The sequence below is a fragment of the Castor canadensis genome, chromosome 5 (assembly GCF_047511655.1).
Source record: "Castor canadensis chromosome 5, mCasCan1.hap1v2, whole genome shotgun sequence".
Classification (NCBI taxonomy): Eukaryota; Metazoa; Chordata; class Mammalia; order Rodentia; family Castoridae; genus Castor; species Castor canadensis.
In genome coordinates this window covers 167,814,332-167,934,863 of record NC_133390.1, presented here as the reverse complement: position 1 = coordinate 167,934,863, position 120,532 = coordinate 167,814,332, and the positions used below count along the sequence as shown (strand labels likewise).

Below are 120,532 nucleotides of genomic sequence, written 5' to 3'. Positions count from 1 at the left end.
CATGGGTCCCAGACTCCTCCCATACTCACCAGACCTACACTGAGAGATCTGGGAATTAGTGCATTTCAAGATATTGGTAGCCCTGGGGCTGAAGAACCAGCTTGAATCAGGAGGTGAGAATGCACCTTGCACAAGTGTGAGTAGAAGGATATTTGGGGAAGACAGGATAGGAAGGACAGCAACAGGCAAGGGGAAATTGGCAAGTATGAGGTGAATAGTGGGTACAGAGAAGAAACAAAAGTGATGGAGTGTTCCAAACAAGTCACAAGGAAGCCCAGCCCTGGACACCACTCACCAGCCAATCACCACAGGCCATTACTTCTCACCAAAACTTGTCACCACATCACTTCCTTTTAAAGGTGACTTAAGGCCAGGGCAACCATATACTTTATTGGTCAACCCAAGTCAATTTGGGGAATAGAAAAAGTTGCTATTAGTCATGAAGAAGAACGAAATGTTATCATTTGCTGGTAAATGGATGGAATTGGAGAACATCATTCTGAGTGAGGTTAGCCTGGCCCAAAAGACCAAAAATCATATGTTCTCCCTCATATGCGGACATTAGATCAAGGGCAAACACAACAAGGGGATTGGACTTTGATCACATGATAAAAGTGAGATCATACCAGGGAGATATGAGGATAGGTAAAACACCTAAAAATCTAGATAGCATTTGTTGCCCTCAATGCAGAGAAACTAAAGCAGATACCTTAAAAGCAACTGAGGCCAACAGGAGAAGGGGACCAGGAACTAGAGAAAAGGTGAGATCAAGAAGAATTAACCGAGAAGGTAACACACATGCACAGGAAATCAATGCGAGTCAACTCCCTATACAGCTATCCTTATCTCAACTAGCAAAAACCCTTGTTCCTTCCTATTATTGCTTATACTCTCTCTACAACAAAATTAGAGATAAGGGCAAAATAGTTTCTGCCAAGTATCGAGGGGGTGGGGAGGAGAGGGAGGGAGCGGAGTGGGTGGTAAGGGAGATGGTGGGGGCAGGGGGGAGAAATAACCCAAACATTGTATGTCCATATGAATAAAAAAAAAAGAAAAAGTTGCTATTAACTATTAAGCTGTGACAACAGACATGAACTGGGGATCTACTGACAAATCAGAATGTCTTATCACTCTGGGAACCCCCAAACTCACCTCACTGCTGTTTTCACATCTTGCCAAAAGAAGTAAAAATAATCCCACCTCCTTTTTTACATTCACTCCAAGATGTGGTCACTCACCTGTGTTCTGCTATTTTACAGACTCATCTTCCTGGATAGGATAGGGTGGAGCTGGCACCACCTCCAGGATTTGGCTCGTAACACAGGACTCTCCATGTGCGTGACTGATGTTCCATATTGGCTTCCAAGGTCATATGCCAGCCACTGAGACGTGACCGTTTCAGTAATGGAATCCAGGGATTTGCTTACCCCCATTCTCCAGTTCAGCTTCTCTTCAAACATAGTGTCCACCCTTTGACTCTTTCTCAGCGTGAGGCTGTTATCTCTTCAATATTCAGGGTCCCTCTTCATCCCTCCGAAACCTCTGGTGACTCCTAATAAAGTACTCTGTGAGGTCTGATATCTCTGAGTCTGAATAATTTACACCGGCTGTGTGAAGATACTCACATCTCCCTATATGCGGTTTCCAGAGAAGAGGTCACTGGGTTTCCAAATAATGACAAAAGAAGGGTAGGGGAGTATGAAAATTGAGAACTCTGGTGACCCTGCACCTTGGCAAATTGTCATAAGATGCTTAGAGCACATCCAGGTTTTGTATGATCTAAACCTTACAAACCACAGGCTCCTTTAAAAACCCAATGCAACAAAAGGCAAAAGAGAGTATTATTTCAAATAAGAAAGGAATTCACATCCAACTGCAAACTTTAAAAAGTAGACAACTGCCACAAATTGCACAAATCCATAGAAATCAATTTTAGTGTTTTACATTTATGACATCAGTTCTGTAAATCTAATTTTTATGGAAAGTTAATTCAGTCCTTTGTTTAACATGAGGGAAGAAATTGTTGCTATTAGTATAGTTTGATTATAGTTGGGGTGCCCAAAGTACATTCCTGAATGCAATACCGTGCTCAATGTTTATAGTTTGTTCATAGATTTGCACAACAAAAACACAGGTGTTTTAATAAATTCTCTGCTGTATGATTCGAAAAAAAAGAAGATATTCATGACACAATTAAAATTTTACATATTGAATTATTAAGGATATTGTTGCTAATAAAAAAAACGTCTGATAAAAGAATTGAAAAGGCTTCCTTAAGAACTGATTTTTCTCAGGTTGTAGGTGGGGCTCCCTGATAGAATACTTGCCTAAGAAATTCCTGAGCCCCTGGGTTCAATTCCCAGCACCACAAAAATAAAAAACTGATGGTGTATTTATCATTTTGCCTATTTGATATTTGGAAGAGTTTTCCAGAGACTTGTTTTCCTGCCTGAATAGATTTAAAAACTTGATTCTCCTCCACCCCACGACTTCTAAGGCTTGGCACATGCAAACTACCATGCAACCTACAGCCCAGGCCTTCAGGTCATGATGTCAACGGAACTGGCACAGTAGACAACAGCAGTAGTGCTTGTAGCCATTGCCACACCAAGACATCCAGCAGCAACTTCCTATACACAGAAATGGCAGGGAACAACCCAAATATATCTCAGGAGCTCCAAATAAATATATCCCTAACTCAACTCAGCTTCCTTCTGTCTGCCTGCCAAAAGTGCTGGAGCCATTTCAATACCACCTGACCCAGGAGGAGTGTGACGGGAAGTCAGAGTGGAAAGGAAGGCGGCTTGGCTGGTTATGGCCAGAATATCTTACGTTCAGCTATTACTTATCCTTTGACATGGAGCACATCCGAGGTTCATTCTCGGAATCTTAAAGGGCCTGATCAAGTGAGGGATCCTGAGGCCTCAGCTCCACCTTCTTCATGGCAAGTCCACCCCTGAAGGGCCCATGTACTTGTGTTCTGGGGTCACAGTAAGGACACGGTTCCACTGTGTGGTACAGAAACTCCAAATAGAAAATTACAGGAGAGGCACAAATTGAGGAGATAATAGAGAAGGAAAGGGGAGTTAGAGAAGAGGGGAGAAGAAAGGTGAAAGGGAGAAGACTACTGGCTGCTGCGACAGTTTCAAAGCACGCTCCCAAAATTCTTACACATGCTTTTCACCTTAGGTGGATCTATGTCCCCTCCTTTTGAGTCTCAGAAGCTCTGCTTTGACCAATAGAATAAAGTAAAAATGATGCTGTGTGGATTGTAAGGTTTGACCAGGAAAAGTGCAACTGGTCCTCATAGGAACTTAGTGTGGGGGAAGAGAGCAGAGAGGAGAGGCCAATCTGGGTTACAGAGCAAGGTCCTGTTTGAAAAGAAAAAAGTGGGGGTGGTTGAACTGATTACTATCTCTGAATATTCTGTTGGTAAAAGCCTCCACAAAAAGTCTCTCAGGAAGGGGAGTGTTTCAATGTGGGCCTCACATCAGGTAAATTGCCATCTCTGTGAGAAAGCCCAGAAGCCTGCACTTTAAAGAGGATTTACCAAGAAATGGTGAAGGTTTTGAACCTGTAGATTGGATGATATTTAAGGGTCAGTCTAACAAGGATAATATTTAAGCGTCAATCTTACAGTGGAGTGAAGTAAAAAATCTTGCAGATTATATGACCATATGTGTAGAAAACTCTAAGACCTAATAGATGTAATAAACTCGTAAGTTGCTGTACACACAATCAAAATATAAAAATCAGTGGTGATTCTATGTGCCACCAGAAGCTATCCAAAGGGGAAATTCAGAAAATAACCCCATTTACATTAGTAGTGACAACAACAAAAATTTAGTGATTGACTTGTACACCAAAAATCGTAAGACATTGCTGAAGAAGACTTCCAAACCCTCAGATAATGGGAAACCTACCATGTTCATAAGTTGCATTGGCAAAATGTCCATACTACTCACAGCAGTCTACAGATTCAATATAATCCCTGTCAAAATGCCAATAACATTTTTGCAGAAAAGAAAAACAATTCTAAAATTCATGCAGGACCACATGAAAAAAAAAATCTGTAGGCATCCCACGTCCTGACATTAAGTTATATCGCAAGCTATATTTTAAAAACAGACATACAGGGCAATGGGACAAACTAGAGAACCCAAACCAAGCACATGCACTTGAAGTCACCTGATCACTGACAGAGTGCCAAGAATGAACAACAAGGAAGGGATCATCTCTTCAACACATTGTGCTAGAAAAACTAGGTATCATTGTGAAAAGAATGAAATTAGACTCTTATCTCAGTTTGTACATAAATGTCAACTTGAAATGTTTTGAAGTCTTAAGTGAAAGACCTAGCCTGTAAAACTCATGAGAGTCTCAAAGAACTATCTATAATCCCCTGTTCATTGCAGGATTATTCACAGTAGCCAACATATGCAAACTACCTGAATGTCCATCAACAGATGAGTGGATAAATAAAATGTGATATGAATACATATAATGGAATGTTTTTCAGCCTTAAAAAAGAAGGAACTCCTTCCATTTGCCACAGTATGGGTGGACGCAAAGGAAATTACGTTAAGTAAAAGAAGTCAGACATGGAAAGACAAATATGGTAAGCTGGGTGTGGCATTTTCCACATTTATGTTTGATCTTGACTCCATGTCTCCATGGAAATGAGTCTAGTCTCTTAGGAGGACTACCCCAGAGTGTGAGCCAGACCAAGTTACCCACCAGCCATCACTACTCTGGATCCTGTGGACAGAGCACATGTCTGGAAACAAGGACACTCAAATTTGAATCACAACTTTGACCTTGTTGAATGTATGCCCTAGGTGGGGGAGGGTAAGGTAGAGGTGTGCTCTTCTCAGAGTCTGTTTCCCATCAATAAGATGAAGGTGATGGATGAATAATGTCAAAGAGTATTTCTAAATGGAGAACGTATGGCAGCACAGGACCTTGCTAAATCTGATAAGACCTGGTGCTCATCTATCCCCTTGGTGCCCTTCAGTCCCTAATTGGGGTTGGCATACATGAAAGTCAGGAACAAATTGCTCTGTCCCAGGGTCCTGTTGCCAATCACTTGGAAACAGCCAGAGAGTGCCCTGTGGTTGATGGTATCTGCTCACCTGTTCTGCTCAGGAATGAACTCAGAGCCTTCAGGGCTGAGCACAAGGAACCCCTGCCTTGAAGGACCTCACAGTTGCTGGAGGACCCCATGTCTCTTTATTACCAAGGTTTTGCTCATTATTCCGCCCAGTTGACCCCAGAAGACAACTCAAGTGGAATCCTTGATGTTTCTAAGATGCTATGCAGACCCTATGCTATAAGACTCTCCTTCTTATGTTCTCTTCTCAGAGCTGCCTTTAGAACCAGAAAAGCTTGGATGGCTCAGAAACAGAGGAAATGTGTGGGCTGAGGGAGCAACAGAACACCTCTAGTCTGAATTCCCCTTCCCTTCTTTTTTTCTACACATGTTCAATTGGAAACTTCTAGTAAAGAATGGACTCGTCCAAGGCCACACAGCATGTCAGTAACTGAACTAAATCCCAGGTCTGAAGAATGCCAAATGTTGCCAGATCCTGCAGCCTCATCAAAATCAGAGGTTTAGGGTCTATTTGTATTCTGCTTTTTAATCTGTAGTATCTAAATCTCTTTCCTACAGTTGAAGAACTCCCTTCTAGGGAAGTCTTAGTGGGAGGTTAAACCACCATTCCAGGGAAAGAACAGAAATGTCCCAGATCACACTCTGTTTCATCAAGGTCCAGAACATATTAGGTGTTCTAAACAGGGAGGATTTAATAATGAGAACCAGTTACACAAGTGTTGGAAGGGTGGGAGAAAAAAGGAGAAGCTGAGGCAGCCATCACTCCTGGATTTGGAAAAAATAAGAGATAATTATTAGAAGAATCAAGGAGCTTAATAAAAAGGGCCTTGAAGTATTTGGTGCTAACAACTTAGGGGGCAAAAGAGGTGGGAGCTGTATGGCTGGACTCTGTCTTCTAGAATGTGCTGCAGCTGGTTCTCAGAACTCTGTGGGCTCACATGGTGCTTGGCCCACTGGATGGGGATGGATGGCCAGCTGGTGCTGGTATCTCTGGGTAAGAGTTGCAGTGCAACCATTTTAGGGGGTGCCAGAGTGAGCTGGACACCACAGCTTACACCTGTAATTCCAGTTACTCTGGATGCAGAGATGAGGGATTAAGGTTTGAGGTTAGTCTATGCAAAAAATTAGCCAGATCCCATCAAACTAATAAAAAAATTTAGGTGTGGTGACATACATCTGTCACCCAAGCTACATGGGAGGTTAAATTAGAGAATCATGATCCAGGTCAGCCTGGGCAAAACCGAGACCGTATTAAAAAAAAAAACAAGTAAAGTAAAAAGGGGTTCCTGGTGTGACTGAAGTGGTACGGAGGCTGCCTAACAAGCATGAGGCCCTGAGTTTAAATCCAGTACTGAGAATAAGCCCATTGTTCCAGAAGTATCTAGAGATTGGATGTGTAACTGTTTTCTGCTGCTAGACACATGCAGACAGGAGTCACAAATGGGATGGGACCCACTTCTCCATGTAGTTCACCTGTCAGTTTCTTCTTAGTGCTTCCCATTCATAGCGTCCACTAAGAAGTGTAAGAATGAGGGAAGGTCAGGTGCTGTGGCTCACTCCTGTAATCCTAGCAACTTGGGAGGCAGAGATCAGGAGGATCATGGTTCAAGGCCATCCTGGACAAAAAGCAGGACCCTATCTCAAAAATATCCAACACATACACAAAAACAGCTGGTGGAGTTGCTTCAGTAGGAGAGCACCTACATTGTAAGTTAAGATCCTGAGTTCAAACTCTAAGGTTGTCAATGGAAAAAAAAATAAAGATACAGCCTTTAAAAAAAGAGTGAGGGGAAACTTAGTGTGCAGAGTCCCACTACCAGCATCACAGAGAAGAGTACAGAAGGATGGACTTGGAGCTGACAGACAGTAGGCCCTGCAGCCTGGGTATATGTCATGCTGGGGACTGGCTGGCCTGGGACAATGAAGACAGCCTCCCTCTCCCAAGGATAACTATGCAAATTGATGTATATTTTTATGCTTGAATGTTAATTAGTTAAGATGTGGTGATAACTTCACAATGTATTCTCATAGCAAAATATACCAAAATTCACATCTGTAATCTCAGCTACCTGGGAGTAGAGCTAAGAGGATCATGTTGAAGGTAAGCCAGGGCAAAAACCTACTGAGACCCTATCTCAACAAACAAGCTAAGTGTGGTGGCAAATGCCTGTGATCCCAGATATTGAGGAAGCAGATATAGAAGGATCATGATCTGAGGCTGGCCTGGACAAAAGTGTGAAACCCTATCTGAAAAACTAACTAAAGCAAAAAGGGCTCAAATGGTAGAGTGCTTGCCTAGCAAATGAGAGGCCCTGAGTTCATACCACAGTGTAGCTGAGAGAGAGAGAGAGAGAGAGAGAGAGAGAGAGAGAGAGAGAGAGAGAGACAGAGAGACAGAGAGACAGAGACAGAGAGAGATACGCCTTAAATCCATGCAAATTTGTATGTCAATGATCTCAATACACCAGTTTAAAACATGCATAACTAATTCCAAATAATTAATGATAAAATGAGAAAATGAGGTTTAATGTATTTGTTAGAAAATAACTCCCCAAATAGGTAAGACATGCTTTAAAGTAACTGACATTAATATCTGAAAAATTCAGTAAGATTCTGAAACTAAAATTCTGAACAATTGCAGGAAAATCTTATCATTCAAAAAAGAAATCTTCTGTTCTTGCTTTGGTGTGTGCAGAAGGAAATTAGGAGAAAAGTAAAGATTATTGAAAGGAGGAGAAGCACAGCAGGGATGTGCTGATGACACGAAAACACTGCTGGCTCTGAGTGTTTGTGAAATGTCCTGATGGCCTGGTGGCTCCTGTGTGTGCATTTGACATATTTCTGTCAGCACTTGTCTCAATGTCTCTGTGGGAGTGAGTCTGGTCTCTTAGGAGGCCTACTCCACTGTGTGATCCAGACCAAGTTACCCACAAGCCATCACTGGTCTGCATCCTGAGGACAGAGCACATGTCTGGGAATAAGGAGACTTAAATTTGAACCCCAACTTTGACCTTGGTTGAATGTATGCTCTAGGTGGGGGAGGTCGGGTAAAGGGGTACTCTTCTCAGAGTCTGTTTTTTATCAATAAGATGAAGGTGATGGACAAATAATGCCACAGAGAACATTTGGCAGCACAGGAGCCTGACAAATCTGATAAGACCTGGTGCTCATCTATCCCCTTGGTGCCATTCAGTCCCTGATTGGGGTTGGCATACATGAAGTACTAGAACAAATTGCTCTGTCCCAGGTTCCTATAGAAAATAAGGTCCTGGAAATGGCCAGAGAGTGCCCTGTGGTTGATGATATCTGCTCACCTGTTCTGCTCAGGAATGAACTCAGAGCCTTCAGGGCTGAGCACAGGGAACCCCTACCTTGAAGGACCTCACAGTTGCTGGAGGACCCCATGTCTCTTAATTACCAACGTGTTGCTCATTATTCTGCCCAGTACACCCCAGAAGATACCTCAAGTGGAATCCTTGATGTTTCTAAGATGCTATGCAGACCCAGGACCCCTCCTTTTCCTCTCCTTCTTATGTTCTCTTCTCAGAGCTGCCTTTAGAACCAGAAAAGTTGGATGGCTTGGAAACACAGGAAATGTGTGGTCTGACAGAGCAACAGAACAACACTGGCCCAAATCCTCCTTCCCTTCTTTTTTCTACACGTGTACAAATGGAAACTTCTAGTAAAGAATGGACTTGTCCAGAGCCACACAGCATGTCAGAAGGTGGAACTAAAACCCAGGTCTGAAGAATGCCAAATGTTGAGCCTCATTGACATCAGGGTTTAGTGGCTATTTGTCATTCTGCTTTTTAACATGTAGTATTTAAATCTCATTCCTATGGTTGAAGAAGTCCCTTCTAGAGAAGTCTTGCTGGGAGTTTAAACCACCATTCCAGGGAAAGAATAGAAATGGCCAGGACCTCACTCTGTATTAGGCAGGGTCCAGTAAGGTATGCAAACCATATTAGGTGTTCTAAACAGGAAGGATTTAATACTGAGAACTGCTTACACGAGTGTTAGTAGGGTGGGAAAAAAGGGAAAAGATGAGGGAGCCATCACTCCTGGATTTGGAGAAATAAGAGATTATTATTAGAAGAATCAAAGAGTTTAATAGAAGAGGCCTGGAATTATTTGATGCTAGCAACTCTGGGAACAAGAGAGGTGGGAGCTGCATGGATGAACTCTGTTTTCTAGAATGTGCTGCAGCTGGTTCTCAGACCTCTCTGGGCACAAATGAGGCTTGGTCCACTGGATGGGAAGGTATAGCCAGCTCGTGCTGGTATCACTTGGTGGAGGTGTGGAGTGAGTATTTTAGGAAGTGGCAGAGCAGGCTCAGCAGAGGAGCTTACACCTATAATTCCAGCTACTGTGGATGCAGAGATAGGGAGGATTGTGGTTTGAGGCCTGCCTATGCGAAAAATTAGCTAGATCACATCCCACTAAAAAAAAAAGTTGGTTGTGTTTGCACATGCCTGTCATCCCAACTACATTGCAGGCATTAATTAGAGAAACATGGTTCAGGTCAGCCTGGGCAAAACTGAGACAATATTTAAAAAAAGTAAGTAAAAAGGGGTTCCAAGTATGACTGAAGTGGTACAGAGCCTGCCTAACAAGCATAAGGCCCTGAGTTCAAGCCAAATACTAACAAAAAACTCAAAGAGTTCCAGAAGTATCTAGATATTGGATGTGTAACTGTTTTCTGCTGCTAGACATAAGCAGACAAGAGTCAGAAATGGGATGGAACACCTCTGGTCCATGTATTTCACCTGTCAGTTTCCTCTTAGTGCTTCCCGTTCATAGAGTCCACCAAAAAGTCTAAGAGTGAGGGAAGATTGGGTGCTGTGGCTCACTCCTGAAACCCTAGCATTTTAGGATATTCTCCCTCACATATTCTTTCATATATATCTCCCTCAAATATTCTCTGTCATATGTGGAACTAAAAAGAAAAATCTATAAAAAGTTTTCATGACAGTCAAAGAGGGAATACTAGGACTGGGTAGGGTGAGGGGGAAGTTAGAAAAAAGAATGGATAGACATGATCCATTTGTGATGTATGCATATGTGGAAATATCACAGAAAATCCCACTAATCTGTACAATATCTCACCCGAATTTACTCTTCCCATCCTTACACAAACCACATCAAAGGTCTCAGATAAAATTAACTCAGTTATCCTTTATCCAAATGTACACATGCACTCACATATGGTCGACATAGGGTAAGACTCCTTAATAAGTGACAGACAACCAGCAAGAGCTGCCTGCTTGCATCTGTGCTTGTGTTTAATACATTTTATACTTGGTCTCAATCTTCTGGAATTGCAGAAACGGGCCTCCCTGATCATCTGAGCAAGAGCATGACCAAAGATCACCCTGGGCCACCTGTGTACAGAACACCTGCTTCTCAAAGCCCAGTTCCTCTCTTAACCACTCACAAGGTCATTTTTGTCAAATCAGCACAGGCACCCCTCATCAGGCACAGTCCCCAACTATACTGAGTCCTGATCATGACGTCAATGAAGGAAGAGATTTTATGATTTTACAAAATCATTTAAATCCATACTTCTCGTGCAAGGTTTGATTAACATCTGAATACAGATAATTCTTTGTTGTTAGGGGCTGTCAAGGGCACTGTAGGATGTCTAGCAGTGTCCCTCATCTCTAGCTACCAGGTGCTAATAGGTAACCTCACCTACGAGTTGTGACAATCTCATGTGTCTCTAAACATTGCAAGTGCCCCTGGGACCAATCGTGTGTTAAAAGGCAGCTTCTCACTTCTCAATTAGCAGCTCCAAAAGAGAAAGCATGGTGGTAAGCTCTCAGCCAAGGTGCACCAATAGGCAACCTTGCCTTTCCTCTGCCTGAACAGCAGTTGCCAGTCTGTTCACTCCCCCTGCTGCCATTGCTTTGTTTTCTGATGAACAGATTTCACTATTGAAGAAGGTTAAGGAAGGAAATAGCTAGGATAATGCTGATGACCCCAAGCAAGGGAAAAGATGTACTCTAGATATGTTGAAATGGAGGCCTCAGAAGTGCATTCAAGATAGAGGTGGAGTAAACAGTAAGTATCAAAGATGATGAGCGTGTTGACCAACAGTTGAGTGAACTGCAATTGGAAGAAACAGGACCAAGAAATGTGTACCCTAGCCTCATGGAATTTAAAGAGAAGGAAGAACGACAACTACTGTGCAAAGGTGGGGAACACATGTCTAGAGGAATCAAGTATGGCCCTGATGCAGTTAGCACTTTGTTTGTGTGGTATAGGAGTTTGAACTCAGGGCCTTGTGATCCTAGGCAGGCTCTCTACCATGTAAGCCACATCTCCCATTCTTTTTGCTTTAGTTATTTTGAGGGATAGGGTCTTGCTTTACCCAGGTGACCTAAATCTTGATCCTCCATTTATTTACTTTTCCCCAGGAGCTGAGATGACAGGCATGAGCCACTCCCAATTATTGGTTGAGAGAGGGTGTCCAGAACTTTTGCCAAGGGTGGCCTCCTAATCTCCACCTCTGGAATAACGAGGATTGCAGGCATGAGCCACCACTTTGGACTCAGTTAACACTTTTGTTTCCATATAGACATCATGCAACACACATTTGCAAATGGCACGTGCTTGTGTGTGCATTTATGATGTATGCACTTGAATAATCATTAAACTTTTGGGCCAGTTATGGGAAAATGCTGTGTGAATTATCCTTTCACTGTGGTATAAAGACACTTGTGTGAAACAGTTTACAGGAGGAAAGATTTATTGTGGCTCACAGTTTCAGAGTTTTCAGCCCATGGTCAGCTGCCTACCTGGCTGCGATAAGCCAGAAACATCATGGAGGAAGGGTATAGGGGAGGAAAGCTGCTGATATTAAGGCAAAAAGCAAAGAACTGGAAGGGATCAGAACTAAGATGTACCTTCAGAGGCATGCCCCCTTGTAGGGCACACCTGTAATCCAAGCTTCTCTGGAGGCTGAGGCAAGAGGATCATAAATTTGACCAGCATGGGCTACACAGTGAGATCATGTCCAAATAGAACTTGAAAAAGCAGTCTGGGGATATGGTCAGTGGTATAGAGTGTTTGCCCAGCATGTGGGAGGCCCTGGGACTGAAAAAGTAAAGTCACACCCCAGTAACCCACTTACTCCAACTTCCCCACCTCCCAGAATTCCACCACTTTCCAAGTCTGCTCAAATTTTTAATCTGTCAGTGGATGAAACCATTGATTACGTCAGAGCCCGAATGATCCAGTTGTCTCTGTAAACACCCCCACAGACACACCAGAGGTGCTTTACTTATCTCCTAGGTGACTCTCACCCCAATCACATTGACAGTCAAAACTAAGTGTTAATGGGGAGGGCGAGCTGATTAAAGATGACATATACATGTCTGAAATGCCAATTAAACCCTCTTGGACTATCAGTATGCACTTAAAAAAATGACAGACAGGAAGAAAACAGGTATTTTCTGAGGTGGGTACAAGTGGGAGAAGAGGACATAAGGCAAGGGTGAACAGAGGAGAATATGGTTGACATTTTGTATTCATATGTGAAAATAAAAAAATGAAAGCTGTTGAAATTGTTCTAAGAAAGAGGGAGGGGATGATGGAGAAGAGGGAGTGGTGAATGTAAGGTATATTGTAAACACACATGTAAATATCACAGTTTGTACACTAAATTATTTATGGCTTGCAACTATGATGTGCTAATAAAAATAAAGAATCTTTACACCAAGTATAAAAAGATTAACAATTACATATACCAAAACAGCATAATTAGTCCCCATATGTGGATGAGAAAAATGAGGCCCAAAGAGGTTAAAAGAGAGAGAAAGAGAGAAAGAGAGACAGAGAGACGGAGAGAATATGCCTCTCTCTTTTGACCACCGTGATATGAACGTCTTTGCTCCCCCATGCTCTCCCCACCTTGATGGAATGAAAACCCTGAACTGATGAACTAAAATTACTTGGAAAGCGAGGGGCCACCTTGTGTCATGCAACCAAGAACCAGTAATCAAAGATCTCCAAAAAGCAAACTTCCAAGATGACAGTGTTCTAAAGCAGTGTAGTGAGAATAATAAATGTAGACTGATGTTGATGTTGACCAGAAAAAAGGAAGGAAATTCTGCCATTTGGGACAATGGAGATGAACCTGCAGGACATTAAGAGAGAGAAGCCAGACACAGAAAGACAATAGCTCATGACCTCCCTTGTGGAAGGAATCTAAACAAGTTGAACTCAGAGAAGCTGAGAAGGGAAAGGCGGGTACCAGGGGGTAGGGAGTGGAGGGGTTAGGGAGATGCTGGTCAAAGGTTACAAAGTTTCAGACCAGAGACGCAGGTTGTGGAGATCTGTATAGGACATGGTGACTAGTTAATGACAGTGTATCGTGTAATTGAGAACTGCTAGGAGAGTGGGTTTTAAGTGTTCTCAACACACACACCCATACCTACAAACACAGACACAGACAGACACACACAAACACACACAGTCACACACACAGATACAGATACCCCCCCACACACGCAGACACACACATACCCCCCCACACCCACAAATTGACAAGTGAGGTAATGCGTATGAAACATAGCTTGATTTAGTCTGTCCACCTTGTACACACTCCACAATGTATACCATATATATACACACTTTGTGGATTAAAAATTAAATAATAATGAAATATAATAAAGGAATGGCTATTTTTTTCTCCTCTAATTCTTTTTTTTCTTTTATTCATTTATGCATACAATATTTGGGTCATTTCTTCCCGCTTTCCCTAGCCCCCACCCTTACCCCACCGCCCCCTCCCTCTCCTCCCCACCCCCTCAATACCCAGAAGAAACTATTTTGCCCTTATTTCTAATTTTGTTGGAGAGAGTATAAGCCATAATAGGAAGGACCAAGGGTTTTTGCTGGTTGAGATAAGGATAGCTATACAGAGAGTTGACTCACATTGATTTCTTGTGCGTGTGTGTTACCTTCTAGGTTAATTCTTTTTTATCTAACCTTTTCTCTAGTTCCTGGTTCCCTTCTCTTATTGGCCTCAGTTGCTTTTAAGTTTCTGCATTAGTTTCTCTGCATTGAGGGCAACAAATGCTATCTAGTTTTTTGGGTGTCTTACCTATCCTCACCCCTCCCTTGTGTGCTGAACTCAAGCACAACTTTGGACTTCAGATGTGAACCTCACTAAATCCCACTAAAGCGTAACAGGTTTGTCTCCCCAAAACTTCGGATCTTGGAAAGGAGTCCAGTGGGAAATATGCTGGGCTCTGGGGACAGGGTGAATCTCTAGACACAATGGCCCTCTGAATCCCACAAGGCTGGACCTCCTTCTGCAATGAGATTTTGACACTTTTGTTCAAATATGATTCAGCTAATTATCTAAGTAAGTGACAGTTTCTGATTTCCGGCCAAGTGTATGTTTGTTCCCATAATTCCCTGGGAGCACCCAGGTGTGGTGAAGGCAGCACCTGACACTGCCTAGTGCACTGTGGGTACTGTGGATACTTGATAAGTGTTTGTTGAATGAATGATCAACTCAGTGACATTGGAGCTGGACAGACCAGGGTCTCAGTCTTGACTTTGAACCTTTCTATCTCTGTAACTGTGGTCAAGGTAGTTTAACCTGTCCTCGTCTCAGCTACACAGTGGGGTGTGTTAGCCTATTTTCTGTTGCTGCAACAAAGTACATGAGGTAGCATGCATTTTTAAAAGAGGTGTAGTGATGGGAGGTGTGGGTCAAACGGAAGAGCATTTGCTTTACAAGTGCAAAGCCCAAGTTCAAACCCCAGTCTCACCAAAAAAAGAAAATATAAAAGATATTGATTTAGTTCACAGTTTTTGAGTCTGAAAATCAACGGGGAGGTTGCCTGAACACTTTGACATCTAGAGAAGCCCCTCCCCAAACCGTGTCACAGCATAGCACATGGCATCATGGCACAAAACATGTGAAAGAGAAAGCTTGCATTGTGGGAAAGAACACCAAAACAACTCAGGGGTGAGACTTGATCTTCTTGTGACAACTCACTGTTGTCACAAGGGAACTAACCAAGATCTCACGAGAGCTACTGAGTCCTTTCCAAGGGCAGCACTGCAATGGGCTTTTTACCTGCACTAAGTCCTCTGTTAAAGGTTGCTCCACCTCTCAACACTGCCACACTGAGGACCAATCTTCCACCACATGAAGCCTTCGGTTACACATTCAGTCCATATCTGAGCCAAAGCTTGGGGCTCTAAGTTTTGAGGGGTTCCTGTGTACCCTCAAGGGACAAAGTGTGAGGAGTATTTTCTTTGTTCCTGAAAAAGCGAAGGGTGGCCATGGCAGCTGTTGATGGTTGATTATTCTTGAAGGAGCTTCCACCCTAATGGGGTGGCCAATTGTCTTGAAAGGCCAGATCAGATAAATCCAGGAGGACAAATGAGGAAGTGTTCTTTGACAGGACACTCTGTTCCACAGGCAGCCAACCCCAGGGATAACAGCAGTGAGGGGTGAATGAAAATGATGTGGGGCCACCCCGCCTCTCAGTCCCCTTTGTCTCTAAAAAGGCAACCCCAGCTGGCTCACTGCTAGATGACACCATGCAGCTCCAGGCCGCTTTCTCCTTTCTCCTGATTCTCATCAGTTGTCAAGTGCTTCCATCTCAAGGAGCAGGAGGTTGGTATGCAGTGTGGGATCTCAGAGCATGAACTGGGAATAGAGCAGAGACCCAAGAGTACAGGGTCCATTTCTCATCTCATGGGGTAAGGAGTTGATTCATTCATTTCATAAATATACACTGGGTGAGTGCTATGTGCCACGCCCTGTCCAGGAGCTGGTGCTACAGCCATGAGCCAAAGCCCCTGCCTTTGTGGAATTCATATTTTAGCAAGAGGGGGACAGCTCGTGCTGCAAAATGCATCCCAGCATAATCGATGGCAAAAGCACCACAGGAAATAGAACAGGGGACCACTTGGAAGGGACTTCAAAATCTGGGTTTGTGGAGAGCAAAGTGAGATTAAGAAAGGGGGACGTGAAACCACATTTGAGGGTGAGGTTGAGAGAGTTAGCAAAACCAGACTTCATTACAGGAAAGTCTCCTTCCTGGACCACTTCCTTTGTTGCAGCTTAAAATCTGCAAGTGGAGCAGGGAGATGAAATGTCAAATATCCAGGAAAATCTGCCGGGACAGGGATGTTTGGCAATGATTTCAAGATTTTTGAGCAGTCAGTAGGATTCCCTTTTAAAAATACCTAGGGCTGGGGGTGTGGGTCAGTACTAGAGCACTCCCTAGCATGCAGAAGCCCTGGGATTTTCCCCCAGCACTGAAATGTAATGTAAATAAGCAGAAGCAGAAGGGAGAAAGTAAAAATGTGTCAAATCTTACCTTGCAGACATTAGCAGTGTTAAATGCTCGTGCACATCCTTGCGCTCATGGCTGTCAGCATCCGTGGAGCTGTAGACGACAGATTCTTGTGTATAAATGGAATCCTAATTCTCCGGATAGTTCCATAGGCAGTGTCTCAAAGTTGTCCCTGAGCCCAGCAGTAGCGTCAATGTAGGAGTTTCTAGTCTCTCTGCTTCTTATGCAGAAACTCTGGGTTGCCTCTCATGCAGTCTGGGTTCTAACAAGACTTGCAAACAATCCTGATGTACAACCAATTCTCAGAAGCTCTATTGTATGTAAGAGGAATGTGGACGTGAACAGGACAGACTCTCCTGTGTGAGACATACCTGGGGTCAGGTTCTGGCTCTACCACTGACTAACTGCACTCCAGGAACACTAGTTTGCCTCTATGACTTTCAGTTTCTTCTTCTATAAAATAAGGCTAGTGATTTTATCTGCTTATGGGTCAAATCCAATACACAGAAGCTCTCAGTATAACTTAGCTGTCAGTAGATTCTTATAAAATGCTCAGGTCAACTTCTGTCACACTTAACACACATACTCATACACAACACACACTATCATCAACCCTGTTATATAAGGAAAAATAAGGTCAGAGTTTTTCCTTTGGTTTTTTGGAATGGAATAACAGAGAATCTGGACTGAGAAAACTAAAAAGGAAGTGAGACTACAGCCCCTAAAAAGTCACCATTAGGGTCAAGCGGGTGGTACTGCTGTGACAAAGATGTATCAGGACCATTCCAAACTGCCTCTCCCTTCCCCCCACCATTCCTGGACAAGCTATTTTGCCTCTTTGCCTTTATCCTTCACCATTTGAGTCAGCCTTGAAGGTAAACGGATAAGACAGAGCCTGAACCGAATCTTTCCCCGCCTAGGATATTGCCTGAAATTCCACTATAGGAATAATTGTTCAGCCAGCCGCCATCCAGCCAGCCATCTGTCCTTTCATTCCACATCAATGGAGAGGGACGGAGAACCTGCAAACACTTGCAGCTGGACTTTGCTGGCTTTGCTTCTTGGTCCCAATGTTTCCCAGCCAAGCATTAGAGAAGACACTTCATATCCCTGGCCCTAGTTTCTCCAGATAATTTTGAAGTCATGGAAGCTACTGTGAAGAGTAATTTCAAGGGTAAAATCATTCACGTTGTGACAAAAACATGAAAGGAGAATAAAAAGAAAGTGCTCATACTTTCTTAGAGGAGCTCATGGTTACTGTGGTTTTCCAATAACAAATATTTACTGAGAACAAAGAGCAGGCTTGTTTTGGGCACTAGGGCGACAGATATGAGTGTGCTTAAGTCCTGATGTCAAAGGTCTTCTTGGTTATGAAGGGAAGAGTGGTTAGAGCAGCTACCATTTATCAATTTATTTTCTATTTGTCAGTGCTTTTCCCTTGTTATCTATATCCAACCTATAAGCTCCAAATGTGGATATTAAACCTCCAGTTTACAATACAGGTACCTGGAAGACACAAAATAGACTATCTGTGCAACCAGAAAATTACCCAGTCTGGGTGAACCCTTGTTCTCAGATTCAAGGTCATCCTCCTCCTGTAGGTTATCCAATCTGGAATTGGCATTGAGACAGAGGGTGGAAGCCCAAGAGATCTTACTGTAGAAAATCAGGTCTGGAGGACACGGGAGGATGGATTTCAACTCTTAGATATGACAAATGAAGAAATGGAGGCTTGGAGAAGTTCTGTTTACACATCATACAGTATTAAGTGGCAAAGCTAGGATTTGAATCCATTTGGGTTGGATTCCCAAGTATGGGATTTTCAAAACAGTAGGCTACAGATTTTAAAACCTCAACTTCTATGGTTGGGTGGAGAGGAGAGCTGCTGTGGACAGTTTCAGTATTGTAACCCAGGACCAGTAAAACCTCACGGGCCTTACCTGAAAGCATGGCTCAAGTGGTAGAACAACTTCCCAGCAAGCTAAAGCCCAGAGTTCAAAGCCCAGAACTGCAAACCTCTTGCCCATCACAGACACACACACACACACACACACACAAAGGCAAATGGGGGTGGCTGACAAGGGCATGGTTGGCTTCCGTCAACCACTTTCTCTCTTTACAGATGTACCATATCCCTGCAATCTTCCTATGAAAATTGGTCGTTGTCGAGCATCCCTTCCACAATGGTATTACAACATCAAAACACACAGATGTGAGTTATTTTTTTATGGAGGCTGCGAAGGCAATGACAACAACTTTTCAGATGAACAAACATGTAAGGTCACCTGCCCAAGCATCTGATTTCTGGACCAGAGCACTGTTCTCCATGGAATCAAGATTGTTTTGTGAATAGAAGATGCGTTCCTCCATCCCCAAATGTATTCTCTGTTTTGTTCCTAAGATCACTTCATCTGTGTGCTCAAAATTCCAAAAACATTGGCATTGGGTTTAAAATCTCCAGACCTTCTTTGTAAAATACACACATGTGTACAATTTAGAGGAACCATTCACACTTAGTATGAATTACTGCTCTGTCCATTGGAAGATAAAGGTTTTGAAGAAGGGGGAGGTGAATTGCAAACATGGGGCATGGTATTAGAGGGCTTGCACTGGACAGGGAAAGGATTTCTAGAGTCTGTTGTCAAGAGATAAGGGAACAAAAAAAACTGAGGAAGAAGAAGGGAATTGCGGGAAAAATGGAAGATTTAAAGATCACTTTTAATACACAATAGTGAATTTTAATGAAAGCCTGTATCTACCAAGGCTATACCACAAGTTCCTGTCACATGGGGAGAGGACTGAGGAGCCCTGGTTCTAGACATTGGTTTGCTTTAAGCAACACCAATGATTACTACTTTGTGGGAAAGGAGGAAAACATGGGGATTGTCTGTTCAGTGACTTGAGGAGTATAAATGAGGCCCAAAGTTGGCAAGAAGGTTCCTTGAAAAGTACAGTGGGAATAACAAAGAAATATCTTTGATTTCCCCTCTTGCCATGACCTTCCCATAATCTTCCCAGACTCCCTCTGTCTCTGTGCTCCAGGATGAAGGGCAGAATTAAAGCTGGAGAGTTCATTTGGTCACTCATCTTACTTTCCACTCTCACCCAGGGTCCTCTCTTCCAGTCCAAGTCATCTGATTCCCATTGTCCAAGCATCATAACTACAATTCATTCTGCCAAGCACTGCATGAAAGCATTTAGCAACACCACACATGAACCTCGGAGCAACTCTGAACACTAGATTGGACCCAGGCTGCTCAAAATGCTCAGCAGCCTGAGAACTTGGAAGAGATGTGTGGGGAAACTAGGGCTTCTACATGCAAGAATCCAGTCTATATGATGAAGTCTCAGAAAGAAGTAGAAAAGGAGAGGCAGAAGCAGCCTGAGATTCTGTGTGGCTGTAGCTAAGTCCCAGGCTATCGCTTAGGACCATTGTTAATTACCGTGAACAAATCTCCCAGCACTGTGTCTGACACAAGGTACATGCTTGCTGCTGTTATCAGGAGCCCCAGCAGTGTGTGTGAGTGACTCTGAGGCATTCCATCACCTCTCTGAGGCTGTTTTTGCATCCATTACCCTTGGACAGTAATGACCAACCTCACAGGATTGGCACAAGCTTCACTGGGAAAGTGCTCACACACAGGAGATGGGCCTGAATTACTGTTCATTGTTTCAGAGTTAATCCCGTCCTGGACTTGTTGCCTGGATGACCGAGTTTCCCACTCACTTGCCCACCCTCCATGTCAGGGAAAACTGGGCAGAGTGATAAATGCAGGTGCTATGGCTCCCCAGTGCTGACAGCAGTTACTTTATTGGTTGGAAAAGGGAGAAGGTGTGTTCAGCCCAGGAAGGAATGCAGAGGCCAGAGGGTGGGGAGGGCCACAGGGATGGAACCAGTTGCACAGCCAGGCAGAAACTTCTTCCCTCTTATTAGGCTGGTGGTGGCCTAAGCTGGAGGAAGAAAAATCAGGATAACACCATCAACCACAATACATGCCATCTTACACTAGAGCAGACAGCTTAAATCTGGACCAACTCCCTCCCCCCCAGCCTATTTCATTCAACACCCAAAAAAAAAAAAAAAACACAGTAAATCTTCCTTTTTGGGCCTCTGCTCAAGTTTTTAATCAGCTTCTAGACTCATATCTCTGTTTTTGATTGCCCCCGAGACATACCTGGGTATATCACAGTCCCAACTCACCACTGTAGCCTCTCGGACGGGCCATAAGCCTTTATCTATCTCTCCCAGGACTCTCTCTACCACCAGGAAGTTCCATCACACCTTCATTCCTTAGGGTAAGCTCAATGAGCTGATCAAGTAGATATTACTTATCCTCATTCTATATAATTAAAGCCTGGTACATGAAAAGGACAGTTGAAGAGTCTGAGCTGAACTCTGAGCTCAGGCTTCCGAGTCCAGGCTTCCTTCTAGTGAAACCACCATGCCATTGACACTTATGGAGGTAAGAGATGGTTGACCTCAAAGGAGAGCTCTGGGTTTTATGGAGACCATGGCTCCTTCTTCACCACTGAAGAGCACACTTTGAAGTAGCAAGCATGGGACCTTGTGCATGTCCCCCCTCCCCGAGCTTCAGTTTTCTTACATGTGCACTAGTGGATGCCATCCATGACCTTCAGTTTCCTCTCCTGAGATCTTGTTTAAGGCATCAGATCACAACCATGATTTCAACTAAAGGGCACTTCCAAGTTCTTGCCTTCTGTCCCCTCTGCCTGAAACAGCCTCTTCACTGCACTCCACCACACTACCTACCTTTCACTCATCTTTTGTGCTGGCTCAAAGTCACCCTCTGGGTAGTCTTCTCCAACTGAACCTGCTCCAACCTCCCCAGACCCGTGCCTGTGTGATGTTCCCTCCTTTGATTCCCACAGTGGTGGGCACTGAATAAAGACACTAGGAGTGTCAGCCATTCATTGGCCTCAGCCACTGGACTGAAATTCTGGGGAAGGATGGTGGCCACCTTCTTTCCTAGCACCTGGTACATCCATGGTAGTGGACCTATCCAATGGTTCAACCAAGTCTTTGCTTCATTTTTCCCCTTCCTTCCTTACACTTACTATATGACTTCATATTGTTTTTTCCTCTTAATTTTAGATGAGGGGAAGTGAGTATCTACACTTTTCCTTTCAGGACCAGAGCCACTAAAGCTGAATTTATTACTGACCTGTTGCAGAGTAAGTGTTTAACCCACTTCAAACACAGGCCTGATGAACTGAACTCAAGGTAACTCATCTCTCCCATATTTGTTCCACAAAACAAAAACTTTTGGTGAAAGCAAAAATCAACTCTTGTGCCTTTCACTAGCCATGTAATTAGTTACCTTCCCATCTTCTCATCAAGGCTTTCAACCACTGTCCCTTCCCTCTGCAACCACTGGTCACAACCACTCCCCTCTAGCTCCTGACTTACTGCAGTGCCAGATAAACAAAGAGTTAGCCATCTCCTTGTCTCTCAGCCTGGCTCATCAGCAAACTTTGACCCACCCACCTTCCACATGTTCCAAGCATGGTCACCTCTCTCCCATGCCTCCATCCTAGTCCAGGTCATCTGGTACCTGACACACAGGATCCCTGCCTCTGCTCTGCCCTTCTATAGCCTGTTCATGTGGCAGTCATGAATCCTTTGAAAATTTCACAAGTGTACGACATCCTGAGGCAAAGCAATGTCTTATGTGGCCCCAAATTATCTGCCCCAAGCCCCACTTACCTCCTGTCTCTGTTCTTATCATTCTCCCCTGCTTATATGGCCCTTGCCATCTAGCTCTTCCTGAAGTGCCCAGGGATGTTCCTGCCTTTATACCTGCTGCTCCCTCTACCTGTAACACTCTCCCTGAATAGGCCCATGGCTCCTTCTCTCCTTTCCTACCTTCTTAACCCCTTTCTGTTGTCCCCTCTCTGTTATCTCCCTGTAAGATAACATAAAATCTGCTTGCTAGCTTATTTTATTTATCTCCCACTAAAGCTTTGACCCCACTGTCTGATTTATTCATTCATGGAGCATCCCTGGCACCCAGAATGGTACATGGACTTGACAGATGCTACAAATAAGTGGACAGAGTGCTAGTGAGTTTGCCATGGTTCTCCTTTTCAACCTTCATCCCTGGGCATCAGTACACCACTTCTGCATCCCCACCTACCTCAGAATTTGGGTGTAACACAGGACACTTTTCCACAGCCATTGCAGCAGCACTTTATCTTGCCAGGACACTGGCTGCCCATCTCACACTGGTCCTCACAGATGCCAAGCTGAGGCAAGTCCATATTGGGGCAGGTACCTGCCTTTTCTGGGTAGAAAAAGGAGAAGAGAAGATAGACTGAGGGAGTGCAGGGAGCTGGAATGCAAAACATGACCTTCCTTTGCCCCTGTGCTAGTTCACCACTAGCCTAGCTGCCTGCCTGAGTTGACCTTGGGGCATGAGCTGCTCTCAGGGGTCCTGAAAAGATTGTCTGCAAATTCCTCTTCCTCCTGCTCCCAGATGGCTTTGGAGTCTTAAGACCTCAAGTTGAATCCCAGCTCTGCCATTTTCTAACCTTATGGCTTAGCATCAGAAACTTCCCAGAGCCCTATAATCTTCAGATGTCACATGGAATCAATGTCACCTGACATCATGGGGTTGTTGCAAAAGCAATGGAAGCAAACATCTATTATTTTTCCCCCACAGATCAAACTGCTTTGTAGTAATAATGAGCAATTGTAGCAGTGAATACTTACTTAGCTCCTGCTATGTGCCAGGCATTATTCTAAGCATTCATTTAATTCTCACAATAACCTAAAAAAAGGAGGAAGGGTGTCTGTTAACATTTTCTCATGATACAGAGGAGGAAACTGAGGCACTGAGAGGTTAATACTTTGTCTAAGGCAATACAGGATGGAGGCAAAATTCAAATGGCAGGAAATCTGGCTCCAAAATTTGTGCACTAGACAGCTGTCATGTATTGTGTTGCAGAGCTATAGGCTAAAAGGCTGAGGCTAGCGTTAGCAGGGATGGTTCCTTCTCAGGATGAGGGAGAAATGTGTTCCACGCCTCTCTATTCACTTCTACAGGTGTGCTGGTGATCTTTAGTGTTCCTTGGCTTGTAGAAGTATCATTATGATCTCTGCCTTCATGTTTACATGTCATTCTTCCTGGGTGTGTCTCTGTCCAAAGCTACCCCTGTTAACTAATTGAATCTGCAGGCTGGGGATATAGGTCAGGACTAGGTCTTATATGCTCAAGACCTTTGGCTCAAACCCAGTTTGTTAACAGGAAAGAAAGAAAAGCAAAACTATTGTCTGCCATGATCCTGTCTCTAGAGATGCAGGCAACCATGCGAGGATCTCGTCACAAATGTATGCAACAGGTCCATGCAGCTGGTCTCACATGTAGTGTGACAGGGAAAAGGAGCCTGCTTCACTTTCAGTCATGGTGAAGAACAGTAACACCGTTTTGTGTCTGGTGAGCATTCTGAGTTTTCAACTCTGGGATCTCTCTGCAGATATATGTCAGCTACCAAAAGAAACTGGCCCCTGCATGGCTTTTTTTTCTTCGTTGGTGGTATAGTAAGAAAACAATACTGCTACAACTTCATCTATGCTGGCTGCCAGGGAAACAATAATGATTTCCAAACCAAAACCATCTGCCGAAATGCCAACCGAAAAAGACATGAGTTTTTTTCTATTTATGATTTTATGTATCTGATATTTGAAAGAATTTGCAGAGACTTGCTTTCCTGTCTGAATACATTTAAAAACTTGTTTCTCCTCCACCCTGTGACATACTTCTAGGGCTTGGCACATGCAAACTACCATGCAACATCTAGCCCAGGCCTTCGGGTCATGATGTCAAGGGAACTGGCACAGTAGACAACAGCAGTAGTGCTTGCAGCCATTGCCACACCAAGACATCCAGCAGCAACTTCCTATACACAGAAATGGCAGGGAACAACCCAAATATATCTCAGGAGCTCCAAATAAATATATCCCTAACTCAACTCAGCTTCCTCTGTCTGCCTGCCAAAAGTGCTGGAGCCATTTCAATACCACCTGACCCAGGAGGAGTGTGATGGGAAGTCAGAGTGGAAAGGAAGGCGGCTTGGCTGGTTATGGCCAGAATATCTTACTGTCAGCTATTACTCATCCTTTGACATGGAGCACATCCGAGGTCCATTCTCGGAATCTTAAAGGGCCTGCTCAAGTGAGGGATCCTGAGGCCTCAGCTCCACTTTCTTCATGGCAAGTCCACCCCTGAAGGGCTCATGGCCTTGTGTTCTGGGGTCACAGTAAGGACATGGTTCCACTGTGTGGTACAGAAACTCCAAATAGAAAATTACAGGAGAGGCACAAATTGAGGAGATAGAGAAGGAAAGGGGAGAAAGGGGAGTTAGAGAAGAGGGGAGAAGAAAGGATGGTGAAGGAGGGAAGACTGGCTGCTGCAACAGTTTCAAAGCACGCTCCCAAAATTCTTACACGTGCTTCCCCCCTAGAGGTGGATCTATGTCCCCTCCTTTTGAGTCTCAGAATGTAAGGTTTGACCAGGAAAAGTGCAACTGGTCCTCATAGGAACTTAGTGTGGGGGAAGAGAGCAGAGAGGAGAGGCCAATCTGGGTTACAGAGCAAGGTCCTGTTTGAAAAGAAAAAAGTGGGGGTGGTTGAACTGATTACTATCTCTGAAAATTCTGTTGGCAAAAACCTCCACCAAAGTCACTTGGGAAGGGGAGTTTTAAATGTGGGCCTCACATCAGGTAAATTGCCATCTCTGTGAGAAAGCCCAGAAGCCTGCACTTTGAAGAGGAATTGCCAAGAAATGGTGAAGGTTTTGAACCTGTAGATTGGATGATATTTAAGGGTCAATCTAATAAGGATAATATTTAAGCGTCAATCTTACGGTGGAGTGAAGTAAAATATCTGCAGATTATATGACCATATGTATAGAAAACTCTAAGACCTACTAGATGTAATAAATGCATAAGTTGCTGTACACAACATCAAAATATAAAAATCAGTGGTGATTCTATGTACCACCAGAAGCTATCCAAAAGGGAAATTCAGAAAATAACCCCATTTACATTAGTAGTGACAACAACAAAAATTTAGTGATTGACTTGTACACAAAATCATAAGACATTGCTGAAGACTTCCAAACCCTCAGATAATGGAAAACCTACCATGTTCATAAGTTGCATTGGCAAAATGTCCATACTACTCACAGCAGTCTACAGATTCAATATAATCCCTGCCAAAATGCCAATAACATTTTTGCAGAAAAGAAAAACAATTCTAAAATTCATGCAGGACCACATGAAAAAAAATAATCAAAGCATTCTCAAGAAAGAGGAACAAAACTGTAGGCATCCCACTTCCTGACTTTAAGTTATATTGCAAGCTATATTTTAAAAGCAGACACACAGGGCAATGGGACAAACTAGAGAACCCAAACCAAGCACATGCACTTGAAGTCACTTGATCACTGACAGAGTGCCAAGAATGAACAACAAGGAAGGGATCATCTCTTCAACACATTGTGCTAGAAAAACTAGGTATCATTGTGAAAAGAATGAAATTAGACTCTTATCTCAGTTTGTACATAAATGTCAACTTGAAATGTTTTGAAGTCTTAAGTGAAAGACCTAGCCTGTAAAACTCATGAGAGTCTCAAAGAACTATCTATAATCCCCTGTTCATTGCAGGATTATTCACAATAGCCAACATATGCAAACTACCTGAATGTCCATCAACAGATGAGTGGATAAATAAAATGTGATATGAATACATATAATGGAATGTTTTTCAGCCTTAAAAAAGAAGGAACTCCTTCCATTTGCCACAGTATGGGTGGACGCAAAGGAAATTACGTTAAGTAAAATAAGCCAGACATGGAAAGACAAATATGGTATGCTGCTGGGTGTGGCATTTTCCACATTTATGTTTGTACTTGACTCCATGTCTCCATGGAAATGAGTTTGGTCACTTAGGAGGACTACCCCAGTGTGTGATCCAGACCAAGTTATCCACAAACCATCATTGGTCTGCATCCTGAGGACAGAGCACATGTCTGGGAATAAGAAGACTCAAATTTGAATACCAACTTTGACCTTGGTTGAATGTATGCCCTGGTGGGGGAGGGTAAGGTAGAGGTGTGCTCTTCTCAGAGTCTGTTTCCTATCAACAAGATGAAGGTGATGGATTAATGTCACAGAGTATTTCTAAAAGGAGAACATTTGACAGCACAGGAACCTGTTAAATCTGGTAAGACCTGGTAGTTATCTATCCCTTGGTACCCTTCAGTCCCTGATTGTGGTTGGCATACATGAAGGAACAAATTGCTCTGTCCCAGGGTCCTATCACCAAACTAGTCCCTTGGAAATGGCCAGAGAGTGCCCTGTGGTTGATAGTATCTGCTCAGGAATAAACTCAGAGTCTTTAGGGCTAAGCACAGGGAACCCCTGCCTTGAAAGACCTCAGAGATGTTGGAAGACCCCGTGTCTCTTTATTACCAACGTTCTGCTCATTACTCTGTCCAATAGACCCCAGAAGACACCTCAAGTGGAATCCTTGGTATTTCCAAGGTGCTATGCCTACCCAGGCCCTCCTTTTCCTCTCCTTCTTATGTTTCCTTCTCAGAGCTTCTATTAGTGCCAGAAAAGTTGGATGGCTTGGAAACAAAGGGAATGTGTGGTTTGAGGGAGCAACAGAACACCTCTACCCTGAATTCTTCTTCCCTTCTTTTTTCTACACATGTTCAAATGGAAACTTCTAGTAAAGAATGGACTTGTCCAAGGCCATACAGCATGTCAGTAGCTGAACTAATATTAAGGTCCAAAGAATGCCAAATGTTGCCAGATCCTGCAGCCTCATCGAAATCAAAGGTTTAGTGGTTATTTGTAGTTTTGTTTTTTAATATGTAGTATCTAAATCTCATTCCTATGGATGAAGAATTCTCTTCTAGGGAAGTCTTAGTGGGAGGTTAAACCACCATTCCAGGAAAAAACAGAAAGGGCCCGGATCTCACTCTGCATTAATCAGGGTCCAGTAAAGAATGCAAACCATATTAGGTGTTCTAAACAGGAAGGATTCAAAACTGAGAACCGGTTACACAAGTGTTGGGAGGGTGGGAGAAAAAAGGAAATCCACTCCTGGATTTGGGAAAATAAGAGATTATTATTAGAAGAATCAAGGAGTTAAATAGAAATTGTCCAGCAGTAGTTGGTGCTAACAACACAGGGGGCAAAAGAGGTGGGAGCTGTATGGCTGCACTCTGTCTTCTAGAATGTGCTGCAGCTGGTTCTCAGAACTCTGTGGGTTCAAATGGTGCTTGGCCCACTGGATGGGGATGGATGGCCAGCTGGTGCTGGTATCTCTGGGTAAGAGTTGCAGTGCAACCATTTTAGGGGGTGCCAGAGTGAGCTGGACACCACAGCTTACACCTGTAATTCCAGTTACTCTGGATGCAGAGATGGGGGATTAAGGTTTGAGGCCAGTCTATGCAAAAAATTAGCCAGATCCCATCAAACTAATAAAAAAATTAGGGTGTGGTGACACACATCTGTCATCCCAACTACATAGAGGTGTAAATTAGAGAATCATGATCCAGGTCAGCCTGGGCAAAACCGAGACCGTATTAAAAAAAACAAGTAAAGTAAAAAGGGGTTCCCGGTGTGACTGAAGTGGTACGGAGGCTGCCTAACAAGCATGAGGCCCTGAGTTTAAATCCAGTACTGAGAATAAGCCCATTGTTCCAGAAGTATCTAGAGATTGGATGTGTAACTGTTTTCTGCTGCTAGACACATGCAGACAGGAGTCACAAATGGGATGGAACCCACTTCTCCATGTAGTTCACCTGTCAGTTTCTTCTTAGTGCTTCCCATTCATAGCGTCCACTAAGAAGTGCAAGAATGAGGGAAGGTCAGGTGCTGTGGCTCACTCCTGTAATCCTAGCAACTTGGGAGGCAGAGATCAGGAGGATCATGGTTCAAGGCCATCCTGGACAAAAAGCAGGACCCTATCTCAAATATCCTACACACACAAAAAAACAGCTGGTGGAGTTGCTCCAGTGGGAGAGCACCTGCATTATAAGTTAAGATCCTGAGTTCAAACTCTAAGGTTGTCAATGGAAAAAAAAATAAAGATACAGCCTTTAAAAAAAGAGTGAGGGGAAACTTAGTGTGCAGAGTCCCACTACCAGCATCACAGAGAAGAGTACAGAAGGATGGACTTGGAGCTGACAGACAGTAGGCCCTGCAGCCTGGGTATATGTCATGGCTGGCCTGGGACAATGAAGACAGCCTCCCTCCCCCAAATGAGAACTGGTTACACGACTGTTGGGAGAGTGGGAGAAAAAGGAGAAGCTGAGGTAGGCATCACTCCTAGATTTGGGAATAAGAAATAATTATTGGAAGAATCAAAGAGTTTAATAGAAGGGGCATGGAATTATTTGATGTTAGCAACTCTGGGAACAAGAGAGGTAGGAGTTGTATGGCTGGACTCTGTCTTCTAGAATGTGCTGCAGCTGATTCTCTGAGCTCTGTGGGCACAAATGTTGCTTGGCCCACTGGATGGGGAGGGATGGCCAGCTGGTGCTGGTATCTCTGGGGAGGAGGTGTGGTGTGAGTATTTTAAGGAGTGGCAGAGCAGGCTCAGCAGAGGAGCTTACACCTATAATTCCAGCTACTGTGGATGCAGAGATAGGCTGATTAGGGTTTGAGGCCTGCCTATGCAAAAAATTAGCCAGATCACATCCAACTAATAAAAACATTGGTGTGGTGGCACACATCTGTCATTCCAGCTACATGGGATGCATAAATTAGAGAATCATGGTCCAGGTCAGGCTGGGCAAAACTGAGACACTATTAAAAAAAAATAAGTAAAGTACAAAGGGGTTCCAGGTATGACTGAAGTGGCACAAAGTCTGCCTAACAAGCATGAGGCCCTGAGTTCAAACCAAATACTAATAAAAAACTCAAAGAGTTCCAGAAGTATCTAGATATTGGATATGTGTCTGTTTTCTGCTGCTAGACTCATGCAGACAGGAGTAGTCAGAAATGGGATGGAACACTCTGATCCATGTATTTCACCTGTCAGTTTCCTCTTAGTGCTTCCCGTTCATAGAGTCCACCTAGAAGTTTAAGAGTGAGGGAAGATCAGGTGCTGTGGCTTACTCCTGTAATCTTAGCATCTTAGGATATTCTCTCATATATAAGTATCTCCCTCAAATATTCTCTCTCATAAGTGGAACTAAAAAAGAAAAATCAATAAAAGTTTACATGAAAGTCAAAGAGGGAATACTAGGACTGGGTAGGGTGAGGGGGAAGTTAGAAAAAAGAATGGATAGACATGATCCATTTGTGATGTATGCATATGTGGAAATATCACAGAAAATCCCACTAATCTGTACAATATCTCACCCGAATTTACTCTTCCCATCCTTACACAAAGCACATCAAAGTTCTCAGATTAAATTAACTCAGTTATCCTTTATCGAAATGCACACATGCACTCACATATGGTCGACATAGGGTAAGACTCCTTAATGAGTATAAGTGACAGACAACCAGCAAGAGCTGCCTGCTAGCATCTGTGCTTGTGTTCAATACATTTTATACTTGGTCTCAATCTTCTGGAATTACAGAAACAAAGCTACCTTGACCATCTGAGCAAAAGCCAAGGCACTAAGTCATGATCAAAGATTCCCCAGGGTCACCTGGGTACAGAACACCCACTTGTCAAAGCTCAGTTCCTCTCACACCCACTCACAGGTCATATTGGTCAAATCAGCACAGGCACCCCTCATCAGGCACAGTCCCCGACTATACTGAGTCTTGATCATGATGTCAATGAAGGAAGAGATTTTATGATTTTATAAAATCATTTAAATCCATAAATCCTGGGCAAGGTTTGGTTAACATCTGAAGACAGATAATTCTATGTTGTTAGGGGCCGTCAAGGGCACTGTAGGATGTTTAACAGTGTCCCTCATATTCAGCTACCATATGCTAGTAGGTAACCCCACCCACGGGTTGTGACAATCTCATGAGTCTCTAAACATTGCAAGTGTCCCTGGGACCAATCGTGTGTTAAAAGGCAGCTTCTCACTTCTCAATTAGCAGCTCCAAAAGAGACAGCATGGTGGTAAGCTCTCAGCCAAGGTGCACCAATAGGCAACCTTGCCTTTCCTCTGCCTGAACAGCAGTTGCCAGTCTGTTCACTCCCTAGGGACCCCCTACTGCCATTGTTTTGTTTTCTGATGAACAGATTTTACTATGAAAAGGTTAAGGAAGGAGACAGCCAGGATAATGCTGATGACCCCAAGCAAGTGAGAAGATGTACTCTAGGGATGCTGAAATGGAGGCCTCAGAAGTGCATTCAAGATAGAGGTAGAATAAACAGTAAGTAAGATGAGCGTGTTGACCAACCGTTGAGTGAACTGCAATTGGAAGAAGCAGGGACCAAGAAATGTGTACCATAGCCTCATGGAATTTAAAGAGAAGGAAGAACGACAACTACTGTGCAAAGGTGGGGAACACATGTCTAGAGGAATCAAGTATGGCCCTGATGCAGTTAGCACTTTGTTTGTGTGGTATAGGAGTTTGAACTCAGGGCCTTGTGGTCCTAGGCAGGCTCTCTACCATGTAAGCCACATCTACCAGTCTTTTTCCTATAGTTATTTTGAGGGATAGGGTCTTGCTTTACCCAGGTGACCTAAATCTTGATCCTCCATTTATTTACTTTTCCCCAGGAGCTGAGATGACAGGCATGAGCCATTATCAACTATTGGTCGAGATCGGGTCTTGAGAACTTTTGCCAAGGATTGCCTCCAAACATGATCCTCCCAATCTCCACCTCATGAACAGCGAGGATTACAGGCATGAGACACCACAATGGACTCAGTTAACAGTCCTGTTTCCAAAAAGGCATCTTGCCACACACATTTGCCAATGGCGTGTGCTTGTGTGTGCATTTATGATGTATGCACTTGAATAATCATTAAACTTTTGGGCCAGTTATGGGAAAATGCTGTGTGAATTATCCTTTTACTGTGGTATAAAGACACTTGTGTGAAACAGTTTACAGGAGGAAAGATTTACTGTGGCTCACAGTTTCAGAGTTTTCAGCCCATGGTCAGCTGCCTACCTGGCTGCGATAAGCCAGAAACATCATGGAGGAAGGGTATGGGGAGGAAAGCTGCTGATATTAAGGCAAAAAGCAAAGAACTGGAAGGGATCAGAACTAAGATGTACCTTCAGAGGCATGCCCCCTTGTAGGGCACACCTGTAATCCAAGCTTCTCTGGAGGCTGAGGCAGGAGGATCATAAGTTTGAGGCCAGCCTGGGCTACACAGTGACATCATGTCTCAAAATAGAACTTGAAAAAGGGGTCTTGGATTTGGCTCAGTGGTATAGTGTTTGCCCAGCATGTGGGAGGCCCTGGGACTGAAAAAGTCACACCCCAGTAACCCACTTACTCCAACTTCCCCACTTCCCAGAATTCCACAACTTTCCAAGTCTGCTCAAATTTTTAATCTGTCAGTAGATTAAACCATTGATTATGTCAGAGCCCGAATGATCCAGTTGTCTCTGTAAACACCCCCACAGACACACCAGAGGTGCTTTACTTATCTCCTAGGTGACTCTCACCCCAATCACATTGACAATCAAAACTAAGTGTTAATGGGGAGGGTGAGCTGATTAAAGATGACATATACATGTCTGAAATGTCAATTGAAACCCCCTTTCACTTTCCTATGCACTTTTATAAATAAAGGACAGGAAGGTAAAACAGGTCTTTTCTGAGGTTTCAACAGTGGGTGGGGTAGGGTATAAGGAAAGGGTGAATGAGGAAGAATATTGTGGATGTATTTTGTATTTATATATGAAAAATGAAAACTGTTGAAATTGTTCTGAGGAGGGAGGGGGTGAGGGAGAAGGGGGGGTGTTATAAGATATGTTGCAAACACACGTGTAAATATTACAATTTGTACACTAAACTATTTATGCTGTGCAGCTATGATGCACTAATAAAAATAAATAAATAATCTTTACACCATTTGTCATATTTGTTAATCTTTTTATACTTCGCATATTTGTCCCCATATATAGATGAGAAAACAAGCCCAAAGAGGTTAAAAGAGAGAGGAAAGAGAGAAAGAGAGAGAGAGAGGATATGCCTATCTTCTTTGCCTACCATGATATGAACGTCTTTGCTCCCCCCTGCTTTCCCCACCTTGATGGAATGAAAACCCTGAACTGATGAACTAAAATTACTTGGAAAGCGAGGGGCCACCTTGTGTCATGCAACCAAGAACCAGTAACCAAAGATCTCCAAAAAGCAAACTTCCAAGATGACAGTGTTCTAAAGCAGTGTAGCGAGAATAATAAATGTAGACTGATGTTGATGTTGACCAGAAAAAAAGAAGGAAATTCTGCCATTTGGGACAATGGAGATGAACCTGCAGAACATTAAGAGAGAGAAGCCAGACACAGAAAGACAATAGCTCATGACCTCCCTTGTGGAAGGAATCTAAACAAGTTGAACTCAGAGAAGCTGAGAAGGGAATGGTGGGCACCAGGGGGTAGGGAGTGGAGGGATTAGGGAGATGCTGGTCAAAGGTTACAAAGTTTCAGACCAGAGACGCAGGTTGTGGCAATCTGTATAGGACATGGTGACTAGTTAATGACAGTGTATCGTGTACTTGAGAACTGCTAGGAGAGTGGGTTTTAAGTGTTCTCACCACACATACCCATACCTACAAACACAGACAGACAGACACACACACCCACATACCCCCACACACAGATGTCACACACACACCCACACACACACAGACACACACAAATTGGTAAGTGAGGTAATGCATATGCTACACAGCTTGATTTAGTCAGTCCACAGTGTATACTCTCCACAAAGTATGCCATAAATATGCACAAGTTTTGTGGATTAAAAAAATAAATAACAATGAAATATAATAAGAGAATGGCTATTTTTTAAAGAATAGCTAAACTCAAGCACAACTTTGGACTTCAGATGTGAACCTCACTAAATCCCACAAAAGCGTAACAGGTTTGTCTCCCCAAAACTTCGGATCTTGGAAAGGAGTCCAGTGGGAAATATGCTGGGCTCTGGGGACAGGGTGAATCTCTAGACACAATGGCCCTCTGAATCCCACAAGGCTGGACCTCCTTCTGCAATGAGCTTTTGACACTTTTGTTCAAATATGATTCAGCTAATTATCTAAGTAAGTGACAGTTTCTGATTTCCGGCCAAGTGTATGTTTGTTCCCATAATTCCCTGGGAGCACCCAGGTGTGGTGAAGGCTGCATCTGACAGTATGCCTAGTGCACTGTGATACTTGATAAGTGTTTGTTGAATGAATGATCAACTCAGTGACATTGGAGCTGGACAGACCAGGGTCTCAGTCTTGATTCTGAACTTTCTATCTTGTCACTGTGGTCAAGATAGTTTAACCTCTCCTCATCTACACAATGGGGTGTGTTAGCCCATTTTCTGTTACTGTAACAAAGAAAATAAGCACATGCATTTTTAAAAGGTTTAGTGATGGGAGGTGTGGGTCAAACGGAAGAGCATTTGCTTTACAAGTGAAAAGCTCTGAGTTCAAACCCCAGTCTCACCAAAAAAAGAAAATATAAAAGAGGTTGATTTAGTTTACAGTTTTTGAGTCTGAAAATCAACGGGGAGGCTGCCTGAACACTTTGACGTCTAGAGAAGCCCCTCCCCAAACCGTGTCACAGCATAGCACATGGCATCATGGCACAGAACATGTGAAGAGAAAGCTTGCATTGTGGGAAAGAACACCAAAGCAACTCAGGGGTGAGACTTGATCTTCTTGTGACAACTCACTGTTGTCACAAGGGAACTAACCAAGATCTCACGAGAGCTACTGAGTCCTTTCCAAGGGCAGCACTGCAATGGGCTTTTTACCTGCACTAAGTCCTCTGTTAAAGGTTGCTCCACCTCTCAACACTGCCACACTGAGGACCAATCTTCCACCACATGAAGCCTTCGGTTACACATTCAGTCCATATCTGAGCCAAAGCATGGGGCTCTAAGTTTTGAGGGGTTCCTGTGTACCCTCAAGGGACAAAGTGTGAGGAGTATTTTCTTTGTTCCTGAAAAAGCAAAGGGTGGCCATGGCAGCTGTTGATGGTTGATTATTCTTGAAGGGGCTTCTACCCTAATGGGGTGGCCAATTGTCTTGAAAGGCCAGATCAGATAAATCCAGGAGGACAAATGAGGAAGTGTTCTTTGACAGGACACTCTGTTCCACAGGCAGCCAACCCCAGGGGATAACAGCAGTGAGGGGTGAATGAAAATGATGTGGGGCCACCCCGCCTCTCAGTCCCCTTTGTCTCTAAAAAGACAACCCCAGGCTGGCTCACCGCTGGATGACACCATGCAGCTCTGGGCTGCTTTCTCCTTTCTCCTGATTCTCATCAGCTGTCAAGTGCTTCCATCTCAAGGAGCAGGAGGTTGGTATGCAGTGTGGGATCTCAGAGTATGAACTGGGAATAGAGCCGAGTCCCAAGAGAACAGGGTCCATTTCTCATCTCACGGGGTAAGGAATTAATTCATTCATTTCATAAATATACGCTGGGTAAGTGCTATGTACCACGCCCTGTCCAGGAGCTGGTGCTACAGCCATGAGCCAAAGCCCCTGCCTTTGTGGAATTCATATTCTAGCAAGAGGGAGACAGACCGTGCTGCAAAAGCATCTCAGCATAATCGATGGCAAAAGCACCACAAGAAATAGAATAGGAACAGCAGGAAAGGGGCTTCAAAATCTGGGCTTATGGAGAGCAAGGTGAGATTAAAAAAGGGGATGTGAGACCACATTTGAGGGTGAGGGTAAGAGAGTTAGCAAAACCAGACTTTACTACAGGAAAGGCTCCTTCCTGGATCACTTCCTTTGTTGCAGCTTAAAATCTGCAAGTGGAAGCACGGAGATGGAATGTTAAATGTCCAGGAAAATCTGCTGGAGACAGGGACAGTTGGCAGATGTTTTCCAAGGTTTTTGAGCATCCAGTAAGATCCCCTTTTAAAAAGGCTGGGGGTGTGGGTCAGTGCTAGAGCACTCACTAGCATTCAGAAACCCTGGGATTTTCCCCCAGCACTGAAATGTAATGTAAATAAGCAGAAGCAGAAGGGAGAAAGTAAAAATGTGTCAAATCTTACCTTGCAGACATTAGCAGTGTTAAATGCTCGTGCACATCCTTGCGCTCATGGCTGTCGGCATCCGTGGAGCTGTAGACGACAGATTCTTGTGTGTAAATGGAATCCTAATTCTCCGGATAGTTCCATAGGCAGTGTCTCAAAGTTGTCCCTGAGCCCAGCAGTAGCGTCAATGTAGGAGTTTCTGGTCTCTCTGCTTCTTATGCAGAAACTCTGGGTTGCCTCTCATGCAGTCTGGGTTCTAACAAGACTTGCAAACAATCCTGATGTACAACCAATTCTCAGAAGCTCTATTGTATGTAAGAGGAATGTGGACGTGAACAGGACAGACTCTCCTGTGTGAGACATACCTGGGGTCAGGTTCTGGCTCTACCACTGACTAACTGCACTCCAGGAACACTAGTTTGCCTCTATGACTTTCAGTTTCTTCTTCTATAAAATAAGGCTAGTGATTTTATCTGCTTATGGGTCAAATCCAATACACAGAAGTTCTCAGTATAACTTAGCTGTCAGTAGATTCTTATAAAATGCTCAGGTCAACTTCTGTCACACTTATCACACACACTCATACACAACACACACTATCATCAACCCTGTTATATAAGGAAAAATAAGGTCAGAGTTTTTCCTTTGGTTTTTTTGGAATGGAGTAACAGAGAATCTGGACTGAGAAAACTAAAAAGGAAGTGAGACTACAGCCCCTAAAAAGTCACCATTAGGGTCAAGCGGGTGGTACTGCTGTGACAAAGATGTATCAGGACCATTCCAAACTGCCTCTCCCTTCCCCCCACCATTCCTGGACAAGCTATTTTGCCTCTTTGCCTTTATCCTTCACCATTTGAGTCAGCCTTGAAGGTAAACGGGTAAGACAGAGCCTGAACCGAATCTTTCCCCGCCTAGGATATTGCCTGAAATTCCACTATAGGAATAATTGTTCAGCCAGCCGCCATCCAGCCATCCATCTGTCCTTTCATTCCACATCAATGGAGAGGGACGGAGAACCTGCAAACACTTGCAGCTGGACTTTGCTGGCTTTGCTTCTTGGTCCCAATGTTTCCCAGCAAAGCCATAGATAAGACACTTTATCTCCCTGACCCTTGTTTCTCCAGGTAGTTTTAGAAGTCATGCAAGCTACTGTGAAGTTAATTTCAAGGATAAAATCATTCACGATGTGATATAAACATGAGAGGGGAATAAAAAGAAGGGCTCATACTGTCTTAGAGGAGCTCATGGTTACTGTGGTTTTCCAATAACAAATATTTACTGAGAACAAAGAGGAGGCTTGTGTTGGGCACTAGGGCGACAGAAGTGAGTATGCTGACGTTCCTGTTCTCAAAATCTTCTTGGTTATGAACTGAAGGAGTGGTTAGGAGGAGCTACCATTGATCAACTTATTTTCTATTTGTCAGTGCTTTCCCCTGGTTATTTATAAGCACCCTAAAAACTCCCAATGTAGATGTTAACCCCCCGCCCCCAGTTTACAATGCAGGAACTAAAAGACACAAATATAGATCATTTTCACCCAGAAAATTACCCAGTCCAGTTTGAACCCCTGTTCTCAGATTCAAAGTCTGTCCTTCCCCTCTATGGTATGTGTTCTGGAATTGACTATGTAAACAGAGGGTGGAAGCCTCTTTCTCTTACTGTAGAAAATCAGATCTGGAGGGCACTGGAGGATGCATTTCAGGTCTTAGATATGACAAGTGAAGAAATGGAGGCTTGGAGAAGTTCTGTTTACACATCATGCAGTAGTAAGTGGCAGAGCTAGGATTTGAATCCACTTGGGCTGGGTTCCCAAGTATGGAATTTACAGTACATCATGCTACTTATATTAAAACTTCAACTTCAGTGAAGATGGGTAAGGCTACAGTTGGGTGGAGAGAGGACAGCTGCTGTGGGCAGTTTCAACATTGTAACCTAGGACCAGTAAAACCTCCCAGGCCGGAGCTGGAAGTGTGGCTCAAGAGGTAGAACACCCGCCTAGGAGCTTGGAGCCTTGAGTTCAAAGCCCTGTAATGCGAACCTCCTCCCCACCACAGATACACACACAAAAAGAGAAAAACAGGCAATGGGGGTGGCTGATAAGGGCATAGTTTGGCTTCCTTCAACCACTTTCTCTCTTCACAGCTGTCCCATATCCATGCTACCTTCCTAAGAATGTTGGTCTTTGCCGAGCTGGCTTCCCAAATTGGTATTACAACATCAAAACTCGCAGATGTGAGCGATTTTTATATGGAGGCTGCAAAGGCAATGACAATAACTTTTCAGATGAACAAACATGTAAAGTCACCTGCTGAGGCACCTGATTTCCCAATCAAAGCACTGTTCTCCATGGAATCAAGATTGTTTTGTGAAGAGAAGATGCGTTCCTCCACCACCAAATGTATTCTCCCTGTTGTGTTCCTAAAATCACTTCATCTATGCTCAAAATTCCATAAACGTTGGCATTGGGTTTAAAATCTCCAGACTTTCTTTGTAAAACACACATATGTGTACAAATACACTGGGAAATTCAGAAGAACCATTCACACCTTAGTATAAATCACTGCTCTTCCCATTGGAAGATAAAGGTTTTGAAGGAGAGGGAAGGTGAATTGCAAACCTGGGGCATGGTATTAGAGGGCTTGCACTGGACAGCAAAGGATTTCTGGAGTCTTTTGACAGGAGATAAGGGAACAACAGAAACTGGGGAAGAGGAGGGAATTGAGGGAGAAACAGAATTTTAAAGACTATTTTTAATACACAATAGTGAATTTTAATGAAAGCCTGTATTTACCTTGGCTACACCACATTTTCCTGTCACATGAGGAGAGGACTGAGGAGCCCTGGTTCTAGTCATCGGTTTGCTTTAAGCAACACCAATGATTACTACCTGGAGGGAGAGGAGGAAAACATGGGGATTGTAGGACCAAACTTGGCAAGAAGATCCCTTGAAAAATAGAATGGGAATAATAAAGGGACATCCTTGATTCCCCACCCCATAAATGCCCTTTCTACACCCTTGCCATGACCTTCCCATAATCTTCCCAGACTCCCTCTGTCTCTGTGCTTCAAGATGAAGGGCAGAATTAAAGCTGGAGAGTTCATTTGGGCACTCACCTTACTTTCCACTCTCACCCAGGGTCCTCTCTTCCAGCCCAAGCCAGCTGATTCCCATTGTCCAAGCATCATAACTATAATTCATTCTGCCAAGCACTGCACGAAAACATTTAGCAACACCACACATGAACCTTGGACCAACCCTGAACAGTAGATTGGACCCAGGCTGCTCAAAGTGCTCAGCAGCCTGAGAACTTGGAAGAGATGTGTGGGGAAACTAGGGCTTCTACATGCAAGAATCCAGTCTGTAAGATGAAGTCTCAGAAAGAAGTTGAAAAGGAGAGGCAGAAGCAGCCCGAAATTCTGTGTGGCTGTAGCTAAGTCCCAGGCTATCACTTAGGACCCTTATTAGCTACTGTGAACAAATCTCCCAGTGCTGTGTCTGACACAAGGTACATGCTTGCTGCTGTTATCAGGAGCCCCAGCAGTGTGTGTGAGTGACTCTGAGGCATTCCATCACCTCTCTGAGGCTGTTTTTGCATCCATTACCCTTGGACAGTAATGACCAACCTCACAGGATTGGCACAAGCTTCACTGGGAAAGTGCTCACACACAGGAGATGGGCCTGAATTACTGTTCATTGTTTCAGAGTTAATCCCGTCCTGGACTTGTTGCCTGGATGACCGGGTTTCCCACTCACTTGCCCACCCTCCATGTCAGGGAAAACTGGGCAGAGTGATAAATGCAGGTGCTATGGCTCCACCAGTGCTGACAGCAGTCACTTTATTGGTTGGAAAGGGGAGAAGGTGTGTTCAGCCCAGGAAGGAATGCAGAGGCCAGAGGGTGGGGAGGGCCACAGGGATGGAACCAGTTGCACAGCCAGGCAGAAACTTCCCTTTTCCTCTCCTTAGGCTGGTGGTGGCTGAAGCTGGAGGAAGAAAATCAGGATAACACCATCAACCACAATACGTGCCATCTTACACTAGAGCAGACAGCTTAAATCTGGACCAACTCCCTCCCCCCCAGCCTATTTCATTCAACACCCCCCCAGAAAAAAACCACAGTAAATCTTCCTTTTTGGGCCTCTGCTCAAGTTTTTAATCAGCTTCTAGACTCATATCTCTGTTTTTGATTGCCCCCGAGACATACCTGGGTATATCACGGTCCCAACTCACCACTGTAGGCTCTCTGAGGGGCCACAAGCCTTTCTCTAGCTCTCCTAGGACTCTCTCTACCACCAGGAAGTTCCATCACACCTTCATTTCTTAGGGTAAGCTGCAATGAGCTGATATAGTGGATATTACTTTCCCCATTCTATATAATTACAGCTTGGTACATGAAAAGGTTAGTTTATGTGTCACAGCTGAACTCTGAGTTCAGGCTTCTGAGTCCAGGCTTCCTTCTGGTGAAACCACCATGGAGGTAAGAGATGGTTGATCTCAAAAGAGAGCTATGGGTTTTATGGAGACCACGGCCCCTTCTTCACCACTGAAGAGCACACTTTGAAGTCGCAAGCATGGGACCTTGTGCATGTCCCCCCTCCCCAAGCTTCAGTTTTCTTAGCTGTGCACTAGTGGATTCTATCTGTGACCTTCAGATTCCTCTCCTGAGATCTTGTTCAAGGCAGCAGATCACAACCATGAGTTCAACTAAAGGGCACTTCCAAGTTCTTGCCCTTCTGCCCCTCTGCCTGAAACAGCCTCCTCACTGCACTCCACCACACTACCTACCTTTCACTCATCTCTGTGCCAGCTCAAGGTCACCCTTTGGGAAGTCTTCTCCAACTGAACCTGCTCCAACCTCCCCAGACCCATGCCTGTGTGATGTTCCCTCTTTTGATTCCCACAGTGGTGGGCACTGAATAAAGGCACTAGGAGTGTCAGCCATTCATTGGCCTCAGCCACTGGACTGAAATTCTGGGGAAGGATGGTGGCCACCTTCTTTCCTAGCACCTGGTACATCCATGGTAGTGGACCTATCCAATGGTTCAACCAAGTCTTTGCTTCATTTTTCTCCTTCCTTCCTTACACTTACTCTATGACTTCATGTTGTTTTTTTCTTAAATTTTGGATTGGGGGAGGGAGGATCCACAATCTTTTCCTTTCAGGACTAGAGCCACTGGAGGAGCTGAATGTACTTCTAACCTGCTGCAGAGTAAGTGTTTAAGCCACTTCAAACATACATCTGATTAACTGAACTCAAGGCAACTCTCTCCCACATTTGTCCCACAAAACAAACCTTTTGGTGAAAGTACAAAATCAACTCTTGTGCCTCCCATTAGCCATGTAATTAATTACCTTCCCATCTTCTCATCAAGCTTTTCAGCTATTGTTCCTTCCCTTGCAACCACCGACCCTTCCCTCAGTTTCAGCTACTCCCCTGCAGCTCCTGACTTACTGCAGTGCCTGATCACAATGGGGAAACCAGCTCATTTTCTCTCAGTCTGGCTAATCAGCAAACTTTGACCCACCCAACTTCCACATGTTCCAATCCCAGTCACCTCTCTTCCCTGCCTCCATCCTGTCCAGATCATCTTGAACCTGCCCATTCACAGGATCCCTGCCTCTGCCTTGCCCCCCTAAGGCTTATTCACATGGCAGTTGTGGGTCCTTTGAAAATGTCTCAAAGGTACAACACCCTGAGACAAAACAATAGCTTATATGGCCCCAAATTATCTGCCCCAAGCCCCACTTACCTCCTGTCTCTCTTCTTATCACTCTCTCCTGCTTACTTGTTTCCTGACATCTAGTTCTTCCTGAAGTGCCCAGGGATGTTCCTGCCTTCATACCTGCTGCTCCCTCTACCTGTAACACTCTCTAAGATATGCCCATGGCTCCTTCTCTCCTTTCCCACCTTCTTGGTGAGGTCTTCACCCTCTGTGCCATGTAAAAGCATTCCCTGTCTCCCCTTCTTCCCGGTCCTTTTGATCTCCCTGTTGTTTTCTGTTCCTCGTGGCATTTTATAAGACACTGCAAAATCTGCTTGCTAGTTTATTTTGTTTATCACCCACTAGACCTTTGATCCCACTGTCTGATTTGTTCATTCATGGAGCATGCCTGGCACCCAGAACAGTACATGGCATTGACAGATGCTGCAAATAAATGGACAGAGCACCAGTGAGTCTGCCATTGTTCTCCTTCTGAACCTTCACCCCTAGGCATCAGTGCACCCCTTCTCCACCCCCACCTACCTCAGAAGTTGGGTATAACACAGGACACTTTTCCAGAGCCATTGTGGCAGCATTTCATCTTGCCAGGACACTGTCTGTCCATCTCACACTGATCCTCACAAATGCCAAGCTGGAGAAAGTCCACACTGGGGCAGGTACCTGCCTTTTCTGGGTAGAAAAAGGAGTAGAGGAGATAGACTGAGGATATGCAGGGAGCTGGAATGCAAATCATGACCTCCCACTACCCTCAGCTGGTTTCCCACCAGCTAAGCTGCCTGACTGAGCTTCTCTCAGGAGTCCTGAAAAGATTGTCTGCAAATTCCTCCTCTCCTGCTCCCAGATGGCTTTGGAGTCATAAGACCTCAGTTTGAGTCCCAGCTCTGCCATTTTCTAACATTATGGCCTAGGGTCAGAAACTTCCCAGATCCTGATAGTCTTCAGATGCCAATGTCACATAGAATTAATGTCACCTGACATCATGGGGTTGTTGCAAAAGCAATGGAAACAGACATCTATTATTTCTTCCCCAAAGAGCAAATTACCTCGTAGTTATAATGAGCAGTTGTAGCTAGCAGTGAACCCTTACTTAGCTCCTGCTATGGTTCAAGTGTTATTCTAAGCGCTCATCTAATTCTCCCAATGACCTTAAAATAGGAGAGGGGTCTGTTAATATTTGCTCATGTCACAGAGGAGGAAACTGAGGCACTGACAGGTTAAGTACTTTGTCTAAGGCCATCAGGATGGAGGCAAGATTGGAATGGCAAGAAATTTGATTCCAAAATCTGTGCACTGGACACCAAGTACTATGCTGCTTCGTGTACTCTAAAGGGCATTGTACGTGTGAGGGGTTACAGACTCAAAATACTGCCTTCACTCACTCCTGTAGGCTCGCCCCCAGCTACTCAGCACCATGGCCCTCCAGACATGCTCACCCCCCATGCACACTCATGCACAGATCAAAACCACGCCCCTTCACCAACACAGACACACATGCACGGACGCACGCACAGACACACACCATGCTCCACTTTCTGGGGAGAGCGAAGCCAGGCTCAGTGAAATCAAAACAGAGGCGGAGAACTGGATTAGCTGCAAAGGACCATGAGAATGACTGACAGAGTTCTAACTTCCTGTGGAAAGAAATCCCTTGCCTTGAGAAAGGCAGAAGCTCCTGGGGAGAAACGGAGCTGTTTACTAACAGACTAAAGAGACACTTCCCACATACCATTTCACTTAGCCCTCATGTCAATCCTCAAGCTTGCGAGTACCATTCCCACTTTGCAGACAAGAAAGCAAAGGTTCCCAGAGATAAAGCAACCAGTGCAGCAGTGCACACCCAGGAAACAGCAGAGCAAGGAGTCAAACCTTCAAGCTAGGCCCTGGTTCAGGGAACTTCTGGCCTGTCCCCTTTCCTGCCTCAATCTGTCCATCTGAGACAAGGAACGAACTTCATCCACCTGACAGTGCTGACTCCTTTTGTCCCTCCCCTGTCCTGTCTGTCAGTCTGCCTCTGGTTTTCTCTCTCCAGCTTCATCTTGCTTCTGGTCCTTTTCTTTCAGGTCCACATTTAGGGTCCTCTACACCCAGAAGCTGCTCCTGATGGGCAAGTCCTCTCTCCACTTCCCAACTCCCTACTCCTGGTATCTGGTCATTACAGACACTCCCAGCCCCTTGCTGGCTTCTTTGGAGGAAACAACAAAGAGGAAAATGGCAGGCAGTATTCTGAATGAACCAGTACTCTGGTCTCTCACACCCCTCCCCATTATCCCTGCCTCTCATCCTCAATTGGATTCCACCTAAGACCCTTTCCTTCCCTGATCAGAGTCCACAGCCAGGTGGACTTGACCTCCAGCAAGCCCCTGAGGGTGCCTCCAGCTCTCTCCATCCTCATGGTGAGAGAGACAGTTTTAAAGATAACAAGGGAGGATGAGGTGCCCAGAGAGGGATCCTGACTTTCTTCAAACCATTTAGCCAGTAAGTGGCAAAGTGTAAAACAGAACCTCAGCCAGCCACGGGATGGCGGTGTGACCTTGGGCAAGAACAAGTCATTCTCTGCTGCTCACTTCTACAGACTTAAGGCTTTCTCTAAATCTGCAAAGTCCTTTGCGGCCAGGGCGGGTAGGAATCTGAGTTGTCCTACCAGGCCAGGCTCTCCTGCAAGGGAGGGACTCTGAGTAGCCTGAGCGCTTAGGCCTTGAGAGGCAGCTCGGAGAGCAGCACGGGATTCCCCGCGGTCTTCAGCTCACCTGGGAAGGAAGCTGCGCCCTGGATCCCCAGGCTGCCCGGAACAATGTCCTGCTGTGCGTGCCCGGAAGCCCGTCATGCACCACAGAATCGAGTCCAGCCAGGGTGGGGACCTCTTCCCCCTTGGCCACACCTCAGTGACCCCTTTGTGTTCCCCAGGGCCACATGAGGGAGGACACAGGCACATCGAGTTTCATGCACCTTGACCTTCCTGGGGTCCCTGAGTCTAGGGGTGCCCTTCTTCCATGGAGAAGGGACTGCTCCTTCCCTAGGGAGATAACTCAGAATTCGAGAGTACTGTGAATTTAAGGAAAGGGACCTGTGTAGGAAGGATAGACAGTGCCAGGACAAGAAGAAGTGTTGCAATTTCAGCTGTGGAAAAAAATGTTTAGACTTCCAACAAGGTAAGGTTCAGAGCCCCTGAATAACTAAGTCCTCTTGTGCCCAGCTGAGCTGTCATTGTCCCTGAATCAAGACTTCGTGACTTGGGAGACCTGGGATTTAGGTTCATTGCTGCTCTAATACTGTGTGACATTAACAATGGTCTTATCCAATCAGGTCATGCCTGGGCCTGTTTCCCCAGACAAGTGATGCTTACAGGAGTGGGGTTGAATCAGCTGGTTTATTGGCTACTTTCACTCATGATTTTCTGAGTCCTATAAGAGAAATACAGAACAGAGTCTGGGGACCCATGATCCCTTCTGAGGGCACATCCCGAGCTGACATAAGGATCTACCTCTTACCTCTTAAGGGTGCTGCTACTCTGGGGACCAAGACACCAATCCACGAACCTTGGGGATGGTACACTTAAGCCACATCCAAACCATAGCACCCATAACTTGATTTGACTTGCTCACCGTGGTGAGGGACACTGGGAAGGGCTTCCCTGGGAAAGCAAAGCTGGACGGGGTCAGAATGGAGGGTAATGTGAGGGGAAGGAAGGTGGAAGGGCTCACCAGGCACAGGCACGAGGCTCGGGGGTGGGTCCAGGGAGCCCAGATTGCAGAGTGGGCATGAGTGTGGTCAGGGAAGATCCCTGGTGGGTAAGGATCAAACAGTTCAGGCCTGGGTCAGACAAGAAAGTCTCATCTCAATCTCTTAAAAACTATGGAAATCCATTGAGGTCTGGCAGTGACACAACCAGGATTCTACTTTGCCTCCAATGTGCGAGAGGGAAATAGAAGGAACAGAGTATCTTAAAGGACTTCAGGATGAAAGGACAGGTAGCTTCAACTAGAGATGTAGCTGAGGGATGGGCAAGAATGGGATAGTTTGAAAGGTATTTAGGGAGTACCTAGGACTTTACAATGGAGGAGAGTAGGCAGGCAAGAGGGTGACAGCCATTCATTCCTATGTCCGCACAAGAGGAATTCTAAACTCAGTTGTCCTGAGTTCAAATTTGAGTTCCAGTTTTACCAGTGTTTTTAAACGCTTGAGCAAATTAACAACTTTCCCTTGCATACCTCAGTTTCCTCTCAGATATAAAAGGACCAGTGTTAGCCTGGCATGGTAGCACACACCTGTAAGATCAACAAGCAGGAGGCTGGGGCAGGGGGATCACAAGTTCAAGGTCAGATTGGGCTATGGGATAAGATCCTGTCTCAAAAAAACAAAATAAAAACAAAATTAAGAACAACAAAATTCAGCAATAGGAAAGGACCAGTGTTAAAAGTTATACTGAGGATCAAATAGATTGGTGCTCATGAAGTACTTAGAGAGATGCCATCTGATACCTATATGGTTAAATTATTTGCTTTTCTTAATTGAGAGCTTCAGAACTGAAGAGATGATACCTTTTCCTGGTCCCTGAAAGCAGTGGTTTACTAAGTTCAGGCCAATTCACATTTTATTTTGCCTCAGCATTCCGTAAAGTCCTATACTGTGCCAGGAGTTGGAAGCCCAAGATGAACTCAGACACAATTCCTGCACTCTGGAGACTCACAGTCTCAGGAACTGAAGACTTAAAGCAAATGATAAATGTACACAAGACAGAAGCAAAGCAGAGAGATGAGGCCTGGGTCAGGCACCTGTGGCGCTGTGGGATCCAGAATCTCAAAGGAGTTGGTGCGCAAGAAAAACTTTGAAGGAAGAGCAGGACTGCTACAGTGCAAGGCATGGAGGTGTGGCTAGCATGCTGTGTTGAATGTTGCTGTAGCGTGTGGCTTACTGTGGCAGGAGAAGAGGTCAGAGCCCCAGAGGAAGCCAGAGGGTGACAGCCCTGTGAGTCTTGGGAGGACCTTGTTGTGAAATCCAGGTAGGTCTTATCTGTAGAGTCGCATGGTCAGCTTAGCTCTCAGATCCTTCTACTGCATGAATGATTGACTAGAGGGGTCAGGACCTGAGGCAGAAGGATCAGTCAGAGATGTGATTCTCTGAGGCTTAAGGAGCTTGGCAGAGAGGTGAGCTAGGACGAGGTTGAAATCAACAAAACTTCCTCATTTACCTGTGAGATTCACCTTCATGGAACTAAACATTTACTTAGACCAATATGGGTTTGCTAGAGTTGCTGGAACAGAGTACCACAGATTGGTGGTTATAACAGCTGTCATGTATTGTCCTGAAGTGCTATAGGTTAAAAAGCTGAGACAAAGGTGTCAGCAGGGATGGTTCCTTCTTAGGATGAGGGAGAAATGTGTTCCACGCCTCTTTATGCACTTCTACAGGTGTGCTGTGATCTTTGGCATTCCTTGACTTGTAGATGCATCTTCATGTCCACATGACATTCTCCCTGGGTCTCTGCTCAAATTTCTCTGTCCAAATGTACCCCTTTTAACTACTTACATCTGCAGGCTGGGGTGTAGGTCAGGACTACAGCCCTTGCCTTGTGTGCTCAAAGGCCTGGCTCAATCCCTAGTATTGTTATAAAGAAAGAAAGAAAAGCAAATGTATTATCTCAAACAACCCTGTCTCTAGAGATGCAGACACTCACTCAGGGGTCTCAACTTCATCTATGGTGGCTGCCAGGGAAACAACAACTTCCAAACCAAAACCATCAACCAGAATGCCTGCTGAAAAAGATGTGAGTCTTGGGGCCCCAGCCTCCCATTCCCACCAAGTCATCTAGGTGTTGACTGGCTCAATCCAAGACAGCTTGACAGATTTACTGCTAACAGAACAAGCTCCAATCAGGAGGCAAAACTGCACCTTGCAGAGGGGAGACTGGCTTTTTAGGGCACTGAGGATGCCCTAAAAAGGGACATAGAGGTGAATCAAAGCTAGCAAGAGTGAGGGGGCTTGGGAGGAGTCAAAGGAGAACGCAGACGTGGTGAGATCTCAGAGACCAACTGCAGAAGGATCACAGAACGTGCAGCCTAGCACTGGACACCTTGATCAGCCAACCATTCCTAGCCATCAATGTCCTCCCAGACCTCTTTGCCAATATCCAATTTCACTCATTTTTTTCTCCTTTAAAGAGCAGATCCACTTTTCATCTCCTCCTGTGATGGATAAACAGAGCTTCTACCTCCACAGGTAAGCTCAGCCCAGGATGCTCAGCCACATTTATACCTTCATTCTCAACAGGCTCCTTTTCCTGAAGGATGAGGGATACACTAGAATGACCATCAAGCTTGGCTCCTGTTCCCAGCTCTGTGTACCTGCCGGATGTTCCAGGTTGGCTTCCATTGTTGCACTGTCAGCACTCCAAGACCTTGTCTCTTCCCAGCAGTGCACTCCTCCCCTTCCTCCATCTCTACCTCCTTCCATGACTAATGCCTTCCATTTGGATCCCATCCATATCTGTGCCTCACCCCTTCACCTCCAACATCCAAAGCTCCCTGTTTATCCCTGTGTAGCTCCTAGCTTTTCTCAGTAAAGTACTTGGTTTAGTCCTGTGCTTGGAGTCTGTGTAACTCATAACTGTTTGACATTTTACACTTTGCAGAGAATCAGGCATCATTGAAACTTCCCATGACACCATTTAAGGGAGTGAAGACAATCAGAACCTTGAGAGATGAGAGTTTCAGGTGTATTGTTAACCTCCTCTATTTCTTCAAAAGCTGGTAAAACTCTTAAAGCAAGGACCCATGAATGATGCCTTAGTGTGGATGCCTCAGAAACTGACAATGGGTGTGAGTACAAGTAGTTTGCTTATACGGGAGATCTCCAAGAAGTACGAAGTGATTCAGGAAAAGAAGAGTCCAGCTACTTTGGAGGCAAAGCTCAGGAGGATTGCATTTTGAGGTTGGCCTGTGCAAAAAATTAGTAATGCCCCATCTCAATCAGTAGGCTGGGTATAGTGAAGTGCCCCCTGTGATCCCAACTACACAGGAGGCTGTGGGTAGGAGGATCATGGTCTGAGGCCAGCCCCAGGCAAAAACACAAGACCCTCCCTGAAAAATAACTAAAGAAAACAAAGGAGGGCTGAGGGTGTTGCTCAAGTGCAGAGAGTGCCTAACAACCAGGAGGCCCTGAGTTCAAATAGCACTGCCATAAAAGAAAAGAAAAGAAAGAAGGGAGGGGGGGATCAACAATGAGCCATGGAAAACACATCTTCAAATTTTCTTCATTGTCTCCCTTGCTGGGGATGTTGAGGTATCGATCCAGTGATTCCCATCCTCCACCAAAAGCCTGGGCCATAAATCCCCCACTCTTTCTGACTGTTCCATGAACAAGCTGAGCAAGCCCCTGGGAAATCAGAAAAAAACCCACAGCCGGGTGCTAGGGACTCTGTTCGCATGGGAGGCTATGCATGTGCGCTGGATGTTATTCCTCCATAAATAGAAACAATGCAGCGATACAAGCTATTCTGTGAATGAAGCTCAAAAATGGACACTGTGTGATTCCATTCATATGAAACACAGAATAGGTGAATCTATAGTCACAGAAAGTGGATTAGTAGTTGTCAGGGGTTGGAGTGGCTTAAGGATGGCCAGGCTGTGACTGCTAATGGGTGTTGGGTTTTCATTTGGAGTAATAAAAATGTTTTATAACTAATAGAGGTATAATTGTACACCCCTGTGAATGTCTTAAAAAATCACTGAGTTATTTACCTTAAAATGATGATTTTTTTAATTTGTTTTTTGAGGCAAGGTCTTGCTCGGTAGCACAGGCTGACCTTGAACTCATATCAGCCTCAGTCTCCCAAGTGCTGGGAATATAGGCTCATACCACCAAGTCCTGAAAAATGGTTGATTCTGTATGATGTAAATTCTACCTCCATTTTAAACAATGGATTCAAGATAAAATGTGTCCTGAAACTGTTTCTTGAAACAGTTACAGTGAAATCAGAGGTGAGCCAAGTTCACTGGGGTGGGTGTGACATGCAATCCCTACTACAGTCTACCCTTGCATTGCTCAGAATCCCACATGTGTCTTCTCTCTCTTTCTCTTTCTCTCTCTCTCTGACTGGAGTTTGAATTCGGGGTTTTGCCCATGCAAAACAGGGCATCTCCATTTGAGCCACATCTCCAGGCTATTTTGCCTTTGTATTTTGGAGATGGGTATCTTAAACTATTTGCCTCATCTGGCCTCAAACCTTGATTCTCCTGATCTCAGCCTCCCAAGCAGCTAGGATACAGGCGTGAGCCACCGGCACTCTGCTGTACTCTCTTACCAATAGTTCAAGACTTACCTTGGTGGAAAAATTCAGGGGCAATTGGTGGAAAATAGACCACACTGCTACAGCTGATTCTGAAGCCATAGCAAACTGTACTATTTCTTTCCTACATTGCCTGTGCTAAATTGTACCTGATGATAGAAGCTCTCTTTCAGCTCTAGTATTCTTTCCTGCTTCAAAAGACCATGACCTTGCCAGACACTCTGAAGACTGATTACAACCTTGGTTCAATCTGTTTCCTCCACAAACCCCACTCCTGACAGTTTCTTTACTCTCTGAAAATGAATAAAGAAAAGGGGTGAACCAAAGAAAATAGAGAGAAGAAAGAAGGGAAGTGAAATGTGAAGAACGAGAGAGAGAGAGAGAGAGAAAGAAACCAGGTACAGTTCAAAGACATACAGAGGTGCAGAGAAGAGAAAACCAAAGAGTGAGAAAAATAAAACAGAAAAATAGACATGCCAGGAGAAGAGGGAAATCAGAAAGATGAGAACTAGGATACTCTTGATCTCCAAACTGCCCCTGGGAAAAGGCAGGCTGTGAAACATCCCTTCTGCAGAGGGGTCTTGAACACCCAAGCCAAGTGCACCCTTCTCCCTGGTAGACCAGAGAGCCTTAGAAAACGAGCAGCCTGTTGAGAGCCCCTTCCTCCAGGGTCAGCAGTGTAGGTTCCAGATAGTCCTACTGATGGCCTTAGGGACTTGGTGTTCCCCAGCAGAGAGAGCACGGCTGGCTTGTGACCAAAGTCATCTCCTGAAGTGTTGGCCCAGGGCAGCCACAGTGCAGATGCAAGAGCTGCTGAGCAGCTGCTCCTGGTTTTGATGCCACCACTCAGGATACTGATTCCTAAAATGAGACTCTTTGGATTTCTGCCATTCCTTGTCCCATTCATCTTCCTTGGGGGTGTCCAGGAACCTGGTCTGGTGGATGGGTTCTTTTTCAGTAAGTATGGGGAACATAGTCCTTTCCGTGGAGTGAGGGAACTCGATGGGGAGTAAGGAACAAAGAATAGATTCTCACCTTGGCCAGGACCCTGGGTAGGAGAGAGGGGGCATTTGGAATAATTACTTCAGCCCCCTTGCCTCCTGGAAAGATGTCCCCGTGAATGCAGGGACCTAAGACTGTGGCAATGACATGCCCACCATTTTTCCATGAAGTTCTTCCTGGAGGTGCCTGGACCTAGAGTTCATGAAACAGACTTTAGCAACTGGCTAGCCCAAAGGACTTTCCCTGAAGGACAGGCCTCTTCCCAGAACCTCCCACATGAACTCCCAAATCCTCCCAGTGAAGGTCTCAAAGCATTCCTCACACCCAAGAGGATCCTTGCCTTTGGGGTAAAGAATAGTTTCCAAAGACTCTTGGAATACTGAAATATGAAGACTCCACAACTAGTAGCAAAAATATACTGAGCACTTAAAAAGTAGTGGTTGAAACTGAATGTGTAGGAGGCATAAGTTGCAGGTTCAAATGCAGCCTTCACTCCTGAAGAGCTGTGTGTCCCTAGACAAGTTCACATAACCTGCCGATACATAAATTCCTTTGTTCATTAGATGTGAATACTAATAGGACTTACTCATAGCTTTGTAATGAAGACTAAAGAGAAAAAGCCAAGTGCATAGGAAATAATTCACCAATATTAGTCGTTATTATTTTGCCCCAGGCAGCTTGAGAAGGCTTTTCAAACTTTGTTCCATACGCCTTTAAAATGACCCTCCAGGCAAATGCAATGAAGGTTCAGAGAGGGTTCCTACCATACCAAGAGCTGCACAGAATTCTAAACCACAGAAATGGAGATTTCAATCACCAAAGTACTACAGCACCCCCAGGGGACAACAAAACAGAGCAAGGCTAAGTGACCCAGATAGTCCTCCATGAGCACATCCTTCTCACGGGAGCCTGATAGGTGGTAGGATAAGGGTAGGAGGGGATTACATTTGGAGATTTGGCTAGTATGAGAATCCCAAGCCCCCTGAGGGTTAACTACATTCTGGGGACAGGTGAGGGGTAAAGAAACTTCCCCAACTGTACAGTGGTGTTCTGGGCCTCAGAAGGGAGAGCAATGGCCCATTCAGGGCCTCATGGGAGCATACCTTCTCTTCCCTCAGAGGCATGTCCCAAAGTCAGAATAAAATGTGAAGTCGAAGAAAGGAACCAATGTATGAGGCACAGACATTGCCCGGATAGCATGAAGTGTTGCCTGTTCAGCTGTGGAAAGAAATGCTTAGACCTCAGGAAAGGTACCTCACAGATCCCGCAACCACCTGACGCTCTCTGCTCCTTCCTCCTGCACTGACCTTACCCCAGCCCCTCTCCTGGGTCACTGAGGGATGCAGTCTGACCAAGAGTCTCAATGCATCTTCTTGATCCATCTTGTCAGCGCTGACCTTAAGAGACCCGACACTTTCATTTTTGAACATTCTGGTATAGGATGGGAACAACACAGCTTTTCCTTACTTGGTCTCAGTTCCCCTACTGTAAGATTGGTGGGGGTACTGGATCATATAGATATGGTCTCTTGTCTATTTTTGGTGATCTTCTGAGATGCCAAGTAGCCACGTATATTCCATCCGATACCAACAGGGTGTTGGGTTATAGAAAACTGTAAGAGACAGAGACATGGTTGGTGGTATTTTCTGACTTTTTTCTCTGGGCTTCTCTCAACGTATAAATCGAGATTACCTTCTCTGACTACCTCTGACCTCCTTCACTCTTTCCTCTCTTCCCATGTTGTTGGGCTCTAAAGAAGACCATTGCCACTATTTATCAATTTTGTCATTCAAGAGTATGTATTGGTGCCCCTGGCATCCATGATGGTGTAAGATATAAATGATAGGCAATAGCAGGCAAATATTGGAGGGAGTAACCTTCCAGGCACAGATGGCAGCATATGGCAATGCCCTGTGCTAGGAGGCAGCACACTCAGACCTAGAAAGACCAGAGAACAAAGAAAGCAGGGTAAGAGATGAGAACGATGAGAGAGATAAAGTTGGACTGACTGAGGAGGAGGGTTCAAGGGTCTGGTACTGATCCCAAGAGCAATGGATCATCTACATTTATTTAGGGATTTTGTTTTTGTTTTGAGACTCTGGCCTCACACTTGCAATCCTCCTGCCTCAGCCTCCTGACTGCTGGGATTATACAAGTGTGTACCAGTACACCTAACAGATAGTCTACATTTAAATTCCTCACCATCTGTGTGCCCTCAGGAAAGTTACTTAGCCTCTCTAAGACTCATTTTCCTCATCTGAATGTGAACAGTAAGAAGGCCTATCAAATAAGATTAGATGTTAACATATGTCAAAATCTAAGAACAGTGACTGACACTTTTAATAAATGCAAAAAAGGTTGCTTTGCTGTCCCTCAGACTGTGAGGTTCTAAAGCACTGTATTTGTACCCATAGCCCTTAGAGCAAAACCGTTACTCATTCATGCTTAAGTTTAGGATATATATATATATATTTTTTTTACCATGAATTCTCTGGAACATCCTCTCTATACCAAATGATAGTCTAGGAGCTGCTGTACCAAGATGACATAAGACATAGTTTTTACCCCCCAAATCTCACATTCTCATGGAGGAGTCAGAACAAATAAGTAACAAGTAAGAACAAATAAGTAATACATGTGTATAGAAATGATAAATGCACATCACAAAAGTGATAAATGTGTAAGATTAAGAAGCAATAAAGAAAAGCAAGGGGTATGAATGGATCCAGGAAAGACATTACAGAAGAGCTGCTGCCTGGGGTGGGTTTTAAAGACTGAATAGGAGTGTCCCTACTTACAAGAGGCATGTAAAAAGGCATATTGAGATGTGTAAGAAATGGTATTTTTGAAGCATGAAGTTTGAAAGGATTAGGGGCAGCAAAAGAGAAAAAAGTGGAGAGAAAGAAGTGGATTCTGGAGTGTTCTGGGTAGAACTTTGTCTTGAACCCAGTGGATCAGTTCTCTGGAAACCAATGTGGAGCCAACTGAGAATGACTTGGGGATCACTTAGTGGATTTTGCTGGCAACCCTGGCAAAAGATAACGTTTCTTGAATTAAGAAAGTGGCATATGAATGTGTGGGCAATTTGGCTGTGACACCTGTCACCGATTGATTGCCAGGGTTGACTTGGCTGATCTGGTTGGCTAGGTGGGTGCCTCCTTCCTCCCTTATTGCTCCATGTATGTTCCTCCCAAAGATGAGTGAAGGTGGAAGAGGATGACCATCCCTGACCGAAGAGGGTTGTTCTTTGCTCAAGAGTATTTGAAAAACTGGTGCTCTCCACTAGAAACTCCACACAAGCTCTCAAGGAAGTGTCAGAAAGGAAACAGTGCCCTGTAATAGAAAAGACCATTGATATTTAGCTGTCCAGATGTTGGGGAGGCACTATAAAAGAGGCTATGTGTCACATCTATAATACCTGTCACATCAATAACAGTCCTGTCATACAAGCAGGGTGGTATTTTATTTTCTCATCTTACAGATAAGGAAGTCAAAGACAAAAGAGGTAAACACTTTAGCCTTTAATCGAGGTTCACACTAATCTGGAGCAGAGCTCTGAGCCAAATGTATGACTCACAGAGGAGACAAAGCAGGCATAGGACAGAGGAAAGGGGAGGTGGACATTCTCCAGGAAAACAGGCATTCAAACACCTATTCTCTGTGCTCTCCCTAGATGTATGTAGTATGCCAAAGGAAACTGGCCCCTGCTTTGCCTATCTTCCACGCTGGTGGTATGATAAAGAAACTGAGCTCTGCTCCAGATTCATCTATGGAGGTTGCCAAGGGAATCCTAACAACTTCCCATCTGAAGCTATCTGCTTGGTCATTTGCAAAAAAAGATGTAAGTCTCATGGGTCCCAGACTCCTCCCATACTCACCAGACCTACATTGAGAGATCTGGGAATTAGTGCATTTCAAGATATTGGTAGCCCTGGGGCTGAAGAACCAGCTTGAATCAGGAGGTGAGAATGCACCTTGCACAAGTGTGAGTAGAAGGATATTTGGGGAAGACAGGATAGGAAGGACAGCAACAGGCAAGGGGAAATTGGCAAATATGAGGTGAATAGTGGGTACAGAGAGGAAACAAAAGTGATGGAGTGTTCCAAACAAGTCACAAGGAAGCCCAGCCCTGGACACCACTCACCAGCCAATCACCACAGGCCATTACTTCTCACCAAAACTTGTCACCACATCGCTTCCTTTTAAAGGTGACTTAAGGCCAGGGCAACCATATACTTTATTGGTCAACCCAAATCAATTTGGGGAATAGAAAAAGATTGCCATTAATAATTAAGCTGTGACAACAGACATGAACTGGGGCTCTACTGACAAATCAGAATGTCTTATCACTCTGGGAACCCCCAAACTCACCTCACTGCTGTTTTCACGTCCTGCCAAAAGAAGTAAAAATAATCCCACCTCCTTTTTTACATTCACTCCAAGATGTGGTCACTCACCTGTGTTCTGCTATTTTACAGACTCGTCTTCCTGGATAGGATAGGGTGGAGCTGGCACCACCTCCAGGATTTGGCTCGTAACACAGGACTCTCCATGTGCGTGACTGATGTTCCATATTGGCTTCCAAGGTCATATGCCAGCCACTGAGACGTGACCGTTTCAGTAATGGAATCCAGGGATTTGCTTACCCCCATTCTCCAGTTCAGCTTCTCTTCAAACATAGTGTCCACCCTTTGACTCTTTCTCAGCGTGAGGCTGTTATCTCTTCAATATTCAGGGTCCCTCTTCATCCCTCCGAAACCTCTGGTGACTCCTAATAAAGTGCTCTGTGAGGTCTGATATCTCTGAGTCTGAATAATTTACACCGGCTGTGTGAAGATACTCACATCTCCCTATATGCGGTTTCCAGAGAAGAGGTCACTGGGTTTCCAAATAATGACAAAAGAAGGGTAGGGGAGTATGAAAATTGAGAACTCTGGTGACCCTGCACCTTGGCAAATTGTCATAAGATGCTTAGAGCACATCCAGGTTTTGTATGATCTAAACCTTACAAACCACAGGCTCCTTTAAAAACCCAATGCAACAAAAGGCAAAAGAGAGTATTATTTAAAATAAGAAAGGAATTCACATCCAACTGCAAACTTTAAAAAGTAGACAACTGCCACAAATCGCACAAATCCATAGAAATCAATTTTAGTGTTTTACATTTATGACATCAGTTCTGTAAATCTAATTTTTATGGAAAGATAATTCAGTCCTTTGTCTAACATGAATGAAGAAATTGTTGCTATTATTATAGTTTGATTAGAGTTGGGGTGCCCAAAGTACATTCCTGAATGCAATACCGTGCTCAATGTTTGTAGTTTGTTCATAGATTTGCATACCCAAAACACAGGTGTTTTAATAAATTCTCTGCTGTATGGTTCCAAACAAAAAGAAGATATTCATGACACAATTAAAATTTTACATATTGAATTATTAAGGATATTGTTGCTAATGAAAAAAACTTCTGATAAAAGAATTGAAAAGGCTTCCTTAAGAACTGATTTTTCTCAGGTTGTGGGTGGGGCTCCCTGATAGAATACTTGCCTAAGAAATTCCTGAGCCCCTGGGTTCAATTCCCAGCACCACAAAAATAAAAAACTAATGTTGTATTTATCATTTTGCCTATTTGATATTTGGAAGAGTTTTCCAGAGACTTGTTTTCCTGCCTGAATAGATTTAAAAACTTGATTCTCCTCCACCCCGCGACATACTTCTAGGGCTTGGCACATGCAAACTACCATGCAACCTACAGCCCAGGCCTTCGGGTCATGATGTCAAGGGAACTGGCACAGTAGACAACAGCAGTAGTGCTTGTAGCCATTGCCACACCAAGACATCCAGCAGCAACTTCCTATACACAGAAATGGCAGGGAACAACCCAAATATATCTCAGGAGCTCCAAATAAATATATCCCCAACTCAACTCAGCTTCCTTCTGTCTGCCTGCCAAAAGTGCTGGAGCCATTTCAATACCACCTGACCCAGGAGGAGTGTGATGGGAAGTCAGAGTGGAAAGGAAGGCGGCTTGGCTGGTTATGGCCAGAATATCTTACTGTCAGCTATTACTCATCCTTTGACATGGAGCACATCCGAGGTCCATTCTCGGAATCTTAAAGGGCCTGCTCAAGTGAGGGATCCTGAGGCCTCAGCTCCACTTTCTTCATGGCAAGTCCACCACTGAAGTGCCCATGTACTTGTGTTCTGGGGTCACAATAAGGACACAGTTCCACAGTATGGTACAGAAACTCCAAATAGAAAATTACAGGAGAGGCACAAATTGAGGAGATAGAGAAGGAAAGGGGAGTTAGAGAAGAGGGGAGAAGAAAGGATGGTGAAGGAGGGAAGACTGGCTGCTGCGACAGTTTCAAAGCACGCTCCCAAAATTCTTACACGTGCTTTTCACCTTAGGTGGATCTATGTCCCCTCTTTTTGAATCTAAGCAAGCTCCATGTTGACCAATTGAATAAAACAAAAATGATGCTATGTGAAGTCTAAGGTTAGGCCAGGAAAAGTTCAACTGGTCCTCATAAGAAGCTTAGTGTGGAGGGAGGGGGCAAAGAGGAGAGACTGATCTGGGTGTCAGATCAATGTCCTATTAAAAAAAAATGGGGGTGGTTTAACTGATTACTATCTCTGAAAATGCTGTTGCCAAAAACCTCCATTAAAGTCACTTGGGATGGGGAATTGTTTCAATGTGGCCCTCCCATCAGGTAAACTGCCATCTCTGTGAGAAAGCCCAGAAACCTGCACTTCAAAGAATTGCCAAGAGCATCTGAAGGTTTTGAACCTGTAGATTGGATCATATTTAAGAGTCAATCCAGCAGTGGGGTAAAAATTAAGGCATAAAAGTCTACTGTGAAGTAAAATATCTTGCAGATTACATGACTGTACATGTAGAAAACCCTAAGAAACCTAATAGATCTACTAAGCTCACTAAAGTAGCAGGACATGAAATAAAAATATAAAAATCAGTGGTGACTCTATGCACCAACAGAAAATAACTTTATTTGCATTACTAACATCAGCAAGAAAATAAAGTACTTGACTTGTACACCAATAATTATATGACATAGCTGAAGAAGACCTGCAAATACTTGGATAATGGAAAATCATACCATGTTCATAAATTACATTGTCAAAATGTCCATACTACTCACAGCAGTCTACAGATTCAATACAATCCCTGTCAAAATGCCAATAACATTTTTACAGAAAAAGACAAACAATTTTAAAATTCATGGAAACAACAACAAAAAAATATGGAATGCAATCTCGAGAAAGAAGAACAAATCTGTAGGCATCCCACTTCCTGACTTTCAGTTATATCGCAAAGCTATAGAAACACAGATATACAGGGCAATGAGACATAATAGACACCCAGAACCAAACCCATGCACTTAAAGTCACCTAAACTTTGACAGAGCTCCAAGAACATACAACAGGGAAGAATAGCTCTTCCCGCACAATACATTGTGCTGGAAAAACCAGGTATCCATGTGCAAAAGAATGAAATGGGACATAAAAGTCAACTTGAAATATTTTGAAGTCTTAAGTGAGGACTCTAACCTGTAAAACTCATGAGCGTCTCAAAGAGCTATCCATAAACCCCTGTTTATTGCAGGATTATTTGCAATAGCCAACATATGCAAATTACCTGAATGTCCATCAACAGATGAGTGGATAAAGAAAATGTGATATGAACACATACAATGGAATGCGTTTCAGTCTTAAAAAAAGAAGGAAATCCTGCCACTTGCCACAATATGGATGGGTCCAAAGGAAATTACATTAAGTAAAACAAGCCAGACATGGAAAGACAAATATGGTATGCTCCTGGGTGTGGCATTTTCCACATTTATATTTGAACTTGACCCCATGTTTCTGTGGGATTGAGTCTGGTATCTTAGGAAGCCTATCCCAGTGTGTGATCCTGACCAGGTTACCTACAACACATCACTGGTCTGCATCCTGAGGACCCAGCACATGTCTGGGATAAGGAGACTCAAATTTGAATCACAACTTTGACCTTGGTTGAATGTATGCCCTAGGTGGGAGAGGGTAGTATAGAGGGGTGTTTTTCTCAGAGTGTGCTTCCCGTCAATAAGATAAAGGTGATGGATTAATGTCACAGAGTATTTCTAAATGGACAACATATGGCAGCATAGGAGCCTGCCAAATCTGATAAGATGTGTTGCTCATCTATCCCCCAGGTGTCCTTCAGTCCCTATTGGGGTTGGCATACATGAATGGCTAGAACAAATTGCTCTGTCCCAGGGTCCTATTGACAAACCAGGCCCTTGAAAATTGCCAGAGAGTGCCCTGTGGTTGATGGTATCTGCTCAGGAATGAACTCAGAGCCTTCAGGGCTGAGCACAGGGGACTCCTACCTTTAGGGACCTCAGAAATGTTGCAAGACCCCATGTCTCTTTATTACCAACGTTTTGCTCATAACTCAAGTTGAATCCTTGGTGTTTCCAAAGGTGCTATGAAGACCCAGGACCCTACCGTTTCCTCTCCTTCTTATACTTTCTCAATGCTCCCTTTAGTACCAGAAAACTAGGATGGCTTGGAAACAAAGGGAATGTGTGGGCTGAGGGAGCTACAGAACACCACTAGCCAGAATTATCCTTGCCTTCTTTTTCTTTCAACACACATATAAATGGAAACTTCTAGTAAAGAATGGACTTGTCCAAGGCCACACAGCATGTCAGTAACTGAACTAAATCCCAGGTCTGAAGAATGCCAAATGTTGCCAGATCCTGCAGCCTCATCGAAATCAGAGGTTTAGGGTCTACTTGTCATTCTGCTTTTTAATCTGTAGTATCTAAATTTCACTCCTACAGTTGAAGAATTCCCTTCTCGGGAAGTCTTAGTGGGAGGTTAAACAACCTTTCCAGGGAAAGAACAGAAAGGACCTGGATCTCACTCTGTATTAATCAGGGTCCAGAAAAGAACGCAAACCATATTAGATATTCTAACAGGGAGGATTTAATACTAAGAACTGGTTACACGAGTGTTGGGAGGGTGAGAGAAAAAAGGAGAAGCTGAGGCCATCACTCCTGGATTTGGAAAAATATAGAGGAATCAAGGAGTTTAATAGAAAAGGCCTTGAAGTATTTGGGGCTAACAACTTAGGGGGCAAAGGTGGTGGAAGCTTTGTGGCTGCGCTCTGTCTTCTAGAATGTGCTGCAGCTGGTTCTCAGACCTCTGTGGGCTCAAATGGAGCTTGGCCCACTGGATGGGGATGGATGGCCAGCTGGTGCTGGTATCTCTGGGGAGGAGATGCAGTGCAACCATTTTAGGTAGTGCCAAAGCAGGGCAGTGTCTACTGCAACTTACAGCTGTAATTCCAGCTACTTTGGATGCAGAGATAGGGAGATTAAGGTTTGAGGCCAGCCTAGGCAAAAAATTAACCAGACCCCATTCAACTAATAAAAAAAGTTGGGTGTGGTGGCTCATGCCTGTCATCCCAGCTACATGAGAGGCATAATCATGGTCCAGACAAGCCTGGGCAAAATCAAGATCTTATTAAAAATAAGTAAAGTAAAAAGGGGTTCCAGGTTGCTTGAATTGGAACAGAACCTCCCTAACCAGCATGAGGCCCTAAGTTCAAACCTCAGTACTACCAAAAAAACCACTAAGAATTCTAGAATTATCTAGAGATTGGATGTGCGACTGTTTTCTGCTGCTAGACACATGTAGAAAGGAGTCAAAAATGGGATGGAACCCACTTCTCAATGTATTTCACCTGTCATTTTCCTCTTAGTGCTTCCCATTCATAGAGTCCACCTAGCAGTACAAGACTAAGAGAAGATTGGGTGCTGTGGTCCACTCCTGTAATCCTAGCAACTTGGGAGGCAGAGATCAGGAGGACCATGGTTCAAGGCCAGCCTGGGCAAAAAGCAAACTCTATCTCAAAAATATCCAGCACATATACAAAAAGGGCTGGTGTAGTGGCTCAAGTGGTAGAGCACCTGCCTAGCAAGTGTAATGCCCTGAGTTCAAACCCGAGTGTTGCCAAAAGGAAAAATATATATAAACTTTTTTTAAGAAAAAGAGTGAGGAGAAACTTAGTGTGCAGAGTCCCATTACCAGCATCACAGAGAAGAGTATAGAAGGATGGACTTGGAGCTGACAGACAGTAGGCCCTGCAGCCTAGGTACAGTCATGTTGGGGACTGGCTGCCCTGGGACAACCAAGAGAGCTCCCCTCCCCCAATACAAGTATGTAGGGCATTCACTGTCCTTCTCAGTCCTCCAAGCACAAAGCCTTCACTTCTCCACCCTTGCCCTTTGCCTTTCCAATCCTGCCCACCCCACGCCTTGGACCATGCCCAGGCCTGTTGGCTCTTCTTTCTTTCTTTCTTTGTTTTTTTTTTTTCATGCTACTGGGGTTTGAACTCTGGGCCTACACCTAGAGAATCCACTCCACAAGCCCTTTTGTGTATGGGTTTTTTCGAGATAGGGTCTCGTGAACTATTTGTCCGGGCTGGCTTCAAACCCTGATCCTCCTGATCTCTGCTACATGAGTAGTTAGGATTACAGGTGCCAGTCAAGTCATTAAGAAACTAAATAAATTTGGGAATGCTCATTTTTGTTTGCTCATTAAAAAATAAGCAAAAGAATAAAATCTGTGCAACAGAGTTTTTCAAGACTTTATTTCTGTGACATGCACAGTGCACTTGTGTGTTGGAGATGTTCCATAAAACAGCACAGCTTAGTATTGTCATCAAAACAAACAGTGCACAGGCAGGATTCACTTTGTGTTCTCGACCACTGAGATGTAAACCTTGTGGGTTGCAGATAGGAGGAAGGGGTTCAAAGTGAACTCCCCTCAATCAGAATTTCCAACATCTTATGGAGAAATTTCAGTTTCCTGAGTTTTGTAGACATTTTCTCCCATATTCTAAAGTGTCTACTTGCATTCAAGCAGTCATAGAATGCTAAAACAATTAGCCTGTGCTAGCAATTCCAGTTGGGTTTCTTTCTATTCATTTACTGATTGAACTCAGGGCCTCATGCTTGCTAGGAAGGCGCTCTACGACTTGAGCCACTCCACCAGTCCCAGTTGGATTTCACCAAATATAAACTGACTCTACTCTTAAAGAGGCCAACTCTATATCCCTCTGGTAATTTATTTGGAACATATATAAGGTAAAAAGAAAATTATACAGTATGCGTGTATGCATGTCAATGTGTATATATATATATATATATATATATATATATGTTTATGATAAATGTATTCATTCTATGTATGAAGCATGTCACCTTTGTAAGTCTTTGTGCTTCTGTTTGATAAAATGGGGGAGATGATAATAATATTTGCCCAAGTACTTTTCATAAGAATTTAATGAGCTAAGGCAGAACATTTCCTGACATATGTAGGTGCTCATAGGATATTAGTTCCTTTCCTCCTTCTAGAAAAATAAAAGGTATATGGAGGATAAGATGTGAATGAGAAAACTGTTCTTTAAAAGAATACCTTTGAACTTAAAATTACTGCAGTCATAAAGAAGAACACTGAGGTCCTTCAATAAGCTAAAACTAGAGCTCTATATCCAGCAATCCCACTCCTGGGTGTATGCCAAAAAAGTGATAGCTGCATACAAAAGAGATGTCTGTTTTTTGTTTTGTTTTTAGGTCATGGGAATCAAACCCAGGACCTCATGCTGCTAGGCAAACACTTAACCACTGAGCTATTTCCTCAGACCTTCACCCCCCAAAAATATATCTGTATGTGCACGTTCACTGTGACACTTTTCATGATAGCTAAGACATAGGATCAGCCTGGGTGCCCACAAAAGCTGAGTGGATGAAGAACATCCAGTCTGTAGAAGCTGTATAATACAGTTTTATTCAGACATGAGGACGAATGGAATCTTGTCATTTGTAGGATTTATGTTAAGCAAAAAAAGCCAGTCATGGAAAGGCAAGCATCAGATATTCTCTCTCATATGTGGAAATTAAAAAAAATCAATGAAAAGTTCACATGAAAGTATAGAGGTATTACTAAGGACTGGGTAGGGTTGTGGGGAAGGGGGAAGTTAGGAAAAAAAAGAATGGATAGACATGATCCATTTGTGATGCACGCATATGTGGAAATATCACAGAAAATCCCACTAATCTGTACAATATCTCACCCAAATTTACTCTTCCCATCCTTACACAAAGCACATCAAAAGTCTCAGGTTAAATTAACTCAGTTATCCTTTATCGAAATGCACACATGCACTCACATATGGTCGACATAGGGTAAGACTCCTTAATGAGTATAAGTGACAGACAACCAGCAAGAGCTGCCTGCTCGCATCTGTGCTTGTGTTCAATACATTTTACACTTGTTCTCAATCTTCTAGAATTGCAGAAATGAGGCCTCCCTGATCATCTGAGCAAGAGCATGACCAAAGATCACCCTGGGCCACCTGGGTACAGAAGCCTGCTTCTCAAAGCCCAGTTCCTCTCTTAACCACTCACAAGGTCATTTTTGTCAAATCAGCACAGGCACCCCTCATCAGGCACAGTACCCCACTGTACTAGGTCCTGATCATGACACCAATAAAAGAAGAGTTTTTATGATTTTGCAAAGGAATTTATATCCATAATTCTTGTGCAAGGTTCAATTAGCATCTGAAGACAGATAATTCTTTGTTGTTGGGGGCCGTCAAGGGCACTGTAGGATGTCTAGCCACAGGGGCTAGTAGGTAACCCCAACCACAGGTTGTGACAATCTCATGAGTCTCTAAACATTGCAAGTGCCCCTGGGACCAATCGTGTGTTAAAAGGCAGCTTCTCACTTCTCAATTAGCAGCTCCAAAAGAGACAGCATGGTGGTAAGCTCTCAGCCAAGGTGCACCAATAGGCAACCTTGCCTTTCCTCTGCCTGAACAGCAATTGCCAGTCTGTTCACTCCTTAGGGACCCCCTACTGCCATTGCTTTGTTTTCTGATGAACAGATTTCACTATTGAAGAAGGTTAAGGAAGGAAATAGCTAGGATAATGCTGATGACCCCAAGCAAGGGAAAAGATGTATTCTAGGAATGCTGAAATGGAGGCCTCAGAAGTGCATTCAAGATAGAGGTGGAGTAAACAGTAAGTATCAACAGATGATGAGCGTGTTGACCAACCATTGAGTGAACGGCAATTGGAAGAAGTAGGGACCAGGAAATGTGTACCCTGGCCTCATGGAATTTAAAGAGAAGGGAGAACAACAACTACCGTGCAAAGATGGGGAACACGTGTCTACAGGAATCAAGTATGGTGCTGATGCAGTTAGCACTTTGTTTGTGTGGTGCAGGGGTTTGAACTCAGGGCCTTGTGTTCCTAGGCAGGCTCTCTACCATATAAGCCCCATCTCCCATTCTTTTTGCTTTAGTTATTTTGACGAATAGGGTCTCACTCTACCCAGGCTAACCTAAATCTTTTTTTTTACCTTTCTTTTATTCATACGTGCATACAATGTTTGGATCATTTCTCTTCCCTTCACCCCCCCCGCCCCATCTCCTCCCCCCCTACCCCCCACACTACCAGGCAAAACTATTCTGCCCTTATCTCTAATTTTGTTGTAGAGAGAGTATAAGCAATAATAGGAAGGAACAAGGGTTTTTGCTGGTTGAGATAAGGATAGCGATACAGGGAGTTGACTCACATTAATTTCCTGTGCATGTGTGTTACCTTCTAAGTTAATTCTTTTTAATCTCACCTTTTCTCTAGTTCCTGGTCTCCTTCTTCTATTGGCCTCAGTTGCTTTTAAGGTATCTGCTTTAGTTTCTCTGCATTAAGGGCAACAAATTCTAGCTAATTTTTTAGGTGTCTTACCTATCCTCACACCTCCCTTGTGTGCTCTCGCTTTTATCATGTGCTCAAAGTCCAATCCCCTTATTGTGTTTGCCCTTGATCTAATGTCCACATATGAGGGAGAACATACAATTTTTGGTCTTTTGGGCCAGGCTAACCTCACTCAGAATAATGTTCTCCAATTCCATCCATTTACCAGTGAATGATAACATTTTGTTCTTCTTCATGGCTGCATAAAATTCCATTGTGTATAGATACCACATTTTCTTGATCCATTCGTCAGTGGTGGGGCATCTTGGCTGTTTCCATAACTTGGCTATTGTGAATAGTGCTGCAATAAACATGGGTGTGCAGGTGCCTCTGGAGTAACCTGTGTCACAGTCTCTTGTGTATATCCCCAAGACTGGTATTGCTGGATCATATGTTAGATCAATGTTTAGATTTTTAAGTAGCCTCCAAATTTTTTTCCAGAGTGGTTGTACTAGTTTACATTCCCACCAACAGTGTAAGAGGGTTCCTTTTTCCCCGCATCCTCGCCAACACCTGTTGTTAGTGGTGTTGCTCATGATGGCTATTCTAACAGGGGTGAGGTGGAATCTTAGTGTGGTTTTAATTTGCATTTCCTTTATTGCTAGAGATGGTGAGCATTTTTTCATGTGTTTTTTGGCCATTTGAATTTCTTCTTTTGAGAAAGTTCTGTTTAGTTCACTTGCCCATTTCTTTATTGGTTCATTAGTTTTGGGAGAATTTAGTTTTTTAAGTTCCCTATATATTCTGGTTATCAGTCCTTTGTCTGATGTGTAGCTGGCAAATATTTTCTCCCACTCTGAGGGTGTTCTCTTCAGTTTAGAGACCATTTCTTTTGATGAACAGAAGCTTTTTAGTTTTATGAGGTCCCATTTATCTATGCTATGTCTTAGTTGCTGTGAGTTCTAGTTTTATTGCATTGTGATCAGATAGTAGGCACGGTATAATTTCTATTTTCTTATATTTGCTGAGGCTTGCCTTGTGCCCTAGGATATGCACCTTCTTCTATTTTGGAGAAGGTTCCATGGGCTACTGAGAAGAATGTATATTGTGTAGAAGTTGGATGAAATGTTCTGTAGACATCCAGTAGGCCCATTTGATCTATTGTATATTTTAGGTCTTGGATTTCTTTATTGATTTTTTGTTTGGATGACCTATTTATTAATGATAATGGGGTGTTAAAGTCTCCCACAACCACTGCGTTGGAGTTAATATATCCTTTTAGGTCCTTCAGGGTATGTTTGATGAAATTGGGTGCACTGACATTGGGTACATATAGGTTGATAATTGTTATTTCCTTTTGGTCTATTTCCCCTTTTATTAGTATGGAATGTCCTTCTTTATCTCATTTGATCAATGTAGGCTTGAAGACTACTTTGTCAGAGATAAGTATTGCTACTCCTGTCTGTTTTCTGGGGGCATTGGCTTAGTAAATCTTCTTCCAGCTTGTCATCCTAAGTCTATGCTTATTTCTGTTGGTGAGATGGGTCTCCTGTAAGCAACAAATTGTTGGATCTTCCTTTTTAATGCAGTTCGTCAAGTGGTGCCTTTTGGTGGGTGAATTAAGTCCGTTAACATTAAGTGTTAGTACTGATAGGTATGTTGTGACTCCTGTCATTTAGTTGTCTTAGTTGTTTGAAGATTTGATTGTGTGTACCTAAGTTGAGGTTACTCTCTACTTTCTTGCTTTTTCTTTTCCTATAGTTTGGTGCTGCCTGTCTTTTCATGGTTATGTTGGGTTTCACTTTCTGTGTGCAGAATCCCTTGAAGAATCTTTTGTAGTGGGGGCTTTGTGGTCACATATTGTTTTAGTTTCTGCTTATCATGGAAGAATTTTATTGCTCCATCTATTTTGAATGATAGTTTTGCTGGGTAGAGTATCCTGGTGTTGAAGTTATTTTCATTCAGTGCCCGGAAGCTCTCACCCCATGCTCTTCTTGCTTTTAATGTTTCTGTTGAGAAGTCTGCTGTGATTTTGATGGGTTTACCTTTGTATGTTATTTGTTTTTACTCTCTTACAGCCTTCAATATTCTTTCCCTAGTTTCTGAACTTGTTGTTTTAATGATGATATGTCGTGGGGTAGTTGTATTTTGATCTGGTCTGTTTGGTGTTCTGGAGGCCTCTTGCATCTGTATGGGAATATCTTTCTCTTGATTTGGCAAATTTTCTGTTATTATTTTGTTGAATATATTACTCATTCCCTTTGGTTGCACCTTTTCTCCTTCTTTGATTCCCATGATTCTCAAGTTTGGTCTTTTGATGGAGTCGGTGAGACTTGCATTTTCTTTTTACAGATCTTGAGTTGTTTAATTAATAGTTCTTTGGTTTTTCCTTTAATTACCATTTCATCTTCGAGTTCTGAGATTCTGTCTTCTGTTTGTTCTATTCTGCTGGATTGGCCTTCCAGTTTGTTTTGCAATTCTGTTTCATGCTCTTTTCTGAGGTTTTCCATATCCTGGGTTGTTTCCTCCTTAATGTTGTCTATTTTTGTCCTGAGTTCATTTATCTCTTTATTAATCATGTTCTCTGTTTCACTTAGGTGTTTATACAGTGCTTCTATAGTTTCTTTTATTTGTTCTTGTGCTTTCTCAAATTCTATTTTTGTTGTCTTGGAATTTCTTGAGTGTCTTCTGTACATTTTGGTTGACCATATCCATTATCGTCTCTATAAAATCCTCAGTGATTACTTGCAGGATTTCTTCTTTCAGAGTGTTCTTGTGGGCTTCACTGGGTTCTTTGGCATAGTTTTTCTTCATTTTGTTGGAGTCTGGATCTGGATATCTGTTTTCTTCATTTCCCTCTGGTTCCTGTACTAATTTATTACTGGGGAGAAAATTGTTTCCCTCTTTTTTCCATCTTCCCATCATTGCCCTTGCTATTGTTACTGTCCCTATACTGTGTGTAATTCAGTATTGTTTAGCTTGTAATAAAAACAATGGTGATATCTAGAGTGGAAGGGTGAAAGGAGAGGGATAGCAAAGAAGGTAAAGAAAAACTAAACCAAACAAACAAATAAACACACAGACACACACACACACACACACACACACACACACACACAAACAAAGCCAATGAAATAAACAGGGTGAGATAATGTACTAATCTATGGTGAGCTAAACAGGCATTAGAGAGACAGAGAGAGGGTAATAAAGAAAAAAAATCCCCAGGTTCAAATGCAATAAAGTTTCAGTCTTAATAATTCTGGTGTTAGTCCTTCAACCTCCAGTCCTGGTGTTGGTGTCTGAGAAGAAGTTCTGTCATTGTCTCATCAAAGGGGAAAAACAAAAACAAAACAAAACATAACAAAAAATATCCCAAGCTCAAATGCAATACACTTTCAGTTAGTTCTTCAGCATCCAGTCCTAGTTCTGTTGTTGTCTCATCAAAGGACAAGAAAAACAAAAACCAAAAACAAACAAACAAACAAAAGAGTCTTGAGACAGCTTTGTGAATGTCTATCTGAGGCTGCGGCTCACGTGCCACCTACTGTCAGCCAGCTGAAGTTGCAGGCTGTATTTATGCAGATCTCAGGAATGAGCTTTACACTCACGTAGCCCTGCAGGCTTTGTTTATTTAGAGCTCTCCTGGATGCATGAATCTTTTGTTTTCTCCAGTATACAGCCCTACTGGCCTGTTGCAATTGCAGTCTTTTTTTATTATTGAGAGTTCGCGTGGGGAAGTGCCCCTCCCCCACTCTCCAGTGGCGCATGCCACACTTTAGCGGCTGTTGGACGCCTTCCCCTCTCCAAGCACACTGGGGGAGGTGGCACCGCTCCTGCTTCTCCAGCCAGCTTGTTTATTTACAGTTCGAGTGGGGAGTGCCCTTCCCCCACTCTCCAGAGCTCAGGGCACCCCACCCTCTTTGCTACGTGTCATTTTTTTTCAGCTACTTGTTTATTATTCAGTTTGGTTTTTTTCTCTTTTTTCCCTGGGTGGGGGTCAGTCTGTCCAGGGGGCTGTGCTGATCTGGCCCAGGGTTGTTTGTGGGAGTACCATGTGCTGCTTAGTCACCTGGTGGTCTGCTTCTCCCAAGCAGGTTAGGAGCTGGGATCTGGCAGCATGAGAGCCCTCCTGGTTTGTCCATTTAATGTGGAGTAGGGATGCTATTCACAGGCTGGGGGTGTGGAGGTGTTGGAGTTTTTCCTCTTCTTAGTGGTTTTTCCTGCAAGGCATATCTCTAGCATCGCTCCAAGATTTTACTTTAGGAAGCATGCTTTCTTCTTCCTCCCTCTAGACACCATCTTGGAATCCCTGACCTAAATCTTGATCCTCCATTTATTTATGCTTCCCCAGGAGCTGAGATGACAGGCATGAGCCACTGCCAACTATTGGTCAAGATGGGGTCTCTAGCACTTTTGCCCAGGGTAGCCTGCAAACATGATCCTGCCAATCTCCACCTCCTGAATATCAAGGATTGCAGGCATAAGCCACCATAACGGGCCTCAGTTAGCACATGTCTCCAAAAAGGCATCATGCCACACACATTTGCAAATGGTGTGTGCATGTGTGTGCATTTATGATGTATACACTTAAATAATCATTGAATTTTTGTGCCAGTTATGGGAAATATGCTCTGTGAATTATCCTTTTGCTGTGGTATAAAGACACCTGTGTGAAACAGTTTACAGGAGGAAAGATTTATTGTGGCTCACAGTTTCAGATTTTCAGCCCATGGTCAGTTGGCTCCCTGGATTTATACCTGTTTTAAAGCAGAAACATCATGGAGGAAGGTATAGGGGAAGAAAGCTGCTCATATTAAGGCAAAAACCTGGAATCCCAGCTTCTCTGCAGGCTGAGGCAGGAGGATGGATCATAAGCTTGAGGCCAGCCTGGGCTACACAGTGACATCATGTCTCAAAATAGAACTTGAAAAAGGGGTCTTGGATTTCACTCAGTGGTATAGAGTGTTTGCCCAGCATGTGGGAGGCCCTGGGACTGAAAAGAAAAGTCACACCCCAGTAACCCACTTCAACTGTCCCACCTTCCAGAATTCCACCACTTTCCAAGTCTGCTCAAAATTTTAATCTATCAGTGGATTAAATCATTGATCACGTCAGAGCCCGAATGATCCAGTTGTCTCTGCAAACACCCCCACAGACACACCAGAGGTGCTTTACTTATCTCCTAGGTGACTCTCACCCCAATCACATTGACAATCAAAACTAAGTGTTAATGGGAAGGGCGAGCTGATTAAAGATGACATATTCATGTCTGAAATGCCAAAGTGAAACCCCCTTGGACTATCACTTTTAAAAAATGAAAGACAGGAAGGTAAAACAGGTCTTTTCTGGGGTTTGTAAAAGTGGGTCGGGGAAGGCATAAGGAAAGGGTGAATGAGGGAGAATACAGTGGATGTATTTTGTATTCATATATGAAAATAGAAACATGAAAGCTTTTGAAATTGTTCTAAGAAGGAGGGAGGGGGCGAGGGAGAAAAGTGGAGGGGTGAATCTAAGATATATTGTAAGCACATATGTAAATATCAAAAATTTTATTACTAAAATACTTATGCTATATAACTATTATGTGCTGTTCAAAATAAAAATAAATAAAAACCTTCACACCAAGAATAAAAAGACTATTACATATGCTAAAGCAGCATAATTAATTCCAATACATAGATGAGAAAAATGAAGCCCAAAGAGGTAAATGACTTGCCCAAAGTTAAGAGCACTTAGGCTTGAGTCAATCTAAATTAATCAAAGTTGAATAGGTAAAGAAAATGTGATACACAAACTCAATGGAATACTATTCAGTCTTGAGAAAGGGAGACAGAAAGCATTCTCTCTGCCCACCATGATATGAGCTTCTCTGCTCCCCCATGCTCTCCCCACCTTGATGGAATTAAACACCTGAACTGATGAACTAAAATTACTTGGAAAGTAAGAGGCCACATTGTGTCACACATCCAAGAACCAGTAACCAAAGATCTCCAAAAAGCAAACTTCCAAGATGAGAGTGTTCTAAAGCAGTGTAGCGAGAATAATAAATGTAGATTGATGTTGATGTTGACCAGAAAAAAAGAAGGAAATTCTGCCATTTGGGACAATGGAGATGAGACTGCAGAACATTAAGGGAGAGAAGCCAGACACAGAAAGACAATAGCTCATGACCTCCCTTGTGGAAGGAATCTAAACAAGTTGAACTCAGAGAAGCTGAGAAGGGAAAGGCGGGTACCAGGGGGTAAGGGAGTGGAGGGGTTAGAGAGATGCTGGTCAAAGGTTACAAAATTTCAGACCAGAGACGCAGGTTGTGGCAATCTGTATAGGACATGGTGACTAGTTAATGACAGTGTATCGTGTACTTGAGAACTGCTAGGAGAGTGGGTTTTAAGTGTTCTCAACACACACACCCCCACACCCCCACACACACAGACAGACAGACACACATACCCACATACCCACACTCACATCCACACACACAAACCACACACAAACACAGACACAGACACACACACAAATTGGTAAGTGAGGTAATGCATATGCTACACAGCTTGATTTAGTCAGTCCACAGTGTATACTCTCCACAAAGTATGCCATAAATATGCACAAGTTTTGTGTATTAAAAATTAAATAATAATGAAATATAATAAAAGAATGGCTACTTTTTAAAGAATAGCTAAACTCAAACACAGCTTTGGACTTCAAATGTGAAGCTCACTAAATCCCAGTAAAGCGTAACAGGTTTGTCTCCCAAAAACTTTGGATCTTGGAAAGGAGTCCAGTAGGAAATATGCTGGGCTCTGGGGACAGGGTGAATCTCTAGACACAATGGCCCTCAACCCCACAAAGCTGGACCTCCTTCTGCACTGAGTTTTTGACACTTTTGTTTAAATATATCAGCTCCTTTTCCAAGTAGGTGACAGTTTCTGACCTCCAGACCAAGTGTATGCTTGTCCCCATAATTCCCTGGGAGCACCCAGATATGGTGAAGGCAGCACCTGACACTGCCTAGTGCACTGTGGATACTTGATAAATGTTTGTTGAATGAATGAGCAACTCAGTGACATTGGAGTGGTACAGAGAGGTCTCAGTCTTGACTCTGAAATGTTCTGCATCTGAGACTGTGGTCAAGGTAGTTTAACCCCTCCTTGTCTACACAATGGGGTGTGTTAGCCCATTTTCTGTTGCTGTGACAAACTGCATGAGGCTGCATGCATTTTTAAAGGAGGTTTAGAGTGGCGGGAGGTGTGGGTCAAGCAGGAAAGCATTTTTTGCTTTCCAAGAGAAAATCCCTGAGACAAACACCGCTCTCACCAAAAAAAAAAAAAAAAAAGAGGTTTATTTAGTTTTGGGATCTGAAAATCAAAGACGTGGCAACAACACTTTGACATCTAGAAGCAGGTGGCATCATGGCACAGAGCATGTGAGAGGGAGAGCTCTCATTGTGGGAAAGGACACCAAAGCAACTCAGGGGTGAGACCTGATCTTCTTGTGACAACTCACTGTGGAGGGAACTACCAAGGTCTCATGAGAGCTACCTTAGTCTTTTCCTAGGGCAGCACTGCAATGTCCTAATTACCTTGCACTGGACCCCAACTGGTAAAGGTTCCCCCACCTCTCAACATTGCCACCATGGAGACCAATCTTCTACCACAAGAACCCTTGGATTACACAGTCAATCCATATCTAAACCATAGCATGGGGGTTCTATGTTTTGAGGGGTTCTTGTGTAGGCTCAAGGGACAATATGTGAGGAGTATTTTGCATAGTACCTGAAAAGGCAAGGGGTCAACGAATGGTAACCACTGTTGTCTTATTATTCTTGAAGGGGCTTCTACCCTGAAGTGGTGGCCAATCGCCGTGGATGGCCAAATCAGATAAGTCCAGGAGGAGAAATAAGGAAGTGTTCTTTGACTGGACACTCTGTTCCAGAGGCAGCCAACCCCAGCAATAAGAGCAGTGAAGGGTGAATGAAAATGATGTGGGGCCACCCTGCCTCTCAGTCCCCTTTGTCTCTAAAAAGACAACCCCAGGCTGGGTCACTGCTAGATGACACCATGCAGCTCCAGGCCGCTTTCTCCTTTCTCCTGATTCTCACCAGCTATCAAGTGCTTCCATGTCAAGGAGCAGGAGGTTGGTATGCAGTGTGGGATCTCAGAGCATGAACTGGGAGTAGAGCAGAGACCCAAGAGTACAGGGTCCATTTCTCATCTCATGGGGTAAGGAGTTGATTCATTCACTTCATAAATATAAGCTGGGTGAGTGCTATGTGCCACGCCCTGTCCAGGAGCTGGTGCTACAGCCATGAGCCAAAGCCCCTGCCTTTGTGGAATTCATATTCTAGCAAGAGGGAGACAGACCGTGCTGCAAAATGCATCCCAGCATAATCGATGGCAAAAGCACCACAGGAAATAGAACAGGGACCACTTGGAAGGGGCTTCAAAATCTGGGCTCGTGGAGGGCAAGGTGAGATTAAAACAGGGGGTGGTGAAACCACATTTGAGGGTGAGGGTGAGAGAGCAAAACCAGACTTCATTACAGGAAAGGCTCCTTCCTGGACCACTCCCTTTGTTTGCAGCTTAAAATCTGCAAGTGGAAGCAGGGAGATGAAATGTCAAATATCCAGGAAAATCTGCTGGAGACAGGGACGGTCGGCAGATGGTTTCAAGATTTTTGAGCAGCCAATAGGATTCCCTTTTAAAAATACCTAGGGCTGGGGGTGTGGGTCAGTACTAGAGCACTCCCTAGCATGCAGAAGCCCTGGGATTTTTCCCCAGCACTGAAATGTAATGTAAATACGCAGAAGCAGAAGGGAGAAAGTAAAAATGTGTCAAATCTTACCTTGCAGACATTAGCAGTGTTAAATGCTCGTGCACATCCTTGCGCTCATGGCTGTCGGCATCCGTGGAGCTGTAGATGACAGATTCTTGTGTGTAAATGGAATCCTAAATGTCGGGATAGTTCTGTAGGCAGTGTCTCAAAGTTGTCCCTGAGCCCAGCGATACATCAACTGAGGAGTTTCTATTCTCACTGTGTCTTAACCAGAAATTCTGGGGCTGCTTCTCATGCAGTCTGGGTTCTAGCAAGACTTGCAGATGGTCCTGATGTACAATCAATTCTCAGAAGCTCTGTTGTATGGAAGAGGAATGTGGACGTGAACAGGACAGACTCACCCTGAGTCAGACATACATGGGGCCAGGTTCTGGTTCAACCACTGCCAAACTGTGCACCCCAGGAACACTAGTTAGTCTCTCTGACCATCAGTTTCTTCTTCTATAAATAAGGCTACTGATTTTTCTTCTTTATTGATCAAATCCAATACACAGAAGCTCTCAGTATAACTTAGCTGTCAGTAGAGTCTTGTAAAATGCTCAGGTCAACCTCTGTCACACTTAGCATACACACACAGTCACAATCATCATCCCCATTATATAAGAAAAAAAAAGTCAGTGTTTTTTTTCCTTTGGTTAATAACTGGAATAACAAAGAGGCAGGACCAAGAAAATTAAAAAGGAAGTGAAATTATAGCCCATTCAAAGTCACCTTTAGGGTCAAGGGGGTGATACTGCTGTGACCAGGATATCTCAGGAACATTCCAAGCTGCCCCACTCCACCTCCCACCTTGCCTGGACAAGCTATTTTGCCTCTTTCCCGTTATCCTTCACCATTAGAGTCAGTCCTACACGTAGAAGGATAAGACAGAGCTTGAACCAAAACTTTCCTCTGCTTAGGATACTGCCTGAAATTGCACTGTAGAAATGATTGTTCATCCATCCATCCATCCTGTCATTTCACATCAATGGAGGGGGTAGAGAGCCTGCAAACCTTTGCAGCCGGACTCTGCTGGGTTTGCTTCTGGGTCCCTCTGTTTCTTAGGAAAACGTTAGGCAAGACACTTCATCTCCTTGACCCTAGTTTCTCCAGGTAATGTTGGAAGATATGGTAGCTACTGTGAAGAGTAATTTCAAGGATAAAATCATTCACCTCATGACAACAAAATGAAAGAATAAAAAGAAACTGGTCATAGTGCTTAGAGGAGCTCATGGTTACTGTGGCTTTCTAGTAACAAATATTTGCTGAGAACTGAGAGCAGGCTTGTGTTGGGCACTAGGGCTACAGATATGAGTGTGCTTATGTCCCTGTTACCAAAAGTCTTCTTGGTTATGATGGGAAGGAGTGGTTAGGAGCAGCTACCATTGATCAATTTATTTTCTATTTGTCAGTGCTTTTCCCTGGTTATCTATAAGCTCCCAAAAAGCTCCAAATGTAGATATTAGACACCCAAGTTTACAGTGAAGGAAGTTAAATGACACAAATATAGATCATCTGTGCAACTAGAGAAGTATGCAGTCCAATTGAACCCCTTTTCTCAGATTCAAAGTCTGTCCTTCTCCTGTATGTTATCCATTCTAGAATTGACTATGAGTCCAAGAGATCTTATTGTCGAAAATCAGATCTAACAGGCACTGGAGGATGGATTTCAACTCTTAGATATGACAAATGAAGAAATGGAGGCTTGGAGAAGTTCTGCTTACACATCATGCAGTAGTAAGTGGCAGAGCTAGGATTTGAATCCACTTGGGCTGGGTTCCCAAGTATGGAATTTACAGTACATCATGCTACTTATATTAAAACTTCAACTTCAGTGAAGATGGGTAAGGCTACAGTTGGGTGGAGAGAGGACAGCTGCTGTGGGCAGTTTCAACATTGTAACCCAGGACCAGTAAAACCTCCCAGGCCAGAGCTGGAAGTGTGGCTCAAGAGGTAGAACACCCGCCTAGCAACTTGAAGCCCTGAGTTCAAAGCCCAGTACTACGAACCTCCTCCCCACCAGACACACACACAAAAAGAGAAAAACAGGCAATGGGGGTGGCTGACAAGGGCATGGTTTGGCTTCACTCAACTACTTTCTCTCCTTACAGATGTCCCATATCCCTGCAATCTTCCTATGAAAAGGGGTAATTGTCCAGTTATTGCCCTTCCACGATGGTATTACAACATCCAAACTCAGAGATGTGAGTTATTTATCTATAGAGGCTGCAAAGGCAATGACAACAACTTTTTGAAAAAAGAAATATGTGAGGTCACCTGCAAAGTCACCTGATTTCCTGACCAGAGCACAGCTTTCCATGGATTCAAGATTGTTTTGTGAATAGAAGATGCATTCCTTCACCCCAATATATTCTATCTGTTGTGTTCCTAAAATCATTTCATCTGTATGCCAAAATTCCATAAACGTTGGCATTGGATTTAAAATCTCCAGACTTTCTTTGTAAAACACACATATGTATACAAATACACTGGGAAAATTCAGAAGAACCATTCACATCTTAGTATAAATCTCTGCTCTGCCCATTGGAAAATAAAGGTTTTGAAGGAGGGGGAGGTGAATTGTAAACATGGGGTATGGTATTAGAGGGCTTGCACTGGACAAGGAAAGGATTTCTGGATTCTTATGACAGGAGATAAGGGAACAACAGAAACCGGGGAAGAGGAGAGGAATTGAGAGAGAAACTGAAGATAAAGACCACTTTCAATACAACTCAGTGACGTGAAAGCCTGTATCTACCAAGGCTATGCCACAAATTCCTGTTACATGGGGAGAGGACTGAGGAGCCCTGGTTCTAGACATTGGTTTGCTTTAAGCAATACCAATGATTACTACCTGATGGGAGAGGAGGAAAACATGGGGATTGTCTGTTCATTGACTTCAGGAGTATAAATGAGGCCCAAAGTTGGCAAGAAGATTCCTTAAAAAGTACAGTGGGAATAACAAAGAAATACCCTTGATCTCCCCCCTTGCCATGACCTTCCCATAATCTTCCCAGACTCCCTCTGTCTCTGTGCTCCAGGATGAAGGGCAGAATTAAAGCTAGAGAGTTCATTTGGGCACTCACCTTACTTTCCACTCTCACCCATGGTCCTCTCTTCCAGCCCAAGCCATCTGATTCCCACTGTCCAAGCATCATAACTACAACTCATTCTACCAAGCACTGCACGAAAACATTTAGCAACACCACACATGAACCTCGGACCAACTCTGAACACTAGATTGGACCTAGGCTGCTCAAAATGCTGTCTAAGGACCAGCAACCTGAGAACTTGGAAGAGATGTGTGGGAAAACCAGGGCTTCTATATGCAAGAATCCAGTCTATATGATGAAGTCTCAGAAAAAAGTTGAAAAGGAGAGGCAGAAGCAGCCCGAGATTCTGTGTGGCTGTAGCTAAGTCCCAGGCTATCACTTGGGACCATTGTTAACTACCGTGAACAAATCTCCCAGCACTGTGTCTGACACAAGGTACTTGCTTCTGTTACCAGGAGCCCCAGCAGTGTGTGTGAGTGACTCTGAGGCATTCCATCACCTCTCTGAGGCTGTTTTTGCATCCATTACCCTTGGACAGTAATGACCAACCTCACAGGATTGGCACAAGCTTCACTGGGAAAGTGCTCACACACAGGAGATGGGCCTGAATTACTGTTCATTGTTTCAGAGTTAATCCCGTCCTGGACTTGTTGCCTGGATGACCGGGTTTCCCACTCACTTGCCCACCCTCCATGTCAGGGAAAACTGGGCAGAGTGATAAATGCAGGTGCTATGGCTCCACCAGTGCTGACAGCAGTCACTTTATTGGTTGGAAAAGGGAGAAGGTGTGTTCAGCCCAGGAAGGAATGCAGAGGCCAGAGGGTGGGGAGGGCCACAGGGATGGAACCAGATGCACAGCCAGGCAGAAACTTCCCTTTTCCTCTCCTTAGGCTGGTGGTGGCTGAAGCTGGAGGAAGAAAATCAGGATAACATCATCAACCACAATACGTGCCATCTTACACTAGAGCAGACAGCTTAAATCTGGACCAACTTTCTCCCCACAGCCCATCCCACTCACACACATGGTAAAACTTCATGTTTTTGTGGCTTTGCTCAAGCTTCTTTTCAGCTTCTAGACTCATCTTTGTTTTAGATCATCCCCGAGACACACCTGGGTATACTGTGGTCCAGTAGGACACTGTAGTCTCTCTGAGCCTTTATCTATCTCCCCAGGACTCTCTCTACCACCAGGAAGTTCCATCACACCTTCATTCCTTAGGGTAAGCTGCAATGAGCTGATATAGTGGATATTACTTTCCCCATTCTATATAATTACAGATCGATACATGAAAAGGTTAGTTTATGTGTCACAGCTGAACTCTGAGCTCAGGCTTCTGAGTCCAGGCTTCTTTCCCACTCATGGAGCTAAGAGATGGTTGACCTCAAAGGAGAGCTCTGGGTTTTATGGAGACCATGGCCTCTTCTTCACCACTGAAGAAGCAAGCATGGGACCTTGTACACGTCCCCCCTCTTCGAGCTTCAGTTTTCTTATCTGTGCACTAGTGGATTCCATCTATGACCCTCAGATTCCTCTCTTGAGATCTTGTTCAATGTTGCAAATCACAACCATGATTTCTTTCTGCCCCCTCTGCTTTGAAACAGCCTCCTCACTGTACTCCACCGTACTACCTACTTTTCACTCATTTTTCAGTGTGGCTTAAGGTCACCCTTCTGCGGAGTCTTATCCAGCTGAACCTGCTCCAACCTCCCCAGACAACTGCCTGGGTGATGTTCCCTCCTCTGTTCCCACAACACTGGATGCTGACTAAAGGCACTAGGAGTGTCAGCCATTCATTGGCCTCAGCCACTGAACCACAAATTCTGGGGAGGGGTGGTGGCCACCTTTCTTTCCTAGCACCTAATACATCCATAGTACTGGACTTATCCAATGGTTCAACCAAGTATTTGCTTCATTTTTCCCCTTTCCTTTCTTATGCTTCCTTTATGACTTAATATTGTTCATTTGTAAAATTTTAGATGAGGGCGAGGGAGGATCCACAATCTTTTCCTTTCAGGACCAGAGCCACTATGGAGCTGAATTAGTACTGATCCGCTGCAGAGTAAGTGTTTAGCACATCTGGTGACCTGAACTGAAGGTAACTCATCTCTCTCACTTTGTCCCACAAAACTAAGCCTTTTGGTGAAAGTAAAATCAACTCTTGTGCCTCCCACTAGCCATGCAATTAATTACCTTCCCATCTTCTCACCAAACCTTTCAACCACTGTCCCTTCCCTCTGCAACTGTCCCCTCCCTCAAGTCACAGCTACTCCCGTCCAGCTCCTGACTTACTGCAGTGCCAGATAAACAGAGGGAAAACCATCTCCTTATCTCTCAGCCTGGATCATCAGCAAACTTTGACCCACCCACCTTATACATGTTCCACATGTCATCTCCCTCCCCTGCCTCCATCCTGGTCCAGGTCATCTCGCACCTGCCCACTCACAGGATCCCTGCCTCTGCTCTGCCCCTCTGCAGCCTATCCACATGGCAGTTGTGGGTCATTTGAAAATGTCTCAAGGGTACAATACCCTGAGACAAAACAATAGCTTATATGGCCCCAAATTATCTGCCCCAAGCCCCACTTACCTCCTGTCTCTCTTCTTATCACTCTCTCCTGCTTACTTGTTTCCTGCCATCTAGCTCTTCCTGAAGTGCCCAGGGATGTTCCTGCCTTCATACCTGCTGCTCCCTCTACCTGTAACACTCTCCAAGATATGCCCATGGCTCCTTCTCTCCTTTCCCTCCTTCTTAACCCCTTTCTGTTATCTCCCTGTAAGATAACATAAAATCTGCTTGATAGTTTATTTTGTTTATCTCCCACTAGACCTTTGACCCCACTATCTGATTTGTTCATTCATGGAGCATCCCTGGCACCCAGAACAGTACATGGCATTGACAGATGCTGCAAATAAATGGACAGAGCACCAGTGAGTTTGCCATAGCTCTCCTTTTCAATCTTCACCCCTGGGCATCAGTGCACCCCTTCTCCACCCCCACCTACCTCAGAAGTTGGGTATAACACAGGACACTTTTCCACAGCCATTGCGGCAGCACTTCATCTTGCCAGGACACTGACTGTCCATCTCACACTGGTCCTCACAGATGCCAAGCTGGGGAAAGTCCACACTGGGGCAGGTACCTGCCTTTTCTGGGTAGAAAAAGGAGTAGAGGAGATAGACTGAGGATATGCAGGGAGCTGGAATGCAAATCATGACCTCCCACTACCCCTGTGCTGGTTTCCCACCAGCCAAGCTGCCTGCCTGAGCTGATCTCAGGAGTTCTGAAAAGATTGTCTGCAAATTCCTCCTCTCCTGCTCCCAGATGGCTTTGGAGTCATAAGACCTCAGTTTGAGTCCCAGCTCTGCCATTTTCTAACATTATGGCCTAGGGTCAGAAACTTCCCAGATCCTGATAGTCTTCAGATGCCAATGTCACATAGAATCAATGTCACCTGACATCATGGGGTTGTTGCAAAAGCAATGGAAGCAGACGTCTATTATTTCTCCCCCAAAGAGCAAATTACCTCGTAGTTATAATGAGCAGTTGTAGCTAGCAGTGAACCCTTACTTAGCTCCTGCTATGGTTCAAGTGTTATTCTAAGCGCTCATCTAATTCTCCCAATGACCTTAAAATAGGAGAGGGGTCTGTTAATATTTGCTCATGTCACAGAGGAGGAAACTGAGGCACTGACAGGTTAAGTACTTTGTCTAAGGCCATCAGGATGGAGGCAAGATTGGAATGGCAAGAAATTTGATTCCAAAATCTGTGCACTGGACACCAAGTACTATGCTGCTTCGTGTACTCTAAAGGGCATTGTACGTGTGAGGGGTTACAGACTCAAAATATTGCCTTCACTCACTCCTGTAGGCTCGCCCCCAGCTACTCAGCACCATGGCCCTCCAGACATGCTCACCCCCCATGCACACTCATGCACAGATCAAAACCACGCCCCTTCACCAACACAGACACACATGCACGGACGCACGCACAGACACACACCATGCTCCACTTTCTGGGGAGAGGGAAGCCAGGCCCAGTGAAATCAAAACAGAGGCGGAGAACTGGATTAGCTGCAAAGGACCATGAGAATGACTGACAGAGTTCTAACTTCCTGTGGAAAGAAATCCCTTGCCTTGAGAAAGGCAGAAGCTCCTGGGGAGAAACGGAGCTGTTTACTAACAGACTAAAGAGACACTTCCCACATACCATTTCACTTAGCCCTCATGTCAATCCTCAAGCTTGCGAGTACCATTCCCACTTTGCAGACAAGAAAGCAAAGGTTCCCAGAGATAAAGCAACCAGTGCAGCAGTGCACACCCAGGAAACAGCAGAGCAAGGAGTCAAACCTTCAAGCTAGGCCCTGGTTCAGGGAACTTCTGGCCTGTCCCCTTTCCTGCCTCAATCTGTCCATCAGAGACAAGGGAAGAACTTCATCCACCTGACAGTGCTGACTCCTTTTGTCCCTCCCCTGTCCTGTCTGTCAGTCTGCCTCTGGTTTTCTCTCTCCAGCTTCATCTTGCTTCTGGTCCTTTTCTTTCAGGTCCACATTTAGGGTCCTCTACACCCAGAAGCTGCTCCTGATGGGCAAGTCCTCTCTCCACTTCCCAACTCCCTACTCCTGGTATCTGGTCATTACAGACACTCCCAGCCCCTTGCTGGCTTCTTTGGAGGAAACAACAAAGAGGAAAATGGCAGGCAGTATTCTGAATGAACCAGTACTCTGGTCTCTCACACCCCTCCCCATTATCCCTGCCTCTCATCCTCAATTGGATTCCACCTAAGACCCTTTCCTTCCCTGATCAGAGTCCACAGCCAGGTGGACTTGACCTCCAGCAAGCCCCTGAGGGTGCCTCCAGCTCTCTCCATCCTCATGGTGAGAGAGACAGTTTTAAAGATAACAAGGGAGGATGAGGTGCCCAGAGAGGGATCCTGACTTTCTTCAAACCATTTAGCCAGTAAGTGGCAAAGTGTAAAACAGAACCTCAGCCAGCCACGGGATGGCGGTGTGACCTTGGGCAAGAACAAGTCATTCTCTGCTGCTCACTTCTACAGACTTAAGGCTTTCTCTAAATCTGCAAAGTCCTTTGCGGCCAGGGCGGGTAGGAATCTGAGTTGTCCTACCAGGCCAGGCTCTCCTGCAAGGGAGGGACTCTGAGTAGCCTGAGCGCTTAGGCCTTGAGAGGCAGCTCGGAGACCAGCACGGGATTCCCCGCGGTCTTCAGCTCGCCCGGGAAGGAAGCTGCGCCCTGGATCCCCAGGCTGCCCGGAACAATGTCCTGCTGTGCGTGCCCGGAAGCCCGTCATGCACCACAGAATCGAGTCCAGCCAGGGGTGGGGGACCTCCTCCCTCGGCCTCACCTGAGTGACGCCTTTGTCTCCCCCGAGCCCACGCGAGGGAGGACACAGGCGGATCTAGTTTCATCCGCCTAGATCTTCCCGAGGTCCCTGATTCTAGGGGCGCCCTTCTTCCCTGAGCCCGGACACTCCCTCCTCTCCAGCCCTCTCGGCCCGCCCGGTTCCCGCCAGGTCGCCGCGGGGTTACCATTGGGCACCGAGCACAGGGTGCTGCAGCCAGCCTGGCAGCACTTTCGGGTGTCCGCGCAGTCGCTGTCCGAGACGCACTCCTTCGTGCAGTTTGGATCCGCCTGGAGCTCAGGACACACGCCGGATTTCTTTGCTTCTGTGCCTGGAAGTGGATGGGGACAAGCGGACTGTGAGAGGCGGGGGAGGGCGAGCTCCAATCCCAGATGATGCCCACCTTCTGCTCCAAGGGCCTCAATTCTCGACTCCAAGGAATGCTCACTCTCTGGCTTTAAGGGTCTCCTTAAAACCCCCAGTTGGGGTAGGGGGGAGAGGGAGGGGGCGGGGGGAGGGGGGAGAAATGATCCAAACAACATTGTATGCACATATGAATAAAAAAAAACGGTTGGTCCCACCTCCTGGCTAGGTCTCCAACACCTGGGAGTACAAGAGTTGACTTCAGAGCCCTCACGTGGCAGTGCTCAGGGGACCCTCAGGGGACATCTAGGCAGATGCCCACTGCATTGCAGCCAGACTCCGCCTACAGCAAGAACCCACTCCCCTCAGTTGTCTCCCCACCACCAGTACGCTGGACCCCACACCCTAAGTTTCAAGGGTCATTAGCTGTAGGCCTCGGGGGGGGGGTCCACAAATTTTAATTTTCAAGCATCTTCCCCTTTTTGCCCCAGGAATGTCCACTTCTCCAGCCTCAGAGGGCTACACCTGTGCCTAGCTCTGGCCTGCGCTGGTGGCTCAGCCCTTCTGGGCGCCCGGCCTCTACCTGTCCCACTCACCTGTGGCTGCGGGGAGGTCAAGTAGCAGCACCCCAAGGAGGAAGGCTGAGGCCAGCAGGCAGAAGCGACCGATACCGACAGGCATGGTGCTGCGCTGTGGCTGGGTGCGGGTGTGAACTATAGCGGGAGTGGGGGGATTTAACCCCGCGCGGGAGGGCGGGGGGTAGGGGCGGGGCCGAGTGAAGGGTGCGGGAGGAGGGGAAGGACAGGCGGGGGCAGGGGCGTGGGGAGGGGGGGGGAATAGAAAGTCCAGCGGGCAGCGCGGGCGCCCTGCCACCTCCAGCCATTTCACAATCCCCTGGGATCAAGTGTCACTCTTGGCCCCAGTGGGAACCAGGAACCAAAGAAGCTTCCAGGAGGGGAGCAGCTCAACCAGCTGCAGCCGGACCCTTGTCCACTCCTCCCTCTCTTCCTTCCTCCTGGGGCCTAAGGGCAAGGCAGCAGGAAGGGAGGGCCCAGGCCCAGGACTCCTGGGCTCCATTTCAAGAGTCTGGGGTCCTCTCTGGAACTTCTGGGATCTAGGGTTGAGCAGGAAAGGGCAAGGCCACAGGGAGGCAATAGACCCTGAGGATTAAGTGGTGGGACTTGGGGTCAGTTGGATCAGAGTGCAAATCCCCATCAGGGATTAGGGGTGAGAGGCTGGTGTGGTGATGCAGGCACATACTAGTGGCTACACATGTATGTAGTGGCTATAGCATGTTATTAACAAGTGAACCCATTTGACAAGAAACAGGCAATGCAAACAGTTTCCAGCCATCTAGGTGTGTCTTTCTGCCTCTTCACACCACACCTTGTAGGGGCTGAGTGTTGGGCTCTGTGCTACTGGTCGCCTGGAATCTTTCCAGCAGCCTATGACTAGAGTTATGACTGTATATGACAAACAAACTGGACAGTCAGAGGTTTGGGCCCCTCCTCCCCAAGGTTTCATGCAAAGCTGTATAGGCAGGGTTCTGAACTATGCATCTCTTGCTCCAGGGCCTTGTTTTCTCCACTCCATCATGAATATTTTCTGAGTGCCTGTGTGACATATGTAGGGGGAGACCTGTGGAATAGTGAAAGTAATCAAAAGGAGCTGGTGAGCTCTAGATTGCAGGTGACAGGGTCTATATATGATTCTCACCTCCACCACTTCCCAACTGAGGGGCCATGAATGAATCATTTCCCTCTTCCAGGACTATATAAGAGTTGTCTATATAAGAGTGATAAGTATGTAAAACATCATTGAGAATATGAATGTAATATTCCTGCTATGGAACAGATATATATCCTGGTGGGTAACTCCACACTGATTGGCATAAGAACCACAGGCATGGCAGGTAATAAGTACATAAATGGCCATGATTGCCCAATAAATAAGTGTCTATGTTACTAAAGAGATGTATAAACCCAGTGACCCTCCACATCCAGGGGTTCTACATTCTTGGATTCAACTAACCTCAGATGGAAAGTGGAAAAAATTACATCTGTACTGAACATGTACAAATGTTGGTTCCTATCATTATTCCCTAAATAATACACTATACAGTTATTTATACATAGATTTGCATTGTATTAGTTATTGTAAATAATCCACACGTGATTTTAAGTATATGGGAGAAGGGACTGAACTTTTGTGGGTTTTGATACTCAGAGAGGTCCTGGAACCAATCCCCTGCAGATATTGGAGGACGACTATGTATATCTAGCTTTAGAATCTGGGGTGGCCTAAATAGCTACCGAGGGAGTTAGACAAGAAATGCCTGCAAACATTCTTCTGGCTCCAGTGATCTTAGGTTTTGCAAGCTCCAGGGAGTCTTTGTGGCTGGAGGTTAGAGGAGGCCTGGGGCAGTGGAAATTGGGGTGACAGGCGAGGGATGTGAGTGCGTCCAGCACTGTCCTCACGATGAATGTTGGTAAAGAGTCTGATAATGTCTCCCCAAGTTTCCCATGCTTACCTTGGGGACTGGAGACATGCCGTTGTTGGGAGGGACCAGGCATATTTACTCTAAGCTCAGAGAAAGTTAACAATGAGGGCAAGAGCACAGGTGGGGACACAGCCCAGGGCAGGCTTCAGAACCCCAGGGCACACGGATGACACTGGTTCTAGCCTGTAGACCAACTGGCTACTGAACATTCAGCCCTGGGCTCTGTTGCCCACAGCTTTCTTCTGGGACTTGTCCAGCTCCTCCTGACCAGGCTGCCCAGCATTACCCTCCCAGCTCCTCACGGGCTCTCCTGATGATTGACTCTGTCTCCTTATAATGCAGATTGGTATGAGGTTCCCGGTGTGGGGGGGGGGGTAGAAAGATGGAGTAGAAAGTTTCAGCTTTTGTGGTGCCGGACTCTGTGCTAGGCAGTCATGTGTTTTCCTTATGCATAAATTGAAAGAGCAGAGGCTTTAGAACCAAACGCATCAGGCTCCAAATCAGGTGTTAGTCACTTCCTGGCTGTGATTTGAAGCACTTCCCATTTGCGGGCATGATCATAACATCTTGTAGGATTATCATAAGAATTAAAGGGAACAGCATACATCAGAGGCTATAAGTTCAGCTGGAACACATATATTATTGGCCCACGTGGTACATTTTTATTTGCCAAAATTTAAAAGTGGGATTTTCCCATAAAAATAAGTCTCTGGCATCTCTTAGAAAAAGTACAAGATCTCAGCACACTCCTGCAATTATCAGCAAGAGCATGGGACTCAAAACAACTGAGTTTGCATCAGAATCATATGGAGGAACTGTTAGAACACAGGTCTGGGGTAGAACCTCAGAACATGCATTTCTAACAGGATTCTAGGGGATGCCGATGCTACAGATCTAGAGATCATGCTTTGAAAGCTGTGACCTAGAGCTAAGAAGAGTTGCTATCTTTTTATGAAAGATGTATTCCCTTTCATTTCCCATAATCCCGACCACTCCTTATTGCTTCTCATGCCCCACCCCCAACTATTTCCAGTCATGAAATGCCTCTCTACCTGTCCCTGGAGGGCATTTAAATTTGTGGCCTGTGAGGTGGGCATGTAGGAAGTGTTCAATGAAAGGTAGCTCGTATTTATTTAACAATCTTATGCATTCAGTCATACTACTCTCACAGATGAAGAAACTGTGATTCAGCTGGCAAAGTGACTTGCTGGAGGAAACACAGCCAATAAGTCAGAAGGAAGGGCTAGAGGAGTGACTCAAAAGGTAGAGTGCCTGCCTCACAAGCATGGAGCCCTGACCTCAAACTGCCAAAAAAACAAAGAACGAAAGAAATACCTTCACAAGGAAGCTGAAAAAAAAAAAAAAAAGAAAGGAAAAAAAGAAAAAAAAAAGAAAGGAAGAAAAAAGAAAATAGAAGTATTGGGCTGGAGGCATGGCTCAAGTGGTGTAGGGTGTTGTCGAAGACCTGAATTAAAACTCCAGTACTGTCAAAAAAAAATAAGAAGGAAGATACTTACCAATCTTTTGCTCATGTGGTTCCAGTTATTTCAATATTACATAGACACACACACACACACACACACACACAAAATCTGAGGTAAGAATAGATGACATATCCAAAAATTTGAACATGACTTCATGAATATGAAGTAATCTTTATCAAGAAAAAAAGAGAAAGGAAATTGAAAGGAACAAAGGAAAGGTTTATAATGGAAAGTGATGTTAGTCACCTGTAGACATGCCTATTCTAAAGTGACTGTAAACAAGTTAATGGTGAAAATTCAAGAAATTCCCAGTAATGAACAGAGTGTCTATAATGGCAATGGAGCTTTGTCCTCTTGAACTATTGGATCCAATCGAACTTCCTTTCATTTATGGAAATCTCTCTCTCTCTCTCTCTCTCTCTCTCTCTCTCTCTCTCTCTCTCTCTCTCTCTTTCTCAGTGTACTGGCTGTTTTGTTTGGTTACCTACAATTGGTTTATCTATTTTTTTTTTGATAAAGCACCTTATTTTGGTTTGACTCTTCCTATACCAGGACAGGTGGGATGGAAGATCTGTCAAAGTGCCTGCTTTACCACTAGACAGAGTTGCTAACCAGATGCTGTCCTTGGGATTTTTCTCTTGAACAACAAATGACCAAAGACCTGAGCTCCCTCAGAGATGCTCTGAGAAGACCTCCATTCTACCTACATTCCCATCCTTTCCAAGCTGTGTTCATTTAGCTGTCCCTTCAGTTCTGTGAGCTAAACCAAATCAGTTAGTGTCATTGATTGCCAGCAATAGAATTCATCCCTGCCAATTAAAGATACATTGGGAAGGAAGAATAGACTCCCTATATCTCCACACCATTTTTATAAATCCTTTGTCAATCAATTCAAACTCAGAGACTGAAAAAGTGAAAGGATTTGGGATATTAGGAATAGCAATCCAGGAGACAGAGGTGCAGAGAGCTCTGCATCCATGTTCCAGGAAAGGCAGAGGAAGATGGGGGCTTACAAGGGCAAGCAATACAAAGAGAAAGTCCTTTGTAGGACTCTTCTGTTGAAATTGAAAAAGAACAGGTGCAGAATGACAGGGGCTCTGTGATCCGTGACAGAGAAAGAAAAGAATGCTTGGTAAAAATGCTCATAACGCAAGAGCCCGGTAACTGTTGATATACATCTGGAGCCTCTGGGCTCAAAGCAATCATCTTTCCTATGTATGCCTGTGGTCGGAAGGACAGAGTGGCCAAAGTTCACATTCCTAGGCGAAGTCTAGGTCCTGCTTTCTAATGGCCTCCCAACTCAATTTTGAAAAGCTCTTTCAATGCTGTTTTCATCATGGTTTTTCCTTTGATACCTTCTCTGCTTACAATCATCAGAACTGGTTTCTGTTGCTAACAACCAAAGAGATCTGATTTCCTATACCAGGGTGATCAAATTCAGGGGCATTTTCTCAGCTTTCATCTCCTCTAACTCACAGCTGAGACCTTCATGGCATAAATGTAATAATGTCCAAACTGAATCCTTCATATAAAAATTCTTTTCACGTGGTTTCAGTGCAAAGATTAACAAAAAGCAGAGATTCTCTGCTTGAAGTCCCTTGAGTCCTCTCTTATGAATTCCCAGAGCCTTTAAGGGTCCCACTTTTTAAATAAGAAGAAAACATCTTATTTAAGAGGCTAGGTTTTAGAGTCAGCCTTGAGTTTGAATCCTAACTCCACCATTATTGGCTATGTAACGTTGGAGAGTAACCCTCTGAGCTTCAGCTGGCTTGAGTGTTGTATATAGGAACAAAACCTCCCAGGGCTTTGAGGTTTAGAGATAAAGTCATGCGATGCTTGGCACAGGCTAGTAAGTGGCAATGGGTATTACTACATTGTACCTCTCTTCCCTCAGAGACTTCATCAATGTTGACCACCACTTTAGGGCAGGGAACCCACCCTGCTGCTTTTTTGCCACTTGTAGTCAATTTTCTCATTGTCTCCGGACCTGGTCCCTCATATGGAAATGGATGATGACACCTTCCAGGAGACATCTTTGAAGAGCTGTTTCTAATCATGACTATAAAGCACCAGCAATGCACCTGGCACATAGCAGGTGCTCAGTTCATGTCAATTTCCATCCCCAATTCCTTCTCTGAATCTACAAAACCCCATTTCTGCTTCTGTTCTCCATCTCTCTTCCTCCATTGTTGGTTTTGCTCATTGCCTGGGATACAGTGTTTCCATCTAGCATCCCGTGTCCAGCTCAACACCTTCATCAGTAAGACAGCTATGGCTCTGTCTCATTTTTTTAAGGCAAGGGGGTCACAATCACAGTGCCACTGTTGACTCTTCTTCCTCCATGTCCAGTGCCCCTAAGCCCAACACTCCTCTGAACCATCTTTCATATCCATCTTCTCTTCTTCATTCCTATTGCCTCCTCTGAAGTATAGGCTCTTGTTACCTCGTACCTGGATAATCACCCCCCCACTCCATATCCTTATTTACTCCACACCATGTGTGTCCTCACTTGAGTGTCCAACATGCATCCTAGACACATTCTTGACTCCCACCAAGTTTTAACCTGTGTCTCCCATCTCAGTAAATGGCAACCTTATTTCCCCAGGTGTTAGGCCAAAACCTTACAGTCATCTGCAACTGCTCTCTTTCTCTCTTAATCCACAGCAATCTCTCTGCAATGCTGTTGGCTCTGGCTTCAGATACAGAATTCTGTCCAAATGCATTTGTCATCACTCTCACACATCCCTGTCTGGTCCAAGTATTATTGTGTTGGGGGTGTCTAACTCATCCATTCCCTACATACACGCAGAGGGGTTCTCTCCTATGGATGCCAGACCACAGCACTCCCTGCTCACGCACTGCTATGGCTGTCTCTCATTTGTGGTAAGAGCCAAAGCCACAGGATGGTCCTCAAAGTCCCATCTCACTGATCTCACCTACCTCGAACCTCATCCGCTGCCATCTCCCCTTACAACACTATCAAGCTGAACTGACCGGCTCACTCTTCCTGAAATCCATCAAACACAGTCTTGCCTCAGTACTTTTGCACTTGATATCCCCCTGTACCTGAAGTGCTTCTCCCCTGCAAAAGGCTTACTCCTTCACATCCTTGTTCAAACATCTTCAGGCAAAGCCTTTTTTTTTTTTTGACAAATCTATTTAAAAGTCCAGCCTCCCCCACCTCCTACTCTGTGTATCTCCACATTTAATTTTTGTCAAAGCACTTGTTACCTTCCAATGTAACAGGTATCTATATATCTGCTTGTTTGGCTGTATCCCTCTGCAGAATAAAAGGTCTGTGAGGTATGAGACTTGTTTGGCTTTGTTTTGTTCATGGTTATATCCCAAGTCCTAGAGAAGAGCATGGACTAGGACTTGGAGACTGAAAAAAATGAAGAAGCCATATCCCATAAAGACATGGCAATGACCTCCTGTCCCAGGGTCTAGTCTCCATAGGGCAGATGGGGGCCACAATCAGATTGTGTCACTTCTCTGCTCCAGTCCTTTAGTGACTGCTCATTGCATGCAGAATAAAATCCCAAGTCTTAACTTCAACCCACAGAGCCCACCCAGCTTGGCTTCTGTCTACTGTTCTGACTCTTTTCCTAGTCCTCTCCCCTTTGCTCCCTCCCTCCAACTCTGCAGGTCTCCACACTCTTCCTCGATGTTACAAGGATAACCCACCACAGGGCCCTTGCCCTTTCTGTTCATGCTGCCTGTAATTCTTTCCTATCAGAGAACCACTAGTTTACCTCTACCCTTTATTCTGGGCTCTGCAAAAATATCATTTCCTCAATCAGTCTTCACTTGCAGCTGTATATAAAATACCACCACTTGTTCTCATCACTCTGCTTTATTTCCCTCAAATAAATGAATTTGTAGATTTACTGGTGACTTGACACTCTCTCCCTTCTAGAATCTTAGCTCTACATCAGCAGGCATGTACTTTAGTTCTCCTCTGTATCCTTAACTGTGTCTGGTACATCCTGGTAGTAATAAATACTCAATAAATATTTGTTGAATGAATGAGTGGAATAACTCATTCTAAAAATAACTCTCAATTTACCAAGTTCCTCCTCTGACTAGACACTTTATACAGATTATGTCTTTTAATCTTCAGAACAATTCTTCCAGGTAACTATTCTTCTCTTCTTTGTTAAGAAATCATATTCAGAGAATTAGGTCTTATGACCTGAAGGTGACAGAGTTAGGATACAAAACTAGTTCTGCAGCTGTAAGAGTTTTAAAGATCTTGTATTGATTCCAGTCCTAAACCAAGTAATCTTCCTAGAATGCAGTTTTCTTCCTGTGAATTCACTCTTGTGAACTTTCCTGGCTCTCCATTGCTTACAGAATAAAGGCTGGGCTCCTTAGCCTGGTTTCTTGATGATCCAGACTTTTATTTTCAACCACATTCCTTGCTCTGTGCTGCATAGACTCTCTGGAAGCTCACTGTCCCATTAAATATCTCTTGATCAAGTTGACCCAGGAGTCTTCTTTCCCCCAAAGCCTCCAGCAGCCAGTACCTGCTTTCAGTCATCGGATTTCCCCAGAATGTGTAAAAAGTCCGTTTTGGAGCAGAATCCATGCAATATGCAACAGTTAAGTTCTGTTTTTTTAATTTATTATTTAACACAAAGGTTAGGATATAAGAAAATAAAACAATCTCAACCTATGTGTAAGGTTTTCTGTTGTGAAAGATTTTCCCCTCCCATCTAATTTACTCATTGAACAAAATTTATTGTGTCCTCAACACTTCTGACACTGCTCAGGGTGTTGAAACTATAATGTGGTAGATTTTATTTTCTAAAGACTGTGACAACGACATCTCCCACACCATAGTTCTTCTGCCATGTGACCTAGCCACTCCCCCTCCAAGAACTGGAACTTACTTCTCCACTCCAATCTGGACATACCCCTCTGACAGCTTGGATCAATAGAACAAAGCAGAAGAACATTGGCCAATTCTGGAGGACTCTGGGAGCTTCCATTTCCTGCCTCTTGGAACACCAGTTTTTGGAGGGTTCGGTCTCAGAACCCAGCCACCATGTGTGAAGGGTTCAAACCTCTGTGTACTCCTATTGGCAGCACCAACTAAGCTTCTGGCCAATAGCCAGTGGTAGTCTTGTGAGAGTCAGCTTGGAAGTCAAGCCTAGTTGAGTTTTCAGAGGGCAGTAGCCCATCTCACTGTAACCTTCTGGGTTCAGGCATCATGAACTGGTGGGAGTGAGCACACAAAGGGTCTTAGTTCCAGGCCTGAGGCTGCCTAAACGTGCAGGTAGATGACAGCACTGGAGCCCAGTGGGAGGAAGTAAGGGCCAGGTAGAGAGCCCAAGGTATTAACAGCATTTTGACAACAGCTGCTAACCCAATAGGCATTGTCTTGATGACTTTAAAAAAAACCAAAAGCCCTTTTCAATTTATATTGACTTTATGAGGGTAGAGGTATTAGCTTCATGTATGAAGAAATGTAGGCTCAAGGAGGTAAAATAACTTGCCAAGGGTCACAGAGCTAGGAAGTGGTAGAGTTGGGACTCAAACAAAGGTTTTCTTGACTCCAAATCTCAGGTCCTTAATTATTCTCATAAGGTAGGAAGTAAGAGAAATATAGCAATTAATGAAACTATTTGCTGGATAGTGTTTCTTTCTACTTCTGTTTCAGAATAATTTCTGTGGATTAATCTCAGAAACTTACAAAACCCTACTCTAATCCTATTAGCTCTACTCACAGGTCCAACTGGGTTATAAATAAACAAACAAACAAATAAATAAATAAGTAAATAACCTGGCAATATTTCCTACCTGTTCTAGTTACCTATTGCTGCACACAAAATCATCCTAACACTGGTGTAAAGTAGCAATAATTTTATTGAGCTAATGGAGACCATAGGTCAGTATTTTGGGCAGGGGACAGTAGGAATAGTTTGTCTCCGTTCCATGATGCCTTGGGTCTCAGCTGGAAAGACTCAAATAGCTTGTATTCAATGCCTGGGGCTGGGACCATCTGGTGATTTCCCCATTCGCATGTCTGACACTGGAGCTGGGATGACTGAAAGACTGGGCTTGACTGGGATATTGGCCAGAGCCTGTACGTGGCTTTTCCACTCAACTTGGGCTTCCTTACAACATGGCAGCTTCCAGATAGTCAGATTTTTCCCATGGCAGCTCAGTGCTCCAAAAGCTAATGTTCCAGTGAAAAGGTTAGAAACTGCATGACCTTTCATGAGCAGACTTCAGAAGCCACACAACATGGTTACTACTATACTCTTGGTTGAAGCAATCACAAGTTTGCTCAGAGTTAAGGGAAGGGGTCATAGACCGCACTCCACAGAAGTGTCAACCTCAGGGTAGGAAAATCTTCTCAGGTAGGGAGATTCCCCAGTAAACTTCCCTGGGGGATGGATATGTTTTCTTGGAAATTATGAGGGTCCCCATCTATCACAGGAAGGGTCACAATCATGAGACTGACATCCTGCTAACTGATGAATCAGTGACCACACGGTTTCTCCCTGGGACTTTATCTTAGGGTGGCAAGTCTAATAAATCAGACCTGTCTTCCGGATGTAATGGACTAATCAGTACCAAGTGATTCATGATCCTTTGCCTAATAAAAAGGGTCATTACCATCAATCGTTTGCTAAGACAACTGCAAAAATCCTCTTGCTACTATTTTATTTTCCTTAGATGCCCTCTTAAAATCCATTCTTCAGAATAGCCAGAACAACCATCAAAAATCATAAATCAGATGATTTTATAACCCAGTCTCCCAACTGAAATGATCTCATGACTTCCCATTGCACTAAGAAAACACCCCATATTACTTGTCATCCTCTTCAAGATTCTACATGACCTTGACCCTACCTGTTTCATTTTACCTCCTTTTACTCTGTTCCAACTATACTTGTTTTCTTTTTTCTTTCTTTTTCTTTGGGCAGCACTGGAATTTGAACTCAGGGCCTCATGCTTACTGGGCAGGCGCTCTTGCCACTTGAGCCACTCCGCAAGCCCTGCACTCCTTTTCTTATTCTTCTTGGTATTCATCAGGCTCATTCCTACCCTGAAGCCTTTGGACTTGTTTTAACCTTTTAGTCCTATAGATAGATGTTACACATTACTCAGGACTTAGATCAAATGCCAACCCTTTCCTGGCTCCCTCACCCTCACCCTTGCTTTATACCTTGCTTTACTTTCTTTACAGCACTTATCACTATCTGCAATGGCATTTTCTATTTACTAATTTGTTTATTTTTTTTCCCTAAAATGTGGTCCCCAACAGTAAAGAGCTTACTCATCTGATTTATCATTGTTCTGGTTACCTATTGGTAAATAATGCTACTCTGAAACTTAGTGACTTAAAACAACAATTTAGTAGTATTATTTCCAACTGAATTAGTCTCTTCTTATTCTGTTGGAAAGCTCTTCCAGAGTTAACTACTTCCTTTGGGGGTGATGTAATGTACAAGACTCCACTTCAGATTTGGCACTGTCAAATCTGTCTTTCCCTTTACCAAAGCTTTGGTTATTGCTTTTTATTTATGATCTGGTCCCAGAAGTAGTTTTCACTTTAGAAGTTAGCTGAAGACAGTCTTATGCTTCCTCGTAGTGGTGGTCTAGAACCAGGCTCTGGCTTCTTGGGGAATGCTACAGGATGGGATTAGTTTACAGACTAAAAGGCATTATCTCAAATGAGTTTAAATGTATTTTATTTTAGACATCCTAAATGGCAAGTTTTTTTTCCTTAAAACCAGTGCCTCCACTCCAAACAAATCATAGTCCAAATAAATTAAGTGCTTAAGATGACTTCAGCCCCACTTATCTTAAGTCCTGGTGTTGTAAGGATAACCAGCAGTAGTCAGTTATGAGGACAGATAATAGGTCAAAAATGATTGCCAAATCTGTTAACGGTTTTTGCATTTCTAAACCATCCTTAAAAGTAATCATACCTGGATCACATCTTCTTCATGGAGTCCAGTAGAGCAAACATGCCATCTGGATCCATGTTCTCACCAATAAAGATCTGGTAACTTTTGAAATTAGCAAGGATGTGCTTGACTTGTTCTGAAGCTACTAAAAAAGGTTTTACTCTGTCTGGCCTCTGTTCTTCAAGTTTTTCCTTGATAGATTTTGTGCAATCTCTGATGTACTTCCTCTAGGCTTCTTTTGTGAAACTGATTTCCTGCAAGTTCATGACAATATCAACACCAGTGATTACTATATTTGGTACCTATACCCTCAGGGCTTTCATCAGAAGCATTTCCACCTGTGGTGAGTCTTCAACGTTACCCTCTGTCCTATTGACCATCTTCCTCTCTATCTCAGGGCACAGTCAGTCAGCATTTTGTAAATGTCAGAGAACATATCTGCTGATGAAGTCCTGGTAGATGATCATGATGGTGGCTGGAGAGAGAAGACTGTTGAGCTGGCTTAGCAGGACCATGGAGCCTGGAGCTCAGAGCAAGTATGGTAAAGTGCTGGCAAGTTCTTGTGTGCATTCTTTCATGAGGCTGCAGAAAGATGGGGCTGGAGCCACTGTCCTCTGAAAGGTTGATTGGACTTGACCCGCCAGCTGACTCTCTCATAAGACTACCATCAACTGTTGGACAGAAGCTCAGTAGGGGCTGCCAACAGGAGCACACATGAGGTTTGAGCACTTCACACATGGTGGCTGGGTTCTGAGAGGAAACCCTCCAAAAACTGGTGTTCCAAAAGGCAGGAAATGGAAGCTCCCAGAGTCCTCCAGAACTAGTCAGTGTTCCTTCTGCTTTGTTCTATTGATCCAAGCAGTCAGAAGACGTGCTCAGATTGAAGTGGAGAAATAAGCTCCACTTCTTAAAGAGGGTGTGGCTGGGTCACATGGAAGAAGAATTACGGGGGTGGAAGTTGTAGTTGGCATAGACACTGAAAAATACAATTCGTGGGCCAAGTATCTTGGGTCACACCTGTAATTCCTAGCTACTAGAAAGGCAGAGATCCAGAGGATTGTGTTTCTAGGCCCACCCTGGCAAAAAGTTAGGGAGACCCTCGTCTCAACTAACAAGCCAGTAGTGGTGGCCCATGCCTGTGATCTCAGTCTTACAGGAAGCATAGGTAGGAGGATCAGGATCTGAGGCCAACCCGGGCAAAAAATGTGAGACCCTAACTGGAAAATAACTAAGGCAAAAAAGGCTGGGAGTGTGGCACAATCTGACACATTTCCTGGTGACATGTGGACGTGAGGACGAGAGGAGAAGGCATTCTTCACAAATTATAGTTTCAACACCCTCTGTGGCATCATCTCTTAGGCAATGACTGCTGAGGTTGGAGAGATGATAAGCACCCCCCAAGTTTGGTAAGGGAGAAACTAGTGTTTTGGGGTCAGAAGGAGTAGGCAACTGCCAGAAAACAAGTGTTAATTCCCCCGGAGGGCCAAGTGCTAGGATTGAGACATAGGCCCTGCTCTGACTCAGAGGGAGAGATAAGGAAACTAGCACTCTAGTGGTAAGAGATTAGTTTATAGGACTGCTGTAGGAGTCCGGTGCAGGGGGCGGGGGGGGGGGGGTTGATTATTCCCTGGAGAAAGAGCAAGTAGAAGAAACAACATCTGAATTCTGAATTCCCTGGTGACATGTGGACGTGAGGAAGAGAGGAGAAGTCATTCTTCACACAGCCTGGACGAAAAAAAAAAAAATTGTGCAAGTAATTACCCAACATGAGTCCAGAGGCTAGAGAGAGGTAGACACACTCATGCAAACAACCAGAAGGAACCAGCCCAAGCTACATTGTTTTAAAGTAGACTGAAAAATAATATAAGACATGCTGAAAATATAAAGAACAGCAACACAGTAAGCCCTTGTGAAGCCAGCGTGGGATGGATAAATGTTTGCCAGAAGGACATTAATGAAGTCTCCTCCCTCCTCTCATACAGGTTCCCTTTCCTTCCCCCTCAGACAGAGCCAGTAACTTGAATTTTGTGTTAATTAGTTCTGTGCTTTGCTTAATAGTTTAACCACATGTATGTGTATTTCTTCCTGGACACTAGTTAACATATTTATCTAACATTCTTATTTTTCTAACACTTGTCTGATATTTCTAAAATCTTGAGTACTTGTGGACTTCATTGTACTCTGTCATTTCTCTTGACTCTCATTGATCATGGCTTGCTTCCCCTTTATTTCATAATCTTTGCCTGTGAATTCAGGTTCCTTAGAACTTTTTCTGTGGGAATTCCTTGACACCTAAAAGGCAGATTCCTGCAAAGACACTTTGTTTCTGCCAAGATTCTGGACATGCTCCTAGCACAGGACCTCTTTAAACCAAGTTTGCAGTTTGAGCCTTTTTACATCATGTGTGTAGTGTTCCCTGGAGTTCAAAACCCACAGGAGAATAAGCTCGCTGTCTGAGGTGCAGGGAGAACCCCCAGCTCCAACGGGAGTTTCTGCACTGTGCTCTCGAGGAGCTCCAGCTATCCAGGATACTGCCATCCGCAATCCAAAAAAGAGTTCCTGGGCCATAGCTAGGAACTTGAGCTCCTTTTCCCTGACCCCCAAAAGGTAGTTGAGCAAATCCCTATAGGACTCTTGCCCCGGCTGTTATTGCTGTGTGACCCCAGCCAGTTGCTGGACTGTCCTGACTGCCCAGTTATTTGCTGTGGTGCGAGAATGTGAAGGAGTGTGGTAGAGAAGAACTGGTGGCCTTGCTGACTCAATGTAAGTTACTCCCCTTGCCTGATGAAGGATGGACGTGAGTGTTGATTTTAATGAGTTGCTTACCGTGGGGCAGGTAAGAAGCTTATATGCAACCACTCAGGTAAATACACCAAGGAAACCAAGGTGGTACAGAGAAGGCAAAGTAGGCCTGGAATCGCTCTGCTCCTTCCCACACCTGAGCTTATACTCCTAACTACTCTGCCTGTGTCCAACAGCATCCCCCTCGGAGGAAGGAGCCGTGCTGGAGTTCTCCATCTCTTACCACCCCCTTCACACACACCTGCCCACATGCTTCTATTTGTTGAAGGAAGTGGCGAGTGGTCCAGCCTTAACAGGTGTGGGGAAGCTGGGTTTGACTCTTGATCTGATTAGCTATGCACAACTGCATTGGGAGGAAGGACATAGAAGAGGTAACAGTGAGGGAGGCCAGTGGAAAGAGAGCTAAGACTTCATCTCCCATGGTGTCAAGTCCTAAATCGGAAAAATCAAGTACATGCCTGGAGGAAAATACCAAAAAGCTGAGAAGAAAAGCTTGATTGGAAGAGGGGGAATGGAAGACAGGGAAGCAAGAGGACTATTCTTTCTTATAGTTCTTAAAGAGCTATTGGCTCCTTATAAATTTAAAGTATATGTATAGCTTTGATAAAACAATGAAAACTTTAAAAACAAATAAAAGACCAATTGAATTACATATGTGAGAAGTATTTGAGCATAAGGCTTTCATGTGCTCTCTGGATGGGAATCAAAAAAAAATTTTGCATTTTTACAGAAAGTGAAGTAAAAATCAACATGAAATTCTAGGAAACTGGCAAATGATTCCAGATGAAATCTGATAATGAGATGAAAAAAATAGAAAATAAAAAACCTTCCTTTTCCCACATCCCTTCCCTCAGGGCTCCTCTAATTCCATCCTCCATGCATTCTGAGCAGTAAGAGAAGAGACTTCATCATCCCAGATGTACGGAGGAGAAAATAGGACCAAGCGGCATTCTTAAATCAATCAAGCAGCTTAGCCCAGGCCCTATGGGGCAGGGAACACTCAGCAAGGACAGGAGATATTGTGGGATGTTTCACAACAGTGCCTAAGGAATGTAACTATAAAGCAGATTTTTGCCTGGTGCTTCTTTACTGGCATCATTATTTGATGATTGCAGGATGTGGAAAGGCATATAAAAGTCATCACACCCAGCACATGGTAAGGCAATAGCACAGCTGTCTTTTCCCTGCTGTTATTCTATGTGCCCTCCCTGGGTCATGTCATCCACGCTTATCATGCTCTTTCCTTTCCATCTAGGTGAAAACTCTCACCTGGCTCTGTGTGTGGGGGTGGGGGGGGAGGACCAAAACAAAAAGCACCTCCTTTCACTCTCCACTGCACACCTTCTCCATTCTTGGAATAGCGCATCCTCTTCATGGCAGCGGAAGACCTTTGGAAAAATTAAATCAGATCATGTTACTCCCGTGTTGCAAGCCCTTCAGTGGCTTCTCAGTTTATCTGGAATTACAATCAAAATGCCTTGCGTGGTCTGTGATCTAGCTCTGCCTATCTTCCATCAGGCAGGAAAAGGAACTTCTGGTGTCTTTGCATTCATCTCCCTTGGCCCCTCCCTGCCTTAGCCCCTCACAGACACTCACCTGGCTCCTTTCCTCACTCCATTCAGAATCCTTGCCTAAGCCAACCCCCTTTATCTCTGTATCATCTGCTGTTTTCGTCATAGTAGTTATCACTCTCTGAAACACCTCGTTCCCATTTGCTTTATGTGATCATCTCAGCTAGAAAGTCAGCTCTAGGATGTCTGGGAGCTGAGTGCAGTGTTCCCTGCTATGACCCAGTAACAGTGCTCAACGATAGCCTGGCACTGGAGTCCTCCCTGGTGCAGGCACCGTGCTAAAGTCTTTCCTGGACTGTGTCAACTCCTTGGTCCTCATTAATGATCAAAGAAGAAGTGCTGTCACCCTCACTTCATTTTGCATGTAAGTCAGAGGATGGCGAGTAGTGAAGCAACTTGACTACACTACCAGTAGATTGGCCCAGCCAGGTGTGAATCCCAGGAGTCTGGTCTGTGCTTTCTTTTGTTGCTCATGCTAGTCTCAATCTCTTAGGATCAAGTGAGTCTCTAACCTCAGCCTCCTCAGTAGCTGGGACTACAGGCACACACCACTGCACTGTTTTGACTGTGCTTTCAATTCACCATGTATACTTATAATACTCATTTGCTGAGCCTGTGAATGGATGAATCAGTGTGCACCCATCACCTTCGCCTAAATGGTCCTTAGGTGCTGTGGACTTAACATCTTAATATCTGCGTTGGCCTTTCCGCAAAGACTTGCTCCTCCTCCATTCCTCCAGCTGCTCAGGCCCGAAGGCCTATTGTCCTGGATCCTTCCTTTTCCTTACCACCCATATCAGCAAAGTCTGTTGATTCTACCCCCTCACAGTGCTGCTGAGTCAGAAACACTGTTTTTCTCCCATCTGGATGCTTGCCATGGCCACTGCTGCCTCAGGTCCACCCCTCTTCTCCATGCCTCACCAGAGACACTCTCCTGAGATGTCCAGGTACTTCCCCAAGCCTTTGGATAACACCTCAAACCCTAAGTGTCCTGAAAGCCTCCCTCTGGTCTCCACTCTACATCCTGTGTCATCTTGTCCCATCTTCCCATTCATTCCCATAGGCCTTCTTCTAGTGGTTAAACTATCATTTCAGCTTTTCCTTCCACTTAGAACACTCTCTCTTCCACACTGTCCTCTTGGTAACTCTTACTCGCGTAGCAAGTCTCAGGTCTCAGACTTCCCTCTTTCAGGGACACCTTCCCACCCACCACCACTACCACCACCTCCTGTTAACTCTCCTGTCACACCTGCATGTCTCCCTCACTATCAATCAGCTTGGTGATTATTAGTCACGTGTTAGATACCTGTACAAAATATCTGCAAGAAAGTGCACTCCCTGAAAGTAGACACTGTGTCCCTTGAACTATAGTTGCTGAATATATACTTATATTCATTAATCATATTAATTTGCAATTTATAAGCTTACTATCTGTACCAAAAAGAAGTGGCTAGGGACCTGGTAGAGTGTGAGACCTTGGAATTGATCCCCAGGAGGGTGAGTGGGGAGGGAGAGAGAAAAGATCTTTTGAAAAGCAGGTACCTGGATTTAGCTCAGTGGTAGAGTGCCTAACTGACACGCACAAGGCCCTGGGTTTAATCCGCAACACCGCCTTCAAAAACAGGTCCCTAAATAGTCAAATTTTCCAAGGGTATGGGGAGGATGATGTAGGGGAAGTGGAAATTGCACTTCTACAAACTGACACCAGAGGGCAGACAGTCTTTCTTAAAACGTGGTTTTCAGATCTCAAAGAGAATGGCCTCCCGGCCACAATTTTGAGACCAGAGGGTCAGATAAAGGGTAGGGTGGGATAAGTGGGTTTTCCCAGGACTGGATCCAGGCAAAGCTATCACTTAAGCAAGAGTGCTTTAGGTTTCTCCTGGGGACATCCGGAACCCACTCAGAAGAGAGACTGTGGCACCACTGGTGCACCAGGGGTGCTTCCTGAGCAAACTTACAGAAAATGTCATTTAAAAATACGCTACTTGTTCATTTCTTTAGCGCAACAGACAATGCATTGAGAAAACAGTCAGGAGCCAAGGAAACTAAAAATATATGGGCTTTGATTGCTTTGGAGTGTTCAAAGCACTTGAGCACCATAATTAATGCAGACCTCAAAAATACCCAAGGCTATGGATTTCTTGGAAGCTAATACCCTTCCTTCTCTAAATAGAGAAGGAAACTGTGGCACAGACAGGAGTGTCCTACCCATCTCCCAGCATTCCCTAGGGGTTAAGCTCTAGTCACAATGGTCATGGGCTTAATAAATCAATGTGGATTGGCTGCCTTTTCTTCTCTTCCTCACCTCCTACCTCCACCTGACCTCTCACCAAAGGACACAGGTGTCAGTCTGCCAGACAGGCCTGGGTTCTGACATTCATTAGCTGCTATGGGTTGAATTATATCCTCCCTCCTCAAAAGGACACAGTGGAGTCCTAACTTCCAGGACCTCAGAATGTAACCTTATTTGGAGAATGGCATTTTACAGAGGTAATTAAGTTAAGGTGAAATCATTTGGAAGGGCCCTAATCCCATGTGACTGTTGTCTTTACAAAATGGGGAAATTGGGAGACAGACAGGGTGCCTTCATGTCATGTGAACATGGGAGTTACATTGCTAGGAGCTAAGGAACTTCCAGAAGCTAGGAGAGATCCTGCAACAGATCTTTCCTACCATCTTTAGAAGGAGCATAGTCCTGTCAACACCTTGATCTCAAACTTCTGGCCTCCAGAAACGTGAGAGAATAAATTCCTGTTGCCAAGCCACTCAGGTGATAGTACTTGTCATGGCAGTCAGCTAGGTGACATGTCCATGCCTCCACATCCACGTCTGTAAAATAAGGGCAATAATGTACCCTTCCTCCCAGAATTCTCAGGAAATGAAAGATTAAATGAAATAATGCATGTACAATGCTAAGCATGGAGCCTGGTCCATGGTAAACACTCAGTATTGTTGTGACTTAAACAGCAGGACTACCACCGCTCTCCCATCCATGCACACATACACAGCCTCAGGAAAAGGGTTTAACTGCGCCTCATGCTCCCTTTCTCCTTCAGAGTCCAGGAGAAGGCAGGCACTGTATTGTGCACCTGTAGCCCCAACTACTTGATAGGCTGAGGCAGGAGGATCAATTGAGACCAGGATTTCAAAGCCAGCCTGAGTTACATGTTGAGAGTCCATCTCTTTATAAAAAAACAAAAACAAGGGCCAGTGTCATGGCACACAACTGTATTGTCAGCTACTAGGGAGGAGGAGGCCAACCACAAATGAACATAGTTAAATGTAAGGCTGGAGGGACAGAGCCTAAAGCTATAGAGACAGGGAAATGTCCAGCATCACAGGGCTTGGAAGTGCTCTTTTGTGAAAACACCCCAGCAACCACTACTCTGCACAGGCTATGCACAAAACTGAATTCCAGAAACTTCACTTCTGCCAACATGGCTCCGGAGAGCAGGTGGAGGGTGAAGGCGAGGAGGATGTGAGGAGGAGGGTTGGGGCTAGAGTCCTAACTGCACACTCCTAACCCCATCATCAGTTCTGTGCAGGGATGTGCTCATGCATGCATGCATTTATTCCACAAATTGTTAAGACTGTTTCTTTGGTGCTGGGGACAAAGTAATGAAACAAACTTTTTTTTTTTCATTTCAGTTGAAACAAGTGAACGCTGGGGAAAGGAAAGAGGTGGGGTCTGCTGCAAAGGATGGGCTGAGAAGAAGCCGAGAGGAGCTGAACTTTGCAGATGGCAAGCCCTGGGGAGCCTCAGCTTTCAGCCTCTCAAGGTAGCACAAGTGTATTGTTTCTGCAGGGAAAGGAATTTGCTGACTGCCATGGCTGATGCCCTGGACCTGGACTCTGTGCACCTGACAGATCCTAGACCATCCCAGGAGCAGCTCTGGTCCTCTCTGCAGCTAGGGGATAGTCATGAAAGGAAGGAGTTTGCTCAGTCTGGATCGTAGAAGCCGAGGAGCACTGCAAACCCACTGTGCTAAATGGGCGGCAGCCTCAGAGTTCCCACTTGAAAAGGGGGAGCAGGTGAGATGGCTCACCTGTTTATGTCATGGGTGCTTCTAGCAGTGACCAGGTTAACCAAGGAAGATACACTCAGTTTGTGTTTCACGGGACACATTGCCTCTCCCTCCTCCAAAGGCAGGAGAGCCTCAGCATCAGAGAGACACTGTACAGGTGAGAGCTGTGTGGGTCTCCTAGACTCCACCTCTCTTCCCAGGCATTCCCTTCCAGCCTTACCCAGGGTCCTGGCCTTCTCCCCGCTGCAGATCCTGGTGCACTCCTCCTTCTCCAAGAGGCAGTCTTTTTCCCTCTACAGCTGCCATATGCAAATGCAAATGTCTTGCAAAGTCCTGAGCTGACATTGAACAAGAACCTGGTCCCTGGGGCCTGACAAGGACTGAAGAAGAGAGGCTCCAGGCAGAAAGCAAAGGACCAGACTGCAGGGAAGCAAGAGCCCATGGGCACATAGTACAGGGTACACAGCGAGTTGTGGAAACAACCAGTTTGTCCAGCAATAGAGGATGGGGCGGGGCAGAGGCAAGGAGAGAAACCAACCTGCTTTCTAGGACATTATTAATTTTCTTAAATGTGACAATGATATCATCATTGTCAAAAAATGATATATCCTTGATGAAGAAAAGAAAATATACCAGTTTGTTAACTTTGGTTACCTTGTGGAGATGGGAATATTTGGGGTGGAAAGGGCCTTTAAGCCTGTATTAGACATCTTTACATCCTCCCACTGGTTATAATAAACATAATACTCCTTTTGTAACTCAAGAAGCAAAGAAATACTTATTATGAGAACAGTATACTTTTTGCAAGTAGGTAAATAATATTCTAATAGTGCAGTGTATTACGGAGAAAGAAAGTGCCATGTCCAATGACATCCTATTTTTGTTAAGAATAAAATTCATGCTGTGAGACTGTTAATGTCACTCTTTAGTTTTTTGGGTTTTTTCTTTTGGCAGTCCTGGGGTTGACCTCAGGAGTTTGTACTTGCTAGGCTGGCTCTCCAGGAGCCATGCCTCCAACCCTTTTTGCTCTGGTTATTTGGTTATTTTGGCCAGCCTGGACCTCGATCCTCCTATTTTATACTTCTCACAGTTGCTGGGATGGCAGGTGTGTACCACCATGCCCAGCTATTGGTTGAGATGGGGTCTTGAACAATTTTTTTGCCCAGGCATGATCCTTCTGATCTCAGCCTCCCAAGTCGCTAGGATTTCAGGAGTGAGCAACCAGTTCCTCTCTACTGTCTGAATTTTCTAGCAGCAGACGTCACTTTTAAATGAAATTTTACCAAAAGTAAGTTGCTCTGGAAGGTCCTGGTCGTGGAGTCCAAAGTCCCACCCTCAGCCATATCACTAGCCCCTCTTGTTGCTCCCATCCTGGTTCCTCTGGGGCTCAAGAAGCATCATGGAAACCAGTAGACCATGTGTTCTTTAAGGTCTTATTGGTGCTACTTGATTGCAGTATGACCTCAAGTAAAAAACAAAAAACAAAACTAACCACTCTGAGCTAGCTGCTTCATTAGACCCCAGTACTGAATTCTAGGGGCTACTCATACTTCTAGATGACTGGCTATATAAATGTTAGGATTCCACAAGCCATGTTGGGTTTGATGCTTCTGTAGAACAATTCACAGGACTCAGGAAGGCACTTTGCTTACTTTTATTACTGTTTATTACACTTTGTTACTGTTTATTATAAAGGATACAATTTAGGAACAGCCCAAAGGAAAAGCCACTCAGGACCGGGATGGGAGGACTTCAGTGCTGTCTCCAGGGTGCACCTCCCTCCCAGCACAAGGATGTGCTCACTAACCTGGAAGTGCACCAAACCCATTGGCTAGGGGCTTGATTGAGGTTTCGTTAGATAAGCGTGCCTGATATAATCATTGGCCATTGGTGATTAAACTTAATCTCAGGGGCCCAACCCCTCTCTGGAGGTCAGTGGGACAGCAGGCCTGAAACTGCAAGCGTTCTAATCACCTGGCTGGTTTTTCTGGCTGTCAGCTTGCATCTGGAACTCTGTAGGGCTCTTGCCTTGGATCATCTCATTGCAAGGCAGTAAATGCTGAGTGTTCCAGGACTGCCATTTCAGGACCAGGTAACAAAGACCAAATATTTGTCTTTTATTATACCACACTGATGTTAGGGAAGAGACTGAGGCCAGGGATGCAGGGATGGGAAAAGGCCAAGAATAGAGAAGATTCTAGAGATGAGGTCTTGGATCTAACAGAGCTGTGTGATGAGCATTTAATACAATACACATTTTAGAATCGTGAAGTGTCCCTGGAGTTAAGGCCACCTAATTCCCCAGAAAAATCCAGAGAAGCAAGGCATGATGGTACAGGCTTCTAATCTCAGCACTCAGGAGGCTGAGGCAGGAGGACTGCAAGTTTGAGGCTGGCCTGAGCTACACAGTGAGACTCTGTCTAATGTCAGTGATGACTTTCATGAAGAAAAAAAAACAACAAATGCTGGCAAGGATACAGAAATCCTTGGTGGGAATGTAAATTAGTCCAGCCATGTTAGAAATTAGTAGGAGATTGCTCAAAAATTCTAAAAATAGAACATATGATCTTATCATACCACCCCTGGGCAAATCCCCAAAGAAATGTAAGTCAGCATTCTATAGAGATACCTGCACACCCATGCTTATTGAGGCACGATTTACAATAGCTAAGTCATGGAATTGGCCTGGGTGTTCAATGGAAAATAGATGAATAAATTATGATGCATGTACACAATGGAGTATTATTAAGCCATAAAGAAAAATGAAATGACATCATTTGCAGGAAAATGGAACTGGAGAGCATCATGTTAAGCAAAATTAGACAGATTCAAAAAGACAAATATTACAGTTTTTTCTCATATGCAGAATCTAGATCTAAAAACAACTAAACAAAGAGACATGAACATAGCAATGGGGCTATTTCAGTGGGGGGGCAGTGGGAGGAGAGAGACTGCAGGGTATCATGAGAGTAAATATGATTAAAGGGTGTTGTATACGAGTATGAAAATGTCACAATGAAACTTTTGTAAAATAAAAAATAATTCAGAGAGAGAGGTTGGACTCTAGCTAATCCCCACCCTGCTCCTTCACCCCTCCCACTCTGAGGCACCTTCATTTTCTGCCCAGACCACAGAAAAGTGCTGGTGTCATTCCACTGGGCACAGGCTACCAAGGAGAGCTGCAGAAAGCCAGAGCCAGTGCATCTTCCTGACCAGGGGGAAAAAAGCTCCTATGGGACCAGGGGGTAGGGGAACTGACAGAACTTTCCAGATCCAAGCAGAGGATGAGAACTGATGTGATGGAAGGGAAATGATGAATGGGGGATCTAGGGTCAGAACATGACCACCCCACTTGCCTGGATTTGCTGCTTCTGCCTCTGGGGCCAAAAAGTCTCAGCAATAGTGCTTCTCTTTCAAATGCAGACTCTGGCAGGCAGGTCTGGGGTTAGACCTGAGCTGCTGCCTTCCCAAACAAGTGCCTTCCCAGCCTCAGGGTCCTCACCTATTACCTATAACATTAGCCAGAGCTGTACTTTGAGTAGTGAGACTGGAGGAAATGTCACCTGGGTGGACAAGGAAGGAGCAGGCAGAGAGAAGGTGCCTTTCCCACACTTGGGGAACTGGGACTTGGGAAAGTGGCAGAGGAGACAAGATCTGGAAGTCGTGAGTCTCTGAGAACCAAAAGATCCCTCTGCCTGAAACTCCGACTTTGTCTCTTTGAATCCTTTGAATTTCACAGTCAAGTGGACCTGGGTTTGGCAAGTCACTTGACTTGTGCAAGAATGAATCTCCCTCCACCTCCCTCAGAAGATTAAGTGATTGGTTAGACTCCAATGCACTTGGACTCTCCCCAGCGATGTACACGTTTAGTGACAGTGGTCATTACGATGTCACTACCTTCAAGACCCTTCAGGTCATGTGTGTGTTTGAGACAGGGTGCCAAGCTAGAACTCTTTGATTCTCCTGCCTCAGCCTCCCAAGTAGCTGGGATTACACACATGCACCACCACCCCTGGCCCTTCAGATCTTGATGTGATTCAATTGCCAGGATTCACTAACAAGTTATAAATACACCAACGTGTTTGTGAGAGAAACACCTTAATTTCTATCTTATGCCAGAAGCAGTCGCATCTGGGAGTGCAGGACAGTACAATAATGGTTAAGACCGCAAGTGGGTCTGTAAAAACAAACAACCAAAAAGACTGCAAGTGGGTCTACAGAAAGAAAAGAAAAAAATACTACAAGTGGAGCTGGGTTTGGTAAATTGGTGTCTGTAAAATGAGGTTGTTTAGAAAACCCACACCCATTTCTTAGGAATGCTGGCAGAGGTTATCTGAGACTAAGGAATGTAGAAGGCTGAGGTAAGAAGCCCTCACTAATACTATCAGGGCCCGCTCCCGGCAGGAAAGTTTGTCTCTGATCTCAGCTGATATGTCCTTTCTTTTCAGGCCAGATGTCGGAACAGGAGGAAGCCAGAGGGCACGACGGAACCGCAGATTCTTCCTGGGCCTGTCTTCTGCGCTCCCAAGTAGCCCAGAGAGCTGCTATGCAAGTTCCTCTCCCTCTTATCCCTCCGAGCTGCCGATGAATCAGCCGCGGAAGGACAAGATGGGACTCCTGCCAAAGATTGGGAGACTGAGGTCCCAGAGAAGAGGCGCGACCAGCCCAAGGCCATGCCAGCGGGCGGGGAAAGGCAAGGCCACTGATAAAGTGATGTATGTACCTGGTGGGTCTCGGAACGCTCCCGCCAAGCTTGAGAAGCGGCCATTCCCCGTTCTGACCACGAGGGGGCAGCAACACCCAGGCGAAGCTGCGCCTGGGCCCGGGTCCAGCAGCGCCAGCAGAACCCAGTGGGCTTCGGAGATCCAGAAGTCTCGGGGTTGCTCTGGGAGCCACAAACTGACAGCATCTGCTCCCAGCCCAAAGTGCTCGCTCGGGCTGGGTCTGTTAACCCGGCTGGAAAGCTTGGACCCCTCGTGGGGTTGGGGTAGGAAGGGGCGCACGTTTGCCTGCAGAGTTCGCAGCTGGTCTTGGCCTGAAACGCTGTTTCTCGGGAGGAGGTGGGGGGGGGGAGTGGGGGCGGGAATGGTGACACCGGGGCAATTCTAAGAGCGAGCCTGGCCTGCGTACCTTCCTCGCCTTCTTGAACCTGTTTCCCCTTCCGAAAATGGGAATGGTGATGCCACTCAGAGGCTATCGTGGAATCAAAGCAGAAAATCACTATGAAAGCATTTTGCAAACCGCAGGGGTTTTTTGGGTTTTGTTTGTTTTTTGTTGTTGTTGTTAAGTGAATTTTGATTCTTCTTTTTGGTGGGACTAGGCTTCGCCTTTGCAAAGCAGGTGCTCTGCAGCCTAAAGCCACACCTCCAGTCCATTTTGCCCTGGTTAGTTTGGAAAGTGGGGGAGTGGTAAATCTCGTGAACTGTTTATCCAGGCTGGCCTCGAACCCCGGTCGTCTGGATTGCAGTCTCCCAAGTGGCTAGGATTACAGGCGTGAGCCTCTGGAGCCTGACTGATTCTTTTTTTTTTTTTTTTTTATTCTTAATGTATGTGGCAGTTAGTATCAAAATACAGTCACTATGTCAAACCCTACCTAACAAAATGGAGCTGGAAGGCTAGGAAGAAGTTCCTTCTCATGTTTACCTGTGACAGGAACTATGCAAGGAATTCCTCATCCAGATAGGATGCTTGCAGGATTCCAGATAAGACACAGGTCTAACAATTGTTGTCTTCACCATGAGTTAATGCAACTCCCTAAACAAGCCCCTGTAGCCAGCAGCCTTTCAAGACAGTTTAAGCTGATGTAGACTTCTCCATCTGCCATAGCATGTACATCCAGGGTTGCAATCACCCACTATTCCTGAATAAACAAATTCTTTGCTTTGGAGAATCAGTTTGTCTCTTATTTTAGGTTTCAATGTGAAATTTGCATGCCTTTCACCTTGGTGCACCTGGCTTCCTTGTCATATGAGGTCACACTGGTCTTCTTGCAGGTCCTTCTCCCACACTGACCAGTGTTGGTTACAAAGCAGCTTCCTTCACCCCTGGAAGCTCTTCCCCCAACCTGTGAGCTGTCCTCCTCCTTCCACATTCCTGCCAGCTAATCAACTCAGCATGAAGGTCACTTCCCCTCAGAGGCCGTCCTTGAGCCCCCTGTCTAAGTTGTACCCCAGTCCCTCCTGAGTACCATTTTCTTATCTTTGTGACACCACAGTTTGTATTTTTGTGGTTATTATGCATCATTATTTGATAGGTGACCTCTCCTGCTAGACACTAAACCAAAAAAACTGGGGCTATATCTGGCTTACTCATGATTGCACCCCAGCACCTGGCATGGCATCTAACAAAAATAATACTTACTTGTGGTTTGGCTTAATTAAAAAAAACAACAACTTTGAACCAGGCACCTGTGGATCAAGTCTGTAATCCTAGCTATTCAAGAGGCAGAGATTAGGAGGATCCTGGTTTGAAGCCAGCCCCAGGCAAATAGTTCACAAGACCCTATCTGGAAAATACCTAACACAAAACAGGACTGTTGGAGTGCCTCATGTGGTAGAACACTTACCTAGCAGGTGAGGCCCTGAGTTCAAACCCCAATATTGAAAAAAACTGTGGATAGGGAATTCAGCATACAAAGAAATAAAGATAGGTCAGAAGAAAGAAAGACAAAATGTTAACAGTTGCTGCATTAGAATAGTACGATAATGGATTTTTTTTCTTTTTTACAGTTTATTTAATCCCTTGTGGTTTTTCTATGATGAAGAAAATGAACAAATTAAAATATGCTTGTACCTTATAAAATTAAGTTTTCATTAAAACAAAACAAGGTTGGGGACAGGGGTCAAGTGGTAGAGTTCCTAGCTAGCAATCACAAGGCCCTGAGTTCAATCCCAGCACTTCCAAAAAAAAAAAGTTGGAATGTTCCTTCTCCAATTTCTATTGGAGGAAAACACAACTCCCAAAAAGTCAGTCCAGCAAATGACCATGGGAGTAGCAAAACCTTCTAAACTCCAAAAACCAGTAGCAAAAGAAAACTATAGAATACTGCAATGTGTTTCAGCATGGGCTTAACCCCAACGTCTCAGTGCCCAGAAAAGGTGCAGGGGAAAGAGGAAGCAATACAAAAATCCTGAGATGCTGCACCAGTTATTCTAGTGGATTGCTAATAGGACTCAAGCTTAATGGCATAGATCAACTGTTTATTATGTTCATGGATCTGCAGATTAGGAATTGCTCAAAAGGCACTTCTGTTCCTCATGGTGTTATCTGAAGTCATCTAGTGGTGCCCAGTTGGCAGCTGGCATGGGCTGGAGGTCAGGCTGGCTTCACTCACACCTAAGACCTTAGCAGGACAGCTGAAGGCTAACTCAGCTGGACCGCTGGCTAGAGGGTCTAATGCACATGTCCTTCCCAGCATAGTGGCCTCAGAGTAGTTGGGCTTCTACCATGGTGATCAGCATTCCCCAGAGCAAGCATCCCAAGAGAACCAGATGAAAGTCTCAGAAATCACATAGTGTTTCTTTCATTGTGTTTTACTGACTGTGATAGAGTCAGCAAAGTGAACCTAGATTCAAGGAGAGGGTATGGACCTCGACTCTCAAAGGGACAAGTGTCAAAGCATTTCACAGAAGTGTTTCTAAATAAAGTTTTCTTCTAAATAAAGTTTTCTTAAATAATAGTCATTCCTTCCAAGAGTTCACCTCCACTCAAAAAAAAAAAAAAAACAAATCTCCTATACTGGCATCAGACTCAGGCCCCAAATCCAGGATTTCCTCATCTGCACCAGGTGCAGATGCAGACAGGCTCCTTGGTTCTGTGCCATGAGCCGTACAGTTCCATATCTGATGACCTGTGAACTAGAGTTATGACCTGCTTCACAATGCACCCAGTCCTCAGTGTGGGTGGGCACAGGCACAGGAGTTCACTGCAGTTGTTTCTGCTTAAAAAGAAAACAAAAAGCAAGGAGCCATGACTCCTACCTGTAATTCTAGCTACTTGGGAGGCTGATGAGATCAGCAGGATTACAATTTGAACCAGCCAGCAAAAAAAAAGTTCACGAGACCCCATCTCAACTGATAACTGGGCTCACTAGCATGTACCTGTCATCCCAGCTATGGTAGGAAATGTAAACTAGGAGGAATACATTCCAGGGTGCCAGGCAAAAAATGAGACTCTATCTTAAAAATACCTAGAACAAAACAGGCTAGAGGCATGACTGAAGTGGTAAAACATCTGCCTAGGAAGCATGAAGCCCTGAGTTCAAACCCCAGTACTACATAAATGAATAAATAGAAATCGAGAAGCTCAGAGCAATCTCTGGAGCACGGCAATTACAAAATCAAAGCATGCACTTGCCATCAGCAGTTGGATTTTGCTGCTGGGGCCCTTGACTCCATTCTGCTTCGTGCTTGCTGTTCCAGAAGAAATGCTCATGCTTGGAACCGAGCAGCCTTCCTGTGCTGCTTCTATGCATGATCACTGGGGATGGAGGGTGCAAAGGTCTCCTTTCATTTTGTACAGACACTGTTCCTTTTTGTCCAAGATGACAGTGCTTCTATAAGTATAGTTCTTCTGAAAGCCTTGAATCTTTTTGAGGTTCATTCCATTATGCAAAAGCCACACCAAAAATCTCTTTGAGACAGGTTCCTCTCTGTGTGTGTGCTGAGGGACACTTAATATTCTTAAAAATCTTGCTGTTTAACAGAGAGGGCCACAAAATGGGCTCAAATCTCTAGAAGAGGCCTGGGAGTGTAGCTCAGTGGTACAGCATAAGCTTAGCATGCTCAAGACCTTGTGTTCAATCCCTCGAATCAAAAAAAAAAAAAAATCCTCAGCAGGCCTTTGCCAGGAATATCTATACACAGCCTTGCCATGCTATTTGGCTTTCTCAGACTTTGGTCGCCTCAGGCCAGTCAGCCTTCCTACATGCAGAAATGTTGGCACAGCACAGGCACCACCTTAAAAGCCCTTAAGCCAGAGAGAAGTGTTAGCTTACAGAATGAAAAAAATTAAGATGAATCCTCAGAAAACGGAAGCCCCTTGTTACCACTCAAGCTCTTAGTATCTCAGTAGATTAAAAAAAAAAAAAAAAAAAAAGGCCCACCAATGCTTGCTATTTCCTAAGCCTCAAAGTTTGAATTGATTGATTCAAAGCTCCAGGGACAGTGCCAGGAAAAAAAAAAAAGGGCATAATCCACAGATAGAAGAAGCCAACTGTGGCACTTGGCACTTAAGAAACTCTAGAGAGCAGAGCCAGGCAACCCATCACGGTGAAAATATACCTCCAATGGTACCTCACCCCCTTCTTCCTCAACCCCGCACCTTCAAGCCACAAAGACAAATATAGAAGCAAATTTAAGACAGCGGTTTGGGATATAGCGACATCTCAGACACAGTGAGAGGGAAATCAAGGAGAATATATTGACACTAATAGGAATAAGAAAAAGGACAGGGAAGAGCCGCCCACACTGAGCGTGAGCAAGAGATGGAAAATCACAGAGTAGTTGTGTGTCATAGCACAGTCAGTGCTTCTTGTTTGTACAAGTCAGTATAGCTTGATTCTTTAAAATAACGACTGTTCATGCAAAACAATAAACTCATTATTTCAAAATTAAATAAATAAACCAATACACAAAGAGCTGTTTTCTCTCCTGGGATGTTAAAACAACAGGCTGGGAGGCTCTGGATGGGGACCAATAATAACAGAATGGAAAGCAGCTGTTTTGTTCTCCCTTAGGGCCTATGTTGTCCAGCCCACTCATTTTACATATGGGGAAACTGAGGCCCCAACGGTCACTTACTAGTCTAAAATCTCCTGGAGTCAAGTCTGAAGTAGACAAGGCTGAAGACTGGTATTCCAGAGGAGGCAGAAGTGCTGACTTAGGGGACTTGTTTAGTAGCCCCCACGAGCCTCTCCAAGGTGGGTGGCCCCACCTCCATACCAGGCTAGTTCCTCTGTGCTGGTAACTCCTTTGTTCATCCAAGACATGAAAAGCAAGATACTTCCCTCAGTCCAGGAGAACTGAGTTCCTTCTCCCTCAGCCACAGGTCTAAGTCCCAGCCTCCAGCTACAGCCCAGAACTCTGAGCCACTGGTGCCACAAAGTTCAACAGTAATGTGCTCTATCTGAGGGGCATGACAGGCTTGAAAAGCCCTCATATATCTGGGGAATCTGGAATTGTATCTGGATTTAAACCCCAGTCCCCAATCTGCAGGTTTTATGATTTTTGGAAAATTTAACAAACTTCTTTGGGCCTCAGTTTCTTCATTTGTGAAGTGGAGACAGTAATACCTTCCCCATAGGGTTGTTTAAATAATACTAAGTATGGAAAACACCTAGGCCAGAGGTTGATATAGAAGGGATGCTCAGAAAAAATACTGATCACTTAATTAAAGGACATATAAATGAAACTCTTTATCTTGCCCTACCCCACAGTCAATCAGAAGCTACACCGTCCCTGCCTGTGTTAGCCTTTGCCCCTGCAAAAGCTGTCTCTATCAATACTTCTACGATTTGATATCCCATGAGTGTGAAAGATTTATCTGCCATGGTTTTGCGACCACAGAGATTGGCTTAATGCAGGCAACTCCCCAGTGAGTACTCTTATAGGAACAGGAAGAATGACAGGATTATGGACGTGTGAAGGGAGAGTGCTGGTGAAGGTGGTGCTGATAGACATGATGGCATTGATAAGGGAGAATGAGGAATGCGTTCCCAAGGGGGGGTGGTGATGGTGGCAACAAGGGTGCTGGAAGTGTGGATAGCAAGTCTGTGGTGGTTGGTGGTGTGGAGGTGAAGAGGAAAGTAGTATGAGTTATTCTAATCATGCCATTTAAAATATGTGGTGAAGACCAGGCATGGTGGCCACACCTGTAATCCCAGCACTGAGAAGGTAGACACAGGAGGATTGAGAGTGTGAAGCCAGCCTGGGTTACATAGCAAGACCCTGTCTCAAAGAAATAATAATAGGCTGGCAGAATGGTTCAAGTGGTGGAGTGCCTTCCTAGCAAGTATGAAAACCTGAGTTCAAACCCCAGTGCTACAAAAAAAAAAAAAAAAAGGGGAAAGAGAGAAAGAAAAAAACAAAATGTGGTTATTATGCAAAGATGAAGATGGCCATGTAACCACTCACAAAGAATGGTCATGATGGTAGAGATGGTGAAATTATATAGTGGCCGTGATCACAGGAAGGTGACAGAGATGAGGAACCAAAGGATAGCAGGTGTTGAAGGGCTTGCGTGAACAATGCAGCTTGATGGCTCCATCTCTAGGCCACCAAAAGGCCAGCCAAGAAGAAAGCTGATGGTCTGTCCTGTTCATTAGAGACCAAGGTAAAAAGCAGCTGACGATGATGCCCACACAGTACTGAACCTTGACTGAAACCTGACTCTGTCAACCATCCCTGCTCCAAGACCCTTTTCTGAACCTGTCCTCTATCCTACAGGGCTGACCCAATGAGGCCCTCAAAGCTAGTGTCCCTGAATCCTCTTACATTGATTCTGAGCCTATCCTGGAAAACTACTCACAACTGCATAGCTCTCAGGGACCAGAAACAGGTCATCAAACCTGCAGGTCCCCATACCTATACTCCTCAGGACTTCATTGTCCTATAACCCTGGTGGGGAGTGGGGGGAAAGATGAAAACAAAGGACACACATTTCCCTACCACCATGGGAGCTGTGGAAGCCAGAATGAACTATAATCTAGGGAGCTTGAGGTCTGTCCCCATAGCCTAGTCTGCTGCTTTCTGCCATCTGGGCTCTGCTCCAAGCCCTGGGAGGCTCTTCCTGCCTAGCAGGAAAAGTGTGCAGAGGGAGAGAGGCAGGAAGTCCAGAGGACCTCCATCCTCCAGGGTGGGATTCCCTTTCCCATCCAGAGTGAATATAATGTCTTTAAGGCTCACCCACGTGTCCCTTTCCTTCCGTTTTAAGGCCGAATAATGTGCAATTGTTATATAATTTTTTGATAGCCAGCTGGGTCTGCCCTGACCATTGTGCCCATTTACACCCATAACCATCTCTTCTAGTCTTACATTTAGTCTAGACACTTCCCCTTTCTGAAAGGGACACTGCTGCCCAAGATTAAACAGCAATACAAGAAGCCACAACCAGGGACTCCAGACTGTCATTTCTACAACACTCTGGTCCTTGGGGATGTCATTGGTGTCTTTGGGGTGCCCTTCCCACTTTATGCCCTTCAGATACCCTGGTATCCTCTCTAGTTTGCCACAGACCAATCTACATCACATGAAATCCCTTCAGAAAGAACAAAGAGTAGTCAGCACCACCCTGGGCCTAAAGTGAGATCCAAGTGAATGGCCCTCAGGGTGGAGTGCTTAAATTAAATGGACAAGAACATACACACTTTTAAAGGAATAAAGAGTTCAATCAGTAGCTCAGGTCAGTTTGAGATGGGACCAGAAGATCTAAGAACTTGCCATGTGCCAAGTCATAACTAGCCATCCTTTTCTCCTCTCCCAGGAAAATGAATCCCTCCACTGGATCACAGCACTTATTCTGGTGTGTTTGAGGTTTTACTTATACATCTCTGCCTCTAGGCTGTGAGTAGGACAGGGACCATACATCAAATGTATTTCCTCCAAAAGACTTGACACATAGTAAGCACTTACTAGTGTGTGCTGACTAATAGTAAATTAATTCTCTAATGCATGGATTGACAGAATCCAATAGTTGGTCTTATGGGCTCTGTCTTCAAAATTTATCCCTGAACCCCAGCAATGTCTCACCACCTCTCCTGCTACCACCTAACACCCTCCTCTTGATGGCCCTCCTGGTGTCCACTCTTACCTCCTACAGTGTATTTTCTACACAGCAGCCAGAGTGATGCTTTATAGCCAGGCCACTCAGGTTGGAAATGATTATATGGCTCAGGCAGTAGAGTGCCGCTTTGCAAGTGGGAAGTCCTGAGTTCAAGCCCAGTACAGCCAAAGTAAGAAATAATAATGATAATATTTGGGGCTGTGGAAGTAGCTCAATGGGAGAATGTCTGCCCAGCATGTGCAAAGCCCTGGGTTCAATTCCCCAGCATTACTTAAAAAAAATAAAATAAAATAAAATAAAATAAAATAAAAAATGGTAAAGAAGATAAGTGGCATTAGTGTCACTTCAGCCATCTCATAGTAGAAAAACGTAGTTTAACCTAGACCAGATCCCTCATTCTTCAAGCGAGGAAACTGAGGCCCAGAACAGTTCAGAGATTTGCTCTCCAGAGTGTCAGGTGTCAATGTAAAATAACAATTTTACTTTACAGCAACAACCTAAAAAAAAATCCTCTTACCTTTCTACAGCATCTTAAGGAGGCTATCAGAAAGCATACCACGGTGGACTCAAAGTCACAGGCGAGAGAGGGTCTCCTCAAAGATAAATTTCTAACAGTCAGCCCCAGATATTCATAAAAAACTCAGACTGTGGCTGAAGGGAAAAGTCATTGAGCCAAGTAACACAGCTAGCACCATGTCTGTATTTATGGCTACGTCTGTATGTCCGGGACCTTACTAACAGGAGAGAAAAAGATAAGAGACACCATGGCCTCACTGCTGCTCTCAGAGAGGGCCTCACCCAACTGGGGCCTGAATCCTGAACTTGATACCATGGTGGACAGGAGGGGCACTTCTGCAGAGAATGCTTAAGGGAGGACAGCCCGGGAGAGAGCCCCGCCCCCAACCGGGACCCTGCCCTCTGCAAGGGTAACCACTGGGGGTCTAAGTGCCTCTGTCACCAGATGGAAGATGAGGTGCCACTTTCTATGGATTGATGGGTCCCAGCCTCCTGGCCACACTCCACTTCTTGGCATCAATGTTGAGGAGCCATTATGACATAAAAACAAAAGGCCATTTTCCTCCTAGACAGTGGAGCCTGTCTCTCTTTTACCTTTTTCTCCTGGTCCCTGGTCCAATGACAAAAGTTATTGTTCGGGGCAAATCTGGCCAGCCCCTAGAACGCTAGTTTACCTGGCCTCTGGCCTGCTCTTGGGGAGACCTCCTCTTCTGTCACTCTTTCCTCATAGTACCTAAAACTCCAGTGTCCCTGTTGGGACAGGATTTACTATCTCAACTAAAGGCTCAAATTCTTCTCCCCCCAGGCAGCTAAATCTGCTGCTCCCTTCTTCAGGAACAAAGAAGATTCCACAGTGTGGAATGATGAGATGAGTGTAGGGTGAGCTAGGACGGCCCTCCCTATTCAAATAAAACTCAAAAATCCCTCACAGTTTCCACACCCAAAACAATATCCCCTCAAGCCTGAGGGACATGAGGCCTTATGCCTATCATAAATTCCTTAAAACAACAAGGGCTACTAGTTAGTTGCTCCAGCCCCTATAATAAATTTAAAATTCTTATAAAAGTTAATTTTAAAATACAAGTTACAAAGTAAACAACTGGAAAGGATATAGATAGGTAATAAATATATTTTTGAGAAGTTAAAGGAAAAAGGAATGGTTTTTTGGATGAGAAGGGATTTTGGAAAGAAGGGTTTGTCCTAAAGATTGTTTCAAATAGGAAAGATGAGGACAAACCAGCAAAGGGTTTAGTATGTTGTATGAAGGTCTGAGTAAGTTTGAAAAGTATATAATAAAAGCTTCGGTGTGTGATAAAGTTAAAGTTGAATATAATCTAAGAGTTGCCTAAAAGATTTTTAGGGTCATGTTAAACTAAAATAAAATTCTCTATGTCTATGAAATAACAAGGTTATCTTAATATTGTTCTGCTCTGAGTAACATCTACAAAAAACCATTACAGAGAAAGATTTTATCAAAGAAATTATTTGTGTTTTCTGCTGATCTTGTCAAGCTTTTAAGTACTACTAAATCAGAGTTCATTTATGTTTTTGCTTATGTGTCTTAAATGACCACCTTGTAACAGTGTTATGTTATAATTTATCTAAATATGGTACAAACATTTAAAAGGTTAAAAGTATCCAATTTATATAAAATAATGAGCTAAAGCTCTCTTTTATCCAAGAGTGTTACATTTAAATCCTGACAGTCCCTGCCTCCCACAGGTCACCTACCTAGGTGTGGCCTTAAAGGGACAGACTCACTCCCTGAGTCATAAATGCACCAACCCAATCTTCCGCTTCCCAACCCCCATACCATAAGACAGCTTACAGCTTTCCTGGCCAGTTACAGGATTTTGCAGAATTTAGATCCCTAGGTATGTAGTCCCTGAACAGACACTTTTTTATGCTCCTCCTAATATTCCTATTTGGGTCTTAGATAATGTATGGCCACCCATTTCTCTCTCTGTAGTTGAAGGACTCTTGAAATTGTCTAGGGAACAACATTTCACAGTGGTTCTCCTGGCCAATGCCCATCCTAATGCCTATGTTTCTTGCTCTCCTATTCTTCAGCTTCCTCCCTTGTATCATACTACTGTCTGCTATTGATAATCAAAAGTTTAACCAGTTGTACCTCCAGGGATACCAACCTCTCCAAAACGCGAGGATAGTTGGCTGATACCCACTATGCAGAGGTCGGAGGATTGGCTCAAGACTCTTTACAACCTATGGCTACAAGGGACCTTCATCAACTTCAGGGAAGAGGAAATCTTCATTTTCAGAGCCTGGGTGTACGCCATCATGAGGCTCGCCACCCCAACAATGTTTGCCAACTAACCCTCCCTTCCCTACGCCGCCCCTTGCCAGCTCAAAGAAGCCAGAGCAAACACAACGCCCCCCTTCCTTAACAAACAAAAAAGGGAGGAATGTTGGCAATAATGGCACTGAAGGGTTTCAGTTTTTACTGCACCCTTAAGCTTCTGTTTCCCAGGGTCAGGGTCCTGCCTCAAGTCTAGCTTGACTCCTCCTTCTGCCCCAACCTCCAATCGGCATGAACCATAAGATCCTAACCAATCAGATCATGCTGAGTCTCACTGAGGGGTATTTAAGCCCCTGCCCTTCCCGCTTCTCTCTCTTGGCTCTCTCCCTCTCCCACCTGGCAATAAAGAATCTCTTGGCCAGATCACTCCTCTCCACGTGGTCACTTTTGGGGCCTATATTTCCAACAATTGTCAGGGTGCCAGTTTTCCTGATGGACAGCAGGTTCATCTGTGCTTACTGCATTGAACTATGGTGGGACACGCATGGGCAGATGAGAGCATATCATGAAGCAAGAATTACTAACCTAGTTCTAAGCACGGCCAATAAAAAGTACAAACCAGTAAAATCAGATCCTGTGGTTCCTTACTTTCCCACCACATGAAGAAACCTAGAATCCTGCTTCCAGGGCCCTCCTCTATCTGGCTCAGGTTTTTCCAGCTTGCCTCCACCCCTCTTCCTTCCCTCCCTCAGCTCCAGCTGCAGCAACTTTCTTATTTCAAACACACTAAGCATATTTCTACTGCCGGGTCTGCTTTGCTGACCCCTTTGACAGCACCATTCTTCCTTTGGATTCCACGTGACTTTCTCCTTCAGTTCATTCAGGTTCCTGCTCATTTGTCACTTTCTCAGAAGCATTTCCATATCATCCCTCTCATGTGTGCCCTTTTTTTCAAAGAATGCAGCACCACCTGAAATTACACTACATGTTTTGCACCTATGCATTTATCACCTGTTTCCCCTGAACCATGAGGGTGGGAATTCCCTTTCAGGTTTGCTGCTGAGTCCCTAGTCCCTAGAACAGTGTTTAGATGCTAAATGCTTGTTGAATAAGTAGATATATGGATGGATGGATAGAAAATAGATGACAGGAAGATGGATCACAGGGTGGGTAAATGAGCAAATCATGGTTTGACTATGCAAGCTCAGTTAGAAGATACGACTACAAAGACGTGGGAATGGTCAGAAAAGGCTTTATGGAAGGCAACCAGCTCTGGGACAAAAAAATGGAGGCATTAGAGGAAACAGCACAAGGTGAGACAGGGAAGCTGGAAAATGTGAGCTGATCTGATGAGTAAGGTGGCTCCGCCCTTCCTCCTTGTCCCAGCACTCCTTGCTCAAGGCAAGGGCTCTGCTTCTCAACTCAGTCCTCAGTGCCTCAGCCATGCCTGTCTCTCTGCAGGTGGAGAGGGATGAAGCCAGGCCCCTCCCCAGATCTTGGCTACTGATTACTGGGAAGGCACCCCTCTGCTCCCTCTGAGCCCTTTCTGAGCACCTAGTGTGTGTGTGTGTGTGGGGGGGTGTCCCAGGGAGTAGCTGTGGCCAAACTTGCTTGACCTTCAAGGCAGCTTTGTCCAAGCTTCTTTCAGACAAGAATAGCCTCCCAGCTCAGAACGTTCCTATCCCTCCCAGGTGGTCTAGCCATTGCCTTTTCTACCAAGGACACTGGGTCTCTTTCCCCCTGGAAGGAGAATGGAATAAGCACAGGTCTCAGAATCAAACAGACCTGGGTTCTAATCCCTTCCCATTCCTTACAAGCTGGGTGTCCTTAAGCCCTTAGGTTCATCATCTGTAAAATGGGTTTAGAAGGGCTTAGAATGATAATATTCTAATATGAGTGGTTGTGAGACAAAGGTTATGTAAAAGTGCTTAGCACAGAACCTGGGAATAGTAAGTGCTCGACAAGTGGCAGGTATCATCATTCTTTGGCTGCCCTGGCCTGCCAGCTCTCTCCTACTATGAGAGATACCCAGCATGTTAACAGACTTCTCAGGTTTGTTACCAACACTCCTTGTATTCTTAAATCCTCAGGGGGCTTTCCAGTGACAGTGTTCTCCTCCCTCTATTCCTATAACCCACAGGCACCCATTGTGGTGCCCTGTTAAGTATCCTGGTAGGCATGCAGTGAATGCTCGTGGGTCTGTCCACTACATAGAATAGCAGTTGTACAAGGCAGGACTTGTAACAACTTGGTTCCCAGGTGTCAAGGGAAGCAAAGGAGACCCTGGTTCTGTTACAGATCCATCTACTCACTCCCTATTCTTTTTCCTCAGCAACAGAAGCTTCCTCCTCTCATCTTCCCCAACCTTGTGGATGGGTAGAGTAGCAATTAGCAGGGTGTGGGCTTGGGGAGTGACTCAAGTGGTAGAGTACTTGCCTAGCAAGCATGAGGCCCTGAGTTCTAACACTAGTACTGCCAAAAAAAAAAAAAAAAGGGGGTCTCACCAGGGAAGACGTCCTTGAAAACTTGATGAGAAGAGGTGATTAAAAGAGGCTGAATTCTAGATTTATTTGAAGGCAGAGTGCATACAGGGATGGGAGAGAACTCAGAGAAGCCCAAACAAGAGACACACAGGTGTTGTCAGCAATGGATTACATAAGACATGGTAATGGAGGTTATTTCTCAGTACTGACTTGGTGGTGGTGGGATAAAATCCAGC

The 120,532-nt window shown here is 44.6% G+C and overlaps 2 protein-coding genes, 2 long non-coding RNA genes and 2 pseudogenes across 5 annotated transcripts; 2 read left to right on the top strand and 4 right to left on the bottom strand.

The window, feature by feature from the left end:
• Positions 1 to 20,240: 20,240 nt before the first annotated feature.
• LOC141423139 (uncharacterized) lies at positions 20,241 to 34,519 on the bottom strand. Its single transcript, XR_012447790.1, has 4 exons — positions 34,364 to 34,519; positions 23,165 to 23,222; positions 22,590 to 22,736; positions 20,241 to 20,385 (listed from the first exon to the last, which is right to left on the bottom strand). It is a non-coding gene; the product is annotated as an uncharacterized lncRNA (long non-coding RNA).
• A 4,596-nt stretch (positions 34,520 to 39,115) lies between these two features.
• LOC141423138 (uncharacterized) lies at positions 39,116 to 73,403 on the bottom strand. 2 transcript variants are annotated; one of them, XR_012447788.1, is made up of 3 exons: positions 73,215 to 73,403; positions 41,841 to 41,987; positions 39,116 to 39,578 (listed from the first exon to the last, which is right to left on the bottom strand). It is a non-coding gene; the product is annotated as an uncharacterized lncRNA (long non-coding RNA). The 2 variants fall into 2 exon arrangements; XR_012447789.1 differs by lacking the exon at positions 73,215 to 73,403 and adding an exon at positions 55,062 to 55,363.
• Positions 44,110 to 47,599, top strand: LOC141423160 (eppin-like; annotated as a pseudogene).
• LOC141423159 (WAP four-disulfide core domain protein 6A-like) lies at positions 50,439 to 54,558 on the top strand. The gene is made up of 3 exons (XM_074072432.1): positions 50,439 to 50,559; positions 51,723 to 51,854; positions 54,278 to 54,558. The coding sequence occupies exons 1-3, from the start codon at positions 50,439 to 50,441 to the stop codon at positions 54,556 to 54,558; spliced, it is 534 nt and encodes a 177-aa protein (XP_073928533.1).
• A 3,579-nt stretch (positions 73,404 to 76,982) lies between the features above and the next one.
• Wfdc2 (WAP four-disulfide core domain 2) lies at positions 76,983 to 82,710 on the bottom strand. Its single transcript, XM_020168007.2, has 4 exons — positions 82,553 to 82,710; positions 81,781 to 81,924; positions 79,240 to 79,386; positions 76,983 to 77,144 (listed from the first exon to the last, which is right to left on the bottom strand). The coding sequence occupies exons 1-3, from the start codon at positions 82,635 to 82,637 to the stop codon at positions 79,241 to 79,243; spliced, it is 375 nt and encodes a 124-aa protein (XP_020023596.2). The 5' UTR covers positions 82,638 to 82,710; the 3' UTR covers positions 76,983 to 77,144; position 79,240.
• Positions 82,711 to 93,546: 10,836 nt separating this feature from the next.
• On the bottom strand, positions 93,547 to 95,441 carry LOC141423137 (translationally-controlled tumor protein-like; annotated as a pseudogene).
• Between the last annotated feature and the right edge of the window lie 25,091 nt (positions 95,442 to 120,532).

Bases quoted from the DNA above. Each gene is read 5' to 3' on its own strand.
- LOC141423159 (XM_074072432.1), top strand. From the start codon at position 50,439: ATGCCACCACTCAGGATACTGATTCCTAAAATGAGACTCTTTGGATTT. The intron at 50,560-51,722 runs GTAAGTATGGGG...CTCTTCCCTCAG, and splicing joins GGTGGATGGGTTCTTTTTCA to AGGCATGTCCCAAAGTCAGA. The intron at 51,855-54,277 runs GTACCTCACAGA...TGCTCTCCCTAG, and splicing joins ATGCTTAGACCTCAGGAAAG to ATGTATGTAGTATGCCAAAG.
- Wfdc2 (XM_020168007.2), bottom strand. From the start codon at position 82,637: ATGCCTGTCGGTATCGGTCGCTTCTGCCTGCTGGCCTCAGCCTTCCTC. The intron at 81,925-82,552 runs GTGAGTGGGACA...ATCCACTTCCAG, and splicing joins TGACCTCCCCGCAGCCACAG to GCACAGAAGCAAAGAAATCC. The intron at 79,387-81,780 runs GTAACCCCGCGG...TTTTCTACCCAG, and splicing joins CCTGTGCTCGGTGCCCAATG to AAAAGGCAGGTACCTGCCCC.